The following is a 144179-nucleotide window of genomic DNA, read 5'->3' as shown; positions in this document are numbered from 1 at the left end:
TGGCATGATTGGTGACAGTAAATGTTCACATTTGACAATGCAGAAAATGCATTGACAGACCATTATTGCGTATGCATTACGACTCCATTAAGTTACTTTCAGCATGACGTTAAGTGTAAACAAACAAAGCAGAGGAAAGTATGTCGATAGCCTAATTCCAGTATCGTGCGAGCCATTGTTTACTAGCGCCAGAGATAAATAAACCCAGAGACTCAACATGTGGTCACTTCCTGCAACACCTGCGATGTAAGTTTAATGTGAGAGAGGCTTATTGGTCCAGCTCTCGGTTTAAACCTCTCTGATGTTAGCAATCACAGACTCACCCGGAGATGCAGCAAGTGGAACCCTCAATCGTCTAAATTATAAAGACAATGTCCGTCTCTCCTTTCGACCCCATCACCTCACCAAGGCCCTAAGGTTTTAAAAATGCCATGTTCCCATCACATTATGAAATATATTACTTTTGTTTACCATTCTTTGAACAGATGTTAGGATAAAATGTGTAAAAATTGGAATCTATCCCCCCCACCAAGCTATTTATGCCCCACACACTGCAACCCCCAAACCCCATGAGACAGCCCACTCTGAAGATGGCAATCAGTCAGAGTCTTCATCGTCAAGGTACTCATCGGCGTTGCTGAGTGTACGTGTGATATCTGTAATAAAACAAAATAGGAAGGAAGAGCTGAAGCCAGTAACACTTCTGGGAGATTCAATTACATTTAATGGAATTAAAACATTTCCTCTCATGACTGCAAAGTACAACTATGTTCCAGTGTGGACTGGACAGTTCTTTATTGGGGGTTCCTCGCTTTGGCATCTTGCATTCTTAGTAGTGTTACTGAAATACAGTGCATTCGGAAAGAATTCAGACCCTTTCTCCACATTTTGTTACTGCCTTATTCTAAAATGGATTAAATAAAGCATTTTCCTCATCAATCTACACACAATGCCCCATAATGACTAAGCGAAAACAGGTTTATAAATGTTTGCTAATAAAACAAATTCCTTATTTGCATAAGTATCAGACCCTTTGCTATGAGACAAAATTGAGCTCAGGTGCATCCTGTTTCCATTGATCATCCTTGATGTTTCTACAACTTGATTGGAGTCCACCTGCAGTAAATTCAATTGATTGGACATGATTTGGAAAGGCACACACCTGTCTATGTAAAGGTCCCACAGTTGACCGTGCATGTCAGACCAAAAACCAAGCCATAAGGTCGAAGGAATTGTTCATACAGCTCCGAGACAGGCTTGTGTCAGGGTACAGTTTTGTGGAAGAAAATGTCTGCAGCATTGAAGGTCCCCAAAAACAGTGGGCTCAGTCATTATTAAATTAAAAGAAGTTTGGAACCATCAAGACTCTTCCTAGAGATGGCCACCTGGCCAAACTGAGCAATCGGGGGAGAAGGGCCTTGGTCAGAGAGGTGACCAAGAACCTGATGATGGTCTCTCTGACAGAGCTCCAGAGTTCCTTTGTGGAGATGGGAGAACCTTCCAGAAGGACAACCATCTCTGCAGCACTCCACCAATCAGGCCTTTATGGTAGAGTGGCCCGACCAGAAGCCACTCCTTAGTAAAAGGCACATGATAATCTGCTTGGAGTTTGCATTAGGTGCCTTTTGGCACTCTCGGACCATGAGAAACCATTCTCTGGTCTGATGAAACCAAGATTGAACTCTTTGGCATGAATGCCAAACGTCACATATGGAGGAAACTTGGCATCATCCCTACGGTGAAGCATGGTGATGGCAGCATCATGGTGTTAGGATGGTTTTCAGCAGCAGGGACTGGGAGACTAGTCAGGATCGAGAGGAAGATGAACGGGGCAAAGTACAGAGATCCTTGATGAAAACCTACTCCAGTACTCAGGACCTGACTGGGGCAAAGGTTCACCTTCCAACAGGACAACGACCCTAAACACACAGCCAAGACAACGCAGGAGTGGCTTCGGGACAAGTCTCTGAATGTCCTTGAGTGGCCCAGCCAGAGCCTGGACTTGAACCAGATCGAACATCTCTGGAGAGACCTGAAAATAGCTGTGCAGCGACGCTCCCCATCCAACCTGCAGAGGATCTGCAGAGAATAGGAGAAACTCTCCAAGCTTGTAGCGTCACAAGAAGACTGTGGGGCGGCAGGTAGCCTAGTGGTTAGAGTGTTGGGCCAGTAAGCGAAAGGTTACTAGATCGAATCCCAGAGCTGACAAGGTAAAAATCTGTCGTTCTGCCCCTGAACAAAGCAGTTAACCCACTGTTCATAGGCCATCATTGTAAATAAGAATGTTCTTAACTGACTTGCCTAGTTAAATAAAAATAAGACTAGAGGCTGTAATTGCTGCCAAAAGTGCTTCAACAAAGTACTGCGCAAAGGGTCTGAATACTTATGTAAATGTCAAAAAATAGTTTTGCTTTGTCATTGTGGGGTATGTGTAGATTGAGGGGAAAAAAACAATTTTAAAATAAGGCTGTAACTTAATGTGGAAAAAGGTCAAGGAGTCTGAATACTTTCCGAATGCACCGTATGTGTGCATGTACAGTACCAGTCAAAAGTTGACACACCTACTCGTTCAAGGGTTTTTCTTTTTTACTATTTTCTACATTGTAGAATAATAGTGAAGACATCAAAACTATGAAATAATACATATGGAATCATGTAGTAACCAAAAAAGTGTATATTTGAGATTCTTCAAAGTAACCACCCTTTGCCTGGATGATAGCTTTGCACACTCTTGGCATTTTCTCAACCAGCTTCATGAGGTAGTCACCTGGAATGCATTTCAATTAACAGGTGTGCCGTGTGTTAAAAGTTAATTTATGGAATTTCTTTCCTTAATGCATTAGAGCCAATCAGTTGTGTTGTGACAAGGTAGGGGTGGTATACAGAAGATAGCAAATAGCCCTAAGACCAAGTCCATATTATGGCAAGAATAGCACAAATAAACAGAGAAACGACAGTCCATCATTACTTTAAGACATGAAGGTCAGTCAATCAAGAACATTTCAAGAGCTTTGAAAGTTTCAGTCGTAAAAACCATCAAGTGCTATGATGAAACTGGCTCTCATGAGGACCGCCACAGGAAAGGAAGACCCAAAGTTACCTCTGCTGCAGAGGATAAGTTAAGAGTTACCAGCCTCAGAAATTGCAGCCCAAATAAATGCTTCAGAGTTCAAGTAACAGAAAATCTCAACATCAGCTGTTCAGAGGTGACTGTGGGAATCAGGCCTTCATGGTCAAATTGCTGCAAAGAAACCACTACTAAAGGACACCAATAAGAAGAAGAGACTTGCTTGGGCCAGGAAACACGATCAATGGACATTAGACCGGTGGAAATCTGTCCTTTGGTCTGATGAGTCCAAATTTGAGATTTCTGGTTCCAACAACTGTGTCTCTATGAGATGCAGAGCAGGTAAACGGATGATCTTCGCATGTGTGGTGTCATGACTGGCCTGTTCGGGTCATGTTACCGTGGACCACACTCCTACAAGAGACATCTCACACCCGCCAGAGGGGGAGAGATCGAGAAGTATGGAGGTGGGGGGTTTTATGACACCTCATGCCCATTTTAAATCTTAAGGCAGCAGACAAAATCCCTTTGTCCTTTCACTGTGGAGTAATGGAATGTATGATGGGCCTATGGAGAACCTACGTCAGAACAGAAACATGCAATAAATGGACTCTGGGACAATATGTTTCGTCAGCCAAAATAGTAGTAATGACGATAGATGGAATATGAAAATGAATGTCGTTTTTGTTATGTTATTCAAGTTAAATGATGACGTTATAACGAAAAAATTGTAACTTGAAGAGTTTTCACAATATGTACGTTGTGTGGAAAATGTCCAGATCAAAGTGAATGTTTATGTAAAGATGAAATGTGAAGTTAGTTGTCTAAATTGGATCTGAGTAAAATCCAGACCTTGCCTCGAAACAAGTTACGCCCAGAGAACTTGCCCTAAAAAGGTGGAAACGCCCATTTCTGACCCAAGGGTATAAAACATGTGAGTTAAGAATTATGACTAGGTGACCACGAGCTGCAGCCAAGGTCCAATTAGTTGTAACCCCAAAACACAACACAAGGTGGAAGAAGACAAAGGAACCTTTTAACAATCTATGCTATGGATGAGTAGCTGTGTCTAAGAGGGTGAATTCAAGCAGGACCACCTGGTTATTCTCTCCAAGGTATCGTGTGTCTACTCTGCTTTCATTCCTACGCTAGAACCACTAAGACAAGGACACTGACATCGTGAGGACAGCGTTACACCCGGTAACCAAAGAAGTGCCGTCAGAGGAGAAGGCGAACCTGGTCCACAAAGAGACACCCCATCGGGGAACTTCGACACGCAATTACATCATTATATTCTGACCCATAAGAGCAGCAGTTCGGGAGAAGGTTAGGTTTAAAATAAGCAAAGTTTACAAAATGTACCCAAGTTTGCTTTTCTTTCTCTTTTGAAATCCCCATTTTGTGTAACTCATATTGTGTTGGCCCACTAGGGACCTGTTTCATTGTACTAAGTTCTAATCAATAACCTAGACTGTGTGTATGTGTATCTTATATTATCATTTTAGCTTCTAGTAAATTAATAATAATTTCAGTTGGTGTGGTACAGACTTATTTAGTGGGACTCGGGTTAGTGCAGATTCACGGATTATGTGATGATCAGAATGAGACAGAGGAAATTAATTAGCGACTGTTGTAAAATCGATATTCTGATATTGAGTTAATTTGGGAAATAGAAACTCAAACTATCCCATGGTGCCCCAGGTTACTGCGTTAATAATTACCCGATTTAATTGAATCACGTAATTCTAAACAGTTAATAATTTGATGAAAAGCAGTCGTCACATTAATCAATACAACATCACGAAAGTGGTTCCCACCATGAAGAATGGAGGAGGTGTGATGGAGCTTTGCTGGTGACACTGTCTGATATATTTAGAATTCAAGGCACACTTAACCAGCATGGCTACCACAGCATTCTGCAGCGATACACCATCCCATCTGGTTTGCGCTTAGTGGGATTATAATTTGTTTTCAACAGGACAATGACACAACAACTCCAGGCTGTGTAAGGGCTATTTGACCAAGAAGGAGAGTGATGGAGTGCTGGATCAGATGACCTGGCCTCCACAATCACCCGATGATTTTGAGATGATTTGGGATTAGATGGACCACAGAGAGTGAAGGAAAAGTAGCCAACAAGTGCTCAGCATATGTGGGAACTCCTTCAAGACTGTTGGAAAAGCATTCCTGGTGAAGCTGGTTGTAAGAATGCCAAGAGTATGCAAAGCTGTCATCAAGGAAAAGAGTGGGTACTTTGAAGCATCTCAAATACATTTCAATTTGTTGAACACTTTTTTTGGTTACTAAATGATTCCATGTGTGTTATTTCATAATTTTGATGTCTTCACTATTATTCTACAATGTTGAAAAAAGTAAAAATAAATTAAAACCCTTGAATGAGTAGGTGTGTCAAAACTTTTGACTGGTATTGTATATTCAAAATTGTCTAAATGAGAAATGCTTATTAACAGTCAATGAACCTGATCAGTCGACTGTGAAAATAAGGGCCAGTTTTCCAGGAAACAGATTAAGCCTGGTCCTGGACTAAGAAGCATGTGCAATAGAGATTCTCCATTGAAAGTCCTTTTGAGTTATGGGACTAGGGCTTTTATCTGTGTCCGGGAAACCGACCAAAGATGGCGTAAGGCTTCCATTTTCTGGCCTAAATGACTCACTGCCTCCTTGTTTCCTCTTAATGAGAGAGGCGCACTGGGCATTGGTGGCCATCTCCAGAGCCAGCTTCTTCTCATTGTTCTTAATATCCATCCTGGCATCTGAAACACGAAGACAGAAATAAACAAAGATAAAAGATGAGAAACACACAAATAACCAGACATGCTCATACCAGGGTTGTGGTCAATTTGAAATGGAAGTCAGTCAATTCCAGAAGTAAACAAAAAAAAAAAATGCTACAATTATTTGTATTTGAATTCTCAATCAATTGAAAAGGTATGTGTGTCATTATAATATTTAAAATTCATATAATTTCCTGAATTGACCGACTTCTATGTGAATTTACCCCAACCCTGGCTCATACACACAGAGATAGGAAACTAAACTGGTTAGAGCACAAAAAAAGATAACTTGAAACAGAAAGTAGATGGACTCACTCTTATTCAGTAACATCTCTACTATGTCCGAGTATCCCTTCCAGGCGGCAGCATGCAATGCAGTGTCTCCCAGTTTATTCTGCAGTAGAACAAAACAGCCCACATGTTAATCAAAGACCATACATACCCACATCGTAGCATAATTCTCATCATATATGGACATAAAATGATTGCTCGATAGAGAATCTCCATTGAAACACTTTTTAAAAAGGGGCCTCCTGAGTGGCGCAGTGGCCTAAAGGCACTGCCTTGCAGTGCTAGCTGTGCCAACTAGAGATTCTAGGTTCGAGTCCAGGCTCTGTCGTAGCCGGGCGCAACCGGGAGACCCATGGGGCGGTGCACAATTGGCTCAGCTTCTTCCGGGTTAGGGGAGGGTTTGGCCGGCAGGGATATCCTTGTCCCAATGCGCACTAGCGACTCCTGTGGCCGGCCGGGTACAGTGCACGCTGACACTGTCGCCAAGTGTACTGTGTTTCCTCCGACACATTGGTGCAGCTGGCTTCTTGGTTAAATGGGCGTTTCGAAGGACGCATGGCTCTCGACTTTCGACTCTCCCGAGTCCGTACAGGAGTTGCAGTGATCAGACAAGACTAACTACCAATTGGATACCACGAAATTGGGGAGAAAAAAGGGGTGAAAATACAAGAAAAAAAAATAGAAAAAAAAACACTTTAGAGTTCAGTACTAAACTTAATCTAGTCCTAGATTTAAATGTGACATGATACTTCATCATGATAATGTTCTTGTCACTAGAGGTAAACTAATGCTTTTAAAACAATCACCTGCACTCCAGATCGCCAAATAAGCCAATAGATGTTATGTGCATACTTGTCTAGAACACATCCATCTGTCCATGTAATCATGACAAAGTATATATTTTGTTCAAATGTCCTCAAAGTGTGACGGCAGATTAATATCCTTTGTTCTTTCAACTAGCATGGCGCAAAATAGTTTCTCTCCTCTCGTCACCCTGCTTGCAGTGCCCTTTGCCCGTTGCCATATCAACTCGACTCACACAGCTTTGAGCTAGAAATGAGATCTCAACCGGGTTGGACATGGTGTTATTGTAGGCTAACTCCTAAATTGATAGTGCAGTTTGTTTCAGGGCCTTTCCAACTACCTAATTACTAAATTCAGATATTGACTTTCGTATTATAGTGTGTAGCTAAGTTTTCTAACTAGCTACCTAGCTAGCTAGCCAGCCAGCCACCTAGCCTTTCTAAAGAGCATTGTATTGTGGGGTTTGTAGTTGACTTGAGCGCCACAGACTTCCACAACAACTTCCTAATTTATTTTAACAACGAAATGCAAACATTTTTCACAACATATATTGTTCTCACATATTTGCATTATTCAACAATGTAAATCGTAGGACTTTTAGGTTGAGTGGATTATTCCTTTAAGAGCCTAAATAGAGCCTAGCGCGTTTAGACTCTAAATATGCTATCAATCGCATACAACCAATCATGCTTTAAAAACATTGTATCAATGTTGGCCGGCAGGTAGCCTAGCGGATAAGAGCATTGGGTCAGAAACTGAAAACGAACTAAACAACTTCTTTGCTCGCTTTGAGGACAATACAGTGCCACAGACACGGCCCGCTACCAAAACCTGCGGGCTCTCCTTCACCGCAGCCAATGTGAGTAAAAGATTTAAACGTGTAAAACCCTTGCAAGGCTGCCGGCCCAGACGGCATCCCTAGCTGCGTCCTCAGAGCATGCGCAGACCAGCTGGCTGGTGTGTTTACGGACATAATCAATCCCTATCCCAGTCTGCTGTTCCCACATGCTTCAAGAGAGCCACCATTGTTCCTGTTCCCAAGAAAGCTAAGGTGACTGAGCTAAATGACTATCGCACTGTAGCACTCACTTCCGTTATCATGAAGTGCTTTGAGAGACTAGTCAAAGATCATATCACCTCCACCCTACCTGACACCCTAGACCCACTCCAATTTGCTTACCGACCCAATAGGTCCACAGACGACACAATCACACTGCCCTAACCCATCTGGACAAGAGGAATACCTATGTAAGAATGCTGTTCATCGACTACAGCTCAGCATTTAACACCATAGTAACCTCCAAACTCGTCGTTAAGCTCGAGACCCTGGGTCTCACCCCACCCTGTGCAACTGGGTCCTGGACTTCCTGATGGGACGCCCCCAGGTGGTGAGGGTAGGAAACAACATCTCCACCACGCTGATCCTCAACACTGGGGCCCCACAAGGGTGCGTTCTCAGCCCTCTCCTGTACTCCCTGTTCACCCATGACTGCGTGGCCATGCACGCCTCAACTCAATCATCAAGTTCGCAGACGACACTAGTGGTAGGCTTGATTACCAACAACGACGAGACAGCCTACAGGGAGGAGGTGAGGGCCCTCAAAGTGTGTTGTCAAGAAAATAACCTCACACTCAACGTCAACAAAACAAAGGAGATGATCGTTGACTTCAGGAAACAGCAGAGGGCGCAACCCCCTATCCACATCGACGGGACAGTAGTGAAGGTGGAAAGTTTTAAGTTCCTCAGTGTACATATCACGGACAAACTGAAATGGTCCACCCACACAGACATCGTAGTGAAGAAGGCGCAACAGCGCCTCTTCAACCTCAGGAGGCTGAAAAAATTCAGCTTGTCACCAAAAGCACTCACAAACTTTTACAGATGCTCAATCGAGAGCATCCTGTCGGGCTGCATCACCGCCTGGTACGGCAACTGCTCCGCCCACAACCGCGAGGCTCTCCAGAAGGTAGTGTGGTCTGCACAACGCATCACCGGGGGCAAACTACCTGCCCTCCAGGACACCTACACCACCCAATGTCACAGGAAGGCCAAAAAGATCATCAAGGACAACAACCACCCGAGCCACTGCCTGTTTACCCCGCTATCATCCAGAAGGCGAGGTCAGTACAGGTGCATCAAGGGACCGAGAGACTGAAAAACAGCTTCTATCTCAAGGCCATCAGACTGTTAATCACTAAGATTGAGTTGCTGCTGGCAACATACTGACTCAAATTTCTAGCCACTTTAATAATTACAAATTTGATGTGATAAATGTTTCACTAGCCACTTTAGACTATGCCACTTTATGTTTACATACCCTACATTACTCATCTCATATGTATATACTGTACTCTATACCATCTACTGCATCTTGCCTACGCCGTTCAGCCATCGCTCATCCATATATTTATTGTTACATATTCTTATTCATTCCTTTACACTTGTGTGTGTAGAAGGTAGTTGTGAAATTGTTAGATATTACTGCATGGTCGGAACTAGAAGCACAAGCATTTCGCTACACTCGCATCAACATCTGCTAACCATGTGTATGTGACCAATAAAATTTGATTTGAAAAGTTGCTGTTTGGAATACCCGAGCCGACTAGGTGGGGGGAAAAAATGTTGTTATGCCCTTGAGCTAGGTACGTAACCTTAATTGCTCCTGTGAGTCGTTCTGGATAAGAACGTCTGCTAAATAACTCAAATGTAACCATATTTGTTTGAAACAGCCTTTTACAAATGTTAAACTGTTCTTCTCACCTGCTGGTTCAACTCAACGTTAGACTGCCCCAGCAAGATCTCCACCACATCTGTCACAAAAATGACAACACAACATTGTCATACATCTCACTGCAGTGTGTGTGTGTGTGTGTGGGCTGATATGCATTTGCCCTGTCATTCAAGAAAAAAGCTGAGTGTGTGATTTCGTTGAGGCACGTGTCTGTACATTCTGTATACAGTCAATGAGAGTAGTGGTATGTGTGTCGTAGATTATCTGTTACCTTTGTGTCCTCCATGACATCCCCAGTAGAGGGCAGTATTCCCAGCTTTGTCCAGTCCATTAATTCCCACTTTGTTCTCCAGACACTCCCTCAGCCAACTCAGATTCCCTGCATCACACAAACAAGCAATAATACACACACACCCAATGCAAATAAAGCTAGAGTCCCACCATTCATATTCATACAGGTTACAGAAAGTGTAGAGCAAACAAACAACCAATATGAAGAAAAATGTACAGTTTGTTATAGGACTATTCCATAGTTTAAGATTATTGGTGGTGCAGTGCACAGTATTTGCTAATGGGGAAGAGTGAGTGACACAGCAGGCTTCTTTTGGTCCCTCACCTCGTTTAGCTGCTTCATGCATTGGGTTGTCAATGGACTCCGCCTGCTCGGCCACTGTAGGTTGAGGAAGTCAGAGCAGAATGGGATTTCAACAGAGCACCATGCTTCTATGAAAGCCTTAGTAAGGAGATGAAGCTATTAAGAGAAACTTCACAATTCTTCAACTTCATATTTATCATCTCCAGCACCACCAACATCAACATACAATATGAGAAAATTGTGCATTTCTGTTTTGTAGTAAAAATGACAGATAAAGATAAGTGTGTGCATCGTGTGATTTTGACTCAATTGTGAGTAGACATTGCCTTCTAATTGGCTGATGTCATTGGAAACACTTATCTTTTTTTACTAAACTCAGCAAAAAAAGAAACGTCCTCACTGTCAACTGTGTTTATTTTCAGCAAACTTAACATGTGTAAATATTTGTATGAACATAAGATTCAACAACAAACAAACTGAACAAGTTCCACAGACATGTGACTAAACAGAAATGGAATAATGCGTCCCTGAACAAAGGGGGGGTGAAAATCAAAAGTAAGTCAGTATCTGGTGTGGCCACCAGCTGCATTGAGTATTGCAGTGCTCTCCTCCTCATGGACTGCACCAGATTTGCCAGTTCTTGCTGTGAGATGTTACCCCCCTCTTCCACCAAGGATCCTGCAAGTTCCCGGACATTTCTAGGGGAAATGGCCCTAGCCCTCACCCTCCGATCCAACAGGTACCAGACGTGCTCAATGGGATTGAGATCCGGGCTCTTCGCTAGCCATGCAGAACACTGACTTTCCTTTCTTGCAGGAAATCACACACAGAACAAGCAGCATGGCTTGTGGCATTGTCATGCTGGAGGGTCATGTCAGGATGAGCCTGCAGGAAGGGTACCACGAGGGAGGACGTCTTCCCTGTAACGCACAGCATTGACATTGCCTGCAATGACAACAAGCTCAGTCCGATGATGCTGTGACACACCTCCCCAGACCATGACGGACCCTCCACCTCCAAATCGATCCCGCTCCAGAGTACAGGCCTCAGTGTAACGCTCATTCCTTCGACGATAGACGCGAATCAGACCATCACCCCTGGTGAGACAAAACCACGACACGTCAGTGAAGAGCACTTTTTGCCAGTCCTGTCTGGTCCAGCGACGGTGGGTTTGTGCCCATAGGCGACGTTGTTGCCGGTGATGTCTGGTGAGGACTTGCCTTACAACAGGCCTAAAAGCCCTCAGTCCAGCCTCTCTCAGCCTATTGCGGACAGTCTGAGCACTGATGGAGGGATTGTGCGTTCCTGGTGTAACTCGGGCAGTTGTTGTTGCCATCCTGTACCTGTCCCGCAGGTGTGATGTTCGGATGTACCGATCCTGTGCAGGTGTTGTTACACGTGGTCTGCCACTGCGAGGATGATCAGCTGTCCATCCTGTCTCCCTGTAGCGTTCTCTTAGGCGTCTCACAGTACGGACATTGCAATTTATTGCCCTGACCACATTTGCAGTCCTCATGCTTCCTTGCAGCATGCCTAAGGCACGTTCACGCAGATGAGCAGGGACCCTGGGCATCTTTTTTGGGATGTTTTTCAGAATCAGTAGAAAGGCCTCCTTAGTGTCCTAAGTTTTCATAACTGTGACCTTAATTGCCTACCATCTGTAAGCTGTTACTGTCTTAACGACCGTTCCACAGGTGCATGTTCATTAATTGTTTATGGTTCATTGAACAAGTATGGGAAACAATGTTTAAACCCTTTACAATGAAGATCTGTGAAGTTATTTGGATTTTTAAGAATTATCTTTGAAAGACAGGGTCCTGAAAAACTGACGTTTCTTTTTTTGCTGAGTTACAAACATATAGAAAAGTGCCATTTTCACATATGTTGATGTTGGAGTGGTGCTGGAGATCATGAATATGAAGTTGAAAAATGTTGAAGTTTCCCTTTAAGGGTTGCCTAAAATGCAAGCAGAGGTGGTTATGGCAACATGATCAAACACAGAGAACCTGCTTTCTCAATCTAAAGACAAGTCAATGGAATAATGTATTTAGCAACATGGATGGGCACCTATATTTTGACACAACATCCACCTTACCATACCAGGCACTGACATTAAGGTCTGAAAGGCACTCGCCCATCGGGCAAGTCAGGAGTATTTTTTTGATTGCCAAAGAGATTAAAAGTTAAAGTAGCACTGGCTATTTTTCATCTACACACAGAGGTGGAACCAGAAAGATCAGACTACTGTAATTATTTTCCTTTTGCTTGTTATCAGTAAAAGAATATATATCACTTGCCCTATAGGGCAGCCACAGAGCAGGCTCAACTTGCGTGACTGCGCAGTCCACTTACCCCGGGCAATAGGGTAACCCTTAAAATGTCAATCCTTGCATGCCACTTGCAATATCATCACAAGGAGTGTTATGGTTTAGTTACTCACCATAATTGCTTGGGATGAGGCCGTTCCTTCCCCTACAGGTCCCCTTCCACCAATTGCTGTCACTCTAAGGATGATAGACAGGCAGTGAGAGCCAGTGGAAATGAATTATTGCAACAAGTATCTCTGAGGTGAGAGAAAAGACCGACAGAGAGAAAGAAAAAAGAACAGGATACGGGAAAGACAAGAGAGAAATTGAGGGAGATGGATGAAGAGTAAAAAAAACAACAGAAACAGAACAAAACAGAGAGAGGGCAACAGAGAGAAAGAAGAAATGATACTAGGGCCTAAAAGAGAGAAAGGGAGAAAAGTGGACAAGAGGAGGGAAAGGGATGATAACAGTAACTGACCGTATCAGAGATATACAAGATGTCTCCTTCTTCAAAGTAGAGCTCATCTGGCTGAAAATCAAAAAATCAAAACAAACACCAACTTTAATTTGGATTCGTGTGAGGTGGAGTGGAGGGACTAGACCAACCTATAGGACAAGAAACACTCACTGTTCGAGGGTCAAAGGTGAACATGGCTCGGAACACCTTGACCTGGCCTATGAGAGAACAGAGAGGGAAACGGACATTAGTGTGAATGTATATAACTGTGCAGTGCATCAAACGTTGCCTGTTCATTGTTGGCTATACAGCACAAAATGAACCCTGGGACCAGACTATCACAAACATTCAAACAAATTAAAAAGTTTGTCACGTACACATGCTTGTTTCTTCACTGAACAAAAATATAAAAACGCAACATGCAACAATTTCAAAGACTTTACAGTTACAGTTCATAAGGAAAGTCAATTGAAATAAATGAATTAAAGGGAAAGGGGGATACCTAGTCAGTTGTACAACAATGCATTCAACTGAAATGTGTCTTCTGCATTTAACCCAACCCCTCTGAATCAGAGGTGTGGAGGGCTGCCTTAAACATTAGGCCCTAATCTATGGATTAGCACATCACTGGGAATACAGATATGCATCGGTTGGTCACAGATACTTGAAAAGAAAAGTAGGGCCATGGATCAGAAAACCAGTCAGTATCTAGTGTGACTACCATTTGCCACATGCAGCAAGACATCTCCTTTGCATAGAGTTGATCAGGCTGTTGATTGTGGCCTGTGGAATGTTGTCCCACTCCTCTTCAATAGCTGTGCGCAGTTGCTGGATATTGGCATGAACTGGAATACAATGTCTTACACGTCGACACAGAGCATCCCAAACATACTCAATGGGTGACATGTTTAGTGAGTATGCAGGCCAAGGAACACCTGTCAGGTGGATGGATTATCTTGGCAAAGGAGAACTGATCACCAACAGGGATATAAACAAATTTGGGCACAAAATTAAAGAAATAAGCTTTTTGTGCATAGAACATTTCTTGGTCATTTCAGCTCATGAAACATGGCACCAACACTTTACATGTGGCGTTTATATTTTTGTTCAATGTAGCTCCAGCAGTGCAGTAAATAACAGTACAATACTAATACACAAATAAATCACACACAAAAAATAAACAAGCAATGTCAGAGTCCGGTATGACATTTTTTTTAAAGGTATGTACAGTATTTATATGGATGAGCTATGCCAATAATAGTATTTAAATATAAAGCAAGTAAACAATTAGCTTAATATCTCAGATCAAATTTCATCAAAATAATGTTGCAGGAATGCTAATCTTATCGGTTTCTAACTACAGAAAATGTAATTATTCAACTTTTCAGATGTTGTTCTATCAGATCCATCCTCAGTGAACAGACATTGGGCCCTCGTCCATACACCCAAGGCTACAAGATCGGAGGGCCTCTGAAGAAATACTGTACTGCCATGTCTCAATCCCAGGGGTTGAATGTGACCAGAGTGGTGTTGAGAGAAAGCTAAACTAGTTCATAGGCACAGAGAAACCAGGGTTGTGTACATTAGGCACAAAACTGAGTGTTACAGGGAGGGGCTCGATACCTGTAGGTCTACTTGTCCAATAAGAAAACACAGAAAAGGCTTTGAATGGGAATCAGTTGACTACTTGAAAACACTGGGGTATGCAAGCCTTGAGAGATTTCCTCTCTTTACATACACCCTAACTGAGCCACACACTACTCCAGTGTTCCAGTGAGTCAGTGCAGTTTAATTAATAGACAAACCCTGCTCTGTTCTGTGACTGTGGTCCTACATGCCCCATCCTGCCCCTGTGAAAACTCTGGGGCCTGTACTGACTAGCTCATCCACACTACTCTTAGCTAGAGATCTTCATGGATCCACCTTTACCTGAATACCCGATCCAGGACCTGAGCGGGTCCAGATCTAGAATTCTAAATAATGTCAAAGATCTCAGTTGGATCTAATATGATGGTCACGGGTATGTGCAATTTTAACAAACTTGTCCGGAAGGTCCCGTGCATTTCCCGAACGCAACTGCTGCAGTAGAGAAAGAGAGAGAAATTGTATAATTGATGCTGCTGCTCTTGCTTTTCATGAGAGTGGAGCATGCTCTGAATACAATGTGTGTAGACCTTATGGTGAAATGCTTATTTACAAGCCCTTAACCAACAGTGCAGTTCAGGAAAGAGTTAAGAAAATATTTACTAAATAAACTTAAAGGAAAAAATTACAAAAAGTAACAAAATAAAAATAACGAGAATAGCACCATTCTGCACTAACAAATTTTTATTCAGACAATTGGAACACCACAAATAAATAACATTTAAAACTATATTAATATATACAAAAATAACTCAGAAATATCAAAAAGTAGTAACAAAGACAAATAGAAACAGGTTGTAGTATAGATTCAAATAAAAAAGAGAATTGAATTATTACACTATTACCCTATTGTTAACAAAAACACACAAAACTAAATGGCACAAATAGAATAACACACTTATAAAGAAGAGAACCTGATTATTACACTATTGCACTTCAAACAAGAAAACACTAACTAAATTGCACAAATAATTGCATTAGTACTGTACAAAGTTAGAGATGCGCTATTTGATTCCCCCGCTCCACCTACCTCCGGCTTCCAGTGGGGAGCCCTGAGGTCAACCTAACCCCGCTCCATCTCGTACTTCTGAGTGGGAAACCTTACCAGGCAATAGCCTGCCTAACTCACAAACTAGAATCAGGGTGCCCACTCCGACAAGGTTAATTGACCCACAGTCCCACACGGTGACATGATATCATTGACGTGACGTGCAAACGAGCAATAGAAAACCTCTCTCGCAAATGTCACCATTCCGATTTTTTTTGTGTGCAGGCACCCAGTTCCTCCCATACATAAATCCGCCACTGCAACCAGATTTCGTCAGCTACTCGAAATGGGGAAGTCACATTAGTTCGCTTGTAAATTCAGACCATCGCGGCCACATACTTGCACATAACGATCGACGACAACAACCACGATAAGAAGAGTGCAGAGACACTGATATTTGAAATGTCCAATTATTCAATGAGAACTGGTCCAGCATATTTGCTAGCAAACGTTTACTGACTAGCTGGGTCGCTCACTAGGGGGTTCGTTGGTAAATTCGCTCTGGCTATCTACTCTGATTTCAGAACACCCTCCTCTGAATGTGCCAGAGCGAAGAATAACTGCGTTATTTACGAACGCTCAACACCCCTTGAATGTCAGGTGTCAGTAAACATCGGTGAAAAGGCGTAATTAAATTGTTGCCAGCAGCACAGTTACAGTCACCAATGATCTGGATAACATGAAAACAGCCTAACAAGCTCTGATAGTTAGGGCGAGCAAAGTTGTCAGTGAGGTGTTCTCTCATGTGTCTGGAAGTAGCTAGCCAACGTTAGCCAGTTAGCTTGGGTGCTTGACTTCCGCTGGGAGGTCAGAACGGTCGGATCAACCCTACTCCTCGGCCAGAGCGTCCAGTCAGTGTACGTTCCGCGAGCGAAACGCTCTAAATTTACGAACAGACAATCTGAATATACGAACGCCGAGAGCACACTCCAGATTGAATTTACGAACACATCCTAGGTGTTTAGGTTTCACTTGCTTGATGGGACGGGAGACTAGCTATCTAATGTTAGCTGATTATCATAAAATACTTACCTGGTTTGGCTGGCTTGGGAGGCGGTTTGGACATCTTCAGACTTTTAAACCGTAGCTACGCCTTCTCTTATTCTGAAAACGTTGCTTATTGTCCAAAAATAAAATAGGCACTTTCTTACTTCCAATGAGGAAGTACTCACAGAACCAGCTAGGCGGAAAACTAGCAACGCGCATGCCTCCATACTATTTCTTGTCTTTCTTCTTCGGAGTTTAACGGCGGTTGGCATCCAATATGTAGCATTACCGCACCCAACTGGACTATAATATGAATCCATCATACTTTGTGATACAAAATGGGAAAAATAATAATAAATAAAACACTCTTCCATTTAACCCTACACTAATTAAAAACCCACTACCCCATTCCACTACTTTGACCCTGTCTACTCTTGCACCATGCCAACGGCCTGGGAGGACTGGACACCGCCACTCAACACATCCAGTAACTCTTTTGAAGTCAGATCTCGTATACACAAATACTTCTCTGCAGCTGCCACCAGAACATATATTTTCTGTGATTTACGTTCCATTTCTGCGGTACATTTTATAACCATTGCTATTGTAACACACTGCTGCCCTATGTATATAGACATGGAACACTGGTCACTTTAATAATGGAACACTGGTCTCTTTATTAATGTTTACATACTGTTTTACTAATTCACATGTATATACTGCATTATAGTAAAGGCCATCCTGTTCAACTATCGCTGTATACTGTATATACTATTCTATCCTATGTGTTCTACAGATATACAAAATATTCTATCCACATACTGTGTGTGTGTGTGTGTGTGTGTGTGTGTGTGTGTGTGTGTGTGTGTGTGTGTGTGTGTGTGTGTGTGTGTGTGTGTGTGTGTGTGTGTGTGTGTGTGTGTGTGTGTGTGTGTGTGTGTGTGTGTGTGTGTGTGTGTGTGTGTGTGTGTGTGTGTGTGTGTGTGTTGTATAGTGCATTTGGGCTCTCGTGTGGCACAGCGGTCTAAGGCACTGCATCTCAGTGCAAGAGGCATCACTACAGTCCCTGGTTCGAATCCAGGGTGTATCACATCCGGCTGTGATTGGGAGTCCAATAGGGCGCCGCACAATTTGCCAAGCGTTGTCTGGGTTTGGCCGGGATAGGCCGTCATTGTAAATAAGAATTTGTTCTTAACTGACTTGCCTAGTTAAATAACATTTACATTTGGAAAGTATTCAGATCACTTGACTTTTTCCACATTTTGTATCGTTACAGCCTTATTCTAAAATGTATTACATTTTAAAAATCATTATCAATCGACACACAATACCCCATAATGACAAATCGAAAACAAGTCTTTAGAAACGTTAGCAAATGTATAAAAAATTTAAAACAGAAATACTTTATTTACATAAGTATTCAGACCCTTTGCTATGAGACTCGAAATTAAGCTCAGGTGCATCCGGTTTCCATTGATCATCCTTGATGTTTCTACAACTTGATTGGAGTCCACCTGTGGTAAATTGAATTGATTGGACATGATTTGGAAAAGCACACACATGTCTATATAAGGACAGTGCATGGCAGAGCAAAAACCAAACCATGAGGTCAAAGGAATTGTTCGTAGAGCTCCGAGACAGGATTGTGTCGAGGTACAGATTTGGGGATGGGTACCAAAGCATTTCTACAGCGTTGAAGGTCCGCAAGAACACAGTGGCCTCCGTCATTCTTAAATGAAAAAAGTTTGGAACCACCAATGCTCTTCTTAGAGCTGGACCCCCCCCACCAAACTGAGCAATCGGGGGAGAAAGGCCTTGGTCAGGGAGGTGACCAAGAACCCGATGGTCACTCTGACAGCACTCTAGAGTTCCTCTGTGCAGATGGGAGAACCTTCCAGAAGGACAACCATCTCTGCAGCACACCACCAATCAGGCCTTTATGGTAGAGTGGCCAGATAGATGCCACTCCTCAGTAAAAGGCACATGACAGCCCGCTTGGAGTTTACCAAAAGGCACCTAAATGACTCTGACCATGAGAAACAAGATTATCTGGTCACATGAAACCAAGACAGAATTATTTGGCCTGAATGCCAAGCGTCACGTCTGGAGGAAACTTGGCACCATCCCTACAGTGAAGCGTGGTGGTGGCAGCATGATGATGTGGGGATGATTTTCAGCGGCAGGGACTGGGAGTCTAGTCAGGATTGAGGGAAAGATGAACGGAGCAAAGTACAGAGAGATCTTTGATGAAAACCTGCTCCAATTCGCTCAGGACTTCAGAATAGGGCGAAGGTTCACCTTCCAACAGGACAACAACCCTAAGCACACAGCCAAGACAATGCAGGAGCGGCTTTGAGATCCTTGATGAAAACCTGCTCTAGAGAGTTCAGGACCTCAGTCTGGGGCGAAGGTTCACCTTCCAACAGGAAGACAACCCTAAGCACAGAGCCAAGACAGTGCATGAGTGGCTTCGGGACAAGTCTCTGAATGTTCTTGAGTGGCCCAGCCAGAGCCCGGTCTTGAACCTGATCGAACATCTCTGGAGAGACCTGAAAATAGCTGTGCAATGACACTCCCCATTCAACCTGACAGAGCTTGAGAGGATCTGCAGAGTAGAATGGAAGAAACTCCCCAAATATAGGTTTACCAAGCTTGTAGCGTCATACCCAAGACAACTTGAGGCTGTAATTGCTGCCAAAGATGCTTCAACAAAGTACTGAGTGACGGGTCTGTATACTTATGTAAATGTGATATTTCAGTTTTAATATGTATATATAAAAACGGAAATATCACATTTATATATATATATATATATATATATATATATATATATATATATTTATATATATATATATATATACACATTAGCAAAAATGTCTAACCTATTTTTGCTCTTTCACTATGGGGTATTGTGTGTAGATTGATGAGGGGGAAAAACTACTTAAACCCTTTTAGAATAAGGCTGTAATGTAACAAAATGTGGAAAAAGTCAAGGGGTCTGAATACTTTCCAAATGCACTGTATATACACTATATGCACACTACACTGACACTCACAAAACCCACACACATTCCCATACACTAGATATGCGCACACACACACACACACATCATATGCTGCTGCTACTCTGTTCATTATTCTTATTGCTATTATCTATTCTGATACCTAGTCACTTTACCCTGCCTTTATGTACACGTCTACCTCGTACCCCAGGATATTGATCTGGTACTGGTACTCCTTGTATATACTGTAGCTTCATTCTTGTGTATTTTATTCTTCTTGTGTTACTATTTATATATTATATTTTTTACTCTGGATCGCTGATTTGATTTCACTTTTATATAGTTTTTAGCCAGTAGTTCTGAATATAGCGCTCACGAGCCAAAAGTGGTCCCCTAAAATTGTGTACTACGTCACATATGTGCAGATATGTGCACCACGTCATTGCTCTCTGTCGCGCTCTGCTGTGTGTGCGCATCTTTCTAGCTTTCACTCAAATGGCAAGGGTCTGAAGCACATTGGCTGGAACCCGAATTGCTATGGGGCTGGCCCACATGGGGAAAATTTTGGGGGAAATGGCGCTGCACAGATCTATAAAACAGTTGCTTTCAAAGTAGGGATTTCGTGGCTAATTGAGGTAAGACAGTAATTCTGCTCATAGATTATGCATGTATGAACTACATATTGACACATCCAGCCCAAAATGGGAGGTTTAAAAAATATATACTAGTTGCCAAAGTTCCGGAGCATGTGTTTAATGACCATAGTAATAAATGCCATGAAGCCAACCTTACTAGCGTTAACGCAATGACTGGAAGTCTATGGTAATAGCATGCTAACTGTTACCAAAGACCTCTAGTCATTGCGCTAACGCTAGTTAGCAACTCCCTTCAAACTGCACACAGAGATACAAAAATCCATGAGTTCATCTGGCTCTGGGGAAGTTAATCTCGGTTACCCAGAAGAGAAATTCTCACACGTTTGTAACTTCACATACAGAATCTGACCATGGGAGATTATGGGGAAGTAAATAAAGCAATTCATTGCCAAAACCCCGAAGTATCCTTTTAAGGCTGCATTAACACAGGCAACCCAATTCTGATATTTTTCCACTAATTGGACTTTTGACCAATCAGATCATGTATTTTGCCAGTAATTGGTCAAAAGATCAGAATTAGGCTGCCTGTGTAAACACAGCCGAAGTAGCAGACATCTATGGACCTGGGGAGATCCTCCAAATAAATACATAAATCACCCAACAAGTCAAATGCTTCCAGTCTCCTAATTGAACATCCTAGAAGCAAAGAGCCTGGAGTTTTTCCTGAACAGTTTTCAGACAGAAATCCTGGTTGTAATTATGTCTCACTTTGGTAAAGTAACAAGCTCACATACCCGTATGCTATGCTTTGCCATGTAATGTTAACACTCTCCAACTGTGCGATCGCAACATTTCTAGATTGTGGTGCTATTAATTACTGATAAAGGATTGTGAGCTAATAACTGTATTCCATCCCACAAAACGTGCTTGCTTCAGCTGCCTGAAAGTATTTATAGTTTCAAACGTTATGCTAATGTGGAACTCAAGCTGAATGTGTTAAAACGAACAAAAACATGATTACTAAGGAATGTAGAACACAGGCCAACAACTGAATCAAGGACTTGGTGAGTAACATCTTTATTCAAAAAGGTGAATGAAATCCAACCCAGCTCCTCAATTACATGACAACCCCATGGTCTCTTCCAGAGCACGTAACTGAACACAAACAGCGGTTGTACCACATCATATGGTCTATACAAAACAGAAAAACTAAAAACAGGATCTACAGGCCCCCGTACTCTGTTTTCAGTTGGCAGCGTAGGTAATTAAATGTTAAGAGCATCTGGTCAGAGGACCTAAAACTACACACCATTTCACATTGCCCAGGACAGACTTGGGACTGTAGACACACTGACACTACACAGTAAAGAGGGTGGAGCTGTCATCATACAGTCCCTGAAAAAACAAAAGTACCACAATGGGGATAGGGAGAAGAGGGGGTAGCTATGGTACTGTACAAACTGCGATACTGTCCCTTCACAAAAAGGCGTCAAACCAGGTTAAAACAGGAAACGTGTACAAGGAATTAATCCCTCTCATCCATACAAACATGGTCCAAATGTGAAGACAAGCCATTGCCACATTCATCAATTCTACAGTATTCATACACAATGCATGCCATTTACAATTGATGCAAATCCACAATACACGCAATGGGATACAGAAATCTATGAAAGCCATCATTTGTTTATTCCAAATTGTCACATTCTGATAAAAAAAAAAAAGTCTTATTCCCCCACCTTCATATCGCATTTTAAACTTGTTTAATATTTTTTTTGTAAAAACCCAAGCAAGAAAGGCACTGAGTGTTGGATGTCTGTCAAATTTCCCAGCGGTCCCTTTAAGCCCTAAAAAATGAAAAGTAAAGTTCGCTGGTCGGCTCACCGTCAGGCTCTCTTCAGTCCTTCATACTGACTGAGGAAATCTGTGGGGAGAAAGGAACAATAACAGAATGTTAATGCCAATCCAGACCTTATGCATTCAAATGCAGTGTTTAGGGAGATTAAACAAGTCGTCACCCATAGAGATCTATCCCTCAATGGCCACCTCAGCTGCCATCTGTCCATTCAGCACTGCCTCTGCTGGGATATCCTAAAAGAACAAGAAAAGAGTTTAGAACTGAGGGTGGTTGATTTGAAATACTTAAAGACTGATCACAATTGGTTGGGAGAGTTCAATACGGTATAGGTTCCTACCTTGGGGGCGGCGAGCTGCGTGTGACACTGCAGTTCTGAGATGACAGGGTGGGGGGCGGATAAATCTCCAGAGATGACGTCAAGGACCATCTTCTCATCTATGGCATCCTTTTTAGCCTCGATTTGCATCTGGGCTTCAATATCCTCTTTAGCCTGTGAAAGCAAACGCAGACAGTCAATGTTGTTGAGCGCACCACTAAGTTTCAAGTTGTCACGTGCACAAGTACAGTGAAGTGCCTTTCTTGCAAGTTCTTTCCCAACAAAGCTTCTTACCCCATGTGACCTACTTGTTGTTTGTATGTACTGACATATAACTGATAGATGCACACACATGACATGTTTTTAAATGTATGTAAATTGTGTTACGTTCCCCAATTTCTGTGTTGTTGTGGGTTTGTATGTGTGTATTTCAGGAAATGGCTTCCTGAAGTCCTAAGCAGCTGATTGGTCGGACCCATCGATAATTGGAGCTCTGACCCCGCCCTCTCGTCAAAGGATACAGCTGTCTTCAATTAGACTCCTTGTGCAGCTTAAAAGCCAGAGTTCCTTTGTTAGGAAGAAAGAGCTTCTTGGTATACCCCAGTATTGTTTGTTGCTCAGGGAGAGCTTCTTTGATATTCTGTGTTGGTTGTTGCTCAGACACTTTTTGTGAAGAATTTTGTAGCTGGTCCTGCGGAGATATGTTTATGTCAAAAGGACTGTTTTGATTATTCTGTTTCATTTGTTCCCAGGGTGGAAGGGGAAGGCACCTTGGGAGTGCTTAGGCAAGAGGCCTGCGGGCATACATATACCCATAGTATGTACTCTGTCTATGCACACTAGGTAAGACCTGGGCGGACTACCCCCTGTATTTTGGTTAGCACGCCAGGTGGCGTTAAGAATAGATAAGTTGTGGGTAGGAGAGGGGGCTCTTTAACTTTTACCTTCTTTGCTTTGGTTCCGTCAGACCCTTTGACCCAGAATTACCGTGTGAAGAAAGAAATTCCCTGTTAACGGTGTAATTCTCTGCCTTTGTCATCCTTACCCGCACCTGCAATCCCATACCTCTTTCATTTCACGGGAGTTGAGTGTAGCAGGGTGTTGTGTTCCCTCCCAAGAGGTGTGTGTAACAATTGTAAAGTATTTTTTTGGTCTAATATTTTTTGTTGTCGGACCCCAGTAAGACTAGCTGTCGCTAATGGGGTTCCTAATTAATCAATATCCAGAGTAGTAAAAAAAAAACATTAGTCCCACTACAGTACTTGGCATGCCCAATGCAGTGAAACAAGCTGGAGCAGCCCACAACCAAGGGAATGAACAGAATGTAAAAAGGAAGACCACAAGGAGAGAGGCGAGGGAGGATCGATCCACTTACTTACTTTATTGTCCCCATGGGGAAATTTTGTTGCAGTGTCATGTACACATTTAAAGTGGCGTTAAATACAAAACAAGATTGACAATACAACTTTCCATAACAGTCACGCACCAATAAAAAAATAATAATAATAAGAAATAAGAAATAAAACATTTAAAACAAAGACTAGCCTGCTGGCCTTACGGGGTCAATGGGAACATTTGCCTGAGCTATTTAAGAGGGATATCACACCTGGCACAAATGATTGTCTCGTTCTATTTTTCCTGCTGAGGGGTGCCCTATACCTGCGCCCAGAGGGGAGTAATTCAAAGTCCAGGTACAGGGGGTGACTTGGGTCTAAAATGATTTTGTGAGCCTTACGGAGGGCCCTGACCTTAAAGATCTCAGCCAGGCCTGTCCGTTTGACTCCAAGTACCTTACTTGCTGTGGTAATAATCCTTCTCAGCATGTTTCTCTGACTGACAGTGGCATTGCCAAACCAACAAACAATACAAAAAGTTAAAATACTCTCAATAAAGGATTTGTAAAACAGAGTCAATATAGTACAGTCTATATTAAAAGAACCCAACTTTTTTAGAAAGTACAGTCTCTGTTGGCTCTTTTTGTAGATCTGGTCTGTACATTTACTCCACTGAAGCTTACTGTCCAAAAAGACACCCAGATATTTATATTCCTCTACAATTTCTATATTCTGGCCTCTGATAGATGTTGCAGAGGTAGGTGTTGTACGCTTCCTGAAGTCTATGCACATCTCTTTGGTCTTGTTAGTATTGAGGACCAAGTGTGATTCCTCACACCACTCTACAAAGTTATCTAGGACCGGGCCATGATGTACCTCGTCATCATGCAACAGGCTGATCAAGGCAGTGTCATCAGCGAACTTAACAAGGTGTCTGTCAGTATGGGAGCTAGTACAACTATTAGTGTACAAGATGTACAGAAGTGGGGACAAAACACATCCCTGAGGAGAGCCTGTGTTGGTATTGCGTATATCCGACACATGGGGACCTATTTTGACTCGCTGTGAGCGTTGGCTCAGGAAGTCCAATAGCCACAAAACCAGCCCCCCATCTAAGGAAAAGTCCCGAATGAGTCTCTGTGCCAGAATGTAGGGCTGGATTGTGTTGAAGGCAGAAGAAAAGTCAACAAACAGAACCCTGACATGGGATTTGGCACCTTCTAGATGTCTATAGACCATGTTAAGGAGGGTAAGAATGGCATCATCAACTCCTCTGCTGGTCTGATAGGCAAACTGAAATGGGTCGAGGAGCTTCTGGGTGACACTGAGAATATGACTTTTCACAATTTTCTCAAGGCATTTCATAACTAAGGATGTCAAAGCGACAGGGCGATAGTCATTCAGCACAGAGGGATTCGATACTTTAGGAATTGGTATAATTATTGATTTTTTCCACAATACTGGAACGTGTTGCTGGTTGAGTGAGGATTGGAAAATGTCTGTAAAAACACCAGCCAGTTGTTCAGCACAGTGCTTTAACACATGCCCACTTATTTTGTCTGGGCCTGGGCTTTTGTATGTGTTACATCCCCTGAACAACTTTAGAACATCAGACTGTTGAACAACAACTCTCTCAAACATTTGTAATGATGCTTCCATTTGTTTTACCTCCGACACGAAGTTGTCTGATTCAAATCTTGAGAAGAAAACATTCAGTTCATTAGCCATGTTCTGGCCCTCATATCCCCCAAGGTCAGCACTGGTTTTTCCCCTGCCTATATGGGGGGCGCTAGCCATGGATTTAATCCCTTGCCAGGCCACCCTTGCGTTTCCTGAGGAGAGGGTCCTCTCCACCCTTTGCTTGTATGCCTCCTTGTCCACCAGTATCTGTCTTTTTATCTCACGTTGTACATCTCTTAAAGCCTGTCTATCACCCCCAGCATAAACTGCCTTCTTCCTATCAAGTAGTGATTTTAGATGTTTTGATACCCAAGGCTTGTTGTTAGGGAAGATTTTACAGGTCTTAGTAGGCACAACTGACTCAACACAGAAGTTTACATAGTCTGAAATAACCTCTGTGAGTTCATCCAGATCAGAGCTGCTGTCCTCAAATACCTCCCACATTGTACAGTCAAAACACCCCTGGAGACAAGTGATACTGTTGTCATTCCAGATCTGGACAGTTTTAACTGTGGGTTTCTCCCTCTCCAGGAGGCGACAGTAAGTTGGCCTGAGGTAGACCACATTGTGGTCTGATGTCCCCAGAGGAGGTCTGGTGGTGGCAGAGAACGCCTTTGGTATTGTCCCATAGCACAAATCAAGAGTCCTATTTTTCCTAGTGTGACATTTCACATACTGATGGTATGTGCGCAAGACTTTGCGCAAGGTACAGTTGTTAAAATCCCCTAAAATAAATTTGGGTGCGTCGGGGGAGATGGATTCCAGTTTCTGTGACAGATTATAAATAATCTCTGATGCCTTTGTTATATTAGCTTTTGGTTGAATGTACACAACGGTAACAAACAATTGGGGGAACTCACGGGGCAGATAGTAAGGTCGCAGTGACACAGAAAGCAGTTCAATGTCGGGGGTACAGAGTCGCTCTCTTACCAGGATCGATTTACACCACTGGTCCCTGACAAGCAAGCAGACGCCCCCGCCGTGAAGTTTCCCTGTGACTGTCAGATCGCGGTCCGCTCTGACCAGGGTGAAGCCGGCCGGCTCCACTTCTCTGTCCGGGACTCTATCATCCAGCCAAGTCTCAGTAAATGCCAGCAAACAGGCCTCCCGATATTCGTGTTGGAAGCGCAGATTCGCTGACAACTCATCCGCTTTCCCCCTCAGTGACTGGGCATTAATCAGCAAGGTGGTGGGTAAGGGAAGTTTGTTCTTAATTTTTTTAAGTCGTTGTCTGATTCCCCCGCGTTTTCCACGTTTGCATTTGGGTTTGTAATCCACTCGCAGACAATCAGGTATTAGATGGGCCATTGGGATATCCATCGCGTTCGTATTTGAGTTGCATTGTAGTAAAAACTCCCTGCTGTATTGGATTCCGCTGCCAGCAGCGTTTTCATTATTTAGTCCGTTCGTAGCGGGTATGTACACGATCAACAAGATCAGTCCAACACCCCACCACTGGAAATCCATGGTTGGCAGAATGTTTGTAAACTAAGTGTACAAATTAAAAACATAAAATAACGCCACTAAGTGTACAAATTAAAAACATAAGATAACGCCACACCAAACGTCACACACACTGCAGGTCGCAACAGAGCCGCGCCCCACAGATGGCAGAGAGGAAGAACCCCTGGAATGCCACATTTCAAAATGTGCGAGAGCATTTGAAATGAGGCAAGTTATGAGGGGATAGCCTACACCCAAGTGTTTGATTATGTTAAGGCTTATTATATAGCAAGGTGATTGAGTAAAGAGTTGGTTGAATTCATTATTCAAAGTTAGTGAGTGGATGAGAAGTTTAGGTTATTATGATTCAACTCTGACCAGCAGGCCCTCCGAGCAGGGCCGGTAATCGGGTGGAAGTACGTCGTCTCTCACCCCCATCTTTGTCACCTCTTTCTCCTCACACTCTGGCTCCTGAGACCAACCAGACAACAGGGTTACAGGAGTGTGTTTTGTGTGTCACGTCTGCTCTACTAAAGCATCTCTGCTTAGAGAAATGTAGGAGACTCACGTCAATGACTTTTTCAGCTGTGACAGGGGCAGGCTCAGTGACTCGAGTGATGTCGTTCAGCAACTCCGATAGGGCGTCAAGTGAATCCGTTGGGACTGCGGGCACCTGAACAGAGATGACACGCAGTCGGACTTGAGGAAGGGGACATCAGCAGGTGGTCATACTGTATGATTGAAGGTGTGCCAAAACAACATGTGACCACATCTACGACCACATCTGCATGCACACCAATATCCTCTTATTATTCTGGATACTTAAGTATTCTGTTTTTTAGTTGACGCATATAAACATCATATCCCGTTTACAATAACACGAAAAAGCTTGTATCGCGGTTATGCGAAACCCCGAAAAGAAGCCTGGGATATGTTGATTTTTGACAGGATACTGTGGCATGTAAACATCTTATCCCGTTTACTGTTGTTTTTCACGGTCTCCGCAGGGACTGTTTCACATATGGGTGTTGTGATGTTTTCATCCGATTGTCAAACAAATCATTTTAAAAAGTATGTTATAGCTATGTAGTTCGATCCTCCATAACAAATTATTTGGACCGTATAGCCTACTGGCTTATGCTACTTTCACCCCTAATTTGGGTACTTTTCTGCCTATATTTTCCAACATTTGGTAGGCCATTTGTCAACTATAGTTAGATACATGCAGCTTCTCTTCTTGTCATAACTTGTTGCTCAGAAGACTAAAGTTCGTCTTGGGTGCATATTTTATGTGGTTGAAATACCGTCTGCTTGCATAAGTGTCAAAGATAATGCACATGTAACTTGTTTTCTTAAGAGATGCTGAAAGAAATCACATTACTCCACTCCTGTTCCTGAAACAAAATTACAATTTGTTGTCTAATTTTACTGCAAGAAATGCATAATTCTGCAGAGTTCATATTTTATTACTCTACATGTGAGAGGTTATAGACCTACAGTCAGTGTCCAGATTTCAGTTACTATTCCATTTAACCCATATGAGGAATATTCTGTTTATTCATGGAAACCGGGATATTCGTGAGCGGGATATCAAAAATGCATGTAAACAGCTTATCCCGAACAAGACCTTAAGCGGGATACAGTGGCTTGCTGTATTCACCCCCCTTGGCATTTTTCATATTTTGTTGCCTTACAACCTGGAATTAAATTTGATTTTTTGGGGGGTTGTATCATTTGATTTACACAACATGCCTACCACTTTGAAGATGCTAAATATTTTCATTTGTGAAACAAGAAGACAAAAAAAAACAGAACTTGAGCGTGCATAACTATTCACCCCCCCCCCCCCCCCAAAGTCAATACTTTGTAGAGCCACCTTATGCACCTTATACAGCTGCAAGTCTCTTGGGATAGGTCTCTATAAGCTTGGCACATCTAGCCCTGGGATTTTTGGCCATTCTTCAAGGCAAAACTGCTCCAGCTCCTTCAAGTTGGATGGGTTCTGCTGGTGTACAGCAATCTTTAAGTCATACCACATATTCTCAATTGGATTGAAGTCTGGGCTTTGACTAGGCCATTCCATGACATTTAAATGTTTCCCCTTAAACCACTCGAGTGATGCTTTAGCAGTATGCTTTGGGTCATTGTCCTGCTAGAAGGTGAACCTCCGTCCCAACTTAAATCTCTGGAAGACAAACAGGTTTCCCTCAAGAACTTCCCTGTTTTTAGCGCCATCCATCATTCCTTCAATTCTGACCAGTTTCCCAGTCCCTGCCGATGAAAAACATCATGATGCTGCCACCACCATGCTTCACTGTGGGGATGGTGTTCTCGGGGTGATGAGAGGTGTTGGGTTTGTGCCAGACATAGCGTTTTCCTTGATGGCCAAAATGCTAAATTTTAGTCTCATCTGACCAGAGTACCTTCTTCCATATGTTTGGGGAGTCTCCCAAATCCCTTTTGATGAACACCAAACGTGTTTGCTTATTTCTTTCTTTAAGCAATGGCTTTTTTCTGGCCACTCTTCCATAATGCCCAGCTTTGTGGAGTGTATGGCTTAAAATGGTCCTATGGACAGATACTCCAATCTCCGCTGTGGAGCTTTGCAGCTCCTTCAGGGTTATCTTTGGTCTCTTTGTTGCCTCTCTGATTAATGCCCTCCTTGCCTGGTCTGTGAGTTTTGGTGGGCGGCCCTCTCTTGGCAGGTTTGTTGTGGTGCCATATTCTTTCAATTTTTTTATAATGGATTTAATGGTGCTCTGTGGGATGTTCAAAGTTTGGGATATTTTTTTATAGCCCAATCCTGATTTGTACTTCTCCACAACTTTGTCCCTCACCTGTTTTGAGAGCTCCTTGATCTTCACGGTGCCGCTTGCCTGGTGGTGCCCCTTGCTTAGTGGTGTTGCAGACTCTGGGGCCCTTCAGAACAGGTTTGTATATATAACTGAGATCATGTGACACTTAAATAAAGTCCAACTGTGTGCAATCTAACTAATTATGTGATTTCTGAAGGCAATTGGTAGCACCAGATCTTATTTCGGGGCTTCATAGCAAAGGGGGTGAATACCAATGCACGCACCGCTTTTCTGTTTTTTTTTATTTTTTATAATTTTTTGAAACAAGTAATTTTTTTCATTTCACTTCACCAATTTGGACTATTTTGTATATGTCCATTACATGAAATCCAACAAAAAATCAATTTAAAATTATAGGTTGTTAAGCAACAAAATAAGAAAAACGCCAAGGGGGATGAATACTTTTGCAAGGCACTGTATGTGCTACTATCCGGAATACTGTGCACACCTAAATGTGGTCATTGTGTGTATGTGTCAAGAGTGGGTATGATTGGAGCGCGAGTTTCACCTGCTCAGCCATGGCTGCCTCCACAACGGGAACAGATTCTGTGATGGCAAAGTCAGCCATTATGTTGATGACAGGGTCTACTGGGGCCTGGAGAGAATAGACAGAGTTACACATGAGCCCAATGTTCAGAAATACAAATTCCAACTTCACTTCCATTTCAACTTTCTTACTTAGAAAAGTGAACGGACTGAGAATGCCATATCTTGGTCAGCCTTACCTCTACGAGGAGCTCTGCTGGAGCGACCTCGGCTATGGGGGCTTCTTCGACCTGTGCTTCCACGGGCTTCCACAGCTTTTCTGGGATAATTTCTGTCTCCTGGGAGGTGAGAGGTTGGGGCACATGTCAGTTTAACACCAAAGCAAAAATTAGGTGACAATCTACCATTGCTTCCTGGGTCCTGTTTGTATTAAGCAAACACAGAAGTGTCAAATTTGTGAAGTGCTCCAGCGATTCTTCCTAATAGGAACGATCACTAGCTCAAAAGCCCAGCCTGCGTTGAACTGATACGAACGCTTTGAAAATTCATCTAGATAATATGTCCCATGTGCTCCCTCTCCGGCCTCTAGGTCAACAGGCTGCTCATTATGGCACACACCTGTCACCATCACTCACCTGGACTCCCTCACTTCCTTGATTACCTTCCCTATATATGTCACTCCCTTTGGTTCCTTCCCCAGTTTCTGTTTCCTGTCTGTGCTTCTTGTTTTGTATTATGTTCCGTTTTATTTTTTTTACCTTTATTTAACTAGGCAAGTCAGTTAAGAACAAATTCTTATTTTCAATGACAGCCTAGGAACAGTGGGTTAACATTTTTACCTTGTCAGCTCGGGGATTCAATCTTGCAACCTTTCGGTTACTAGTCCAACGCTCTAACCACTAGGCTACCTGCCGCCCCATTTTATGTTTCGACTCTCAGCGCACATCATTACAATGTATAAGAAGTTGCACAATTAAAAAAAGATACTGAGCAAAAATATAAAGTGTTGTAAAGTGTTGGTCCCATGGTTCATGAGCTGAAATAAAATATCCCAGAAATTTCCCATATGGACAAAAAGCTAATTTCTCTCATATTTTGTGCACAAATTTGTTTACATCCCTGTTAGTGAGCATTTCTCCTTTGCCAAGATAATCCATCCATCTGACAGGTGTGACATATTAAGAAGCTGATTAATCAGCATGATCATTACACAGGTGCACCTTGTGCTGGGGACAATAAAAGGCCACTAAGACGTATAATTTTGTCACACAAAACACAATGCCACAGATGCCTCAAGTTTTGAGGGAGCTTGCAACTGACATAATGACTGCAGGAATGTCCACCAGAACTGTTGCCAGATAATTGAATGTTCATTTCTCTACCATAAGCCGCCTCCAACGTCGTTTTAGAGAATTTGGCAGTATGTCCAATCGGCCTCACAACCACAGACCACATGTAACCACGGCAGTCCAGGATGAAACTGTGGGTTTGCACAACCGAAGAATCTCTGCACAAACTGTCAGAAACCTTCTCAGGGAAGCTCATCTGCGTGCTCGTCGTCCTCACCAAGGTCTTGACCTGACAGCAGTTTGGCGTCGTAATCGACTTCAGTAGTGGGCAAATGCTCACCTTCGATGGCCACTGGCATGCTGGAAAAGTGTGCTCTTCACAGATTAATCCCAGTTTCAACTGTACTGGACAGATCTGTACACAATTCCTGGAAGCTGAAAATGTCTCAGTTCTTCCATGGCCTGCATACTTACCAGACAAGTCACCCATTGAGCATGTGGGATGAACTGGATCGACGTGTACAACAGCGTGTTGCAGTTCCCGCCAATATCCAGCAACATTCCACAGGCCACAATCAACAGCCTGATCAACTCTATGCGAAGGAATTGTGTCGCGCTGCATGAGGCAAATTGTGGTCACACCAGATACCGACTGGTTCTGATCCATGACCCTACCTTTTTTCAAGGTATCTGTGACCAACAGATGCATATCTGTATTCCCAGTCATGTGAAATCCATAGATTAGGTCCTAATGAATTAATTGCAATTTACTGATATCCTTATATGAACTGTAACTCAGTAAAGTCTTTGAAATTGTTGCATGTTGCGTTTATTTTTTTGTTCAATGTAGTAAGAAATTCAGCTTACCACTGGAACCTCTTCAGGTGCCTCTGTCATAACAGTCTCATGCTGAAAAGAGGAGAAATTACAATAAAAAAATCTAAAATAAAAAAATTATCAGATGCTTTCTGAATGCGGTTTAAGAGAAAAGGGAAGGAACAGAGCAAACCACACACTACATGCACATTCACACAAGACAACATCACGTAACAGAACACAAAGGGCTCGAGTTGAGTTTTCAACAGAGGCAGAGAGATGTAGCACCTCTTCGACATCAATATCTTCAGGAATGACTTCAGCTTTGACAAAAGGACTGTCTCCGTCTTTGATTCCCGACTCTTCGAGTTCAAGTTCAGCTTCTACAACTGGGGCAGCTTCGGCCTTGACCACGGGATCGGGCTCTGGTTCTTCCTCAACTACTGCCTCTACTTTCGCTTGGACCTCGTCAACTATTTCAGCCTCCACTTCAGCCTCGAGCCACGGCTCGTCATGAGTCTAAACATGCAGTGGAACACCGTCAAACGCCACACCATGCAAGGGCAGTATGGCTGATATACACACAGTAGGCTACTAATGAAACACCTTAGATTCACTGCAGATTCTACCTTGCACCTGGGCCCGGTTTCCCGATAGCGATGGAACTTAGGCTTACGAGTGTTTTAACGATGCATCTTTCTTACAATGGCCGAAGATGCGTTTCCCAAAACACCCCTCAGAGAGAGTGGTCGCTAAGTGCATTGTTGGAGCATGTGCCAATACTGATAGGATCAAAAGATCAGCTTTCCCTATTCAAATCTTACCATAACATTAGAATTATTTCACACTACAGATGACTGATCAGCTCCTAGAGCAATATTACCACTTACGGGTGTAAATATTGAGGTGGCTAATTCTAATGCTTACCCAATAAAAATCCATTAATTCATCATTGCGCACATTAGGCTACACATCATGAAATATATTGAGCAATTACAGACAGTAGTCTAGAAGTAGATAAATAGAACTCAACAGAGATGGATAAACCCTGTGATTGTATGTTTAGTGGAGATCTTCTGTGTAAAGTGACACGGGAGGGGGAAAAAAGCACCCTACGATGCACTTAGCTGTTCTATGAGTGGTCTGAGGCAGCCGTTAAATTACTAACGTTTTCAAGTGCAACATTAATAACGATGGTTTTAGGAAACCGGGCCCAGTATCACTTGGACTAAAATGGCATGCACTATATTATTTTCATATTGCACAGTGACAGACTAGCGACAAAGGTAATATTTTACCTGTGCGATCTCTGTGGTAATGGCTACGGAGTTTTCGACCTGAACAGGGACAACAAGGAGTTAGTGTACATATTTATAAAATAAAGAGTACCGTTAATGGTCCAACTTAATGCAGAAGGAGAGGTAGTTGTTAAACACACTGGTAGTGAAAAGGTGGGAGGAAGGTGTCATACTAGTAGGAACACCTTTTTAAAAATAATTTTTAAACATTTTTATTTTAGGGGGTGGATCAGCTTTAATAATGCAAATAGATTGTGGCTTCTGTCAATGCAATTGTCTGCATAATTTCTAATCCCCCATATATATATATTTGTACTTTATTATTTTCCCCTAACCCTACCACCCCTCCCCTAATTGGACTAAGCTAATGGATTCTACTTCCAGCTTTACATACTATATACATTTTACGGGCATAGTATATTATACATTAGTTATTTTTGTTTGTTTTTAGTCTCATGCTTCAGCTACACTCAAGCACTCCCATCTATCTCTGAACACCATCCAGTTTAGATTTTTTATTTGCCATATACAGTGCATTCGGAAAGTATTCAGACCCCTTGACTTTTTCCACATTTTACGTTACAGCTTTATTCTAAAATATATTAAATCAGTCAGAGTCTTCATCGTCAAGGTACTCATCGGCGTTGCTGAGTGTACGTGTGATATCTGTAATAAAACAAAATAGGAAGGAAGAGCTGAGGCCAGTAACACTTCTGGGAGATTCAATTACATTTAATGGAATTAAAACATTTCCTCTCATGACTGCAAAGTACAACTATGTTCCATTGTGGACTGGACAGTTCTTTATTGGGGGTTCCTCGCTTTGGCATCTTGCATTCTTAGTAGTGTTACTGAAATACAGTGCATTCGGAAAGAATTCAGACCCTTTCTCCACATTTTGTTACTGCCTTATTCTAAAATGGATTAAATAAAGCATTTTCCTCATCAATCTACACACAATGCCCCAAAATGACTAAGCGAAAACAGGTTTAGAAATGTTTCCTAATAAAAAACAAATACCTTATTTGCATAAGTATTCAGACCCTTTGTTATGAGACAAAAAAATTGAGCTCAGGTGCATCCTGTTTCCATTGATCATCCTTGAGATGTTTCTACAACTTAATTGAATTAACCACAGGTGGACTCCAATCGATTGGACATGATTTGGAAAGACACACACCTGTCTATGTAAGGTCCCACAGTTGTCCATGCATGTCAGAGCAAAAACCAAGCCATGAGGTCGAAGGAATTGTCCGTAGAGCTCCGAGACAGGATTGTGTCGAGGCACAGATATGGGGAAAGGTACCAAAAAATGTCTGCAGAATTGAAGGTCTCCAAAAAGACAGTGGCCTCCATCATTCTTAAATGGAAGAAGTCTGAAACCACCAAGACTCTTTCTAGAGCTGGCCGCCCGGACAAACTGAGCAATCGGGGGAGAAGGGCCTTGGTCAGGTAGGTGACCAAGAACCCGATGGTTCCTCTGTGGAGATCGGAGAACCTTCCAGAAGGACAACCATCTCTGCAGAACTCCACCAATCAGGCCTTTATGGTAGAGTGGCCAGACGGAAGCCACTCCTCAGTAAAAGGTACATGACAGCTCACCTGGAGTTTGCCAAAAGGCAACTAAAGACTCTCAGACTATGAGAAACAAGATTCTCTAGTCTGATGAAACGAAGATAGAACTCTTTGTCCTGAATACCAAGCATCACGTCTGGAGGAAACCTGGCACCATCCCTATGGTGAAGCATGGTGGTGGCAGCATGCTGTGGGGATGTTTTTCAGTGGCAGAGACTGGGAGAGTAGTAAAGATGAATGGAGCAAAGTACAGAGAGATCTTTGGTGAAAACCTGCTCAGGACATCAGACTGGGGCAAAGAGATTCATCTTCCAGCAGGACAACAACCCTAAATACACATCCAAGACAACGCAGGAGTGGCTTCAGGACAAGTCTCTGAATGTCCTTGAGTGGCCCAGCCAGAGCCCGGACTTGAACCCGATCGAATATCTCTGGAGAGACCTGAAAATAGCTGTGCAGCGACGCTCCCCATCCAACCTGACAGAGCTTGGGAGGATCTGCAGAGAAGAATGGCACACTTTGTTTGGGGAGTTTCTCCCAATCTTATACCCAAGAAGACTCGAGGCTGTAATCGCTGCCAAAGGTGCTTCAACAAAGTACAGAGTAAAGGGTCTGAATACTGATGTAAATGTGGAAAAAGTCAAGGGGCCTGAATACTTTCCGAATTTTTCAATTGTGCTGTGATGTTTCACAAAAGTTATGAACCTTTCTATTCTCATACTGTAGTTTAGAGATTGTCAATTAAAGATAAACACTTTTGCTATGAGTATTATTATATTATTGATCGATTGACTATTACTTTTCAGATCACCCAGCAGTGCTATTTGCAGAGTTAACTCCAGGTAAATGTTGCAATTCTTCAGCCAATCCTGAACCTGCAACCAAAAACAAGCTACATATGGACAGGACCAAATCAAAATTATCTAATGATTCTGTCTCTTCGCAGAAAAATCTGCAAAGCTGCAAAGCTATAACATTCTATTGGTTGCAAGAATTTTGTATAATAATTAACATTTTGCATCCGGTGTCGTTTTGTGTATCAGTTCATAAACCAAGTGTGATGGAATCGGTACATCGAAAATCTCTTCACAAATATTTTGCAATCTGTATGTCACATCTGTACATTTTTTGGTCCTTACATAAAACTGTTATACTTATTTTTTTTATAACAATTTTCTTTATCCAATGTTGGTCTTTTTTTGGCGGTAATGCTGCAATAAGTTGGTTGTAATTTTGGATAGAGCAGACATTTCCATGTATTTTTGTTAGCTGCATGTAGGAACACCTTTCTGTAGACAGGCTTGTTCTTTGTTCAGACCCTGCTGCTCAACCAGAGCCATGTTTGAGCAACAGCAGATGACTTGTGGGATAATTTCGGGGTGCCCGGGGGCTCCATGACTGGTTCAGCGAGTTGAGGAATAGAGTTCAGTGAGTTGATTGGAGGGGAGGGGGGGGGGGGGGGGGTTACCTTAAATTCAGCAAGAACTGACACAGGGGCCTCAGGAATGGGTATGGCCTAGAAGAAGTAGAGAGAAAGGAGTCGTTATGAATATACATTTCACTGACTGCTATAGTCAAGTGGATATAAAGTTAATTAAACTAGCCTGATATTGGAGTGGCAGAGTAGCAGTCATCCGGTTTGGAACATCAGGTTAGGATTAAGCAATTCAGATTTAAATTCTGTATTAAATAATTAATACAACTACATGATGGCATTTTATTTTAGAAACAGTGGTGGGTGGGTCAGTGGTGCCCAATTGTTATGTTTTTCACTCATGTGTAAAAAATGCAAGGTTTTTGCTAAATATACTTTCAGAGATCATAAACCTTTCCTTAGAAAATACACTAGGGGTGCACTGCGCACACACCTCCCTCAGTGCTGGCTTTGTGTCGGCTACATAGGAGTATGTGTGTGGGGGGGTATGGAACACGAAGTTACGTTAGAGCCAATTACATAATGCCAGAGATCTGCCACGCCCCCTCCTATCTCCCTCTCTCCATGGCAGGCAGAGAAAAGAGAACAAATATCTATTGATAGCTCAAGCTGGAGGTTACGAGGAAACCATCTTTGCATTCACCCCCTCCCCTCCGCCAAGCCTTTGTCTTCTGTGCCACATGGTCCATCTCCCCACCTCGGTGCGTAATTCACAGCATGCACACTTGGTACTGAACACACACACTGTGCTATCAGGTGTGTTGACCAATACTGACACGGTCTACAGCACATCATTTGTGCAGAGATTGTAAATAATTTACAATTTCTGGGACTGGAGCATACCCTCCTACATAAAATCTATATGCTATTTTACAAATGACACTAACCAGGCCAGAAAAAAGCCTGTCTAAAACGGGTACCCTATTGGAGGGAGATAGTGTTCCATTAGCAAGTCAACAAGAATAACACCTTAACAAAACACCCCTACTCAGTTCCATCACAGCAGATGACACTAATCACACGACCTCCACATGGTCAAACACCGAAATTATACAAACTGCAGATAGAACACCTCTGTTCAAATGGGCAGTTATATGTTTTTATTTAATTTAATCTTTATTTAACTAGGCAAGTCACTTAACAACAAATTCTTATTTACAATGGCGGCCTACCAAAAGGCCTCCTGCGGGGACAGGGGCTGGAATTAAAAAAATATATAATAATAATATATATATAAATATAGGACAAAACACACATCACGACAAGAGAGACAACACAACACTACATAAAGAGCGACCTAAGACAACAACATAGCAAGGCAGCAACACATGACAACACAGCACGGTAGCAGCACAACATGACAACAACATGATAGCAACACAAAACATGGTAAAAACATTATTAGGAACAGACAACAGCACAAAGGGCAAGAAGGTAGAGACAACAATACATCACGCAAAGCAGCCACAACTGTCAGTAAGAGTGTCCATGATTGAGTCTTTGAATGAAGAGATTGAGATAAAACTGTCCAGTTTGAGTGTTCGTTGCAGTTCGTTCCAGTCGCTAGCTGCAGCGAACTGAAAAGACGAGCATCCCAGGGATGTGTGTGCTTTGGGGACCTTTAACAGAAAAAGTCATCAGCATTTTTCTAGCACGTTATGTTACTAAGACAAGGGGTCTAAAAGTGATCCGTTGAAGGGACCCTTAAACAAAGGAGCCACCATAACTATACTGAACAAGCACGTAGTCTATAGCTAAAGGTAAGTAAATATATAGCTTGGGTAGAGCTGTGTAGAGGGAGGGAGAGACTGTGGGCTACAGGCCTTCCACTGGCAGCCTATATTCACATAGCCACAGCCACTACTACCATCCCTAGCTGTTGTGGAACACTGTGTACCAAACTGGTCTGATCGCAGCTCTGTCTCGCCAAAATGTACAAAACTGATCCTAGTGCAGCCCTTTCTATCAGACAGACCACAGTTGAACCCCTTCAGAGAACATTATGGACATAATGTTCCTAGTACACACCCCCTTCCTCCTCCTCTTTCCTAGTAGCCAAGTTCCTGTTTTTGCTGTAGAAGCTAGGGAACAATATACCCACAATGTAAAAAACGAACAATGACATTTACTACAGAAATCCTGACAGAGCTAAATGGCACTCCAATTCCAATGGGGGGGAACTTTTGGAGACCAAAAAAGAGAAATGATTCAGCACACATAGGAGAGCTAGCCTCGTGTTATATTTTGGAGAAGCTTCCTATATGGTAAATACTTCCACATGTGGGAGACAGAGAGAGATGGGTGAAGCGGAGAAAAAAAATGGTCACCTTTCATAACAAATGCCTAGTTTCAGTCAGCCCAGGAAGGCAGGCACTAGAAAGGTGGGGGGCTCAAGGGTGGGGGGACATCATGCAGAGGCACTAGGTGACAACAGGTGCCAGACAGAAAGTGCACCTCTATAGGGGCCCTATAATTGGGCACACAAGAGGGGAAGAGCAGGAAAGAGGAGGAGCCAAGAGAGAAAGCTGCCTGGTACAAAATGTTTGGCCTCAGATGCCCCGCCCCCTCCCTCCAGGATAAGACAAACACACCCCCCCATCAGAGGGGGGGCTCACCTGTGTCTCTACGGTGACGTCCAGTAGGGGTGTGGAGTCTAGGGGCCTTGGCCCCCTCAGCCAGCTGAATATGAGCCCCATCGTGAAGAAACCGCAACCGACTGACTGACCAGAGCCACCAACTGTCAAGCCTTTCTCTACCTGCACCGACGGTTTATGGATTTGGGCGAGTGCAGTGTCTCAGTGCTCCTATGTTAAGAGTACAAGGATGTGCAAATCTTACCAACTATATAAAACTATCCTGACACCGAGTGTGTATAACACACCCACTATGTGTGTGCGTGAGTCCAAAGTACCTTTATGAAAGCCTGTATGTGTGTGTCTAAGGCGTTTCTGGCATGTCTACGGTGAGCGCAGCAGCATAGGGCTGAGGAAAAGAGGGCTGGGGGGGCGGGGATCCGAGGGCTGAACACCGCCTGGGCCCTCAGAGACTGCAAGGGGAGTGAGGGGCTGGTACTTTACTGTGGAGCTCTATCGGCTGACCGTGAGTCCATCATCATATATAACCACCCCCTTATCCCTCGCTACACACTCACATACATGTGAGAGCACATGTCAGCACACACGTCATATGTGGTCATAGCTACAGCGTCGGAGCTACAGCATCGGAGGAACTTTAGAAAATACTGCACTAACGCCAGTCACGTGTAGGGGAAAGCGTTAGCTAACCTGGTTCATTAGAAAACCTTAAAACAGCTTTAGAGGAAAGTATTCATGTTATTAAGTTACTCTTACCACAATCTTCTAGAAAACACAAGTGAAATCAGTTTTAGAACAGACAAATCCATCCAAGACAAATTACAGTAGACAAGGTTAATGTATAGTGACTGCAACAGGGGCCCTGCCTACACTCCTGTACATGTACAGCCTCTGTTAAATAGAACATGCTGTTCTCCTACTGCCCCCCCCATCTCCTTTCCACACCACGCTAACGCTACTTTATCTCATTTCCATGGAAAGCAACCAAGGCAACCATTTTGCACAGCAAAGCAACCAGGGAACCATTTTGCACAGCAAAGATATAACTTTACTCAAGTGTTGGGTGCTGGTTTAATGTTAAGTACAGAAACTATGTCACTTGTGAAAAGAAATGTAAAAAAATCCCAGTCCATGCCCAACACATCAGAAACCACCTGAACCCAAATCCTCCCCATTCCCAAACAAATTCAAAATGGGAGAGCGGGTACTTACCTCAGTTACTGGCTCAGTCCCTGGAATGATGCTTTCTTCAACTTCCTGCCCTGCTGTAGTTTCTTCTGTAGGGGGCTCAACTGGAGCTTCTGCTTCTACGACTGGGGCCTCGACTGGGACTTCTTCTGGGTCCTCGACTGGGACTTCTTCTGGGTCCTCGACTGGGACTTCTTCTGGGGCCTCGACTGGGGTCTCGACTGGGACTTCTTCTGGGGCCTCGACTGGGACTTCTTCTGGGGCCTCGACTGGGACTTCTTCTGGGGCCTCGACTTCAACCTCCACTGGAGCTTCGACTGGGGTCTCAACTTCAACCTCAGCTGCTACCACTTCAGGCTCTACAACCGCCACCGCAGGCTCAGGCTCTGGTACTTTGACTGGGGCTGGTGGCTGTACGAATGGGACCTTTACTACTATAGTGGGGGGAATAAGGGGGTGACAATTGGATATTTCAGGGGGCTTTACGACTGGGACCTTTACTACTGGACCTTTACTACTGGGGGGTGCCACGGCAGCCACTCCTGGGGTTCCTTTGCCTGCGCCAGTAGAATGCTGCTCCTCAAGGACCCTCCTCTGGGCCTGCTGCTCAACACAAAGACAGAGAGAGAAGTGTGTCTGATGAACTTTACTATGAATCCCTCTGCTTTGATTAAACAGTGAGAGATGGAGAGAAAAAATATGAGGAGAGGTTGCTGAAGGTAATCCAGCCAGAGGGCTGTTTGTTATTGAATTACTTGTCTAGTTTGGAGTTAAGGGGAGAGGGCCTATTCTATTCGATGAAATACCAGGAATACCAAACTAGGACCAACATGTTTTCCCAGAGAGGACAGAGGACTAAACCTTTGGGCTATGGTGCCAATCAATGTGGCGGGGGGGGGGGGGGGGGGGGGGGGGCAAAACAGGTTGGATAATGGTGGTAAATTGTCTGACTCCGAGTGATTCTGACACGTCAAGTCAGGCGGGACCGAAACCTGCGAGTCAGCAGGGCTCAGGGCTAGGGATGGGGCCCCGCAGGGAAGACTGAACTAATCACATCAATCTTATTATAATCATGTTATAATCACACCCTATGCCTCGTTAGCTGCGAGAGAGGCCCGGCCAGCCAGCAGAGTTTACAGAGCTGCCAAGCGCATAAGCCCAGTGAGTGTACATAAAAAAACAGCTCTGCCTTTTGGTCTGTCAGTCAAAACAACACCTCCCGCCCCTTTGCACTGGTACGATTTAGAGTTGAGCCAGTCAATAGGAGTAGACTTAAAACCATTTACCAGACATCGTCATCCTTTGGAAAGAAACTAGAGAGACTTGTTTGAAGGGGCAGGGGAGCACATGTAAAAAGCACAAGTTAAGAAAAGCACTGAAGCAGAACATGCGCCCTAGTTAGTGATCGGAGCGTCAATCAGCAAGAGAGTCCCCTGCTGTCTTGTTTTTGTTAAAAAAGATCTTTATTGAAGTTTCACATTTTAATTTTACTATCAAATCATTCGCATAAATACACATCAACAACAATACATTTAGGTTCATAATTACATAACATGATACAGATTTCAGTGTGCATGGAAGTTTATATATATATATATATATATATTCTTATAGACATCTTGTCTTCCAAATTTTACTGTTCACAATATTTGTTTAGTAATGTTAATGCATATTATATATTATTGTTCACCATACTTCTTTAGTAATGTCATCCATGTAAATATCAAAGACACCCATGCACCTCCATAGATATCTTGAGCATGCAAAGGTGATAAGGATTTGGGATAAGTTTTTATCTGGGCTTCTGTGACAGGTTTCAAAGATTGCACAGGCCCATGGCATGCATAAAATTCATTACCAAATACAGCCTTGGTTTGAGTTAGGGGGGAGGGTGCTTAGGAGAACTCCAATCTCACCATACTGAGAAGTATTTGCAAGGGATCTTAAGTGTAGTGCATGTACAATATTAACTGACTTACGGCAGACCTATGAAAGAGCCTTGGATAACATCTAAATGATTTGTAGAATATACATTCTAATTAATTGATGTTAATTGAAGAATACACATTGCTAGGTGGTAAAAGTGGAGAAATGTGTCCCTTTGTTGCATAAGGTGATCATGGTATAAATGGAGGGGGGCACAGGTTCTAAGATGGAGAACACATTTAACTCCTCTGGCCCTTCCCATCGACACCCCCCCCCCCCCCCCTCCCTATGAAGGAAAGGCTCCTCCACCCAAGCCCCAGGTACAGAATGTGCAGAGCATCTTGCAAGATATGTGCTTGTGTAAAAGAGTAAATTATTGCCATTCCACCTCTGAGTATACAATTAAGATGTTTTACTAATCCGACCAGTACGTTAAATGCTATAACTCCGCTCACGACAATTCAATGAATAGCTGACAGTTTATGCCCAATGACTGACCAAGCAATTGCAACCACAAACTTCGAGCGCACCCACTGCATATGAGCGCAATTTGCGCCGATGTTGCGTGCTTGTGATAAACCGTTCATTCAATTGACAAAATCTACGAACCAGCATGACCACGTCACTGATTGTTTATAACAATTTGTAGATAGCCTACTTGGCCGAGAAGCATACACAGCGAGATCGAACTTTATGCACGGCCCTTATCAAACATTGCCAACAGCGCGCTGTGTTATCGCGGAAAGCCAGCAAGGAGAGGAACGGCGAGCCACATCCAATGCAGTGTGCCCGCCATGTAGTTGGGTGGATTGGAATGGATGGATTGGAAATTATGTTAAGCATGTATGACGGACATCTTGGCAGTGGTTTCTTCACATGCATCCACTCGGCTTAAAAATGCATGACTGAAGTAATTTAGGTTTGAAAAACAATTTAGTTAGCGTACAAGGAGGTTTGTTCATCCATGGTACCGATCCTTCATCCATTCCACACACACACACACACACACACACACATATAGTAATCGAAGTGCATTGAACATTTCATCCATTGAAATTGCATAATTTTAATGGATGAAATGTTCAATGGACTTCAATTACCTGAGTGGATGAAAACATGGAGCGAAAATTCATTCCAAACATCGCAGGTGATCATAGCCTAATTCAGTGGTTCCCAACCTATTTCGGTTACTGTACCACCAACTGAAGTTTGCTCTGCCCAGAGTACCCCTGAAGTACTCCTCATGTGCATTTTAACAGTTGGCCTATAGTCTCATGAGTCTTCTCAATTATCCCATGTTGATAGGCCAAGTACCCCTGGTTGGGAACCACTGGCCTAATTAGCTACAACACTGGGAAACTGAACGAGCCCAGGTGGTCCGCACTTACCACCCTTCTCATGCGGAGCTTGTTCTTCTTCCTCTTGCTGGGCATGTTCGCGTTTTGGGTTCACGCAAGAAAGAACTATAAACTTTGATTTCTGTCCTCCCCGGAGATGGAGGAGAATAAAAAATGCGCCGGAAAACAGGAGAATGTAGCCACAGTACCCCGGTTTGATGACCAGATGTTACTGATGGACGGAACAATGTGGATGTTTTTAAAGCCCTTGTTGTTGTTTTTTTCATCTCTGCCTGGACCTATCGGGGAGGGAGATTGTGGAGGGGGCGTTGACGATAGAGGGGTGTGTGTGCCCCTTGGTTGATTAGTATCGAGTGGGCTTGCCTTGCCCACAAACTGGCGTTGTTTTCGGAAGTTATGTAACTCCATCGTTTTGGACGTGTTCAGAAAACATACCCAGCCCCCTTTTCGAGTTCGAATTTGTTGATTCTGTTTGAATTTTGAAATTGTGACCAAATGTTGTCTCACTCACGGTTGGCTTGGCTGCCTAGTCTTCCTCACGTTGTGTCCTATTTATGCGTCTCTGTTTAGAAAATGTGTAAACTACTGCTCATGACAGGATTTTAGCTCCGGAGAAATAGAGTAGGCATATCTTGTGAAGTGTGTTTGTCTCCGAGTTCAGTAATGAACATCGATTGCAATAATCTGAGCAGCATCATAGATGAGCATGCGTGCGTTATGTTCTCCGTGCTCCACCTCCGCGCGCTTCAGTAGCTTCTGTAGCCCAGCGCGAAAGAGTGATTTCGTGGCTGTAGCACATTTAGAGTTCGATTCATACCCAGTAATCTAAAACAATTCATGATTTTAAAACAAATTACACTTTGTTTGTCATAGACGGACAAGATTAATATGAGATGAAAGGCGAGTTCCTAATGAGTTCAGAAAGCAAAGCTAGAGCTATGTGTGAGATTCACAACGATGGGGGCAGACGTTTTGATCAAGAGAGACCTTTAGAAAATATGCACATTTTCTCTTACACTAAATATACAAATATGTATATTACAGTTAAGGAAGGTGAAATCTTATAGTTAGTAGTTTTATAAATAGATATTTAGAAAAAATATAAGTGATTTCAAGTCTTATTCAGTTTTGTTGAATAGGAAATACATATCAAATATTTCATATTTTTATCATATTTGTACTGTGTACTTGAGCTTGTTTCCTCAAAAGTGACTGCACCTCAGTAAAAAACATGTTTAAATGACCAGAAAGGTGAGATTTTAACATTTCTTGGAGTATGCAACATTACTAGTTGTTGTTTATGATAAATAATTACTTTTGGGGTTTATGTAGATATTTTTTAATTACATTTAGTTACATTCAAGAGGTTAAAGAGTGCATGGTGGGTGGAGGAATTGACCAACAAATCTATGGATATAACAGCCTATAGCCTAATTTTGTCTGTCAAACAGGTAGGCCTACCTCTTATTTCTTAAATAGGCTCCAACACAAAGTCCTCTTGTTAGTAAAGGCGAATTAAAATGAAGACAGTTGAAATTAATTATGCCCACTCAAATTTACTTACTTTCAGCACCATGACATGTCCATTTCCGATTGATCTGCTTCAAGTTTCAGTACCACAATGCAAGTTACTTGAATCTGGCTTATTGTGAGGTCAATAACTGATAAATACATAATGGGCAAGAACCATATTGTTTTTAATCAAATTAATTATAGTAGTAGCAAGCTATCAAAGTTGATCTCTGGTCCTCCTCATCTTAGCGCGCTCCTTCTCAAAGTGAACAGAACATAGGCTATAGGTTAGTCCATGTGTAAGATCAAAAATTATTTTCCGAAGAAGCCTTTGCCTCTCCTCCTGAACTGCCACTATAGTCTTACACAGCACAGCATTGGTTAGGCAGCAGCACACAAAAAAGGTTTTGATCAGCAAGAGCGGAGCAGGCCGGGGCTCAGGGTTGGAATATCCATTGCAGTGTGTAATGCAGCCTAGTTTTATTTACACCATCCCAGCAGATATCTCAGAAATATAACTTTGCTCTCTTCTTCTCCGAGCATTCACTTCGTAGCCTATTGGCTATGGATCATTTGATTGAGACCACACTAAATAGCCTATAGGCACACTTGATATTGTGTGCCCAGCAGCATTGGGCACATATCGATATATAGCCTAATAAGAAACTCATTCTAAAACACTAAGAAATATAGAAATTTCATCAATTACAAATTACATGACCCTCCCCTGGACTAGATTAAAAAAAATACTAAACCCTCCTTGACTGATAAAAAGCACGCCTACCCTCAAACACGCCATCTTCATGCTTGTGTGACACTTTTGATATTCTGGATTTCTCCTGATTATCTATGCGATTTAAAATGTGGGTTAAAAGGGTAATACATGTATTGAGAGTCTTTTTGGGGGCTAAGGACACTGTCTACTGGTGTCCTAGCTAGCTGCCGATGTCGCCACAGCCTACCACCTGCTGTGTACCGGAGTCCTTCTAGCTAGCTAGCACACAGTGTCCTTCGCTCCCGCTTGCCAAACACCTGCCCTTGCTGTCGTTAACAGAACTGAGGGAAAGCAGTGCACGACAGGTGGGAGCGAACAACACTGTTTATCGGTGTCCTAGCTAGCCAGCTACCTATTCCACAACCCGCCTGCTGTGTACAGGAGTCCTACCTAGCTAGCCACTCTCTACCGGTGTCCATGCTAGCTAGCTACCGTTGTCGCCCCCACCTCCTCTTCTGTGGGGTTTATCGGCGGTTGGCATCCAAAGTTATGGTGCATTACCGCCACTTACTGTACTGGAGCGCCCCCTGCCCCCCGCCTGTGTAACGGAGCTTAAAAGGGGACCAGTAGAAGTATAAAGAGGGGTTATTGCAGATGCCGGAATGCCCACATGCAGGATCACCCCAAATTGCAGGCCCTTCTCGCCAGATCAGTGGCAGTGGGAATGACCACGTCTTCTCTTGATAAGTGCATGAAATGGAACATTTTCCTGTGTCAGGGAAAATGTATGGGAGTAAAAAGCACATATTTTCTTTAGGAATGTAGTGGAGTAAAGGTTGTCAAAAATATAAATAGTAAAGTACAGATACCCCCCAAAATATTTTTACTTAGTTACTTTACACCACTGCTTACATGTTGCTTTAATTGCTATGTAGCCTACACAACCATAGCAAACAGCTGGAGGCAGAGCTTTCTCTTATAGAGCAACATTTTTATGGAATGGTCTGCCGATCCATGTGAGAGATGCAGACTCGTCTCAACGTTTTAGTCTTTATTGAGCATCATCTCTTCAGTAGGTTCTACGATTGAGTGTAGTCTGACCCAGGGGTGCGAAATTGAATGTCAAGGCACTGGAGTGACGAACCACTCTTGCTGTCTCTGCCTGGCCGGCTCCCCTCTCTCCACTGGGATTCTCTGCCTCTGACCCCTTGATCGCGCTCTCCCATGCCGTCCCTATGAGGGGTGCATCACGTCATGCCAGGCTTTTTCCGCTATACTCGACCTGGGTTGAGTCACTGACGTGATCTTCCTGTCCAGTTTTGCGCCCCCTCGGGCTCGTTTGTTGGGGGAGATCTTTGTTGGCTATACTCTGCCTTGTCTCAAGGAAGTAAGTTAGTGGTCTGGTGATATCCCTCTGGTGGTGTGAGGACTGTGCTTTGGATAATATCCTGCCTGTCTGGTTGCCTGGTTCTCTCCACTGACAGATGGCGGGGGCCTGTCATGCCAAATAATGTCCCCCTGACCAATATTTTTTTTTTAAACTTTATTTAACTAGGCAAGTCAGTTGAAAACAAATTCTTATTTACAATGACGGCCTACACCGTCCAAACCCGGACAACGCTGGGCCAATTGTGCGCCGCTCTATGCGACTCCCAATCACGGCCGGTTGTGATGCAGCCTGGATTCGAACCAGGACCGGGTGTCTGTAGTATGCCTCAAGCACTGAGATGCAGTGCCTTAGACCGCTGCGTCACTCGGGAGCCCCGAGCGGCCCCCTGTACGTCACAATGGGATTCGATAAACTATTAGCGTCCGTTGCTATATCAACGGTGTGATGACCTAATGATTAGAATTTTGGAGATCATTACAGCCTAAATGACATTCTTTTCATCATCGCTATGCAAACAAGGCTGATTTCCACAACAATTTTGCTGTTTAAACAAGTTTTGTTTAGCTAATAAAATGAAAACACTAATTCAAACTACTTTTGGGTACCTTGTTAACATTACAACATGTAATCCATCTCTTAAACATTGCTACGTTTCGGAAATGGCAAAGCAAACGTGTTATCTGCTTGACACAGTTACTTATCTTATTACCTTAAGGTTGAAGCTATAACTCATTGAATCCCATTGTGACGTAGAGGGGGACACTATTTGGCCGTGGGACACTATTTGGCTACATGGGTAACATGGACATGCGGAGGAGGCGTGTCGGTCTGTCGAGCTGTTTGGGTTAGTGAGCACCGAGCAGACTCGAGCCCATATCCTAGCCTAGTTGTGTGCCCTACTACAATAGCCTATATCACTAAGTATTGTTTCCTGGTAATATATATATATATTGGACATAAATGACTGTAAAATAACCACGAAATAGCTCAAAGTGATTTTAATTTAGGAAATCTGCTCCCAAGTATTCCCACACATAAATAGAGAGACATATCACATATGTGATCATATTCCAACGTAATCAAGGTGTGAAATGATTATGTTTGAGTCAAATAGGTCATTCCACTAATTTTGAGTAGTGTAACTTGTTAAAAAAACACTGAAACATGCATGAGGGCATGAGCTGTTCCGGATGACTGTGTGATCACGCTCTCTGCAGCCGATGTGAGTAAGACCTTTAAACAGGTCAACATTCACAAGGCCGATGGGCCAGACGGATTACCAGGACGTGTACTCCGAGCATGCGCTGACCAACTGGCAAGTGTCTTCACTGACATTTTCAACCTCTCCCTGTCTGAGTCTGTAATACCAACATGTTTCAAGCAGAGCACCATAGTCCTTGTACCCAAGAACACTAAGGTAACCTGCCTAAAATAACTTAATTTGACTCTATGTAAACTGGAAACCACATAACCCGAGGCTGCATTTATTGCAGCGGGGGATTTTAACAAGGCTAATCTGAAAACAAGGCTCCCTAAATTTTATCAGCATATCGTATGCGCGACTCCATTTAGTTGCTCCCAGCCTATAGACAGAAACTAAAACAGGAAGCGCCCGTGCTCAGGTCTGTTCAACGCTGGTCCGACCAATCGGATTCCACGCTTCAAGATTGCGTCGATCACGTGGACTGCGATATGTTCCGCATAGCGTCGGACAATAACATTGATGAATCCGCTGATTCGGTGAGCGAGTTTATTAGCAAGTGCATCGGTGATGTTGTACCCACAGCGTCTATTAAAACATTCCCCAACCAGAAACCGTGGATTGATGGCAGCATTCGCGCAAAACTGAAAGAGCGAACCACGGCTTTGAATCAGGGCATGGTGACCGGAAACATGACCGAATACATACAGTGTAGCTATTCCCTCCGCAAGGCAATCAAACAAGCTAAGCGTCAGTATAGAGACAAAGTAGAGTCGCAATTCAACGGCTCAGACACGAGAGGTGTGGCAGGGTCTACAGTCAATCACGGACTACAAAAGGAAAACCAGCCCTGTCGCGGACCACAATGTCTTGCTCCCAGACAAACTAAAACAACTTCTTTGCTCGCTTTGAGGACAATACAGTGCCACAGACACGGCCCGCTACCAAAACCTGCGGGCTCTCCTTAAACCCTTGCAAGGCTGCCGGCCCAGACGGCATCCCTAGCTGCGTCCTCAGAGCATGCGCAGACCAGCTGGCTGGTGTGTTTACGGACATAATCAATCCTTATCCCAGTCTGCTGTTCCCACATGCTTCAAGAGAGCCACCATTGTTCCTGTTCCCAAGAAAGCTAAGGTAACTGAGCTAAATGACTATCGCACTGTAGCACTCACTTCCGTTATCATGAAGTGCTTTGAGAGACTAGTCAAAGATCATATCACCTCCACCCTACCTGACACCCTAGACCCACTCCAATTTGCTTACCGCCCCAATAGGTCCACAGACGACGCAATCGCACTGCACTAACCCATCTGGACAAGAGGAATACCTATGTAAGAATGCTGTTCATCGACTACAGCTCAGCATTTAACACCATAGTACCCTCCAAACTCGTCGTTAAGCTCGAGACCCAGCCCTGTGCAACTGGGTCCCGGACTTCCTGACGGGCCGCCCCCAGGTGGTGAGGGTAGGTAACAACACATCCGCCACGCTGATCCTCAACATGGGGGCCCCTCAGGGGTGCGTGCTCAGTCCCCTCCTGTACTCCCTGTTCACTCGTGCATGGCCAGGCACAACTCCAACATCATCATTAAGTTTGCTGTTGACACAACAGTGGTAGGCCTGATCACCAACAACGATGAGACAGCCTATAGGGAGGTCAGAGACCTGACCATGTGGTGCAAGGACAACAACCTCTCCCTCAATGTGATCAAGACTAAGGAGATGATTGTGGACTACAGGAAAAGGAGGACCGAGCACGTCCCCATTCTCATTGACGGGGCTCTAGTGGAACAGGTTGAGAGCTTCAACTTCCTTGGCGTTCAAATCACCAACAAACTAACATGGTCCAAGCACACCAAGACAGTCGTGAAGAGGGCACGACAAAACCTCAGGAGGTTTCCCCTAAGGAGACTGAAATAGTTTGGCCCATTCCTCCTGACAGAGCTGGTGTAACTGAGTCGGGTTTGTAGGCCTTGCTTGCACACGCTTTTTCAGTTCTGCCCACAAATGTTCTATAGGATTGAGGTCAAGGCTTTGTGATGGCCACCCCAATAACTTGACTTTGTTGTCCTTAATTAAGACATTTTGACACAACTTTGGAAGTATGCTTGGGGTCATTGTCCATTTGGAAGATACATTTGCGACCAAGCTTTAACTTCCTGGCTGATGTCTTGAGATGTTGCTTCAATATATCCACATAATTTTCCTCCCTCATGATGCCATCTATTTTGTGAAGTGCACCAGTCCCTCCTGCAGCAAAGCACCCCCACAACATGATGCTGCCCCCCCCATGCTTCACGGTTGGGATGGTGTTCTTCGGCTTGCAAGCCTCCCCCTTTTTCCTCCAAACATAACAATGGTCATTATGGCCAAACAGTTCTATTTTTGTTTCATCAGACCAGAGGACATTTCTCCAAAAAGTACGAGCTTTGTCCCCATGTGCAGTTGCAAACCGTAGTCTGGCTTTTTTTATGGCGGTTTTGGAACAGTGGCTTCTTCCTTGCTGAGCGGCCTTTCAGGTTATGTCGATATAGGACTTTTTTTACTGTGGAAATAGATACTTTTGTACATGTTTCCTCCAGCATATTCACAAGTTCCTTTGCTGTTGTTCTGGGATTGATTTGCACTTTTCGCACCAAAGTACGTTCATCTCTAAGAGACAGAACGCGTCTCCTTCCTGAGCGGTATGACGGCTGTGTGGTCCCATGGTGTTTATACTTGCGTACTATTGTTTGTACAGATGAACGTGGTACCTTCAGGCATTTGGAAATTGCTCCCAAGGATGAACCAGACTTGTGGAGGTCTACAATTTTATTTTCTGAGATCTTGGCTGATTTGTTTTGATTTTCCCATGATGTCAAGCAAAGAGGCACTGAGTTTGAAGGTAGACCTTGAAATACATCCACGGGTACACCTTCAATTTTCCAAGCTGTTTAAAGGAACAGTCAATTTAGTGTATGTAAACTTCTGACCCACTGGAATTGTGATACAGTGAATTATAAGTGAAATAATATGTCTGTAAACATTTGTTGGAAAAATTACTTGTGTCATGCACAAAGTAGATGTCCTAACCCGACTTGCCAAAACCATAGTTTGTTAACAAGAAATTTGTGGATTGGTTGAAAAACGAGTTTTAATGACTCCAACCTAAGTTTATGTAAACTTACGACTTCAACTGTAGGTCCTGGATGGCAGGAAGCTTGGCCCCAGTGATGTACTGGGCCATACACACTACCCTCTGTAGCGCCTTAGGGTCGGGTGTCGAGCAGTTGCCATACCAACCGGTGATGCAACCGATCAGGATGCTCTCAATGGTGCAGCTGTGTAACATTTTGAAGACCTGGGGACCTATGTCAAATCTTTTCAGTCTCGCGAGGGGAAAAGGTGTTGTCGTGGCCTCTTCACGACTGTCTTGGTGTGTTTGATCTGTGGATCTGTTGGGGCGGTATGCGAATTGAAGTGGGCCTGGATGATGGTCTGGAGTGTCTGGGATGATTTTGTTGATATGAGCCTTTTAAAGCATTTTATGGCTACAGATGTGAGTGCTACCGGGCGATAGTCATTTAGACAGGTTACCTTGGCATTCTTGTGCACAGGTACTATGGTGCTCTGCTTGAAACATGTAGGTATTACAGACTGGGTAAGGGAGAGGTTGAAAATGTCAGTGAAGACACTTGCCAGCTGGTCAGCGCATGCTCCGAGTACGCGTCTTGGTAATCCGTCTGGTCCTGCGGCCGTGTGAATGTTAACCTGTTTAAAGGTCTTACTCACATCGGCTATGGAGAGCGTGATCACAGTCTTCCGAAACAGCTCATGCTCTCATGCAAGGTTCAGTGTTACTTGCCTCGAAGCGAGCATAGACGTATTTAGCTCATCTGGTAGGCTCGCGTCACTGGACATCTCGCGGCTGGGTTTCTCTTTGCAATCCATGATAGTTTGCAATCCCTGTCACATCCGATGAGCATCAGAACTGGTGTAGTAGGATTCGAGCTTGGTCCTGTATTGACGTTTTGCCTGTTTGATGGTTTGTCAGAGGGTGTAGGAGGAATTCTTATGAGAGTCCAGATTAGTGTCCCTCTACCTGAAAGTGGCAGCCCTTTAGCTCAGTGCGGATGTTGCCTGTAATCCATGCCTTCTGGTTGGGATATGTATGTAGGGTCACTGTGGGGACGAAGTCGTTGATGCACTCATTAAGGAATCCGGTGACTTATGTGGTAAATTCCTCAATACCATCGGATGAATCGTGTTGGAACATATTCCAGTCTCTGCTAGCGAAACAATCCTGAAGCTTAGCATCTGCTTCATTGGACCTCTTCCGTTTTAAGCGCATCATCGGTACTTCCTGTTTGAGTTTTTGCTTGTAAGCAGGAATCAGGAGGATAGAGTATTGGTCAGATTTGCCAAATGGACGGCAAAGGCTTTGTATGCGTCTCTGTGTGTGAAGGTGATCTAGAGTTTATTCACCTCTAGTTGCACAGGTGACACGCTGGTAGAAATGATGTAAACCGGATTTCAGTTTTCCTGCATTAAAATGACTGGCCACTAGGAGCGCCGCCTCTGGATGAGAATTTCCTTCTTTGCTTATGAGGGAACTCCATCAAGAGTGTTGGAAAAGCATTCCAGGTGAAGCTGGTTGAGAGAATGCCAAGAGTGTGCAAAGCTGTCATCATGGCAAAGGGTGTCTACTTTGAAAAATCTAAAATATATATATTGATTTGTTTAACAATGTTTTGGTTACTACATGATTCCATATGTGTTATATCAGTTTTGATTTCTTCACTATTATTCTACAATGTAGAAAATAGTAAAAATAAAGAAAAACCCTTGAATGAGTAGGTGTGTCCAAACTTTTGACTGGTACTGTATATTTTCCATGTCCTTGTTCAGCCACGCCTCTGAGAAACATAGGATATTGCAGTTCTTTAGATCACGTTGATAGGATAGTCTCGACCGGAGCTCATCCAATTTATTCTCCAGTGATTGCACGTTCGCCAATAGAACGGAGCGTAGGGGCTGTTTATCTACTCTCCGACTAGTCTCTTCAGGTATCCTGCACGCCGGGCTCTATAGCGCCTCCTTCTCTGAGTGTCGGGGATTTGGGCCTGGTCCGGGTTAATAAATATGTCCTTCGCCTCTGACTCATTGAAGTAGAAGTCCTCATCCAAATCAAGGTTAGTGATAGCTGTTAAGATCAGTAAAAAAAATACACAACATGGCACAATTGGTCAGGAGCCCGTAAAACGGCTGCTATTCCTTCCAGCGCCATTTCTGTGAATTTGTGGTGTTATGTTCAATAGTGTATCTGTGTAATATGGTAGTTATGAGGTTGTGGTATAACATGTTGGAATTGTTTGACACTCAATGCATGGGCAGGAAAATATTCACACGCTCATGATTGAAATCACAAACAGGGGTGAAGTATGTGGTGTACATGGCTGTGTGTGATTGTGCACAAACAAACCTATACATATCAGTGGAGGCTGGTGGGAGGAGCAATAGGAAGACGGGCTCGTTGTAATGGCTGGACTGGAATAGGTGAAATGAAGTCAAACGTGGTTTCTATGTGTTTGATGCCATTCCATTTATGATATTCCTACCATTACAATGAGCCCATCCTCCTATAGCTCCTCCCACCAGCCTCCACTGATACATATGCAGTAAGTATGTACATGTGTACCACAGGAGGTTGGTGGCACCTTAAATTGGGGAGAACGGGCTCGTGTTAATGACTGGAGCAGAATAAGTGGTATGGTATCAAATACATCAAACACATGGTTTCCAGGTATTTGATTCCATTCCATTTGCTCCGTTCCGGACATTATTATGAGCCGTTCTCCCCTCAGCAGCCTCCTGAGATGTGTACATACAGGACTAACCTAAATACATATGTACACATATCTAAAACTCGCTCAGTCATATTTGTACTGTGAATGCATGCACACACAAAGATCCATATCCGGTACATACAAAAGGACAATTTTAGACCCACATGCAGCAGCATGCATTCTCCCTAAGCCACACTATAAGGAAGTAGATACACACGTGTGCAGCTGCACACAGAATGCCAACGTGGTTATCATGTTCTCCATTAACCATGTCATCTCCCACAGCCTGTACTCTATCCCAATGAGGGACTCTATCCCAACAGACTGTTTAAAGCCTCAACCGCCTATAGGCCCAGCAGAGAGAACGAGAAAGAGTGAGAGAGTTGGAAAAAAATAGATAAAACGAGTGATTGTGAGAGTGTGTCACTGCACTAAGGGACATAGCAATTGAGGAATACATCCTGGGTTGGTGTCAGGGTGGTGGACTTCGGACCCAGTAGGGTCCTGGGGTGAGACATCGATTTCTCTACTATTATGTTTTCCTCACTCTCCCACACACAATCCCTCATACAAGCACATATTTAATCACACATAGGCATACACAATATACTTTACATACACATTTTCCCAACCAAAAGAAAAACCCTGGCTGACCAAACTTGATCTCCCACACTCTCCCATTGCCCCTATATAGTATCTCCTATAACTATATTCCCCCACCCCCTAGTCTCCATGCACGTGAGCAGACTCCAATGGGCTGCCGACCAGACAGTGTGGGATTACATAACAAGTGGAAAAACGGGAACGGGAAAAGCACTTACACTGCATTCGAGGGACTTCCTCCCCCCCTCGACCTTTTCACACACACAACAGACTAGGGTTCAAATCGTGCATGTGCTTGAGCCTGCCTGGAGTGCCAGGTGGACAGGGGTTCTATTCATCCACTAAGCCTGACAGGCTCAATCAGGCACAACTAGTGCTAAGTTTCAAATACTGTTTGAACCCTCAACCCAGGCTGGCATGGGCAATTCCATGGTAACAGTGATGCTGAGACTCAGATTTTTCACTTTAAATGGAACAGTATAGAGCCCCACAGTGGATGTGTCATAATACCCATAAAACCTAGCGGTCAAACAGGGAAATGGTTCCAATTGTTTTTCCACCATTCATCTTTCCCATAGGGGATTTTAGAAACACTTAAAATAAGGGCTGTGTTTTGTGTAGGCTTACCCTGGTGTGACATTTTGACAACTATGTAAATCTCTCTCGGACAAGGTGACTTTTATAAATATAATTAATCAATGCCTGAAAGCCAATCAGCTCTTTGTTTATTTTTTTCTTTGTAAAAATAAATTTTTTCCTCGTGCGTTTGTGGGGGGAATTAGTGGTTAGGTTTAGGGGTTAGGAGTTAGGTTTAGGGATTAGGTTAGGGTAAGGATTAGGTTTGGTGTTATGGAATATAGGATTTTGAATGGAAATAAATTTGAGGTCCCCACGAGAATAGAAGAACAAAAACGTGTGTGTGTGTGTGTGTGTGTGTGTGTGTGTGTGTGTGCGCGCGCATCTCAGTCTACAAATCTCAACAGTTGCTCCACATAGCAGTAAAACAGGTATGCCAGGTTGTAACAGAGAGGAACAGAAGAAGTCCTAATTCTTATCTAAAGGTACTAGCACAGTCTTCAGGAGAGCAGGACAACTTCACCACAAATAGCAACTTCTACAAAGCACTCTACTACAGGTGACTATCAAGGCATAACTTGTTAGATATAACCCACTGAGCACAAGATGTTCAAAGGACGTATTTTCCAAAATATGTATTTTCAACGTCTTGTGCTCAGTGGGTTATGTCTAACAAGTTGTCTTCTACTCATCAGCCTTCAATGTAGTACACAAATAACATTCTCAAACACACATTAAAATAAAGGGCATAATTAGCATATAGTCTGTATGTATGTGGGGGTGAATAAAATAATCTAGGAGATGTTTCCTGTGACAAGCAGTGGTCTTTGGTCACCAAATATAGCGTGCGCTCTGGCTAATCTGTCAGGAATGACAATGTCTGGTTCCAGTTTTACTGGCCAAAACTAACTATAGGTCCACCATAAGCGGCTAGTGGCAGGTTAATTGGGGAGGACGAGCTCATAGTAATGTCTGAAACAAAATAAATGGAATGGTATCAAACACATCAAACACCTGGTTTCCATGTGTTTGATACCATTCCATTCACTCCATTCCATAATGTGTTATTAGCCGTCCTCACCTCACTAGTCTCCTGTGAATTCCACATATGCCATGGACAGTCTAGAAGACTGTGAAATTAAACTGATTACCAGGAGTAACAAGATCGAGGAACACAGTGGGGAGCTGACTGCTCAGTAGGACACGGGATGGGTACAGTAAACAGGAGAGGGGGCAGATATGGTGTGTTAGAAGTGCTGTTTAGTATGAAAATACAAGGAGTGAGAAGAGCCTGTGCCATATGTGTGTGATGTGGTTAGTTAGCATGTCTTCTCTGTATTCCTGTCCTGACCCTTGACCCGAACCTCTGCTCATATCATCAATACAATCACCAACGTACCTGACTCTCTTCACCTCCCTTTCCCTGCCAGGCTACCACCCACTCACCATGAACCTACCACACCAGTGATAATATTCAGAGGCGTCACAGGGAAACGTGCCCCCAACGATTTGTCCTGTAAAAATAAAAACAGATTAATTTATAGATTTTGTTGTTTCTCTGTAATACTACTAGCCAGCTAGCAATTTTATGAAGTTTGCTTTAGCTAGTCCAGATAGGTTCCCAATCTCCCAACCTCATAACTAGCTACAAAGAAGCCTTTTCAGGCTATCAATCGAGTTAGAGTAGCTAGCTTGTCTAACTATCTTAGCTAGCATGTGTGCTGGCAATGTTGGTATACATTAGAAAAGTCAGCAACTACTAAATGTACTGAATAAGACTCACATTCCTTTCAATCTTTTACACGGATTTTAGCAGAGATTCAAAGAAGAATATTTAGCTTATTTAAAAAAATAACCACCAGTCAGGAGGATACAGACAGCTTTAAGAGGTATGCTTAGATATGCATAAAAGATAGAATAAAAAAAAAAAAACATAGAATCAAGCATAATGATTATGGCTCTAGGTTGCAGGAAAAAGCTGTTTCAGGTGTTTGAATGCAATATTCTCCCAAAAACCCCACAGCCATCCTTGCATATTTTTTTGCCCCTTCAGTTTTTTGGGGTGCATGACACCCCTGATAAAAATGCAGCAGTACATCTGTTGGCCTGTCGCTCAATCCCCCCCTAAAGGGAGCAGCAACTGCTGTGGCCAGTCATCAGTCAACAGTAAGCATGAAGACACACATGCACATGTGCTCTCTCTTCCCTCCCTCACCACTTTTTCTGTCTCTGTCTGTCCTTCATTCCTCTTTTGAAGTCAGTCCCCCAGGCATGTTGCTGGAGCTTATTTCCGCCATGCCAAAGTCCCAGATGTGGTGGTCAGATCAACATACCGTAAGCAAGCTGCAGCAGTTTAGTCCCAGGGGCTAGGATTGGGGATGGAGGTGGCGTGAGAGAGCGAGGTGGTAGATGGTGAAAGGAAACAGGAGTTTTTCATTGGAGTGCTATTGGCCTCAATGGCCTACCTCCTTGATCTGTGGGCAAATGTGTGCAAACTGCATAAGAAAGACCTCCTTGAAAAAGCCTGACTTGGTAAACTTGTTTAAATAAAATGGTGAATAGCATCATTAGGTATAATGTGAGCCTTCTGTGTTCTATCAACATGAACCTAGAATGCACACTGAGTTCCCTAATCTCTTGGTCAACTGTAAAGTCAAACTCTTATGCTTAGCATATTATTTTCTCAGTTGGACTGTAGGGGTGGCAGGTAGCCTAGCGTTTAAGAGCATTGGGCCAGTAACCAGGTTACCGTTTCGAATCCCTGAGCTGTTCTGCCCTTGAGCATGGCAGTTAACCCCCAACAATTACACCCTGGAAGCTGTGGACGTTGATTAAGGCTAGATATCCCCCCCTCCCATACTGAACATTTAATCTTAAATCAATGATTTACCACTAGATTTAGACAAATACAATGGACATCTGTTGCCCGAAGAGTTGTGCAAAGTTGGTTGAATATTATTCAAAATGATTCACAGCTGTAATGGATGCCAAAGGTGATTTCACCAAGTATCAACGCTGAGGTGGGAAGACACACGCAATCAAGAAATTATATATATTTTTCTTTCACTTTGAAAATGTGGATATGGTTGTGTAGATCTGTAGAATAAATAAAATAAATAAATAAATAATGTAGCAAAATGTGAGGACTGTACACTGAATAGAAATACACAAATGGAGAAGGCTACAGTACTAGAGTACTGTACTCATTTCAACAGTAAGATCGCTCCCTGGTGCATTGCTCGTGTCATGACACCTAATTCACCATCTAAACTTCACTTACTCACTCATAAAGAAAACTGCCTGACAAAAGTAATACATTTCTTCAAAACTTAACATCCTCTAAATCCTTTCTCGGTAACCTCTAATTAGTACTACTGGCCTCTAGTCCCCCATCACACACCAGTTGCGCACGTCCAGCCTCTGTCTAAAAGACGAGCACAGGAGAGATGTGTGAACTATATTCTGGGCAATTCTATGACATTTGCTGCCCTTCCTGAGCAAGTGAGACATACTGAGGTGTTCCCCTCAACGTACTGAAAAACACCAAACCCTTGTATGAAGAGGAAAATAGCCCGTCATTATATTGTTTTACATGATGGTGAGCCTGCCATGTAGACAACATGGTACCTTATCTTGTCATCTTTTGAATTGTGTGCTTTATTATCAGTCCAATGATATGTATTATAGACCTCGTTTTAGTGTTTAACACTACAGTAGAAGTTGGGTTGGACTGGACACTCCTAAGGTTCTCTCATGTTGGTTTGCAAGGGATCAGGGAAAAGAAGAGGTGGAAAGAGGCAGCCACACTGCAATACATGACATAATACATGACCCCGACAGCAATGATACATGAAGACTGCCTGTGTCGTGATGCCATTTTCCTGGAAGGGGACAGCTGTGGCCGCAGCAGGCCATGTTTCATCAGTTAATAAAATACCCTCTTGCTCGCTAGAGACACTAAATCAACAGATTATCTGTGTGTGAAAAGCACACCTATTCAATTTGAATGGACTATACACCATGTATTTGGTTACACGTGTTATTGTGTGTGGATATTTTTACATTTTAGCAGACACTCTGCTCCAGAGCGATTAGGGTTAAAGTGTCTTGCTCAAGGGTACACAGATTTTTCACCTAGTAGGCTCGGGGATTCAAACCAGTGACCTTTCAGTTACTGGCCCAGTGCGCTAAACCACCTGATACATGTAAAGACAATGCTGTATGACTTTATGACATAGGTTTCCTACTTTTGGTGTGTGAGGAGGCATAAACTGAGAGCATTTCTTTAAACAGCTCACACCAACATTCCAGGTTAACGATGTAGCTACAACTTAAGGCACAATAATATATAGGCTCAACTTTAAGTATTGATCTTTGAGGCAATATTGAAAGTGATCTGGTCAAGTCTCTGTGCAACAACCTCGTTTAACAGTACAGTGAAGGTAGTGCACAACACACAAAAAACGGGTGTGAGATTCAGTGTTGTAGTCTTAAAACTGCTTTTTGATAGTCTCTGTCTTGTCTCAGGATCGGACACCGATCTACTCGGTCTTGACTCAGTCTCGAAACAATATGTTAATTGATGTATAATCTGTGATTGCAGACTGCGGATGGCCAGGAGACATTTTGGCAAAATTGGTGTTGGAAAATAACTTTTTAGAATCCCAAAATATTTATTGGTTTGGAATTTGTCTTGGTCTCGACCCTCCCAGTCTTGGTCTAGAATCGTAGTCGAATAAGGTGGTCGAGACTAGGCCTACAACTACACTTCATCCTTTCGTTGGGTAAGGGCAGACTCAACTGGACAAAAGTGAAAATGAATAATGATGGGGGGGCTTATTTTTGTTTATTCAAATTAGTTTTATTACCCAGAACAATTAACACTTTCTTCAACAAATAGGCATAATGCGCATCTCACCACTTGCATTGTGATTTTTTTCACGCACCCCATAAAATCGAATACAATTTTGTACAACTGATTAGAAAGTGTTTTATAATACTCAGTTCTGTATGGATCTCATGTACAATTTTGACAGATTGAAATTTGAGCTGACGTGCTTTACGGGATAATGGGACAATTCTTTCTCACTACAATGCTTTTCTCATCCCTGTATTGAGATACGTTTTCTGAGTCACATCTTTTGCGCTGGCTCCACAGTGTCTTAATCTAAACAGGAAGCCTGTCCGACCCCAGTGCAGCTGTAATAAAGAGTACGGTTGGAATCTATCCTGGCTATGGTTTCGCCAACTCTCTCTCAATTTCAGTCATAAATATTTACAATCTGTTGGATTACTCTATTCATAACGCTGCGGCTCTCTAAATAGCAACATGGCTCAGGAATTCGTTACGGCCAGAATTAAAGGGGACAAAGTAGTCGTGTTTCTAAAACCGTCATGCCCATATTGCGTAATGGCAAAAGATGTTTTGTCAAAGTATGGATTCAAATCTGGACACTTGGAATTCATAGACATCACTGGACGAGATGACATGAGTGAAATCCAGGATTACCTAAATAAAATAACAGGTGATCGAACGGTAATTGAATGCATGTTTCACTTTGTTATCCAGCCATTTCTAGACTTTTACTAGCCTGTTTTTTAACTCTTGTACCAACCGACAGTTTTTCCCCCGCAGAAGGAGCCATATAAAACATTTATTTCGTATATGGCAACCCTTCAAAGTACATAAAAGTAGCCTAATTGTTATAGTGTATTCATACTTTAGTTGTAGTCTTGCCACTGTCAGTCAGTGACTCAGCAAATGAGCCATGTTCAGAATGGCGGGCAGAAGTTGCGCAATAGGGTTTTGAAGCGCGCCTAACGCCGCGTGCACACAGGTTGCATCATTACATTGCTGTACGGTAAATGTTAAGTATTCTTCGCAATTTATGTACTGCATCAGAACAAAAATAATCATGCTACACATTAGAAACTTATTCGGTGGTTGATCTATTTCTGTGTCTGATACCGCACAGAAAAGCAACGCACAAATTGGACGAATCCAAAACACTGTGCTAGTCTGCATAGTCTGGCAGATTAGTTGCAGTGGTGCGGATTGCCTCCCATTGAAATGAATGGGCATCCACTGGAAAGCATACAGTTCGACACAACCGTGTGCACAAGGCTTAAATCCATTAATTTCAATGGGTTACTGTAGCCCCCAGATTTCCCATTGAATTGTCAGCAAATCAGTACATTAGGGAAATGAAAACAATTTGATACTTTGCAATGTTGATAACATCATGATCAAATTCCTACATTAATTGAAAAACATAATATTGCTGCTGCCTAATAATCCATATGAATGTGTGTGTGTGAAGGTGCCACGGGTGTTCATCGGTAAGAAGTGTGTTGGTGGGGGCAGTGACGTTAAAGCGCTGGATAAGAGTGGGAAACTGGAGGGAATGCTGAAGTCAATCGGATCGCTGCAATGATCTTCAGGTACTGCGATGAACAACATTTCACACTATTCTGTGCAAGGCTTCTTCTTGATACTGTGACTGTGTAGGGTATCAGTTCTAGCTCACCTGTTTTTCCACACAGCCTCTCATCTCTCTGTCCTTCTCTTTTTTGGCCACAGACAGCTGTGAATATCTGCACCACCTGGAAAACCCCTTGCCTTCGGTCTGTCTGCTGAACTGAGACCAAACATTGTGTGTCATCTATAGCGCTGATGTTAGAGGAAGTTTCTTCGTTTGTCACCAGTCTATCTTCATGACTGTAGGCCTGTCTCGGTTCCTCCAGTTTACATCATTATATCACTTAACCACTATCTTTTGTATAAAATAAAAGACAAATGTTAACTAGTTCTGCTTTCGTTTTTGAAGTCGTTTGCTGTATAGACGCAGACATTACAAGTCAAACAAAACTGAAGAAATATAGGAAGACTGCACCTGTACAAAAACAGAAAATCTTCAAACACATATTTAAGTGTGTACAAGTTTGAAAACTTGGAAAAGATTAAGATTGAGCTCAGTTAGTGCCCCGGAGGATACGAAAGGATAACCCAGAGATTACGCTTTGAGCTGCTGATAGGGAAGTACTTAGTCAGTCTTGTACCTGCACCACCCGTTTACTATTCCACAGCGCTAACGAAAGACACATTTAGTATTTTCCCCAACCAAAATGTCCCAAATCCTTACACTTTCCTGCTTGTCACCTTCTCGTGTAATTTCTTAGTCTTGGGCTGGGCCTTATTCATAGTGGCCCTGTATCTCTCTGTCTGGTAGAAGTCAGAGTCAATGGTGTCCGGTGAGTCGTTAAATGTGACATACACATCCCTGTTGACCTCTGTGACCTGGTGAACTCTCTGTTTGACCCCTTTGGAGCACCAGGTGGGTTTAGGGGGTGTAGCCGAGGGGTTCACCGCCTGGTACAGCCCCTCGCCTTCTGCCAGCGTGATCTTGTACTTGTGCCACGGACACACGATGCACATCCGCCCGTCAAACTCCTGGGCACATCAGAGAAATGAATGAATGAACAAACAAACAGAAAAACACAAAAGATTGTTTAGCTATGAGAATGAGCTGTAGGAAGGAGAGAGAAGAGTGGGGCTCTTCTCAAATGTCTGTCCTAGCTCCCTTTTCAAAATGCAATGAAGAAGATCCCTCCCGTCTGACACGGTCCTCCACTGCGTTTTGATGAGGCAAGGAAAGAGGACGCAAGGAATCGAGGAGAGACAATGGAGAAAGAGCCTGGGATTCCTGGTAAAGCACAGGATTGATGAGGACAGTGTGGAACAAGTAGTAGGTCAAAGAGAAATCAGACGACTGACCTCGATATCTCCCTCCTGCAGTGGTCCACCGGTATCTGGCAAGATAAGACAGTACAACACCACTGGAATTCAGTGTCAGGGATAGATAGTATAGCCTATTCATAGACGCTAACATCTAACAACCAACATCACTATACTGAGAGCATGTCCGTTTCTAAAAGGACGTATTTGGGTGTTTATGGAGCTTGTTCATGTCTTTTGCATGCCCTGATACCACACAAAGAGCAATGAAGTGAATAGCGGCTGAGGTAAGTTTCTCAAAAACAAGCCAAATCACAAAATAGAACATGTCTGGACCCTTCTACAACATTCTATTTACATTTTTTTTTGTATTATTTAATTCAGAAATAGGAAAATTCTCCTTTAAGATCCCCGACGCTTGTTCTAAAACATTAACACACATCATTTGCGGTACGGTTTTGGAAACATAAGGAACATATCTTTTATATCACAATAAATAATCATTTAAAAAAAGGTTAAATTACAACACACTTTTATAGGGTTAGGGTTCCCACACGGCCATATTTTCTTGTTACTGCGCTTGTTTACAGAAAACAGGCGGGAGACAGAGTCGACTACCTAAACTAATTAGCTATCGCCGAACACCTGTGTGTAGGCTAAATGGAAGACGGACACCACAAACATGTTGTCACAGGAAAATACTGTTGGCTGCAAATGTTAAAACTGTATATTTTGCATTTGTGAAATAATTTTTTTGTGATATGAAAGTAGAGGGTTTCATGTTTCTAGAACCGTACTGCACCGCAATTGAGAATCGATTCATGTTTAAATGGAGTATCTGGCTGTTTTGGCTACCAGAGCCAATTCACCTCTAAACAGAACATGTAAGGTCCTTGGACTATAGTAAGGTTAAGCTCCTTTATTCCATTATTGGGCGAATCCTAATAATGACTTTATTGTGCTGCTTTTAAAGGTCAACTGATATGCTGTCCATCGTAAAACATGGGGAATGTTGGTTTGGAGGAGTGGAATTTTCTAGCCCCAATCTATTCCTTTTCCCAACCAGCGGTGTAGTTCTGCCGGAGCGCAGAGGAGCGGTGCTCCCTCACTTTCTTCAATATGAGAACACACACAGCTGGTAAAACTATTTCTGGAAAATGTATTCGGATAAATTATAAATAAATTCTATTTAATTACCACTATAATGAAAAACAATAGAATGACAAACCAAATAAATATGTATAGCAGCCTAGAGGTAGGTACATGGTGGTTTCTTCCTTGTCTTCTCTGGCAGTGGTAAGAATGATGAAGAACTATAAGCTACATGTGTGTTTAACCGATGCGAAATGGCTAGCTAGTTAGTGGGGTGCGCGCTAATAGCGTTTCAATCAGTGACGTCACTTGCTCTGAGACCTTGAAGTAGTTGTTCCCCTTGCTCTGCAAAGGCCGTGGCTTTTGTTGAGCGATGGGTAACGATGCTTCGTGGGAGGCAGTTGTTGATGTGTGCAGAGGATCCCTGGTTCGAGCCCAGGTAGGGGCGAGGAGAGGGACGGAAGCTATACTGTTACATGTGCATTGGAGGCTTGACCACTTTGGCCAATCAGAATGGCCTAAGTGGGCGACACCGTCCTGCCAAGGACACCCAAACCAGAGGGGTCACCATAAAGCCCAAGGAGCCTGACCCTCTCAAGAAGTTGCTGTACCCCTGCTTGGGATATTTAGCCTGCATGGGCTATTGGTTGAGACTAGGGTTGCACATTTTAGGGAATATTCAGAGGTGGAAACTTTCTGTGGGAAATATATGAGAATTAATATTAATACCATTTAAATGTAGATGTTTTTTGCATTGGATATATTTACCATATCATATGGAGACAGAAACAAACCTTTTAACTTATCATAAGTAGACAATTGCAAATGATTAAATCCTTCCAATAGAAATGAAAAAAAAAATGTAGTTATGAATTGAACTTTAATTAAATTAATTGACTCTTCACATGGGATGATTTCACTGAACAACAGAAGGGAATATTGAATGATCCCCAATGATCCATCGCATCTTCCAAAAACATTTTCAACATACGTCTGTAAAATGATAAAACTAAAGCTTTGGTTGTCTTCCTCTCAGGCTTCCATGTCTTCTCCCTGGACCTCCTCAATGTCCACCTCTTGAACATCAGACTCTGATGCCTCATCTTCACTGTCACTTTCCAACCTTGTTGAGGATGGCTTGTTGGCAGGCTCAAAAAGCCCCAAATTTGCCTGGATGGCAACCAATTTTTCAACCCTTGTATTGGTCAGCCTGTTGCGTGCTTTGGTGTGTGTGTTTCCAAACAAGGACCAGTTGCGCTCTGAGGCGGCTGATGTTGGTGGGATTTGGAGGATGATGGAGGCAACGGGAAAGAGCCTCAGATCCAAAGTCCCCTCCACCAGGTGGCTGATGAGATATGTTGGCACGACTGCCATATTGCATCTCCATCCCAAAGCTCTTGCTTGGAAGTGTACTTCGCCAGACTGTCAAGAACCTTGCCCTCATCCAGGCCAAGGTGGCGAGACACGGTAGTGATAACACCATAGGCCTTGTTGATCTCTGCACCAGACAGGATGCTCTTGCCAGCATACTTGGGGTCCAACATATACGCTGTGGCGTGTATGGGCTTCATGCAGAAGTCTTCACGCTTTTTGATGTATTTCAGAACTGCAGTTTCCTCTGCTTGGAGCAACAGTGAAGTGGGCAGTGCATTAAGGATTTCTTCTCTTACATCTGCAAGCAGAGTCTGAACATCAGACAGGATGGCATTGTCTCCCTCAATTCTTGCAATGGCTACTGCTATAGGTTTCAGGAGTTTCAGGCTGCTTACCACTCTCTCCCAAAATACATCATCCAGGAGTATCCTCTTGATGGAGCTCTCCATATCGGCAGACTGTGATATGGCCATTTCTTGGAGAGACTCCTTCCCCTCCAGGAGACTGTCAAACATGATGACAACACCACCCCAACGGGTGTCGCTGGGCTTCTTCAATGTGGTGCTCTAATTCTTCTCACTTTGTTTGCAGCTATAACTTGATGACCCACATACCTAATAATTTCCTTGGTTCTCTTGTAGAGTGTATCCATTGTTTTCAGTGCCATGATGTCCCTGAGGAGCAGATTCAATGCATGAGCAGCACAGCCAATGGGTGTGATGTGAGGGTAGGACTCCTCCACTTTAGACCAAGCAGCCTTCATGTTCACAGCATTGTACATCACCAGTGCAAATACCTTCTGTGGTCCAAGGTCATTGATGACTGCCTTTAGCTCATCTGCAATGTAGAGACCGGTGTGTCTGTTGTCCCTTGTTTCTGTGCTCTTGTAGAATACTGGTTGAGGGTGGAGAGGATGTAGTTAATTATTCCTTGCCCATGAACATTCGACCACCCATCAGAGATTATTGCAATACAGTCTACTGTCTCTATGATTTGCTTGACCTACACGAACTCTGTTGAACTCTGCATCCAGCAAATGAGTAGATAAAGCATGTCTGGTTGGAGGGGTGTATGCTGGGCAAAGAACATTCAGAAATCTCTTCCAATACACATTGCCTGTGAGCATCGGAGGTGAGCCAGTGGCATACACAGCTCGAGCAAGACATTCATCAGCATTTCTCTGACTACGTTCCTCCATTGAGTCAAAAAAACGAATGATTCCAGGAGGACCATGAGGTGTTGTTATCGATAAGGTGTCCGATTCATCATTTTCACCTCAAATAGAAGTAGAGGGACTTTTGTCAGAGGTTGTCTGTTGTGAGCGCTGAGGGAACTTTATGCAGAAGTTAGATCAAAACTGAATCAATGTCTTGCAAGATCACATAATGATTGCATAAGAGAACTGAATATACAGTAATACCATAGCATAGTAGGCCTATAACGTTACGGTTACACCTAAAACTCCTAATTTCGAATGATATTTTAGGATGGATAGCTGAAGAGTCACATTTTTTTCTCATGTACCAAAACTCAACAGAACGCACCACTCGGCAAGATATATGTTTGTATTGAAATAAAATGGAAGAAAGACTATTAGTTTGTTAACACCATCTGCTCTAGTTCGCTCATGAAACAGTAATTCAAGAAGATCTAAATGCATATTACCATGAAACTGATTGAGAACAACCAAATGATTGGCACGAAGATGCAGTTTGGATGTTTCACTGGTAAAATATGAAGAATTATCATTCACCATTGACAGTGATGATGGCCTATTTTGAAATTAGGTAGCCTATGCCTCACTTGGTATTTGAGGATATTAAAAATATAACATTTTCTTTAGACAACATGTGTGGGCATAGGCAGATGTTGCAATTGGAGGATGCATTTTATGCATATTCTATAATCATAGGCTCGTCAATTGGCTACATCTGTTGGTACAAACTTTGATTGAGGAAATTACGACATCATGAAGAAAATAAAATTGTCGCTCCCTCACCTAAAAAATAAATACACCACTATCCCCAACATCCATTTTGCACACACCCATGACCCGATCCTTACGGTAGCAGCGCATGTCCATGGCGTGGAGCTTGCCCTGGTGGCAGAGAACCAGCACGTCCCTCCCGCCCACCAGCTTGGTGACACGCTTGGCCTGGACAACGTCTTCTTTCCTCCCGATGAAGTGGGAGGATGGAGGTGGCGATGAAGAGGAGGATGTAGGGGATGTCTGCTCTTCCTCAGAGAACATGTTGACAACTTCCAAATGTAGATGCACTCCTGGGAGAGAGAGATAAACATTTAGTAGTTTGTGTATGTTTTAACATCAACCTGAACTAGGTTTAAACTAAGGGGGCGGCAGGTAGCCTAGTGGTTAGGGCGTTGGACTAGTAACCAAAAGGCTGCAAGATCGAATCCCTGAGCTGACAAGGTAAAAATCTGTCATTCTGCCCCTGAACAAGGCACTGTTCCTAGACCATCATTGAAAATAAGAATTTGTTCTTAACTGACTTGCCTAGTTAAATAAAGATTTTTAAAATAAAATAAATAAAGATCACTGTAATCTCACATTTTTTAAGCACAAACATGCATCTAATCTCTCGTAGACAGATTAACATATAAATGGCTAAAGTACAATTTTCGCGAGAATTTTACTTATGGGTAACCGAGATTAGCATTCATCAAGCACTCTGGCAGGCTCCACAATTTGTGTTGCATGTTAAGCCTTGTTCACGTTACCCATAAGCACGTTATGTTCTGCCGGATGTAATGCATTTCAATGACCATGTCAATGCCCCCTTGCGGTTGAAGGCTCCGGATCTCCGAGAGAGACAGACTCTCCTCCATCTTGCGTTACAAACACTACACTCAGGTTTGCCAGGGCAAGCTAAAAAAATATAGCCCAATGGCCTCTCAAAACAGCCCGCAAGGCTTGAAAACTAGGCCAAAACTTTTTTTTGTAGCAAGAGAACAGTTGGCACATTTAAACCAATAAACCCTTTTCTGCAAAGTTATTGAGCGAATTAAGAAGGAATATCGGCGTACATATTTGCATATGTTATGACGACTATCTGAATTCCTGGAAAGAGTATGATCTTTTATCTCAGCATGTATACAGATGATCCCTTCTCCCTGTTTTTGTTTGCTGGAAATGTTTATAATGGAGACTTATCAGAACAAACTGTGTAACCTAGCATTTATAGCGGCTAAGAAATGCATTGCAATTAATTGTAAGGTTGATTATCCTGTCACAATGGATGGCAGAAATGTCAAGTTATGTATCACTAGATTTAATTTATTACAAGATTAAGGGTAAACTATGCAACTTTCATAAGGTTGGGGTGCCTTATATGGAAAACCCTACTGTATTACAAAAGAGGTCTGTACTGAAAACATTAAACATTTTAGTCGAGCAGTCGCAAATAGTTAAAAAAATGTCATGGCACACAAGACACCTGTATGATTTGCACCTGTCTCAGTGGACTAATCCATTGAAGAGGCTGCGGGGATGTCACGGTCCAAGAATTTGGGGATTGTGGTTTAGATGCAAAAGGCACGTCTCTCTCCAGAATGCACTCTATCCCGCTATTTTGTGGGTATTCATTGTTTCAAAACTTAATTGTGTGCTGTCTATCAATTCCCCATTACATACATCACCAGTAGTAGCCTACATTTACCGTTAATTCCCATAATTTCTAATCTGCAATATCTGTTTGGTTATGGTAATTTCTGTTAATGCATTCAATATATTATTATAATAATTTACTGTTCATTCTCATTGTTGGAGTGGACATATGTTTTGCAGAACTCTCAACCTATAATACACTTGTGAGAAACAAGGTTTTGTTCATTTCATTACATTTATTGTATTTTGTTTGAAACGCTCCTGTCAATGTTGAGTAAGGACACGTACCTGATTACGCATATAGAAATAGGACTAGTCTACCTGGCCTGCTTGCAAATGTAGGCCTATAAATGTGCCCATCTGGGGATGTCTGAAGTGCTACAGTACAGGCAGGCTAACGTTAGTTAGCTAATTCATTTGCTAGCTATCATACAGTAGGTGTATAATTATATAGTTAAAATAAGTAGACATGCAATCACAATTGACTATAGCGCGTATAAAGCACCCGCAAGCTACCGGTGGCTGAAAGCACAATCGTTGCGGGATGAACGAGTGACAAATTTCTGGGCAAGGGCGGTCCATTTAAAAGTCATTCCTTCCTCCCTCGCCCCTTTAAAAAAAAAAATGTAAGTGTTTTTTTTATTTTTTATTAACAACAAATCAATACAGGAAGTACATGAGGGAACACAAGTATATATGGATAATATACAATGGACAATTGAGCTAGGGGGTACAATATCACATTACACAAGGACCTTAAGGGACATACATACACTTATAATTCTAACAGCTTTTTTGTTAGTAGAGTATACAGTTCAATTTCTTCTTGTAAGGTAAGAAAATGTGTTTTTTGTTTGTAAATTTACATTTGTTAATATGAAATTTGGCCAAAGGAATAATGAAACTAATTACATAAATGTTTCATCTTATTTCTATCGTAGGTGAAGAATCCAAGCAGTACATCGCTCCACAATAGTGTAAGATCTTCATAAATGTGTTAAATTATAAATCTACTGATGTCTTGCCACAGTTTTCTTACATGAATACAATGCCAAAAAAGATGCAACACTGTTTCTGAGTGGTCATTACAAAAGGAGCAATTTGAGTTGATGTTTTCCTTAAACTTCTTCATATAGTGGTTGGCAGGATAATATTTATGAATAATTTTAAAGGAAACTTCCTTTAATTTTGTTAACAAGTAGGTATGTGTGTTGCCACATCCAAACTTTTTCCCAACATCCTCCTTCACACCTTGCCCTGCAAGTGTATACTCGTCAGACGTCATGATAAGTCATTATAAGTGTCTCTTAATTTTGATGGCTGAGGGGATAGGGTGTGTCTTTTAAGTGTTTGGAATGCATCCTTAGATTGTCCTTATAGACATGCCTATTTCCAACACTTTTTCCATAAAAGATTAATACGCTAGAACTGATGCACATCAAGAAATAATGGAGATAAATAACTGGAAACTAGTTTGGGTGCACAAGAGCGCATTATATCAATTTGCTCGGTGTTTTAAACTGCATTCTAATGTTGACTTTGCTTAATTAAGAAAACGGTATCAAGCGATGTGTTTTATGTATGCTCTGTTCTTGGGTCTTGGGCTGCCCGAGTGGACATTTGAAATGGAAGTTATGGAACTCCCTTGCTTGGTTCTTTTTATGGGGGAAAAGTCCTCAATGAAACTGACATTAAATATGGAGAATGATACATTTGCCTCTGTTGGCCATCAAGTAGCCTATTGATTTATATTCCATTGTAGGCTACCATTTGATACAATACATATTGTAATGACCTGGCTAGATCATAAATGAACAAATGTCCATACCGAGGATTGAGTTTACCAATTCCCGGTTTATTAACCCAACTCAACACAGGCTACTGTTTGGCCGTAGCTCACGGCAAAAAAAAAACAAGGATAACAGTATAAAACATCCGTGACGATCTCTTGTTAAGACAAAACGTAAGAGAGAACAATGGCTAAGCATTGTCTTAAACTTGCGGTGCTCCACCCCCCTGCCAACCCCCTCCCGCTTCCTGTTCCACCCACCACAAGGATGCCCGGCACCGGAACATTCCAGGCATTCCCGTGGTTGGCAGATAGCAGGTTGACTGGCATGTCGGACCCCGCGTACACTGGGTACTGGTAAGTCCAACATAACAAACGAACAGCATAACTCATAACACACAGCTGTTTGTGCAGGTCGCGACAATATTTTGAAATGATATCACTGGAAAAAAACTGTAGATCACCTTTACTCCACACACAGAGACGCATACAAAGCTCTCCCTCGCCCTCCATTTAGCAAATCTGACCATAACTCTATCCTCCTGATTCCTGCTTACAAGCAAAAAAAAGTGCTAAGTTACAGGACTGTTTTGCTAGCACAGACAGGAATATGCTCCTGGATTCTTCCCATGACATTGAGAAGTACACCACATCAGTCACTGGCTTCATCAATAAGTGCATTGATGATGTCGTCCCCACAGTGACCCTACGTACATACCCCAACCAGAAGCCATGGATTACAGGCAACATCCGCAATGAGCTAAAGGGTAGAGCTGCCGCTTTCAAGGAGCGGGACTCTAACCGGGACGATTATAAGAAATCCCTCTATGCCCTCCGACGAACCATCAAACAGGCAAAGAGTCAATACAGGACTAAGATTGAATCCTACTACACCGGCTCGTCGGATGTGGCAGGGTTTGCAAACTATTACGGACTATAAAGGGAAGCACAGCCGTGAGCTGCCCAGTGACACGAGTCACTGAGCACGCACCCCTGAGGGGCCCCCGTGTTGAGGATCAGCGTGGCAGATGTGTTTACCTACCCTTACACCTTGCCCAAACCGGCTGCGCGCGTGCGCTATCGTGCATTAATTTATTTTGTCCCCCCACACCAAACGCGATCACGACACGCAGGTTAAAATATCAAAACAAACTTTGAACCAATGACATTAATTTGGGGACCGGTCGAAAAGCATTAAACATGTATGGTAATTTAGCTAGTTAGCTTGCACTTGCTAGCTAATGTTAATTTGTCCTATTTAGCAAGCTTGCTGTTGCTAGCTAATTTGTCCTGGGATATAAACATTGAGTTGTTATTTTACCTGAAATGCACAAGGATTTCTACTCCGACAATTAATCCACACATTAAACGGCCAACCGAATCGTTTCTAGTCATCTCTCCTCCTTCCAGGCTTTTTCATCGTTTAAATTATATGGTGATCCATCTAAACTTTCATTGTATTACCACGACTACCGGCAAAACAGTTCGTCTTTCTATCACCCACGTGGGTATAACCAATGAGGAGATGGCACGTGGGTACCTGCTTCTATAAACCAATGAGGAGATGGCACGTGGGTACATGCTTCTATAAACCAATGAGGAGATGGGAGAGGCAGGACTTGCAGCGCGATCTGCGTCAGAATAGGAACGACATCTATTTTAGCCCTTGGTGTCGCAGACGCTCGTTGGCAGGTGCAATAATTGAATAACATGGATTTCTACATTTATTTTGCGACGCTCGCGACGTGTCTGGTCTGGTCAGCATGTAATGGGTGTATCCAGGCGTTGCGTCATGCTTAAGAACAGCCCTTAGCAGTAATACGAGTTAAATCGACATGCATTGATGGAAAATGATCTGGTTAGTTTATATTTTCTCTGGCCACATATTCAAGTTCCTTTATTACTTTATGTCATAGCTTGCAATAATTATTATTTTGAGGAAAATTTTGCTTCTAACAACATTACAAGTTACTACGATATTCCTTCTTAATTGGCTCGATAACGCTATGGGAAAAGGGTTTATTGTATAAATATGGCAACTCCTCTCTTGCTGTGCAAACATTTTTGGTCTAGTTTTCAGGCCTTTAGGGCGGGTTTTGAGTGGTCATTGGGCTACCCTGCACAACTCAATCTTGCTCCTCCCCGCCTACAAACGAAGTCCGACCTATCTGTAATTCTTGGGATAGCCCTACCCCATTGAAGTATACATGTAAAATGGTTAGGTTTAGGTAAGGGTTATGGTTAAACAATGTTCCGTTGTTGCGACGAACTGACAACGTACTAATTATGTAAGATAGTTACGAAACTACAACACAGTTTCTAAACTAAGAGGCGCAACATCGGGCTCACGCTTTGCTACGTATCTGTCTTTCGGATTGAAACAATCACATTTGACTGTGGCGGCGGTTCAACACAGCTGTGCTGTGACTGGGTCAGAGATGGTAGGAGATCGTGATGGAGAAGAAAGTGAAGCAAGTATGGAGCATAGTGGTAAAAATAAAGGGGAAGTTGGAAAGAGGAAAAAGAAAGCGGTAGAGAGTAGGGGTTTGAAAGGGATCGAGAGGTCTATAGAGGCCGAGATGAATGAAAAGGAAGTTTGAGGAGGGCATCAGTTTCCAACGCCAGCGTCAGTTCGGAGGTAGAGTGTGCCGAGGAAGGGCAAGATATGTCACAGGGGAGCATGGAGGTGAGGAGGAGCATAAAGTGATTCTGAAGTTTAGGGAGGAAAGAGGAGTTCGATAAGGTTGAAAGCTGTGTGAAAATAGTTGATTGTCGAAGTTGTCAATGCTAACGTGTTAAGAGATGGGAGCTTGTTGGTGTTCTGTAAGGACATGGCGCAGAGGGAAACATTTCTAAGTTAGGGCTGTGGCGGTCACAAAATTTCGTTAGCAGGTGATTGTCAAGCAAATAACTGTCGGTCTCATGGTAATTGACCGTTGATATGAAGAAAATGTAGTCTATTTCAGAAGAACAGAATAGCATACTATGAGTTGTCCTGATCTGGCTATGCCAAATGGCTGTGGGCTACACTAGTTCATTTAGCAGACAAGATTTGCTTGGAATTCTGTGGCATTATTTTATAGTATGAAGAATACAATTGAACAAAGCTGAATAAAATAGAAAGGATATCCAAATGGTTTGAGGGAGTGCGCACATGCTGCTATTCTGTGTTGAGGTACTCCTATATGCTTAATTTAGAGTTATTAATGTAACTGTAGTTGTTCTACAAACGTTGGGCAATATGTTTCGATGTTTAATACATTGTAAGGCTACATGATGCGACTCTAATGGTGTTTTGAAAAAAGTCACATGAAAGGCATGAGCTCTGCATAGTTTTTTTGGCAGGCTGTACATACTACATCAGTCACTCATTCACAATTTGACAAGCACTTGATAATGCCTAGAATTTCACGGCGGCATCCCCTGTGTGGCAGTAATGCACCCTAAAAAGAATCCATGCCTTTTGTGTCCAGTGGCGGCTGTGCCCTTCTCCCAGAGTGCTGTGCGATCCATCATGTGATCGGGTCTTTCTTACAAGCTACAAGTGAAGACCGATACATCGGGACGCAACAGTACGTGTCCTTATCCAGTTTCGAGGTTCATATTGTAGATATTGGAAGAACTGTCCACATTTTCTTTTCGTCAGCCAACAAGATGAGTAGGCATAACAAACAGCAAAAGCACTAGCCTATTTCAATCTACTATCCCCCATAGTACAAAAGTCGACCTGTTCTGTGAAATAAATAAATATTCCAAACCTAGTGTGGGACAGTTGTGGGCTGCGATAGATCCCAAATTAATACAACCACTAGCATAAAAAAAAACTTTTTTTACGCAATGTGGCTGCCGCAACAGATCAGAACATTTATCTTAAAATGTTGATTAACTATTTATTCACATAAGTGCAGCAATGCGCACATGGTAGTAGGCTATAAGCGCAAATGTTCCATTAGCGGAAAACACCATTATCAAAAGTGACCACAAATGCAATTATGCATGTAATGCTTTTATTATAAAGGTGCATTTTTATGGTGAAAATTATCTCCCCCCCAAACTTGAAACGCACGCGCTGCTTATGTATGCCAGTTAGGCTCTACACCCCTTGTAAAGCGGATTTGGCCACTTTAAAAACTACAGACCCATGGGCTAGGCTACATGAGGTGTGTAACTATGATTTTAAAAAGTTGCAACAAAAAAAGGCATTGTTTCTTATCCTGGGCATCATTCATAAGTGATAATATATAATTCACAAGTGATAGGCTAATATCAGACTATTCTTGATTTAATCTTGTCTTTGGTATTTTTTTTAGGATCCCCATTAGCTGGGGTCCACACAACATGAAACATGACATAATACAGAACATTAATAGACAAGAACAGCTCAAGGACAGAACTACATCAATTTAAAAAAGGAACACGTAGCCTACATATCAATACATACACACAAACTATCTAGGTCAAATAGGAGAGAAGCGTTGTGTCGTGAGGTGTTGCTTTCTCTTTTTTAAACCAAGTTTGCTGTTCATTTGAGCAATATGAGATGGGAGTTCCACTGTCCTCAATGGTACTCCCGCCGGCTTTGGTCTTTGTCATGGTAGCAACGTAGGTTACGCTGTTACTCCTCTCAGTTCCAGACAGGGCAGGTCACAGGGAAGATTGACAACAACAAACAGCAGGGATCTAGACAACCAGAAGCCCGGGACATACCGCGGGCCCAACCGTAATGGCTAACCACGTTGCGGACTGCTTTCAAGCCCTCAAGAAAAGCCAGCTATCTTGATAGAAAGCTAGGCTAGCTGCTACGTCAACCAGCTCTTCAGACCCAGCCTTGGTCAGCAGAATCACTGGACAGATAATAGTGGTCCCAGCAACTGATGCCAACCGCGTCGCGGGTCCCAACTCAAAAGGTAGCTAGCTACTAATAAACTTTTCAATACACTTTCAAAACTCAACAAAACAACAAACCAAGCTCTCCCTCATTCTGCGTTCAACAGGAAGTGACGGCGGGGAAGAGAGGCACGTCCCTGGAAAAAACGTGAACAAGACAGAGTTAGGGTAGATAGCCCATCTATTCAGTTACACTTCAAGGAAAAGGTACTACCAAATAAAGTAACCATAGGACATGAGTTATTATGTGAGGGTTTATGTACCAAAGACTTTAAGATGTTATAACTGCGAGCGGTTTGGGCATGTGGCAACAGCCTGTAAAGAGAAAAACAGGTGTGCCAAGTGTGGAGGGGAGCTTTTATTTTATTTTTAACCTTTATTTAACTAGGCAAGTCAGTCAAGAACAAATTCTTATTTACAATCACGGCCTACCCCGGCCAAAACCCTATCCCGGACGACGCTGTGCCACCCTATGGGACTGTCAATCATGGACGGTTGTGATACAGCCTGGAATCCAACCAGGGTCTGTAGTAACACCTCTAGCACTGAGATGCAGTGCCTTCGACTGCTGCGCCACTCGGAAGCCCCTCATGAGTATGGGAAGTGTGGGGATGGTGTACAATCAAAGTGCTGCAGCTGTGGGGGCGCTCATAGTCTGGCATATGGTGGGTGTGAGATGATGAAGCAGGCAGTGGAGGTGCAACAAGTGAGAGTGGAGAGAAGGGTGTCATGCTGAGGCAGTGAGGGTGGTCCAGGTTCAAGGGAGAGATGGGTAGGAGCATCTAGACCGGGGATTACGGGGCATGTGGCTGCCTAAAGTAGAGTCTAAAACAGAGGTTTCAGTTAATAATGAAAACGGCTGGGACACGTCTGAATATGACAGGGTTGATATGGGAAGAGGTTCGAGATGAGGGTGGAGTCATTTATTACTGGACCTTAGTTATGGTGGTAATACTACAATGGAATGCTTGAAGCCTGTTGGCTAATGGGCAGTAGTTCAAGCAGTTCATTGTGGATATTCCAGTTTAGCCTGATGTGATTTGTGTGCAGGAAACATGGCTCAAACCGACTTTGGAGTTTATCATACAGGAATATGTAGTGATTCATAGGGACAGATGTAGGGGGAGGGGTGGATGTGCCACCTTCATAAAGCAAGGACTTCCCTACAGGATGCTAGGCAAAGGTATTGAACAGGAATATGTGGTGATGGAGGTGTGGTTGAGAGGGGTGCTAGTGGTAGTGAACTACTATAAAGTCAAATATTGGACCTGGAAGTGCTGGAGAGGGTGGAGGGCCAGGATATAAGTAAGGTAATGTGGTGTGGGGATTTTAATGCCCACAACACACTCTGGGAGGGACCGGATGGATGGAAATGGCCAAGTGATGGAAAATCAAATAGGGATGGAAGATCTGGTATGCCTGAATGATGGCCGAGGGACCAGGATTGATGTAGCCACAGGGAGTCTGCCTTGGACCTCCCCTCTTATCTAGTGCGATGGCAGGAATCTGTGAGTCGTAGATATGGGAGGAGTCGATAGTAGGGATTGATCATTACCCCATAGTAAGCACTGTAGGCCGGAGGAGGAGGAGTCAGAGGATGGAGTAGGCATGTGGGTGTTCGGAAGGGCAAAGTGAGATCAGTTTCAGGAGCTGAGTTAGCAGGTGATGGCTTAGGTGGATATGAGAGGGGATGTGGATAGTATGAATAACTGGGTGAGCTTTAGTGGGCTGCTACTGAGTATATCTAAGAGTTCAGGGAGGAGGAAGAGGAAAGCAGTCCTATGGTGGATGGAGAATTGTGGCGCAATGGTGAGGAATAGGAACAGGGCATTTAGAGTACTGAAAAGGACACATCATTTCCATCATCTGATTCAGTATAAGCAGGCCCTGGTGAGGATAACTATCTGTCAGGCAAAGAGGTCATGTTGTCGTCAGTTCTGTGACACCATTGGAAGGGCGACACCTGTCTGGGATGATGAGTGGGGTCAGAAGGGAGTGGGATTATCCAGTGTTGATGAGTGGGGAGGATATGGCAGTAACAGATGAGAAGGCAGAGATGATGGCCAAAGCATTTCTCCAAGTGCATAGCTTGGCAAATCTGTCAGAGGAGGGGCAGAAGGGGAAGAGAGAGAACGAGAGAGGAGCACCCTGGTGTGCTGGATAGTAGGGAGGATGTAAATGATGCGTTGAATGCGCCATTTACCATGGCAGAGATGAAAAGGGCAATAGGTAAGGCTGGGTTAACTTCACCTGGGAAAGATGAGGTGTGCTATGTTATGTTGGCCCATCTTAGTGATGAGGCACTGGATAAGGTATTGGTGTTGTACAACAGTGTGGTAGGAAGGGAAACTACCAGGCAGCTGGAAGGAGGCAGTAGTTGTACCAATCCGGAAGCCAGGGAAGGACCCAACGAGGCCAACAAGCTATTGGCCAATAGCTTTAACATCACATGTATGTAAGATTATGATTACTGAGAGGCTAACTTACTTCCTGGAGTGCAGGGGGCTAGTATCGCCACAGAATGGGTTCAGGAAGGATAGGGGATCTATAGGCCCAGTGCTCTGCTTAGAAGCAGAGGTCAGGAAGGCTCAGGTGAACAAGGAGGCTGTTGTAGCTGTCTTTTTTGATGTGGAGAAGCTCGTGTTAGTGGAATTAAATAATTCCTCTAATGTACTCATTAATTAAATTCAATCTGTCTATTTATAAGAATTTGTAAGATACTTATTAACATAAAATAGACAGGATACAGTCTTATCAAAATTAGATAATAGTAGTGTTTATTCTCGGAGCAAGCTGCCATTTGATCATAAACACAGGTTTATATACAAGATATGACGTCATAGATTACAGAATTAAGTCTCATTGTCCTGACAAATAGAAAACAGGTTCAAAAGTTCATTCCAACTTCACAGGGCACTCACATGAAACACCATATAATCATTTATCCTGAAGGCTCACTATAATTGATTACCACTTTAGCAGACAACTCAAGATAATGGAAAACCTAAAAAGTTTATCTAAACACCTCAGGGCTAAGTTGGGTCAGTTCAACCATAGTTTAACGACCCTTTCTGCTTATTTTATGACCCACAACACAAATCTCTTTTCACCAGGCATGCAGAGTTCAATTAGTTATAGTTTTATCTAAAGCTAGAATTTGTTTTAACTATTTATTAACAAAATTCCTAACAGCTCGTCAAACATCTCATTCCAAAATCATGGGCATTAATATGGAGTTGGTCCTCCCTTTGCTGCTATAACAGCCTCCACTCTTCTTGGAAGGCTTTCCACTAGATGTTGGAACATTGCTGCAGGGACTTGCTTCCATTCAGCAACGAGCATTAGTGAGGTCGGGCACTGATGTTTGGCGATTACGCCTGGCTCGTAGTCGGCATTCCAATTTATCCCAAAGGTGTTCGATGGGGTTGAGTTCAGGGCTCTGTGCAGGCCAGTCAAGTTCTTCCACACCAATCTCGACAAACCATTTCTGTATGGACCTCGCTTTGTGCATGTTGGCATTGTCATGCTGAAACAGGAAAGGGCCTTCCCCAAACTGTTGCCAAAAAGTTGGAAGCACACAATCGTTTAGAATGTAATTGTATGCTGTAGCGTTAAGATTTCCCTTCACTGGAACTAAGAGGCCTAGCCAGAACCATGAAAAACAGCCCCAGACCATTATTCCTCCTCCACCAAACTTTACAGTTGGAACTATGCATTCGGGCAGGTAGCGTTCTCCTGGCATCCGCCAAACCCAGATTTGTCCACCGGACTGCCAGATGGTGAAGCGTGATTCATCACTCCAGAGAACGCGTTTCCACTGCTCCAGAGTCCAATAGTGGCAAGCTTTACACCACTCCAGCCAACGCTTGGCATTGCGCATGGTAATCTTTGGCTTGTGTATGGCTGCTCGGCCATGGAAACCTATTTCATGAAGCTCCCGACGAACAGTTCTTGTGCTGACGTTGCTTCCAGAGGCAGTTTGGAACTCAGTAGTGAGTGTTGCTACCGAGGACAGACGATTTTTATACGCTTCAGCGGTCCTGTTCTGTGAGCTTGTGGCCTACCACTTCACGGCTGACCAGTTCCTAGATGCTCATAGGCGTTTCCACTTCATAATAACAGGACTTACAGTTGACCAGGGCAGCTCTTACACGAACAAACTTGGAAGTCACTGAGCTCTTCAGTAAGGCCATTCTACTGCCAATGTTTGTCTGTGGAGATTGCATGGCTGTGTGCTTGATTTTATACACCTGTCGGCAATGGGTGTGGCTGAAATAGCCGAAGCCACTAATTTGAAGTGGTGTCTACATACTTTTGTATATGTAGGGTATATTTATCTATTGATTTTAAAGGCTTAATGTAAACTATGTTGTTTGGTTTCTTCAATATCCACAGTTTTGTCATAACAAAATGGAGCTACTCTCTCCCCATGCGTCCAATCGGTACGCACATGCGCCTCCAAGGGCTTCTAACAATCGTAAATTACAAAAAGAAAGCCAGTCACGTTTCAGACACCAACGCTGCCCTACCGCACAAGCTAAACACCTTTTTCTCACGCTTCGAGCATAAGGACAACTCTGAGTTCCCATGGAGATCCCCTGAGGACAACGAGGGCTACATACTTAAGGTCTCCACAGAGATGTATGCAAGTCATTCAAACGTGTTAACTCTCGCAAGGCTGCCGGCCCAAATGGCATCCCTAGACCTCAGAGCATGTGCAGACCAGCTAGCTGTTGTGTTTTTGGACATTTTTCAATCTCACCACAAAGCTCACAGCCCTGGGACTGAACTCCTCCCAATGCAACTGGGTTCTGGACTTCCTGACGGGCCGCCCCCAAGTGGTGAAGATAGGCAACACTACCTCCTCCACACTGATCCTCAACATGGGGGGGGGCCCACAGGGTGTGTTTTCAGTTCCCTTCTGTACTCCCTGTATACCCACGACTGCATGGCCTCACACAGTTCCAACTCCATCATCACGTTCACTGACGACAGTAGTAGGCCTGATTGCCAACAACGACGAGAAGGCCTACAGCGGGAAGGTAGACACACTGACGGCATGGTACCAGGTATATACAGTAACTTCTCCCTCAACGTCAGCAAAAGAAAGGAACTGATTGTGGACTTCAGGAGAAACCAGGCTGGGCACGCCCCCATACTCATCAATGGGTCCACCATGGAGGCGGTCAAAAGCTTGAAGTTCCTCGGTGTACACATCTCCAAGGAGCTAAAATTGTCAAACCACATGGACACAGTGGTGAAGAAAGCACGACAGCAACTCTCCAACCTCAGGAGGCTGAAGAAATTTGGGCCTGTCACAGTGTTCTACAGGAGCACAAATGAGATCATACTGTTGGGCTGCATCACAGCCTGGTACGGCAACTCCACCGCCGCTGACCGCAAAGCGCTACAGAGGGTGGTACACTCAGCTGAACGTACCATTGGGTGCACACTGCCTACCCTCCATGACACCTACACAACCAGGTTTCGCAGGAAGGCCAATATGATCATCAGGGACCTCAGCCACCCAAGCCACAGCCTGTACGCCCCACTTCCATCACTCAGTCCCGGCAGTATAGGAGCATCATGGCAAAAACTGGCATATTGGCCAATAGCTTCTACCCCCAGACCATCAGGCTGCTGAATAGCCACCACTAGTCAGCTACCTGCTCCCGCTATAGACAATCCCCCCTCCCTGCTCCCCCTATGGACATTTGGGATGTCCCTACTCCATTGAAGTTCACATTTCAAATGGTTAAGGTTATGGTAGGGGTTAGGGTTTAGGGTAGAGACGTCCCGAGGATCTCGAATAGCACAGGCTAAACTAGCTAGCTAGCTGAACTATGCTAGTTTTCATCCTCATTGCCAAACTTCATGAATATTGCACCCTAAACTTCAATATAAACATGAAAAGTATGTATTGTTTTGTTGAATAGTAATTACTAGTTTGATATCTGTCGTAAGACGACAGTGGCGAAGGATATCATTGTTACTTAACGAGGATCCAAGTTCAGTTTTAAGATCCACCAGCATCATTGGCGTAGGTTTAGCTGGACATTTCTGACTGGTAATGGAACTGTGACAATGGGCAGCCTCTCCCGCTTGGCTTGACGGGATATGTAGTGATTTTGCCAACATAGCCAGATACAGCGCATTTGGAAAGTATTCGGCCCCCTTCACTTTTGCCACATTTTGTTATGTTAAATTTTGTTACGCCTTATTCGAAAATGGATTCATGTTTTTTTCCGCCATCAATCTACACGCAATACACCATAATGAAACAGGTTTTTAGACATTTTTGCAAATTTATTAAAAAAAACAAACAGAAATATCACATTTACATAAGTATTCACACCCTTTACTCAGTAATTTGCTGAAGCCCCTTTGGCAGTGATTACAGCCAATAGCTACAGTTGAAGACGGAAGTTTACATATACTTAGGTTGGAGTCATTAAAACTCGTTTTTCAACCACTCCACAAATTTCTTGTTAACAAACTATAGTTTGTGCATGACACAAGTAATTTTTCCAACAATTGTTTACAGACAGATTATTTCACTTATAATTCACTGTATCACAATTCCAATGGGTCAGAAGTTTACATACACTAAGATGACTGTGCCTTTAAACAGCTTGGAAAATTCCAGAAAATGATGTCATGGCTTTAGAAGCTTCTGATAGGCTAATTGACATCATTTGAGTCAATTGGAGCAAACTCAGTGCCTCTTTGCTTGACATCATGGGAAAATCAAAAGAAATCAGCCAAGACCTCAGATTTTTTTTTGAGACCTCCACAAGTCTGGTTCATCCTTGGGAGCAATTTTCAAACGCCTGAAGGTACCACGTTCATCTGTACAAACAATAGTGCGCAAGTATAAACACCATGGGACCATGCAGCCGTCATACCGCTCAGGAAGGAGACGTGTTCTTTCTCCTAGAGATGAACGTACTTTAGTGCAAATCAATCCCAGAACAACAGCAAAGATGTGAAGATGCTGGAGGAAACGGGTACAAAAGTATATATTTCCACAGTAAAACGAGTCCTATATCGACATAACCTGAAAGGCTGCTCAGCAAGGAAGAAGCCACTGCTCCAAAACCGCCGTAAAAAAGCCAGACTACGGTTTGCAACTGCCCATGAGGACAAAGATCGTACTTTTTAGAGAAATGTCCTCTGGTCTGATGAAACAAAAATAGAACTGTTTGGCCATAATGACCATCGTTATGTTTGGAGGAAAAAGGGGGACGCTTGCAAGCTGAAGAACACCATCCCAACCGTGAAGCACGAGGGTGGCAGCATCATGTTGTGGGGGTGCTTTGCTGCAGGAGGGACTGATGCACTTCACAAAATAGATTGCATCATGAGGCAAGAAAATTATGTGGATATATTGAAGCATCATCTCCAGACATCAGTCAGGAAGTTAAAGCTTGGTCGCAAATGGGTCTTCCAAATGGACAATGACCCCAAGCATACTTCCAAAGTTGTGGCAAATGGCTTAATTCGTTGTTCTGTTGAAAAATGTGAAACTACTATTGCGCCATTAATTTCGGTGCGGTCTCGCTTTAACGCACGCTGTATGTCGTAGTAACGTTAATTTTAAAAATCTAACACAGCGGTTACATTAAGAACTAATGTATCTTTCATTTGCTGTCCAACCTGTATTTTTTAGTCAAGTTTATGATTAGTTACTGATTAGATTAGGTGCCTCTCCCAAGATTTCTCCCGACATTTTGTTGGCAGCTTGGCTACTATTCTCATTGTATAACCACGATTTGTGCCGCTAAATATGCACATTTTCGAACAAACTCTATATGTATTGTGTAATATGATGTTATAGGACGTTCATCTGAAGAAGTTTGAGAAGGTTAGTGAAAAAATGTATATCTTTTGCTGGTTTATTCGTTATCGCTATTGTTGGCTTAAATCAATGCTGTTGTGTGGTTGGCTATTGTAGTAAGCTAATATAATGCTATATTGTGTTTTCGCTGTAAAACACTTAAAAAATCAGAAATATTGGCTGGATTCACAAGATCTTTGACTTTCATTTGCTGTACGCTGTGTATTTTTCATAAATGTTTTATGATGAGTATTTAGGTAATTCACGTTGCTCTCTGTAGTTATTCTAGTTGCTTTGGTGAGAGTTGTGATGGTGGCTGCAATGTAAAACTATGATTTATACCTGAAATATGCAAATTTTTCTAACAAAACATATGCTATACAATAAATATGTTATCAGACTGTCATCTGATGAAGTTGTTTCTTGGTTAGTGACTATTTATATCTTTATTTGGTCGAATTTGTGATAGCTACCTATGCAGGGGAAAAATGGTGGAGAAAAAAAAGTTGTGTCTTTTGCTATCGTGGTTAGCTAATAGAAATACATATTGTGTCTTCCCTGTAAAACATTTTAAAAATCAGAAATGATGGCTGGATTCACAAGATGTGTATCTTTCATCTGGTGTCTTGGACTTGTGATTTAATGATATTTAGATGCTAGTATTTACTTGTGGCGCTATGCTAGGCTATGCTAGTCAGCTTTTTTACTGATGAGGGTGCTCCCGGATCCGGGATTGTGTGCAAGTAGAAGTTAAGGGCAACAAAGTCAAGGTATTATAGTGGCCATCACAAGCCCTGACCTCAATCCAATAGAAAGTTTGTGGGCAGAACTGAAAAAGCTTGTGCAAGCAAGGAGGCCTACAAACCTGACTCAGTTACACCAGCTCTGTCAGGAGGAAGGGGCCAAAATTCACCCAACTTATTGTGGGAAGCTTGTGGAAGGCTACCTGATACGTTTGACCCAAGTTAAACAATTTAAAGGCAATGTTACCAAATACTAATTGAGTGTATGTAAACTTCTGACCCACTGGGAATGTGATGAAAGAAATTAAAGCTGAAATAAATCATTCTCTCTACTATTATTCTGACATTTCTTATTCTTAAAATAAAGCAGTGATCCTAACTGACCTAAGACAGGGACTTTTTACTTGGATTAAATGTCAGGAATTGTAAAAAACTGAGTTTAAATGTATTTGGCTAAGGTGTATGTAAACTTCTGACTTCAACTGTATATTTGAGCAATAAGGCCAGAGGGGTGTGGTATATGGCCAATATACCACGGCTAAGGTCTCTTCTTATGCACGACGCAATGTGAAGTGCCTGTATACAGCCCTTAGCCATGGTATATTGGCCATATATCACAAACCCCCAAGGTGCCTTATTGCTATTATAAACTGGTTACTGACGTAATTAGAACAGTAAAAAGTCATTTTGTCATTCCTGTGGTATACGGTCTGATATACCACGGCTGTCAGCCAATCAGCATTCAGGGCTCAACCCACCCATTTTATAATTAATTATATCTAATTCCCAATCCCTATGACTAATCGTAATCCAAACTATTTTAAATCATTTTTATATTTACATGAACATCCACCTTGTCAAAGTATGACTGATATGCCTGCAAGTCCTTTTTGAACGCACACTTTCAATCAGTGTGCTATTAGGTTATTGTTTTATTTTCACATCTATTACTCTATGCAAAAAAGGGTCATTCATTGTAATGTTATTTTTATTTAATAATTTACACTCCAATTACATTAAGATGGGTGTGCATTTCATTCAGCTGTTAGGATATCCACATTTGAATCATGGTCATATGATTTTACTTTTATTTGTTTGATTGAAAGCTGATAATTTGTTATTTTAAGAGACTATATATAGACTGTAGTTTGATTTAAATCTTGCTTGTTTCATTCAAATCTTTCCAACCATCATAAGCTAGTTCCTGTATATAATAACGATAAAATGTATTTTGTTATAGGGACAGATAGAATTAAAACATTGACACAATGAGTTATAAAGAGATACATTGCACTGACATGCTTTCGCTTGTTCTAATTTACAGCATCAGTCACTAGATGGCTGTGAATGATAAGAAAATAAAGATTGTTATCTATAGTTAGACAACTGAACGTTTTTAGCAGTGGCAGAGATGATCCCATTCAAATAAGCAAAACAAAACCGACATCTGAGACTGAAACATATGCAAATCACCTGATGATCATTAAATTGATGGCATTTCTGATTTGTGTGTGTGCGTATGCGCTATTAGCAGTATATCTGTTTAGCTAGGTTACTCCACTCACATACAGGGAACGATTTGAGACGTACAGGGAACGATTTGAGACGTACAGGGAACGATTTGAGACGTACAGGGAACGATTTGAGACGTACAGGGAACGATTTGAGACACACACTTCAGGGAGATAGACACAATCCATGTGTAAGTTTTTTTTCAAATATATTCAATTCAGATGTAAAGTTATTTCTAATGTTGACATACCAAACTTTGCAGTTCTATTAGGATATTGCTCATATTTTAATATTGATTCAATATGTGAATAGTAACTGCTCAACTGTATCTAATGTATTGTTTTATGATAATTAATTGTATTGTTATGACATTACGTTCTTTATTGAATAAGGCATGCAGTTTCATATTTGGCTCAGAATTGAAATTAATTGCGAACGTGCATGCCATGAAAGATGGCAGAATTCAGATATGATGTCATTGTTTTAGCACTAGCCACTGAGTTGAACTACCTACCGTGTATGATATGGTTCAATGTGCCAATAAATCATCACAATCTCCTTTTTTTGTTTGATCAATTGCCAAAAAGTTCCCAAAAGATAAAATTGGGAACATGTATCCTCTGCTAATAACTTTACAAAAAAGAGCCACGGAGAACAATGTACAATACGGCGGACTTAATAAATAAGATAAAAAAATGTAGCATACATTTTTTTTGTTACTATTTTGTTTTTCCAAACAATATAAACATACACAGACAAAAGACATCAGACAGACGCACACAAACATAAATGACATCACCCCTGCCCAGACCCACGTTCCCTCCATCTCTAGCTCCTGTAAGATTCTATTCCACGTGACCTTATGTCGCCCCCACCCTTTCAGTATTCAAATAATAATGCATTTACATTTTTTAAGCAAAAGTATTTTTCAAAATGATTGACGATAAAAGTAATATGCAGATAGACGGAAAAGAAGTACATTTTTCTGACAGCCAACTTTATAACTCCGCCTATAACTTTTGTACTTTATAGCACTCCCAAAAGGCATTAATCATTGAGTCACTGTTAGTTTTACACTTAAGACATGACTCTGCCTTTGTTGTAAAATGAGTGAATTTTGTCTCCTGTATAATAAATTCTGTACATTAGGTTATACTGGATTAACTGTAATTTTGTTAGTTATGTTCCAACACTCCCTCCAGCTTGTTCCAATATTAGTTATTTTTTAGGTCTTGGTTCCAAAGTTTATATTTCTTTCTAAGATATTCTGTTGGATAGGCCTCCTGCAAGGCTTTGTATATCTTACCAATGATATGAGTATCCTTTTCTGACTCAAATAGAATTCCCTCAACATTGCTCTGAGTTGAGACCGCCATCTTTAAGCACCTCTGCTATTGCTTCAGTAGAGAACATAAACACACACCCCCATTCACCTCCTCTCTCGTCCACAGACATCCATGGAGGCCCTCTTCAAGAAGGGGTATTTCTTCAATCTCCCTCCCAACATCTCTCTCCTCAACACCACCAATACCTCTCTCCCCTTCCAGCCCATCTTCGAGTGTTTAGATTCAAGAACTGCAATGGTGCTCTTTTCCGTGATCTCCCTGATCAACTTCCTCCTCATGGTCCCTCTCAACACCTGGGTCATGTGGCTCGGAACCAGGCCGGGAGTTCCCATGACAACACCAACAACAACGAAAACAATCGAGATCTTCACCTGTAACCTGGCTGCAATGGAGATAGGCCACAGCTTCATAATCACCTGCTTCTCGATTAGCTACTACCTGAATGTGGATGCATTGATAATCATCTCCATAATGAGTGATAGCCTTGTCACGTGTGGTAGACCTCTGTTCCATTGCTGTACCTGCCTGGAGCGTTACCTGGCCGTGGTCCACCCTGTGGCCTACCTGAGGCTCAGAGCCCCCCGGTACAGGTGGGCCCTGTCTGGGGTCGTCTGGCTGGTCTCCCTGGGCTGGGTGGGGGTGATGGTATGGTGTTTTCCATTCTATCCCACCAAACCGCTTTTTGGCTTGTTCCTACCCCCTTTAATGTTCATGTGTTTCTGTAGCCTGGCCATTCTGAGGGTTCTGATTCGTCCAGGGCCGGGGGAAGGGGGCAGGGACAAGAAGCAGAGGGAACAATTGAAGATGAGGGCTTTCAGAACCATGATGGTCATCTTGGCGACGCTGGTGGTCAGTTTCGGGTCGTCTCTTATTGTGTCGGTGGTGAAGGATGTGATCCCCTATGACAATGGGTGCATAGCTCTCGTAGTGACCTTCCTGTTTTTTCCCCCCAGTTCTGCTGTTCAACCTCTTCTTTTCTTACACAAGGTCGGGAAACTGCATTGCCTTTAAAACCCTATGCCTAGGGCAGTGTTTCCCAAATCCAGTCCTCGAGTACCCCCAACAGCAAACATTCTTGTTGTAGCATCTGACAAACTCACCTGATTCAACTCATTGAGGGCTTGATGATTAGTTAAATCAGGTGTGTTTGTCCGGGGCTACAACACAAATTAGTGCTGTTGGGTGTACTGGAGTTGGGAAACACTGGCCTAGGGAATTATATTCTGTGCATCAGTGGCTTAGCAACCTGTTGGCCTGGCCCTGTAAAGGTTTTGTATAGCACATGCGCAGAGCATTACATGGACATTTAGAAAACTGGCGTCCTGGGGTCAGGGCAAACAGGATGCTAAAGCCTCAGGGCTTGTTTGACATTGCAGCTGACACTGTAGGCAGCTGCCTACTGACTCATGTCATGGAAAGTGCTGGTGTTCTTAATGTTTTGCACACTCGGTGTATACCAACAACCACAAAATGTAAATCCACTAAGACTGACTAATTGACTTTCTAATGCAGGCATGCCTCAAGGGAGGGTGCAAATTGGGAAGAGACAAAAATAGTTTGAATTCTGTCGGAGTTGATGTTTGTCACCAATTGGTAAGAAAATGGCACATCAGATTCCATCTGGTCCGAGTCATGTCCAACATCACAATGTATTTTTTATGATCTGTGTGCAGTAGCGCTTTCTGCCCACATGCTTGTTGGTCGTTTTTGGAGGAATGTGATTGTCCCATATTTATTTGTCCTCTTTTTGTCTTTGCTGAAGCCCATTTCAAACGCTTTACTTTCACAAACTAATATACAAACACCATCATTTGTCACTTGAATGATCTTCCTCTGTAAGAAATGTTTATATCTGATATGATTTTACAATAACACATGTTTTATTTTGGACTGAGCTTTCTTTTTCTTAAATGTTTTATGTAAAGACAAAAACTAAAAAAAGACATCACACACAGGTGTTAGGCAACCGATCATCAGGTGATTTGAATATGTTTCAGTCTCAGATGTCGGTTTTGTTTTGCTTATTTGAATGGGATCAGCTCTGCCACTGCTAAAAACTTTCAGTTGTCAAAATAGATAACAATGTTTATTTTCTTATCATTCACAGCCATCTGGACTGATGCTGTAAATTAGAACAAGCTAAAGCATGACAGTGCATTCGGAAAGTATTCAGACCCCTTGACTTTTTCCACATTTTGTTACGTTACAGCGTTATTCTAAAATTGATTAAATAAATGTTTGTTCCTCATCAATCTATACCCAATAATGACAATGCGAAAACAGGTTTTTAGAAATGTTTGCTAATTTCTCAAAATGAATAACAAATACCTTATTTACATAAGTATTCAGACCCTTTGCTATGAGACTCGAAATTGAGCTCAGGTGAATCCTGTTTCCATTGATCATCCTTGAGATGATTCTACAACTTGATTGGAGTCCACCTGTGGTAAATATGATTGGACATGATTTGGAAAGGCACACACCTGTCTATACAAGGTCCCACAGTTGACAGTGCATGTCAGAGCAAAAACCAAGCCATGAGGTTGAAGGAAATGTCCGTAGAGCTCTGAGACAGGATTGTGTTGAAATGTTTGGTACCCTTCCCCAGATCTGTGCATGTCAGAGCAAAAACCAAGCCATGAGGTTGAAGGACTTGTCCGTAAAGCTCCGAGACAGGATTGTGTTGAGGCACAGATCTGGGGAAGGATACCAAAACATTTCTTCAGCATTGAAGGACCCCAAAAACACACTGGCCTCATCATTCTTAAATGGAAGAAGTTTGGAACCACCAAGGCTCTTCATAGAGCTGTTCGCCCGGCCAAACTGAGCAATCGGGGGAGAAGGGCCTTGGTCAGGGAGGTGACCAAGAACCCGATGGTCACTCTGACAGAGCTTCTGAGTTCCTCCATAGAGATGGGAGAGTCTTCCAGAAGGACAACCGTCACTGCAGCACTCCACCAATCAGGCCTTTATAGTCGAGTGGCCAGACGGAAGCCACTCAGCAAAAGGCACATGACAGCCGGCTTGGAGTTTGCCAAAAGCCACCTAGACTCTCAGACCATGAGAAACAAGATTATCTGGTCTGATGTAACCAAGATTGAACTCTTTGGCCTGAATGCCAAGCATCACGTCTGGAGGAAACCTGGCACCATCCCTACGGTGAAGAATGGTGGTGGCAGCATCATGCTGTGGGGAGGTTTTTCAGCGGCAGGGACTGGGAGACTAGTCAGGATCGAGGGAAAGATGAACGGAGCAAATTAGAGAGAGATCAATGATGAAAATCTTCTCCAGAGCACTCAGGACCTCAGACTGGGGCAAAGGTTCACCTTCCAACAGGACAACAACCCTAAGCACACAGCCAAGACAACGCAGGAGTGGCTTCGGGACAAGTATTTGCTTTGTCATTATGGGGAATTGTGTGTAGATGAGGGGGGAAAAAACAATTTAATCAATTTTAGAATAAGGCTGTAACGTAACAAAATGTGGAAAAAGTCAAGAGGTCTGAATACTTTCCGAATGCACTGTATCTCTTTATAACTCATTGCATCAATGTTTTAATTGTGTAACAAAATATATTTTATCAGTATTATATACAGGAACTAGTCTGAGGGGTGGAACTCAAACCACACAGTCCAATCTATAGTCTCTTAAATGAACAAATGGTCAGCTTTCAATCAAACAAATAAAAGTATCATCATATGACCACGATTCAAATCATGAAAAGCCCAATAGTTGAATAAAATAGACACCTCTCTTAATGTAATTGGAGTGTTAAGTCATTAAATCAAAAAATATATATAATATTTCATTCAAACAGTCTGTTTTATTTAAATATTGGGACTTTGGTTTGAAACCTGTCGCATCCCTAACCTGTCAATGAACCCTAACCCGCCCAAGTAACGAGATAACAAAACTTTCTAATGAAAGTCCCACTGTTGAAATGGAACCAGCTGTGCTTGAATGGAAGCTTTAACCATCCACACAGATAAAATGTTGAATCTGTACCATTAATTTTCTTAGAATGTACTGTATGTACATACAGTACATTTGCTCAGAGCTTTGCAGAGTTACTTGGCGGGAAGTACCTCTATGCAAATGCTTATGACAGCTCTCGGCTATGAAAACTCATCTGTAACAAAACGAAGGGCACTATGGTAGATGGCATCCAAAGGTTGAAGAGTAGTAGCAGCTGCACCTTGATAAATAATATCACTATAATCCCCTACATCTTTCCCAATGAGTGGGAGCTGCTGCTCAACACCTACATTCGTCATCGCCCAAGTGTTGGGAGCGATGAATTGTGGCCACCTTCAAAGCAGCTGAAAGTGTGCAAGCCTGGATGGCTGTATGGCCCATAGAAATAGATTGCCAGTCCACCCATTGTGCTACCACTGACTTGAATGGACACACCCTTTCTATTCATTCTATTTCTATGGTGTGTCCACCGATGCCGCTAACCTAGTCAAGACAGGTAATTTCCATCTACCTGAAGCTAGTCAGCAGTCATCCCATAGTGGAACATGCTACAGACATGGACGACCCACAGGGCAAGTCCAAGATCATGGATGTAGCTGCAAATTCAATCTCAAAAGCCTTCAACCAACTTCAGGTCCTTGTGGGTGATGTTTTAACCCAAAGTAGCAAGGCCATGCTCCATGGAGTTGATGCTATCAGCCTGAAGCCCTCTACAGACGTGTCCTCTACCAGTGATCGCTTTAGAATCGCATCTGCAGCCAAGCAGAGTGTAAAAGGAAGGGCTACTTCTCATCACTCTGAAGAGATATGCGAGGGGAAAAATAAGAAGCCTGTAAGTATAATGCTTATACCTTGTTGCCCTGTTATACAGTTGATACTGTTTATATCTTTCTTTCTTTTCAGGCCCATGTGGCTTTCAAGAAAGGATGTAAGGCAGAAGGTTAAGAGCCTCACCTCACCCCATAACACACAGGGAGATCAGTAGCGGGAGGCTCTCAATGCTGCCGACACGTGTGATTGAGACTAGGTTGCATCTGCACCCACCAATTTTACCATCAGTAAACTTTGAGGGGCATTTCATTTGAATACATTTTGTTTTACTTTGAAAACCCAATTCATATCAAACAAGTGGATTATTAATGGTCAAAAGTAACCTCACTTTGCAATAGCTTTGACAACATTTCCAGTGCCCTCTATTTATTTGTGCAACAAACAACCCAAAGATAAAGCCTTACATTCACAAAAGAAAGCCTCTTATCTTTGGTGAACATCCATTACAAGAAAACATTCATGACACATGTTAAGTTAGACCAAGGAAAACAAAAACAATGGGAATGTTATACTTGAACACGTAATAGCTGAAAGACACCAATGGCCGTATCCAAGCCAACCTGCTTTGGCAATGTTTACGCAATATATTTGTTTACCTAGTATGTTTAGGCCTACATGCTCTTGCGTGAATACTGCCCAGTGGGTTTAGTTGAATCGAGCCCCAAGTCTCTACACTATCCTTGGAATTAATTATCTAATAAATTAGCATGAATGGTTATGTAGCACTCCACTTGTTGCCAAACGGAATGCTTTTCTATTTATTGATTACCTATCTGGGGTCAAGGGGCCTGTGACTAGAACTGGGACGGGGGAGAGGATCTCTTTCTCAACAAAACATCATGAATGTCATTGTCTCTGGAAGATCTTATGGACTATCAGACTCAACATTTAAAAAATCCAAGCCTTTAAGTGACATTGTTCACGTTTCCCTCAAAATCTCTTGGTCATCAGACCTGTGTTCAAATACTATTTGAAATCTTCAATTAGTTAGCTTTCGTCAGTCTGGGATGTCCGGTAGGTGAGGTTTGCACTTTTGTGACATTTGAAATGATTTCACATAGTATGGGAACCTAGGCCTGTTGCACATACACAAGTAGAGGTAGGTGACACCCCACAGACACCCCAAACTAAAGCTGTAACAAAGTGTTATGGAATGGCCAACACTTCCTATGGTGATCCAGCATTCATTGCCTGTGTATCTGAATAAAGTGAGATGTTTTCATCAAACCTTGAATGGGAGATTATTGACTACAGCAAATACAAACAAACAGATCAAATGGTATTGAAACAGCAGTGATCCCTCTCTGTAGGGTTCCTGTTGTTTTCTGTGCAGAGCATTCTCATGGCTCCAGCGCTCTGTGTCGGGGGGGGGGGGGGGAGTTGTCCGCTTGTCCCATTTATCCCTGGTGTTCAAGTCCCCCAAAGAAAGATAGGGTAGTTACAAATCAGTTTCCACGGAAACAACTATCACCAGTCCAGTCTCCATGGAAATTATCCAGCGCTGGTACGGTACCAATACTCGGAAGCATCTTCTGTTTGAGAGGACAAGAGCTCAAATGACATCAGGCGTATGTCTTAGCATCCTGTCTCTGCATCCCTTCATCAGTTCCAGGTACATTTAACCTTGGAGAGTTTGGAGCAGAGATTGCTTCTCTGCTGTCTCTGGTTGGAGAGATGCATGCTGTGATGCATCCACTCAAAGAGATGCTTGTTGGTAGTGAGTGCCCAACCCTTCCTTTCTGTTAGCGATCTTTGATTGAGTAGATTACTCAGAGAAAAATGGGGAACCTACCAAAAATGGCAAAATAAGTGTCCTTTTTGTGTTCAGATCCCTGTCAGGGCAATACAGAAAATGTGTTTATTTTTATTAAAGGGTCTTCATCTTGTTGACTGTGTGAGACAGAGTAAGAGAGGGGTATGTTCATTGAGTGCATCTTACCACTCTGTTACACAGCTTAAGAACAAATTTTAGTTAATTTAAATTGGTTTTACATCTGAATAGGATTTGGTTTTACACTATATAGTTTAAAAGGAATTGAATTCATTTGTAAGACGAATGTGTATGTGAACCCTGGGAGGGATAGAGACCAGTGTTGCCAACTTGAAGTCGCTATATTTAGCGAGCTCAGACCCCCACAGTGACTTTTTTCAAAGAACCTAGCGTCAAACTACTTTTCAGGCTGCCTTTGGGGAGTTTTGATACCATTTAGCGACTTTTCCCACAAACAAGAGTGGGAAAAGCTGCCTATGCAACAGAAGTCACAGCAGGTGCACACACAGACAGAGAAGCACAAGGGGAAGGGGTGTGCGGCAGGAAAAGGGGCGAATGTCAGGGACCGCAGCAATGCAAATTGGAGCCGTGATGTTGTGGCCGCAACTGCAAAATGTAATCTAGTGACAAATCAAGCAGCCAATTGTAATTCTCACAAAATGTTTTTTGCAACACTGGTAGTCAGCATACATGCCAAATTGGTGTCATCAAAAAGCATGCAATTCTGTTTAATACGGACCCATCAAATAGTTGAAAGAGAAACAACCATTTTGGTTTATATCACTTTGTGATATAATTGACCACAAGTAAAGCTGCATAAACTAACCCACTGATTATGCCTCATGAACATCAATGAGGGAGATTAATTAGGAAAACAAAAAATGCCATAATAAAACAATTAAATAAATCTGATCCCCATACAGCTGTTAAAATTATGCATTTGGGCATGTTTGACAGAGATTAAAACAAATCTCAAGGTAAAGTAAGTGCCAAGGAGACGCCTTCAAGAAGGGATGGAGCCAGCAAGAGTGTGTGTGCGCGCACGTGGGAAGGAATCAGAAAGTAAGGACAGAACAGGACGAGGCTGCAGCGGAGTCCTCGGTAGGAAGGGTGTGGGAAGGAGCAAGATAAACAACGAGAGGAGAAGGAAGGTCATGACTCTTCGTTGCCCGAGTCTTCCTCGTCATTGAAGCCACCCTCTCCTGCCATCTGGCCCACTGCCTCTGCATCATCCTCATCGTCATCCTCCTCCTCGATGTCATCATCGTAGAGGTCATCGTAGAGCAGGTCCGAGCTGCTGTCGTGGGAAGGCACTTTGGTCTGGATGCAGTACTCTGCCAGCGTAGTAGGCACCTTCACGCCGTCCCGCTCCGCCTCCACTTTAGTGGACACGACCTGCTTCCTGAGAGAGATAGACAGCGAGAGAGAAATAAAGAGAGGGAGAGAGCACAACCGACAGTAAATACAATGTGAGACAGACAGAAGAGTGAAAGGTTCCAGATATAAAAATGAAGTGAATGATTGCACCAAATTTTCACATTTAGTTGTATGTGTATAAACGAGCATGTTGTTGTTTGTCATTTTGTGTTTAAGAGAAAGTGAATTCTAAGAACCTGATGATCTCGGCATACTCTTTGTCCTTGCCCTTGCTGTCTCTCCACTTGCGGAACATAACAGAGGCATCGACATTGGCCGGGGAGAAGGTGTTGGGCTCATTCAACAGAGAGATCACACTCAGTAGGATGGTCCTGAACATACAGACATATACAATACAAATGTCCAGAGAGTTGGGGGTGTGTTCAGTTGATGAAACATTTTGCAACGTTTTACAACAATATGTACTTAAAGACACATTCTCCCAAAACGTTGCACACCATTTTTTTTTTACATTGAGGTATATAACTGCTATAGTTTCGTGGATGAAACCTCTGACCTTTGAGTGACCCAAAGAAACGAGTGGCGTATTTGATGAAATAGTAAGAGATGTCCAGCATCACACCGCACAACCGCCCTCTGAGCCACCATCATTACAATGTTCCTCAACAGGTTGTTCAGAACAGTACCCTGTCCGTTCACTTAAATGTTTGCTAGGTTTACTTCATCCTGAACGCAGCCCAGGTGTTTTACCTGACATTCTGGGTGGGATTCCATCTCTCAGAGGGCAGCTCTCCGCTCCGGGGGTCGTCAACAGGGGGGTGAAGGATGGAGATACACACGTCGCCATTCTGTAGACAAGCAACATGTTACACTCCACAGCAATAAATCATATAATCACACAAAAGCAAGACACACAAACACAGCGGGGGTCAGTGTGCTGCTAACAGCTTAGCTTCCTCCACTGTCCGACTGCCCCATACTGGGCTCGAACAAGTGATCCTCTGTTTCGCAAAACACACGTTAACGCCCTACGTTCCAACGGGCTGAGCCACCCAAAAGGTACCAAGCTAGCTGTGGCATGAGCTTACGGTCCGTCCTTAACTCTTACACAAACATACAATGTGGTACACCTCACCTCATATATGTTGGGGTGCCACATCTTTGTGAGGAAACGGAAAGTAGGTGGACAGTAAGGGTAGTCAACTGGAAACTTAATGTGTGCCTGGAAATGAGAGAAAATCAGTGATGTGTGAGGGCAGGAAAACTTTGACATTTCAGAAAGTGTGTTGAAACCCACTGGTGGATTTTGGCCTGGGTGACAGATAACTCAGTTGTAACATAACAAACAACATAATAAACATATTTTTCGATGGTCGTTAAAGTGGTACGCCAAGTTTGTCAAACATTGCTCTCTAGACCGGGGTATGCACTCACGTAGCTCAATAATGGAGTAGAGGTGCCTAACGTTACTCCTTAGTCCAAGGACCTTACATGTTATGTTTAAAGGGCGAATTGGCTCGAAGCCAAAACAACCAACTACTCCATCTAAATGTGAATCGATTCTCAATTGCAGTGCGGTACGGTTCTAGAAACATAAATCCTTCTACTTTCAGATCCCATTAAAAAAATTCACAAATGCAAATCACACACTTACTTTACATTGTTTTAACACAGTTGTATTTTTCAGTGACAACACATTTATGGTCTTCCGTTTACACCATAAATTGTGGTTTACACAAAGGTGTTCGGTGACACAGATAGCTAATTAGCACAGGTAGTCCACTCTGTCTTCCGTAAACAAGCACTGTAACATGAAAATATGGCCGTGTGAGAACCCTAACCCTATAAAAGTTGTGAATCAATTTAACCTTATGTTTTTAGAAAATTATACTGAAAAAAATATAAAATATAAATATAATAATGTACTTGTAAAAAAACATTGCACTCAAGCACGTCCAGTTCTGCCCTCAATTGTTGTCATTAGAAGACACTGAGTCAACTGTAGATGGTCAATTATTTAATGGGAAATCAAACTTGAAGCTGATCCAGCATTTATAGAAATGTTTCATGAACTGAAATAAAAGATCCCAGAAATGTTCAATACGCACAAAAGCTTATTCAACTCTCAAATGTTGTGCACAAATTTGTTTACATCCCTGTAAGTGAGCATTTCTCCTTTGCCAAGACAATCCATCCACCTGACAGGTGTGGCATATCAAGAAGCTGATTAAACAGCATGATCATTACACAGGTGCACCTTGTGCTGGGGACAATAAAAGGCCACTCTAAAAATGTGCAGTTGTCGTCACACATCATAATGCCACAGATGTCTCAAGTTTTGAGGGAGCGTGAAATTGTCATGCTGACTGCAGGAATGTCCACCAGTGTTGTTGCCAGATAATTGAATATTGATTTCTCTACCATGAGCCACCTCCAACTTCGTTTTAGAGAATTTGGCAGAACGTCCAACCGGCCCCACCGCAGACCATGTGTAACCACGCCAGCCCAGGACCTCCATATCTGGCTTCGTCACCTGCGGGATCATCTGAGACCAGTCACCCGGACAGCTGATGACACTGTGGGTTTGCTCAACCGAATAATTTCATAAACTGTCAGAAACCGTCTCAGGGAAGCTCATTTGCATGCTCATCGTCCTCACCAGGGTCTTAACCTGACTGCAGTTCGCGGTCGTAACTGACTTCAGTGGGCAAATGCTCACCTTTGATGGCCACCGGCACGCTGGAGAAGTGTGCTCTTCAGAGATTAATCCCAGTTTCAGATGGTAGACAGCGTGTATGGCATTGTGTGGGCGAGCGGTTTCACGTTGTGTACAGTGGCCCATGGTGGCGGTGGGGTTATGGTATGAGCAGGCATAAGCTATGGACAACGAACACAATTACATTTTATCGATGGCAATTTGAATGCACAGAGATACTGTGACGAGATCCTGAGGCTCCATTGTCGTGCCATTCATCCGCCGTCATCACCTCATGTTTTAGCATGACAATGCATGGCCCCATGTTGCAAGGCTGTACACAATTCCTGGAAGCTGGAAATGTCCTACTTCTTCCATGGCCTGCAAACTCACCAGACATGTCATCACCCATTGAGCATGCGTGTTCCAGTTGCCACCAATATCCAGCAACTTCGTACAGCCATTGAAGAGGAGTGGGACAACAGATGTGTTGCACTGCATTAGGCAAATGGTGGTCACACCAGATACTGACTGGTTGTCTGATCCACACCCCTAATTTTATTTAAGGTACAGTATCTGTGACCAACAGATGCATATCAATATTCCGATTCATGTGAAATCCATAGATTAGGAGGGCCTAATGAATTTATTTCCATTGACTAATTCAGTCAAATCTTTTAAATTGTTGCATGTTGCATTTATATTTTTGTTCAGTGTATTTCTCGCCGATATGAAATACAAGGTCCTTATGTTTCCGTACTGCAAGCGAGCTTCGCAGCTCTTAACAAAACCCCCCCCTACAGAAGGAACCTTCCTTCACGGACTCTTATATGTAATGTAATGGTTAGAGTCATGATTAAGGGCTAGCACTCACGGTGGCCAGTCAAACACTGATTGTCTACATATAAATATAACAACAACAGTGTGTTGTGTTAGGCTATGCTAAAAGCACTGTTTGGATTCTTGTTGTTTTATGTCTATACTATAAGACTAGAGTTAGCTACAGGCCCGGATCAGGTGTACTGCCCACAGACAAGACAGACTAAATCAGCGATTCTCAACTGGTGGGTTGTGACCCAAATTTGGGTCGCGGGAGGTTTTGAATGGGTCATAGGTGTCTGAGTAAAAATTCATTATAAATATTTTTTTATAAACAATTTGACGTGAAAAAAAATACTCCAGTCTGAATTTAACATAAACCAGGTAGAAAGTGTGTATAAATGATAATGAATGTACATTTTTTAAATAATTTAATCTCTGAACAATTTTTCTTCAATCACAGTATTTTCAATATAGAGCTATTTGCAGTGCTATTTTGTCTGATTTTGTGGTCTCAAACCAGTGAGTTTATAAACATTCTTCATCAAGAATATGTGCAAAATACAATTATTGACAATGAAAGAGGTGGGAATGTTGTTCCCTTGTCATATAATTGAAACATTTAATATCAATACAGCATTAAAAATAGTTTTCCTGATTGTATTTTGGCAATTCTTTTTCGCGATGCAAATATTGGGTCGCGACTGAGACAACCTGGTTCAATTTGGGTCCTGAGGCAAAACCAGTTGAGACTAAATTATCCCTCACCTTGAAGTATCCTCCCTCGTAAAGTGTGTTGGGGGGTCCAAATATGGCCACCTCCCAGTTGTACAAGTCTGACTCTTCTACGGGGGCGATGCGGAAACCCTCCACTGGTTCCTCTTGGAGAGACTTCAGTTCAAGCATCAGTGCCTTGTGAGAGCTTGGCATCTGCTGCTGCGCCATGGTGACCCAAGAGTAATGAAGTGTCAAAACCGGACGACCCGTTTGCTCTCGCTCTTTGGCAGCTTTCTCGACAGCCAGTCAAATAAAACAGTACCAATTCAAATTTCTCGTCCCAACAAGTAACAGCTGGTAGTCATATAAATGTATGCAAGCATTAACCACCACGTCTTGATGGTAGGTGGCTAGCACTAGCTATCCATCTAACGGTGCAGCCTGCTCTAAACAAGTCGGGATCATTTACTAGCGACAAAACTTCTGCTGGCAGTGTTGACAGTTCTTTGGATAATGAAGAAGCTACTTTTGGTAGAGACTAAAATATTTATACACAGTTTTATGACACGCCAAATGTTTTATCGCTGCATATTCCTCGATCTGTGCATCTGTTATTGTTTTATTCTGGGGGTGGTCAGGTGGTGCCGTTTACAAATTATCTTCTGTCCCCACGTTCAAAATATATCTAGAGTCTTTGATATCCAAACATTTATAACTTGTTTCATAATGTTATGAAAAGTATAATTAGATGACAAACGGTGTTTCTGTTTTTCCTGTGTCGTTCGTTCTCTGTCGATCTGTCTAGACTCGGCAGATCCAGCGGGTTGTTTTGACATTTGTTTGTTTGAGAGCTCGCTAGCTGCTCCACGAGTCTTAAACTCTACCAACGTTCATGATTCGTTTTTTTATTTTTTATCATATGACCAGCAATATCTCTTTAAAATAACTACAGCGTTGTAAATTAATCCACATTTGTGTAGGAACTTCCTTCTCTCTCAAGTTCCATCCTTTGCTTCCTGGAGATTTCACTGCGCTTGCTGCCTCGCGCACTTACGTCGTAGCGTAGGCAACACCTTGCACTTACGTTTTACGTGAAAAACTACGTAAAAAATATAGCTAGCGTCTTTGGTATCCTACCATTTTAACTTGTTTCATAATGTTATAATGAAAAGTAGAATTAGATGATAAACGGTGTTTATACTGTTTATCCTGTGTCATTCGTCCGTTCTCTGTAGATCTGTCTAGACTCTTTGCAGGTCCAACGGGTTGTTCTCAGCCTCTTGTTTGTATTCGGGAGGATAGCTTTTCTCTGTATCCCACGACCCTTACGAAACAAAATCGCTGAGTGCAGTATAATTAAGCAATAAGGCCCGAGGGGTGTGGTATGGACGATATACCACGGCTAAGGGATGTTCTTAAGCACGACCCAACGCAGAGTGGTAGTACACAGCCCTTAGTCTGGTATATTGGCCATATATCACAAGCCTTATTCTATTATAATGCTATCACCACCCAGAAGGCGAGGTCCATACAGGTGCATCAAAGCTCGGACCAAGAGACTGAAAAACAGCTTCTATCTCAAGGCCATCAGACTGTTAAACAGCCATCACTAGCACAGAGAGGCTACTGCCTACATACAGACTTGAAATCCTTGGCCACTTTAATAAATGGAACACTAGTCACTTTAATAATGCCACTTTAATAATGTTTACATATCTTGCATTACTCATCTCATGTATATTCTGTATTCTATACTATCGCATCTTAGCCTATGCGCTCTGACATTGCTCATCCATATATTTATATATTCTTATTCCATCACTTTACTTAGATTTGTGTGTGTTAGGTATTTGTTGTGGAATTGTTAGATATTACTTGTTAGATATTGCTACACTGTCGGAACTAGAAGCACAAACATTTCGCTACACTTGCAATAACATCTGCTAACCATGTGTATGTGACCAATGCATTTGATTTGATTTGAACTGGTTACCAACGTAATTAGAGCAGTAAAAATAAATATTTTGTCATACCCATGGTATACATAAGGTCTGATATACCACGGCTTTCAGCAAATCAGCATTCAGGGCTCGAACCACCAAATGTATAACTGTAGAGTGCATTATAACTGTAGAGTGCATTATAACTGCAGTATGCTGCAAATACTGCATCCAAAATAAAATGTTTTTACTGCAGTAATTTTGCAGTGTAACTGCAGTTACAGTGTAGTATAACTGCAGTTCAACTACAGTACACTGCAGTTATTCTACAATTACTGCGTCCAAAATACAGCAGTCGACTGCAGTTACTGCACTTTTACTACAGTTTCAAACGTGCAATCTTTTTTTGTAAGGAGTGCTGCTAGTGCTCGCTCCGAGTCTCAAACTCTATCAATGTTTATGATTAGTTTTAAAGCCCTCCTATGACCAGCAAAATGTCTTTAAAATAATTATACTGTTATAAACTAATCCATATTTGTGTAGGAGCTTCATTTTCTCTCTTTCGTTCATCACTTTGCTTTGCTTCAGGCAACATCTTGTACTTACAAGTTGAAAAAAGTCAAACATTTTGTAATACTCAATTAGACCATGCCCATTTCAAGCTTATCTTTCTAGAAAATAAAACGTTATTTCAGAATATTTAGGCATGTTAGCTGGCTAACTCAGTGATCCTGCTTTGTGGTATATCCCTCTGAAAGACTGTGAGGATTATCCCTCTGCTGCCAACCAATATAGTGATAGAAGGGTGGGGCTTGACTGTACCATTGGATCCAGTAGTACATTTGTTTTTTCAAGAAATTCATACATGGGCTGTTCAAAATATATAGCCTCACAAAGCCACCTGATCCCGCAAGCTTACATTAAATCTGTGCAGCGTTTAATGTAAACACGTGGCATCAGGCAGCTTTGCAGGGCTACAATAAATAGGCCAGTTGTAAAACATAAGTAGATTGTGGGATGACTTGGTGTATACACACACCTTGTGTTGTGACCAATAACACAGTGACCCGATAAGCTCAATCCAAACCAATGGATGTCTTTTGATTCATAATTGTATACCTAGTGGTTACAGCAAAGTGAGTTTAGTAGGCTAGTGTTATTAATCACATACAAGGAGGCTAAACTTTCCCCCCTCTATCTAGACCATGTGTCAAACTCATTCCACAGAGGGACGAGTGTCTGTGGGTTTTCAAATCAAATCAAAGTTAATTTGTCACGTGCGCTGAATACAACAGGTGTAGACCTTACAGTGAAATGCTTACTTACAAGCTCTAACCAATAGTGCAAAAAAGGTATTAGATGAACAATAGGTAAGTAAAGAAATAAAAGCAACAGCAGTGAAAACAGTAGCGAGGCTATAAAATTAGCGAGGCTACATACAGACATCAGTTAGTCAGGCTGATTGAGGTAGTATGTACATGTAGATATGGTTAAAGTGACTATTCATATATGATGAACAGAGAGTAGCGTAAAGAGGTAGCGTAAAGAGGGGTTGGCGGGTGGTGGGTGGCGGGACACAATGCAGATAGCCTGGTTAGCCAATGTGCGGGAGGACTGGTTGGTCGGGCCAATTGAGGTAGTATGTACATATGTACATGAATGTATAGTTAAAGTGACTATGCATGTATGATAGACAGAGAGTAGCAGCAGCATAAAAGAGGGGTTGGGGGGGGGGGGCACACAATGCAAATAGTCCGGGTAGCCATTTGATTACCTGTTCAGGAGTCTTATGGCTTGGGGGTAAAAACTGTTGAGAAGCCTTTTTGTCCTAGACTTGGCACTCTGGTACCGCTTGCCATGCGGTAGTAGAGAGAACAGTCTATGACTGGGGTGGCTGGGGTCTTTGACAATTTGTAGGGCCTTCCTCTGACATTGCCTGGTTTAGATGTCCGTGATGGCAGGCAGCTTAGCCCCAGTGATGTACTGGGCCGTACGCACTACCCTCTGAAGTGCCTTGCGGTCGGAGGCCGAGCAATTACCGTACCAGGCAGTGATGCAACCAGTCAGGATGCTCTCGATGTTGCAGCTGTATGTAAATTACTCCACTCTTGGAATTGATTGAGGAATGAAGATCACTAATTAGTAAGGAACACCTGTTTGTATAGGTCTTAATTGAAAGGAAAAACCTAAAACTTGCAGACAGTCGGCCCTCCGTGGAATGAGTTTGACACCCCTGATCTAGACTCTCTAGATATAGAGGATCACTTACAACACAGGCCTGAGAAACCGTGGGGATTATCCCACTGCTGCCACCAATGCACTAGCGATTGAAGGGAAATAGTTGTGGAGCTTGAACCTGGGATTCTGCAGTTAAAGGGCAAACACACACACTACAAAAAGGGGTAGCAATAACATTTTAAAAAATCACTCTGAACATTCCAATATAAAATCATTGAATTCAGTATATTATTACATATCAAAATGATTTCACTTCTTGAATTTAATGTAAAATGCACATTTTTGCAATGTCAAAATGATTTCCCATGGATTTCACTTGCAAAATTCAAGCCCATTATTTCCCCCTGACGTTCAAGCCCCGGTAGCTCGCTGTGATCGTATAGTAGTTAGTACTCTGCGTTGTGGCTGCAGCATCCCTGGTTCGACACCGGGTCATAGCATTAAGATACACAATATCACGGCAAAAGGGTACTTTTTAGATGTCTTTGAAATCAACTTTGGCTTTCCCACAAAAAAACAAGGTAACTGACATCTATAGCCTTTGGCACACCAGCTAACAAGCTACATATGATAGCATTCATAATTATTGCACAAAGAACAGCAGATAAAACGAAAGGAGCTCAGTCATCAACCATGTGAGTGCGGTGCTGTGTGTACATGGAATGGTTCCGTATGGGACTGTAACTCTGATCTGGATGCTGGATGTATTCTGTACATCCAGTATAGACCCCTTTCCAGTACCGGACACACTGGCATCACGCACAAATGCGTGTGACTCTTGGCTGCAGTAAGAAAGCCATTGCCATCTGCGCCCATTCAACATAGCCTAGATTTAACTTTGTATTACTTCGAAACAAAATAATTTTTTGGGATTCTCATACATTTACAATGTTTTGATTCTTGCTTGAACAGTCACTAAGATTGTATTTGGTTGTGATCTTTGAAAAATAACTATTTTGGATGCAGCATTTGTTAGCTAGAATGCTAACGCTCATTGACATAGGCTGTAGCAAAAGCTAGCCAAAAGAGACATTTTGAAGTTGAAATGTTTTTTAACTATAAGGGAGTTGATATGTGATGATGACACAAACATTATATTAAGCAGGACATTTACACAAGCCTTAAAATAGTGCATTTGCAAGCCGGAAATGACTGTTCAACATCAGTCATTGTAGCCAATGTTATATATAACTAAACTACACCAGCTACACATCTGAAGCATCCATCCATCCACCCACCCACATGCATCAATCAACATACTTCTCTCCTCTCTTCAGGTTCAGGAACTTCAGCGGATGCTCGTGCCTGCACGCCATCCTAAACACACCAGTTATGTCCAGTTTCTGGGTTTTGGGTTTGGATCACAGCGCATCCCCACCCACCCCTGTAAAAGGAAGTGAATAAGCATGAGTGAAAAAAGTCACATTCACTAAGCAGTTCATGTTTCATCTAATCTGTTAAACTTAAAAAATATTTGTATGGACAGAATATTCCAATGCTAGAGTCACATCACCAAGGATAAATGGCTTCTCCTGATTTATATCAAACCTTTTAACTTTTTCAAAATTAGCCCAGCTGTTGGTTATACACACAAACACAAGTCACACAGAAGAGGGCTAGTGAATCTAAACTGATTGTGAGATACATCCCATTCTTCAAAATCCAGTATACCTCAGTTGGTGTGTCTGATGCACCTCCTACAAAGCAGTCAACTTTGTCTTGGTCACAAAAGAACCACCCAGCATGTTTGGGACCCTCAATGCAGGTCCCAGACAATATTTTTCTGGGAAGCCCAAATAGGGCATCAGCTGCAATAATTTGATGACTGTTTTCCGTTAAAACAATAATGCAAATAATGAATTATACAAAAGTATTAGGGATACAGGGAATGGACATTTGCAAAGGTATTACTTAAACCCTTTTGCTCTTTGGGAAACATAAGAAATTTACACTGTAGTTTCTTCGTGAATGTATCTGCAATCGGTAGTATACACTAAGCAGATGATTGGTCCACCTAGCTTTGCCAGAGCCCCGTTATCCAGCGTGTTGTGGATCCAGACAGGCCTTCATGGCAACCGTAGCGGCCACCCACAAAACTTTGCCCTGTCTGGCAATCCCGTACTTGACCTGTTTCCGCCTCCCACGACTTGGACGAAGTATTGGGTTTTTGAGAGGCTTGCAATGGTATTGCCGCGTAACATTACTACTGTTTGGCAAGGCAATGATAGAATATATATAAGAAAGATGACTGAGGTTGGATATATTTCCTCTTATAAATTATGAACAACACTGAATGCAAATAAGAATCCTAGCTTACTGGGACATTATAGTTGTTCCTTAATTGTTATCATTGACATACCTGTGGACAGAGAGGACACTTTGTTCTGTCCGAGGTCAGTGGCACCAACTTCCTGACAGTCTCTCGGGGGGTGGAAAGGTAGAGTCTGTGGCAGATCAGGGTGACAGGTTCCAGCTCACAGCCTTAGCCAGACGTCATGAGCTCGTCCTGAAATGAGGACATTCCGTTTCTTAGATTGCATTACTAAACATTACTTCCGATGTTGGTGAGATGCATTCCTCTTAAGAACTTTCGAAATGACTCCATATTTTTATCATAACAACTGAGTGAACAGGGTTATGGTAAACAAGATACAATTAAATCAAAGTCAAAGTTGTTATTTGTCCAGGAATACAGCATAGTGTGCACAATACAATGAAATAAGTAAATAACTGCAGTATATTAAGTACAGTACAGTACAGTAGTTGCCATAGAAGCAAAGAGTCAGTTCAGTTTTCCTCAACAGTCTTATGGCTTGGAGGAAGAAACTGTCTCTGCTACAATTGATTCTCTGATACAATCTGCAAGATGGTAAAAGAGCCAGATGTCATAGTTTCCAATTTTGATGTAAGGCCTACCTCTAACGTCAACAACTGTCAAAAGACGGTTGTACTGGCTTTGACAGTCATGGTCACCTTGTCTCTTCCACTCCCATTGTAGGCCCACCGGGACACATGGGACGAACTGCCCTGACTAAGACAGACAGACACAAACTTGTTGAAGAACAGACTACAGTAGCTGCAGATTTGAAACTACACCATCAGGGGGATATTTCATTGCACAAGTTGTTAGAAAACTCCAAATCAACTCTGTGCTTGGCATGACAGATTTAGCCACATTTACCTTATCGCTGCAGGGAACTATAACTTTTATAGAAACTGAACTGTATGTACAGGATCAACATTTTTGGACTGGGAAGCAATTTTTTAAGCCATAAGTTGACAGGTTTGTTGACATAACATAAAATACATTACCTTCCATAACTCCAACTGGTGTACAATGTTGGGAGTGCTGTGTGTTCTCACAGTACAGGTGGCACAGGAATATTTATCTGAGCCACAATCCCCACAGCGCCAAAGCTCAGCCTCCTCCAAAACTCTACACACACTGCAGATGGCATTGGGTGGAGGACATTCCAGCTCCACTGCAGGCATGTTTTTTTATTTTTTATTTCACCTTTATTTAACCAGATAGGCTAGTTGAGAACAAGTTCTCATTTACAACTGCGACCTGGCCAAGATAAAGCAAAGCAGTGTGACACAAACAACAACACAGAGTTACACATGGAATAAACAAACATGCAGTCAATAATACAATAAAAAAAGTCTATATACAGTGTGTGCAAATGAGGTAGGATAAGGGAGGTAAGGCAATAAATAGGCCATAGTGGTGAAATAATTACAATATAGCAATTAAACACTGGAGTGATAGATGTGCAGAAGATGAGTGTGCAAGTAGAGATACTGGGGTACTGGGGTGCAAAGGAGCAAAATAAGTAAAATAAATAACAGTATGGGGAATGAGGTAGTTGGATGGGGTATTTACAGATGGGTTATGTACAGGTGCAGTGATCTGTGAGCTGCTCTGACAGCTGGTGCTTAAAGTTAGTGAGGGAGATATGAGTCTCCAGCTTCAGTGATTTTTGCAATTCGTTCCAGTCATTGGCAGCAGAGAACTGGAAGGAGAGGCGGCCAAAGGAGGAATTGGCTTTGGGAGTTGTCACGCCCTGGCCTTAGTTATCTTTGTTCTCTTTATTATTTTGGTTAGGTCAGGGTGTGACGAGGGTGGTTTGTGTGTTTTTGTCTCGTCTAGGGTGTTTGTACTGTCTAGGTTTTTTTTGTAGAGTTATGGGGTTGTGTTCATTATAGGTGTTTATGTAAGTCTATGGTTGCCTAGATTAGTTCTCAATTAGAGGCAGGTGTTTATCGTTGTCTCTGATTGGGAACCATATTTAGGCAGCCATGTTCTTTGGGTATTTTGTGGGTGATTGTTTCCTGTGTCAGTGTTTGTGCCACACGGGACTGTTACGGTTTGTTCACGTTTATTGTTTTGTATTGGTGTTCATAGTTCAATTTTCTATATTAAAACATGGATACCTACCACGCTGCGTATTGGTCCGATCCTTGTTACACCTCTTCAGAGGAAGAAGAGGAAGACAGACGTGACAGAATCACCCACCAAATCCCAACACAAAACAAGCCACCTAAATATGATTCCCAATAAGAGACAACACAAAACACCTGCCTCTGATTGAGAACCATATTAGGCCAAACATAGAAACAGACAAACTAGACACACAACATAGAATGCCCACCCAGCTCACATCCTGACCAACACTAAAACAAGTAAAACACACAAGAACTATGGTCAGAACGTGACAGGAGTGACCAGTGACATATACCTGCTGGAGCGCGTGCTACGGGTGGGTGCTGCTATGGTGACCAGTGAGCTGAGATAAGGCAGGGCTTTACCTAGCAAAGACTTATAGATGACCTGGAGCCAGTGGGTTTGGCGACGAATAAGAAGTGAGGGCCAGCCAACGAGAGCATACAGGTCGCAGTGGTGGGTAGTATATGAGGCTTTGGTGACAAAACGGATGGCACTGTGATAGACTGCATCCAATTTGCTGAGTAGAGTGTTGGAGGCTATTTTGTAAATTACATCGCCGAGGTCAAGGATCGGTAGGATAGTCAGTTTACGAGGGTATGTTTGGCAGCATGAGTGAAGGATGCTTTATTGCGAAATAGGAAGCCGATTCTAGATGTAATTTTGGATTGGAGATGCTTAATGTGAGTCTGGAAGGAGAGTTTACAGTCTAACCATACACCTAGGTATTTGTTGTTGTCCACATATTCTAAGTCAGAACCGTCCAGAGTGGTGATGCTGGACGGGCGCGCAGGTGTGGGCAGCGATCGGTTGAAGAGCATGCATTTAGTTTTACTTGCATTTAAGAGCAGTTGGAGGCCACGGAAGGAAACTTGTATGGCATTGAAGCTCATCTGGAGGTTAGTTAACACAGTGTCCAAAGAAGGGCTAGAAGTATACAAAATGGTGTTGTCTGCGTAGAGGTGGATCAGAGAATCACCAGCAGCAAGAGCGACATCATTGATGTATACAGAGAAGAGAGTCGGCCCGAGAATTGAACCCTGTGGCACCCCCATAGAGACTGCCAGAGGTCCGGACAACAGGCCCTCCGATTTGACACACTGAACTCTGTCTGAGAAGTAGTTGGTGAACCAGGCGAGGCAGTCATTAGAGAAACCAAAGCTGTTGAGTCTGCCGATAAGAATGTGGTGATTGACAGAGTCGAAAGCCTTGGCCAGGTTGATGAATACACCTGCACAGTAATGTCTCTTATCGATGGCGGTTATGATAACTTTCAGGACCTTGAGTGTGGCTGAGGTGCATCCATGACCAGCTCGGAAACCAGATTGTAGCGGTGGGATTCGAAATGGTCGGTGATCTGTTTGTTAACTTTGCTTTCAAAGACCTTAGAAAGGCAGGATAGGATAGATATAGGTCTGTAGCAGTTTGGGTCTAGAGTGTCTCCCCCTTTGAAGAGGGCGATGACCGCGGCAGCGTTCTAATCTTTGGGGATCTCAGACGATAAGAAAGAGAGGTTGAACAGGCTAGTAATAGGGGTTGCAACACTTTCGGCTAATAATTTTAGAAAGAGAGGGTCCAGATTGTCTAGCCCGGCTGATTTGTAGTGTGGAGTAGCTCCCTCAACCCCTTCCAGGCCTCAACATCCTCTGCCTTTCTTTTTTTATGCTGGTGGAGGAGGTGCATCACTGCAGCTGGGCACAACTTCTGCTGCAGAGGGAACCGGTTCTGTTCTCAGAGTACTCCCTAGACCTAGAGATTAGTGACAATTGTTACTGTGTGAATTATCCTGGTTAAATTAAGTTAAACAGAACTGAACAGAGCAACTTTCTCACCGATCCAAGTTGATGGCAGGGGTGTGCTGTCACGCCTCTAGTCAGGTCTCTGTAAACCAGCGTGGTTCTTTTTCTTCACGCCTCTAGTCCGGTCTCTGTAAACCAGCGTGACTTTTTTCTTCACGCCTCTAGTCAGGTCTCTGTAAACCAGCGTTTCTCTTTTTCTTCACGCCTCTAGTCAGGTCTCTGTAAACCAGCGTGGCTCTTTTTCTTCACGCCTCTAGTCAGGTCTCTGTAAACCAGCGTGGTTCTTTTTCTTCACGCCTCTAGTCAGGTCTCTGTAAACCAGCGTGGCTCTTTTTCTTCACGCCTCTAGTCAGGTCTTTGTAAACCAGCGTGGCTCTTTTTCTTCGAAAAGAAAAACAAGACAATAACAACTAAGTTTGATTTATCCTAAATGAAGATATAATATTAATTACATTTAAACTATCTGATACATAGGACACATAATTATCTACTGTATCATAATGCATGACTAGTGGAGTTACTTTGCTTACACTCAATGATTTTCTTATAGGGAATCTATAGACAGTTATGGGTAGGAAGTTGTGCTTCGTATGGACATTAAGTAGTCTGAAATGCCTCCTGAGACAGGTGATGACACATCTTTCGGCTTCAACAAGCACGGGACAGGAATATTTTGGGCATCTTGGCTAATGGATGATTATTGCTGGAATTGTTATAATGTACCATCTGATACTTGCCTAGTCCAGTGGTTCTCAACCTTTTTTGGTTATTGAAGGCCCAATCACATCGTGCTCTGCCCATAGTGCCCCAAAAGTACCCCCTTATATACATTTTAAATGTAGGCATATCATATGAAATTAGTCTTTCTAAGTACCCACTTTGGATATGTAAGCATTGGCTTGAGAGAGTTTAAATCCATGTGAGAAAGTGTACTAGTGCACACTTCTGGAAAAATATGGAGATTAAAGACAGAGACAGGAGACGCAGCATAGCACCGAAAACAGGAAATGACACCATGCCATGGTTCCCGGGAAATTTAAGCCGAATGAACTGCTAATGCAAAATTGCAAATCCTTTTAAATGTTTTATATATTCAGATCGAATTGCAAGCAAGAACTGTTCTTCGCTACTATGGGTCATATTAGAGGGCTATCGCGGGGTAAAAACACTTTTTAAAATCCATTACATTGGCTTTGTAAATCAGTTTTAAAAAGTATGCGATTATGTACCTTTGACCAAGGGAAAGGACGTCAGAAGATCTTCTAGTTTTAGTTATAGCACAATAAAAATGATCATTACCGCCACCATCGTAATACTTACATTTTTTTAATGGACCTTTATTTAACTAGGCAAGTCAGTTAAGAACAAATTATTATTTACAATGATGTGCCGCTCTATGAGACTCCCAATCACGGCCGGTTGTGGTACCGCCTGTAATCGAACACGGGTGTCTGTTGTGACGGCTCAAGCGCTGAGATACAGTGCTTTAGACCGCTGCGCCACTCGGGAGCCAAATTACGATATGAAACTGACTGATTTGAACCTTCTGACAAACTAGTGGGTCAGGCGGCGCCCCACTCACTGTCTGATTCATATCGCGTGATTTCTGATGATTGTTCTCGATTATATCGACTGATTCTGTATGGGGTTCTTTCTATCTGACTGCGCGTTCCCGGGGGAGAGGGAGCAAGCACGTACACAAGAGCAGAGTGCGTAAAACCATCTGATCTGCTAGGCCAGTTGTGAGTGGCTGGTTCAGTTATTTAGGATTGAACAACTGTGCAGTGGGTCACGTGACGGCATCTGCTGCTGGCTGAGCGAAGCGTGTTAGCAGGTAAAGAAATAAAAAGGTTCGTTATGATAACATAAACGAAAAATACAGTTCGTGCAGTTGTTGTATGCGTTTGATTCACTTCAGTAAAACTATTCGCGAAGAGACAGACCGGGCCATCATTTGACGTTACCAGTTAGCCACTTAAGCGACGACGAGGTGCGGATTGAGCTAGGAGATTCTAGCTCTGCCGTAGCAATTGCATTGTGCGAACGTTTTCAAATGCTAGAAAGATTTGCTAGCATGCTATCAGCTAACCCACGGGTCAAGTAGCTAACTACTGACTAGCTAGCCATGTTCACACGCTTCTTGCTAGCAAATCGTTTCGTGTTACATCATAGTACTTTACAAGTTGTACATAGCTAACGTTACTACATTTTATTAGCTAATTTAACATAAGAGGACCTGTGTTGGGTAGCTAATGTTTCTGGTCCAATGGGAGCGACCAGTAGCATAGCTAGCTACTTAGCCGGTTACACAAAGAGTTCCGTCCTCAACATTGTTTATTTTTGTCGAAAGTGATCTGCTATAACGTCGTAAGCATGCTTATCTATGTGGCGTTATGGGGTTAATACCTAAAACATCTGGATATTTAACGTTGAGGCAATTAGTACATTTGGGCTTTGTCCAGGCTCAATTTGTACTTTTGAACAAATACTGTTACTTTTTCTTGGCAGTGTTTTAGCTAACTAACGTTAGCAAGTCAACGTTGGTCATCCTCTTGACACGTGAATCATCGAAATAAACAAACTCTGAAGCTATACTTTTGGGCCGCACTGATTGTTGGAAATAACGTAACGTTAATCCTGCTCAGAAATATTTTTGTAAGACTTATTTTCGTTCGATAACGAGGACGCTCGTCTAAATTGGCTAGCTAACTACCTTAGCCTAATTTACTAGCTAATTTAATAGTAGTTCATATAATCAACTAGTTTGTTCATGTGTTCCCACCCGGATTAGAGAATGCAGCTGTCACAATAACTAATAATGGCATCTGTTTAATGTTAGCGAGACGAGTGCTAACAAGCCAGCTACGCACTATCATTAATACATGAATCAGTTGATTTTTCAGCTAACTACCTAGGCAATCTACTATAGCCGCTTGCCAGTCCGGTAGTGAGGCCTAATTTAGCTAACTAACGTTAATGTTTTTATTAACTTCACGGGCACATGAACCCCTGGCACGTCGCAAATTCGTTTTTTTGCAATCCCAAATGGCTGCCCATGATTTGGACTAGGCGCTGTGGTTGCACAAGGCCCTCGTTATAACTTTCAAAATAGTTGACTAAGCTACGTTAGCTAGCATAGCTTCATATTCACAGCCATACCAAACTACTTGGCCATGTCAATACAGAGCAACATAATTGCTTTATAAGTAGTCAATACTCAAATGTGCCATTTAATAAACTTGAGGTTATGATGTTCTAACCTTAGTCAGATGTATGTGTGACGCTTGTTTGACCTGTACATCTAGCTATGTTTGTGAAACTGTTTTTGACTGTGCATGAGAGATGTAAGCTGACACCAGAACAGCCTCCCCCTGGTCTCGATGTCTAAATTTAAACATGAGGGGAAATGGATGGGGTTAGTCTTACATGGAAAAGTTAACAAAAGCAAGACTCAGTACTGTATACTCTACAGAGATCCAAGGCTTGTCTAGCAGGTTGAAATGATTGATGTCCCTTTCACTGATTGATGATTTCCCCCCTCTTAATCTGTTTCAGATTTTTCTATTTTGTACATACATTGTTTTGTATATACTGTATATGATGACTTCAGTGGTCAGCAATCCAGCTCGAGGAACTCGGGACAGAGCGCTGCCCACTACCACACAAACCACACAACCACAGAAACAGATAAAAGTGAGTTTCATACACACTTTAAGATTAGCAACACTATGTACACAGTGTACCTTTGGTTCTCATGTTATTCCTGCCATTACAGTAAAAAAAGTGTATCTCACCTATTAGTCTCATTACACAAACCAACAATAGTTGCCATGTGTGTAACTGCCCTCTTTGAATGCAGGCCACAGCAGAACAGATTCGGCTTGCCCAGATGATCTATGACAAAAATGATGCAGACTTTGAGGATAAGGTCAAACAGGTGAGTACAGTGTGAAACAAGTTGTAAAAATTTGGAATATTTATGTAGCCTAGTATGTGTATGATTAAGTTCAGTACCAATGCACACTAGCCCCACATCTATCTGTGTGGGTGTACTTGTGTCAGTAAAGCTGAGTTGTTTATGTTTACGTGCTGATTGTGTTCCCACAGCTGATTGAGGTGACTGGGAAGACCCAAGATGAGTGCATGGTGGCCCTCCATGACTGCAATGAGGATGTCAACAGAGCCATCAATTTCCTGCTGGAAAGCACCTCTGACACAGTGAGGGTCCCCGAAAGGCGCTCACCTTCACCCATGCTCTGACACATCCAGTGTCACTAACTCTCATTAAAGGGGTAATCTGTAGTTCCAACAACAACAAAGTGGCCTCCTAGCTACTGTTTTGGTAAACAGCTGAGTGATAAGGCTGAAGAAATGTAGCCACTCTCAAATTCATAGTCTGACTTATGGACTGACCATCCATGAAATAAAAATGTTTGTTTTTTAACCATGTTTTGTGGCTATAGTGTTTGTTTACATTTTTACACAAACAAAGGTGTCAAACGCGGTTGTATTTTGGCTTCTGGTGGGATGCCAGCTAATGTGGCATTTTCAATTATATTCTTTAAGAATCCATGAGTATACATCAATTTAAAGAAAAATAATTGATGGACCAATTGCAGATAGCCCCTTCAACCACTTGACTAGTCAGTACCAAGTTTGCCATCAATATATTCTCATAACCAAATCTAGTACCCATTTTCCAAGTTTGCTTATTTAGTGTTGAGTGTCTTCGGGTTTGCAATAAGGTATCTTTGTCTGTCAGACCACCTGGGAGACAGTTGGGAAAAAGGCGCGAGGGAAGGAGGGAGGTCCCTCGGAGATGAAGGACAACCGAGAGAAGAGAGGTGATCGCGAGGCAAGCCGGAGCCGCGGGGTCCCCAACAGGAGGGGCCGTGGAACCAACCGCAGCAGAGAGGGTGAGGGGGAACACACCCAAGGGGGAGATATGATAGGAAGTGTGTTACATAAATCCTATCTTTGTTTTTGCTTGTGTGTTGACTTATATGTAATTGTTTCTCCCTTTGCCTCCTTTTTAGTGCGGCCAGAAGAGAATGGATTTGAAATGTGTTCTGGGGATAAAGTGGCAGACCGTGGTCGCAGGGGGAGGGGCGTTGCTGGCAGAGGTGAATGCTACTAAGAAAATGATGTACACTACATAGGCAAAAGTAGGTGGACACCTGCTCGTCAAACATCTCATTCCAAAATCTTAGCCATTAACCTCTCTTGGGTACGTGAGACGTTAGCGTCCCACCTCTTCAACAGCCAGTGAACCTGCTGGGCGCCAAATTCAAATACAGAAATTTTTATTCTAAAACTTCAGAAAACATTGGATTTTTGTGAATCCAACCACGGTGTCAGATTTTAAAAAATGCTTTACGGCGAAAGCATACCTTACGATTATTTGAGAACATAGCCCACTAGACAAATCATTACAAACAGTAACCAGCCAAGTAGAACAGTTACACAAGTCAGAAATAGAGATAAAATTAATCCCTTACCTTTAATGATCTTCGTATGGTTGCACTCAGCAGACATTAATTTACTCAATAAATGTTCCTTTTGTTCGATAAAGTCTCTTTATATCCAAAAACCTCCGTTTTGTTCGCGTGTTTTCTTCAGTAATCCACAGGCTCAAACGCAGTCAAAACAGTAAGACAAAAAAATTCAAATTGTATCCTTAAAGTTCATAGAAACATGTCAAACGATGATTATATTTAATCCTCAGGTTGTTTTTAGCCTAAATAATCGATAATATTTCAACCAGACAATAACGTCGTCAATTTAAAAGGTAAACAAGAAAGGATCTCTCGGTCTCGCGCATGAAAAAGCTCTGTGACACTTTAGGGTCCACTCATTCAGACTGCTCTTACTTCCTCATTTTTCAGAATACAAGCCTGAAACAATTTCTAAAGACTGTTGACATCTAGTGGAAGGCATAGAAACTGCAATTTGAGTCCTAAGTCAATGGATACTGTAATGGCATTGAATAGAAAACTACAAAATCCCCCAAAATGACTTCCAGAATGGATTTTTCTCAGGTTTTCGCCTGCCAAATCAGTTATGTTATACTTACAGACACTATTTTAACAGCTTTGGAAACTTTAGAGTGTTTTCTATCCAAATCTACCAGTTATATGCATATCATATCTTCTCCACTCTTCTGGGAAGGCTTTCCACTAGATGTTGGAACATTCCTGCGGGGACTTGTTTCCATTCAGCCATGAGAGTATTAGTGAGCTTGTACACTGATGTTGGGCGATTAGGCCTGGCTCTGTCGGAGTTCCAATTCCTCCCAATGGTGTTTGATGGGGTTGAGATCAGGGCTCTGTGCAGGCCAGTCAACTTCTTCCACACTGATCTCAAACCATTTCTGTATGCACCTTTCTTTGTGCATGGGGGCATTGTCATGCTGAAACAGGAAAGGGCATTCCCCGAACTGTTGCCACAAAGTTGAAGCACAGAATCATCTAGAATGTCATTGTATGCTGTAGCATTAAGATTTCCCTTCACTAGAACTAGGTGGCCTAGCCCGAACCATGAAAAACAGCCCCAGACCATTATTCCTCCTCCACCAAACTTTATAGTTGGCACTATGCATTCGGGCAGGTAGCTTTCACCTGGCATCCGCTAAACCCAAATTCGCCCGTTGGACTGCGCGATGGTGAAGCGTGATTCATCACTCCACAGAATGCTTTTCCATTGCTCCAGAGTCCAATGGTGACGAGCTTTACACCAATCCAGCCAAACGCTTGGCGTTGTGCATGGTGATCGTAAGGTTGTGTACGGCTGCTTGGCCATGGAAACCTAATTCATGAAGCTCCCGACGAACGGTTCTTGTGCTGACATTGCTTCCAGAGGCAGTTTGTAACTCGGTAGTGAGTGTTGCAACTAAGGACGTGATGTTTACGCGCTTCAGCACTCGGTGGTCCTGTTCCTTTGAGCTTGTGAGACCTATTATTTTGCAGATGAGCTGTTTCTCCTAGATATTTCCACGTTGCAATAACAGCACTTACAGTTGACCGGGGCAGCACTAGCAGGGCATAAATTTAACAAACCGACTTGGAAAGGTGGCATCCTATGACGGTGCCGGGCCATTCTACTGCCATTTGTCTGTGGAGATGGCATGGCTGTGTGCTTCGATTTTATACACCTGTCTGCAACGTGTATGGCTGAAATAGCCGAATCCACTCATTTGAAGGGTGTGTACACATACTTTTGGCCATGTAGTGTATCTGAATTCTATAGCTCTGATATTATTAAGTGTTGGTTATTTGATAAATCCATTGCATCGGGAGCGCTACAGTTTGCAAATAGAAAAAAATATGTAAGTGCTCTGTTCTGTCTACCTGCACCTTGTCAAATCAGTTGTTTTTTTGCCCATTATACTATGTTACTGGTACTGGCCAACCTGAACTAATGTCCCACTGAGCCTTGTTGTACCTTGCCACACAAGATTTCACTTTGCCATGCTATACAACTGCCTCTACAATAATCCTCCCGATATGGCATATAAAGTGGGTATTTGGGTATCTAGTTGATGGGGGGTTTTAGTTGGCGATGTGTCCATTTGTGTCGCCCAGCAATTGTTCTAAGTGCCATTACGTGTGAAATATACAGTCTTCAAAGTATTCATACCCTTTGACTTATTCCACATTTTGTTACAGCTTGAATTTAAAATATCTCATTTCTCACCCATCTACACACAATACCCCATAATAACAGTGAAAACATGTTTTTAGAGATGTTAGGAAATTTATTGAAAATGAAATGCATAAATATCTAATTTACTTAAGTATTCACACTCCTGAGTCAATACTTTGTATGAGCACCTTGGGCGGTGATAACAGCATTGAGTTGTGCAAGGCTGATATACATACAAAAGACATCTGGATTTGGGGATTTTCTCTCATTCTTGCTTGTAGATTTTCTCAAGCGCTGTTAAGTTAGATGAGGAGTGGTGGTGAAAAGCAATCTGCAAGTCTTTCCACAGACTGGCTGGGTCACTCAAGGACTTTCACATTCTTGTTCTGAAGCCATTCCAGCATGGCTTTATGCTTAGGGTCATTTTCCTGTTGGAATGTAGATCTTAGCCTCAGTCTCTCGTTGGCACTCTGAAGCAGGTTCTCAAGGATTTGACTCTATTTGGCTCCATTCATTGTTCACTTTATGCTTATCAGTCTTCCAGTCCCTGCTGCTGAAAAGCATCCCCATGCATGATGCTGCCGCCACCATGCTTTACGGTAGGGATGGTGTTAGACGTGGGATGAGCTGTGCCTTGTTTTCTCCAGACATAGCACTTTGTGTTCAGGCCAAAGAGTTCAATTTTTGTTTCATCTGACCACAAACTTTCCCCTTATGTCTTTCACATGCCTTTTTGCAAACTTCAGGCATGCTGTAATGTAACTTTTTCTCTGGAGTGGCTTCTGTCTGGCCACTGTAGAGACTGTTGTCCTTCTGGCAGATTCTTCCATCTCAGCCAAGGAACTCTCTAGTTCTGTCAGAGTGCTTCTTGCCCGGTTGCTCAGTTTGTTTGGACTGCCAGCTCTAGGCTGAGTCTGGGTAGCTCCATATTTTTTCAATTTCTCAAGGATGGAGACCACTTAGCTCTTGGACATTTCCAACACTATAGAAATTGTTTTATACCTTTCCCCAGATATTTGCCTCATCACAATTCTATCTCGGAGATCTGGAGACCGTTCCTTGGACTTTATGATATAGTTTCTGCTCTGGCATGCACTGTCAACTGTGGGACCATTATATAGACGTGTTTCTTTTCAAATCATGTCCAAACAATTGAATTGGCCACAGGTGGACTCCAAGTTGTAGTGACATTGGAAATAAGTTTGATACACCTGAGCTCAATTTAGAGTGTCATGGCAAAGGGGTTTGAATTTTTATGTCAATTAGAATTTTATTATTTAACAGGTTTTCACTTTGTCATTATGGGGTGTTGTGTGTAGATGGGTGAGAAATGTATATTAAATCAATTTTGTATTCGGGCTGTAACACAACAATGTGGAATAAGTCATGAGGTACGAATACTTTCTGAATGCACTACTGTCCTGCAGCTGCTATAGAGCGGGGAGGGGGGGTGGACAAGCCAGGGAGGTTGTTTTGGTTGGGGTCAAGTCAGACAGGCATGCAGAGTGAGGGAGTGGAGTCAGGAGTGCCAGTGATGGCAGTTGCTGTCTGTAAATGTATTTATCATATGTCCTAAGCTGTCTAGGCTAAGCCAATCCTCGTATACTGATCTAAAACCTCTCAAATGCTGTCAGCCTGAAATCTAAACCCTGATTTCTGATGAGCAAGTAGTGTCAGGTGTTCAGTCTGTTCAAAATTCTCTACCAGTCTACATGTGTAACTGACTCGTAGCAGTATGCCCAACATACTGTACCATGCCCCCCTCTAACTGGTTTTGAAGCAACACATATCAGACATTTGTGCTGAAAACATATCTGTTTTAAAACACAGGCATTAGGTGTAATTTAATAGACTGGTTTGTGTCTTGCAGCAGAGGTCAGACGTAGTGTCTCTGTGTCTTTAGGGTTGGGGGGTCGCGGAAGGGGAAGAGCAGCTGGTGGTAGCAGGTTCTCCTCTCAGGGGATGGGGTGAGTTGAAGATCCACACTGGAGATCTCCTGCTGTTCATGTTTATTCAGATGTGTGTGTATCAAATTTATTGGTCACATACACATGGTTAGCAGATGTTAATGCGAGTGTAGTGAAATGCTTGTGCTTCTAGTTCCGACAGTGCAGTAATATCTAACAAGTGTGTGTAGACGTGGCTTTTTCACTGTATCATAGCGTTGCTTAATAATGATTACAAGCACATAGATGAACCCCTAACCCTCTCCCCACCTAAGGATCTTCAACCCCGCCGACTACAACGCTAACTCTAGCGGGTCTCGCCAGGAAACCTGGGAAGCAGAGGGGAACGAAGGTGGAGATGGTATAGGTGAGTAGGGTTTGGCGGTATCTGGATTTTCATACCGTTTCTGTACAACTCCGGGGTATACGGTATTACTGAATGTGTACACAAGGGGTCCTATTTAAAAATAAGACACTCTCAAAACATTTTGGGCAACAGGGATCTTGATCCTGGATGGGGATTAAATGTCTCTGCTGTAACCAATAAGCTTGATCTTGACATTCTACACGGTCAAATAGGTTTGCCTGAGTTCTGAAATGTAGCCCACTCCTTTTCGAGGTGTAGGTTTTAGAGCTTTAAAGCATGGTTGTAGTAGTATAGTCCTGGACACAGTTGGAGCAGTGCGGTTTGGCCTCAACCACGACTGTGTTCATTAGGCACCGAAAAGGGAAAAACCCGATTTTAAAACAGGAAGGGACTACCTGGGATTTGTCCAATAAGAAAGTATTTTGTTTTCCTTTGTGATACATTATAGTGTGTACTCTGTGCGCCCCTAATGAACACAACTCTGATTGTGCTGCTGACTGAGCTCTGTTGGACAGAGGGGTACCCCCCCCCCCAGGCATGATGACTAACTCACGTACCCCTACTGTCCCCTACCATCATAGGAGGAACATGGAGAGGCAACTTGGAAGACTGGGCTGCAGAAGACTGGAATGAGGATGTGAGTGATGGTTGCCACTTTCGACTTTATATTACAGTGGCTACACAAGCACACACATAAAGGTTCTCTTCCTGATATTCTGTTTTTATCAACAGCTGTCTGAAACCAAAGTGTTCACTGCCTCTGCTCCTGCGAACCACATCACATCTGGACACAAGTATGGGCTCCAATCTAATGCTCACAGGAACGCACACTGAACCCCATGAAATACTCTTATATCTCTGTCGTCTTTCCCCCAGTCTTACAGCACAAATTCTCACAAATAACAGTAAAGTGGCTTTGGGTTGGAATGCGAAGGTTTCATAGTAATGATATGAGTTGTGGGTGTATGTAATCAGTTCCCTGTATTGGCTTGTCAAATGATGGAGATGATGGTTACAAGCACATAGCTGAACCCTTTCTGTGCAATACCTCAATCTCTGAATATCCTTTCGTCCGGTTACTGAATTATTTTTCCATTGCATTCACTCTGCTCAACTATTCATGGAGAGAGCGATATATAAATGCAGGTATTATAAATAAATATAAGTGATATTTCATTGTGGCAAAGAAGCAGTGTCAGGGTACAACACTAAACTATCCATTCAGTGTCCCATTGTAAATGTACTGGTCGTCCTCTTTCCTCTCCAGTGTGGACATGGGCTCGCTGCTGCCCAAGACGGGCGGTGTGGAGGCGGATCTGGGTGGCATGGAGCCCCCTGCCGCTGTGTGCGTGGGGGGCCAGAGCCTGGTGTTCACCAACTCTCACCACAACTGCGCTCGCACCGCCACACACAGCTATGCCAGCGCCGCCTCTGGCACTAGCTACACCCACGGTGCCCTGGTGAGGCAGCCAGCCACACACACACTTCCTTTTCATGGTTATACATATCTGTACAGGCTTTCACACAGACACACTATCAACTCTCTTGCTCTGTCCGTTAGTCCTCAGTCCTTGGCTCTGGTTTTGGGGCTCTGAGTGGGCCGAAACCGACCCCGGCTGAGGTTAGGATACCAGAGCAGCTCAACGGGCCCCAGCTCACCCCGCGGACCCATCAGCAGCTGGTCACCGCGGGCAACAGCAGTGTCGCCAAAGAATCCGGTCCACCTGCAGTTCAAGGCTCCGCCCCCATTTCTGCCAGTGAAACCAAGGCCCCGGGAGTGGAGAAGGGCCCTGTTCCAACCTCTCACTGTAAGACACATACTCATACGGGTGCTATCATATGGAAAAGTTTCAAGTGAGGTGTGGGTACATGTCATTGTTTGTCTGTATCGGCTTGTCGAATAGGAGGAGATAATGATGGTTACAAGCACATAGCTGAATCTTAATGTGTGGACTACCTCAATGACTGAATCTCCTTCCATCCTCAAATTGCGTTCTTTCCCCAATACATTATCACTCTGCTCAACTTCTCATTCTATCCCCCCCAAAAAGTCAAATATATGGAGATCTAATGGTGACAGTGGGGGGAGCAGACTCATGGTACATGCAGATTTGACGAGTCAGATCTTTATTTACTGGACTGCTAATGCCACCATTAACTATTCTCTCGGTCTTCTCCAGTGGATCTAAAGATGCAGCCGGAGCCGTCCGCTGTCCTCAGCCAGCTGGCCCAGCGGCAGCAGCAGGCCCAGCATAGCTCCCTGCCCCAGGCAGAGCCTCTGTCTCTTCCCCCCCAGGTCCCTACTCCCCCAGGCCACTACGACGCCGGGCCCCCGCCTCCCAGAGACGGACCCTCCCTGGACCATCAGGCTCCTATGGCTGAACCCCCACAGAGGCAGATCAAGACCCAGAGACGCAGAGTACCTCCTCCCTCAAAGGTCAGGAAACGTGTGGAAGTAGAGGCTGCCTGCTCACTCAGAGGGTACATAACAATGAGTGTTTGTTTTTTAACCATTTGTAAACATATCTAAAAGTACTGTAGGTAAGTGCAACTTTGCACACTGTCACACATTCAGTCTGAAATGTCTTAGAGCGTGTGACTGAGTGCGTTTTATGTATCAAACTTTGTGAATAGTTTGTGCTGCGGTGGGATTTCATGTGTTAATGTCCCTCATCCTCTTTCCTAATCCCTCTTGCTCGGCCTTCTCAGATCCCCTCATCTGCGGTGGAGATGCCAGGCTCAGCAGATGTGTCTGGCCTCAACGTGCAGTTTGGGGCCCTGGACTTTGACTCGGAGCCCAGTGTGATTGACATGGGCCACCAGGCTGAGCCTGCCAGGGAGCCGGCCCCCACAGCTGTACCCCAGCCCCAAAGCAGCTTGTTTTCCAAACCTGGACCAGTCAGGTGTTTATTGCATTTTCTTTGGCTTAATTAGTATCACTGTGTTGTATAGGGGTAGAGGCCACGGTGAACTTGCTTTACACTAACTCGTCCCTTTACGTTGTTGTTGCAGTGAGCCCCTTGGCAGCTTGTTGTCCGTGCCTCCGTCAATATCAGACCACAGTTTCCCCTCTCTGGGTTTGCCCAGTGCCACGTCATCCCCCTCCCCGGGTCTCCCCTGCGCCGCCCCACCCTCCACCCCCTCAGCTAGCAGAGTGGACAACGGCCCCACGCAGGGCATGCCCCCCCACCTGGGCTACCCCCAGAGCAAAGACGCCCCCGCCGCCCCTCTTGCTGTGAGTCACCCACACTGCACTTGTCAGGTGTGGTCAGACACTCTCGATTAAGACTACTCCTGTCTCATAAATATGGAGATAATGATGGTTACAAGCACATATCTGACTCTTACTATGTGGAATACCTCAATGGCTGAATCTCCTATGGTCAATGGACATTTAAGACCCTCAGGCATTATTTAAGATTACTGGAGCTTTACTATATCAGCACTGTATAGTGAAATCAAGATGGCCGACTGAGAATGTCAATGTCTTTCACAGAATGGCTATGGTGGTGTGAGGACTCAGGGCCCACAGGACTGTAAGTACTCAGGAGAATTTGTGATTGCCGAAAGTGTTATTTCATGGTTAAGTCCAGCATGCTTGCTTATCTGTTTCTTCTCTTTCAGCGATGTCGTTGGCTTCTCGAACCCCTAAGCCCGAATCACCTCCCATGAGCAGTGACAGTGGCCCCGTCCACCATGTTCCCTCCCCAGCCCCCACACCTTCCCACTCTGCCCCTCTGCAATCTGTCAGCAGGTAAGACCATCACTCCCCTCCCCCCAGTAATTCTCATAATGGAGATGATGATGGTTACAAGCACATAGATGAATCTTAATATGTGGACTACCTCAATGACTGAATCTCCCATCTCCTCTATTGACTGACAAAATAATAAAGTCCTTGTTGTAATGAGTTGGTTCAAACTTTTTAAGACTCATCGGATGATTTGGTAACGTTACCTGTTTTCTCTGCCACGGTTTCCCCAGTCATGTGACCAGTACATACTCATCAGGATCTGCCCTCTCCACTAGCTCCTCCCTTACGGTCAGCACGGCGGCGTCTTTTGGGGTTAATGTAAATCACGTCCGAAACAGATCTAAAATAAGCACTGAAAATGTGAAGAGGAAAAATGCTACCAAAAAACTAAACTGCTGTCAGTCCAACTCTCCCTCCCTCCGCCCTACAGATGACCAGTGAGGAGAGCAGTAGTCTCCATGCCTTCTCTTCCTCATCTGGCCCTTCCATCAATGCTGCGGTTAGCAGCTCCAATGGCATGATGCATGTCCCCGGAGCACCTTGTCTATCCGCCAGTGGCAACACCGCCCTCTCAGCTGCCGGACGCACTGCCCAACCCCAACCCCTGCTGAACACCACCTCTGGTGAGCTCAGGAGAACCATACTGTCACACACAGGGTTTTTTTGTCACTTAACGGTCCTACTCGCTGTCTGTATTATTTGACTAGACCCGTGTGATTTTGACTCCCCTCTGTCTCATTCTTGTTCCACAGGCAAAGCCCCCCCTAACTTGGCCCAAGGAGTGCCCCCTCTGCTGGCTAATCAGTACATTATGGGCCCTGGAGGCCTGCTCCCTGCATACCCGGTAACTACGCTAACCCTCTTTTCTCTTGCATGCTCTCGTTCTTTGTTTCCATTAATTCCCATCCATTTCTCTTTACCAGTTTCGTTTTCCCCAAGTCTTTCTCTCACTGGCCTGCCATCGCACCCTTTCTCTCGCGCTCTCTTCCCTTTCATACCTTTTGGTTCTTGGTTGAATATGTGGATTATTTCGGTTGACCTGTTTCATTTGGTCATTGTCCCGCTCTAAAGCAGATCTATGGATATGAGGACCTACAGATGCTGCAGTCTCGTCTGCCTATGGTGAGTAACTTTTCACACATGGATCATCACTTACTACGTCGATGAAGAGCAATGCAGCACACATTTCTGTTTGCCCAGACGGACTCTTGCACGGTCTCTGGTTTAGATGACCCAAACAAAAATAAATGTTAATGATTAATATTGCATATCTGTGTCCCTGTCATAATATGGAGATGGTTATAAGCACATGGCTGAATCGTAATATGTGGACTTCCTCAATGACTGTTGAATCTGATGTTTGGTTTCTCCTGGTGTCTATTTCTCTGTAGGACTACTATGGAGTTGCATTCCCTGGTACAACCGCAACAATGCCTGGCAGAGATGGGCTAGCCAACAATCCATACTCAGGTAATGCTTGTTCCACACTCATTTACAAATGCGCTCTTTTCGGTGGCCAGAACCAGATCTTGGGTGCACACCATAATATGGAGATAATGATGTTTACAAGCACATAGCTGAATCTTAATTTGTGGACTACCTCAATGACTGAATCTCCATCTCCTCTGACTAAAAGTATAATTAAAGCTTGATTTTCTTCTGGGGTGGGGCGGAGTTGTTTGAATTGAACAGAACTAGCTAATTCAGCTCATCCCAACTACTCATACTCTCACACAGTGCCTTCAGAAAGTGTTCATACACTTTGGCTTATTCCACATTTTGTTTTTACAGCCTGAATACAAAATAGATTAAGTTTATTGATAATCCATCTACACGAAACACCCCGTGATGACAGTGAAAACACGTTTTGCTAATTAATAGAAAATTAAATGCAGCAATATATTATTGAAATAAGTATTCACACCCCTGAGTCAATAGTTTGTCGAAGCACCTTGGACGGCGATTACAGCTTTGAGTTGTCTTGGGTATGTCGATCAGCCTTGCACACCTGGATTTGGGGATTTTTCTCCCATTCTTTCTTGCGGATTTTCTCAGGGTCTGTTAAAACCTCGCTAGGGTACGTGAGACGGTAGCGTCCCACCTCTTCAACAGCCAGTAAAACTGCAAGGTGCCAAATTCAAAACAACAGAAATCCCATAATTAAAATTCCTCAAACATACATGTATTTTATACCATTTTAAAGATACACTTGTTGTAAATCCAGCCACAGTTTACGATTTCAAAAAGGCTTTACGACGAAAGCAAACCAAACGATTGTTAGGTGAGTGCCTATTCACAGAATAACACAGCCATTTTTCCAGCCAAAGAGAGGATTCACAAAAAGGAGATATATAGATAAAATTAATCACTAACCTTTACACTTCATCAGATGACACTCATAGGACTTCATGTTACACAATACATGTATGTTTTGTTTGGTAAAGTTCATATTTATATCCAAAAATCTGAGTTTACATTGGCGCCTTACGTTCAGAAGTTCCAAAACATCCTTTGATTTTGCAGAGAGCCACATCAATTTACAGGAATACTCATAATAAACATTGCTAAAAGATACAACTGTTATGCATGGAATTTTAGATGCACTTCTTTCTCCTTAATGCAACCGCCGTGTCAGATTTCAAAAAAGCTTTACGGAAAAAGCAAACCATGCAATAATCTGAGTCGGCACTCAGAGCCCAATCAAGATACAAATATATCCGCCATATTTTGCAGTCAACAGAAGTCAGAAATAACATTATAAACATTCACTTACCTTTGATGATCTTCATCAGAATGCACTCAGGAATCCCAGTTCCACAAATGTTTTTGTTCGATAATGTCCATCATTTATGTCCAAATTCCTCGTTGTTCTAGCGTTTAATACACTTTCCAAACTCACGACGCGCGGGAAAGTCTCAGCCGAAAAGTTAGTTATTGCAGTCCGTAAAAACATGACAAACTAATTATTTAATCAATCTTTAGGATGTTTTTAACATAATTCTTCAATAATGTTCCAACCGGAGAATTCCTTTCTCTTCAAAAAAGCAAATGGAACAGGAGCTACCTCATGTGAAAGCGCATGGTCAGCTCGTGGCTGCTGGCAGACCTGACTCATTCCCCTCTCCTTCGGCCCCACTTCACAGTAGAAGCATCAGACAAGGTTCTAAAGACTGTTGACATCTAGTGGAAGCCTTACGAAGTGCAACATTACCAATATCCCACTGTATCTTCAATAGGAGCTGAGTTGAAAATCGATCAACCTCAGATTTCCCACTTTCTGGTTGGATTTTTTCTCAGGTTTTTGCCTGCCATATGAGTTCTGTTATACACAGACATCATTCAAACAGTTTTAGAAGCTTCAGAGTGTTTTCTATCCAAATCTACTAATAATATGCATATTCTAGCTTTTATGGCTTTGTAGCAGGCCGTTTACTCTGGGCATGCTTTTCATCCGGACGTGAAAATACTGCCCCCTACCCCAAAGAAGTTAAGTTAGATCGGGAGTGGTGGTGAAGAGCAATCAAGTCTTTCCACAGATTTTCAATGCGATTCAAGCCTGAGCTTTGGCTGGGTCACTCAAGGACTTTCATATTCTTGTTCTGAAGCCATTCCAGCATTGCTTTTGGTCATTCGCCTGTTGGAACGCAAATCTTCGCCCCCAGTCTAAGGTCGTTTGCACTCTAATGCAGGTTCTCATCCAAGATTTGCTTGTATTTGGCTCCATTCATTGTTCCCTCTATCCTTATCATTCTCCCAGTCCCTGCTGCTGAAAAGCATCCCCATAGCATGATGCTGCTGCCACCATGCTTCACGGTAGGGATGGTGTTAGACGGGTGATTAGCTGAGCCTGGTTTTCTCTAGACATAACTCTTTGACCTGAATGCAAAGCACTATTTGTTTCATCAGACTACAAACTTTTGCCTTATGATCAGTCTTTCACGTGCCTTTTTGCAAACGCCAGTTGGTCATGTGCTTTTTCTCAGGAGTGGCGTCCTTCTGGCCATTCGCCCATAAAGACTTCCGGTAGTTTCTCATCTCAGCCAAGGAACTTTGTAGTTCTGACAGTGGTCATTGGGTTCTTGGTCACCTCCCTGATCAAGGTCCTTTTTGCCCGGTTGCTCAGTTTGGACGGACGACCAGCTCCAGGCAGTCTGAGTACTTCAATATTTTTTCCAATTTCCCAATGTTGGAGATCACTGGGCTCTTGGAATCTTTCAACACTAGAAATGGTTTTATACCCTTCCCCAGATATATGCCTAAATTTGGAGTGTCATAGCAAAGGGGTGTGAGTACTTATGGAAGTTAGATTTCTGTATTTAATTTAATACATTTGCAAACATTTCTAAAAACATGTTTTCACTGTCATTATGAGGTGTGTGTGTGTGGAGGAGAGAAACATATTTGATTTGTTTTGAGTTCAGGTTGGAACACAAAATGTGGAGTAAGTCAAGAAGTATAAATACTCTCTCTCATTCCCTCTTATTCATTTGCCTGTTCTCAGAGGGGGAATTCCGACCCAGGTTAAGCACGCGTAAATTGAACGTAATTCCCTTTTTATGTACTTCTCTACCCATATTCTGACTTTCAATTTAAGCATAAGAATAGCATGCTATTCGTTGGGGATGGAGATGAAAGAAATGAATGTGTGGCGGAGGTGTCTACAGATATGCCGTCTTTGGACCTTGTTAATTCCCTCAATTCCACCACCACCTTTAAGCACAATGAAATGATTAAGACCGAGCAACCTGTCGGTTCCAAGTGGTACATCTACTTAATTATTTCCTGTATAACACCATTCTCCATGCACTAATTTACAAATTGATAAAAGCTAGGTAAATGAGTAATCTGTTTGGATAAGGGGATTGTAAATATTAATGACAGTTTTAGATTTATTTGACCATATGATCGCTGGAGACTAGAGGCCGACTGATTATGATTTTTCAATACCGATTAATTGGTCAATTTTTTTTATTTTTATAATGACAATTACAACAATACTTATTGAAACTTAATATAATACATCAATAAAATCAATTTAGCCTCAAATAAATAATGAAACATGTTCAATTTGGTTTAAATAATGCAAAAACAAAGTGTTGGAGAAGAAAGTAAAAGTGCAATATGTGCCATGTAAGAAAGCTAATGTTTAAGTTCCTTGCTCAGAATATGAGAACATATGAAAGCTGTTGGTTCCTTTTAACATGAGTCTTCAATATTCCCAGGTAAGAAGTTTTAGGTTGTAGTTATTATAGGACTATTTCTCTCTATACCATTTGTATTTCATATACCTTTGACTATTGGATGTTCTTATAGGCATTATAGTTCCTCTCCTCGCCCCTACCTGGGCTCGAACCAGGGTCACATCAAAAACAGCCACCCTCGAAGCATCGTTATCCATTGCTCCATTGCAGAGCAAGGGGAACACCTACTTCAAGGTCTCAGAGCGAGTGACGTCACCGATTGAAACGCTATTAGCGCGCACCCCGCTAACTAGCTAGCCATATCACATCGGTTACAACCAGCCTAATCTCGGGAGTTGATAGGCTTGAAGTAATAAACAGCTCAATGCTTGAAGCACAACGAAGAGCTGCTGGCAAACGCACGGAAGTGCAGTTTGAATGAATGCTTATGGGCCTGCTGCTGCCTACCACCGCTCAGACTGCTCTATCAAATATCAAATCATAGACTTAATTATAACATAATAAAACACAGAAATACGAGCCTTAGGTCATTAATATGGTCAAATCCGGGAAACAAAACGTTTATTCTTTCAGTGAAATACGGAACAGTTCCGTATTTTATCTAACGGGTGGCGTCCCTAAGTCTAAACATTGCACAACCTTCAATTAATTACGGTCTTTGTTAGGAAGAAATGGTCTTCACATAGTTCGCAACGAGCCAGGCGGCCCAAACTGCTGCATATACCCTGATTCTGCTTGCACGGAACGCAAGAGAAGTGACACAATTTCCCTAGTTAAAAGAAAGTCATGTTAGCAGGCAATATTAACTAAATATGCAGGTTTAAAAATATATACTTGTGTATTGATTTTAAAGAAAGGCATTGATGTTTGTTTAGGTACACATTGGTGCAACGACAGTGCTTTTTTTCGAATGCGCTTGTTAAATCATCACCCGTTTGGAGAAGTAGGCTGTGATTCGATGATAAATTAACAGGCACCGCATCGATTAAATGCAACGCAGGACACGCTAGATAAACTAGTAATATCATCAACCATGTGTAGTTAACTAGTGATTATGTTAAGGTTGGTTGTTTATTATGAGATACGTTTAATGCTAGCTAGCAACTTACCTTGGCTTCTTGCTGTAGTCGCGTAACAGGTAGTCAGCCTGCCTTGCAGGCTCCTCGTGGAGTGCAATGTATGGCAGGTGGTTAGAGCGTTGGACTAGTAACCGGAAGGTTGCAATATCGAGTCCCCGAGCTGACACGGTAAAAATCTGTCGTTCTGCCCCTGAACAAGGCAGTTAACCCACCGTTCCTAGGCCGTCATTGAAAATAAGAATGTGTTCTTAACTGACTTGCCAGGGTAAAAAAAAAAAAACGGCCACAATCGGTATCCAAAAATGCCGATTACCGATTGTTATGAAAACTTGAAATCGGCCCTAATTAATCGGCCATTCCGATTTAATCGGTCGACCTCTACTGGAGACTGTGAAACCAGTCATATGGCAGCAAACTTAAGCAATCCAACATATCACCTTTTCCACAGTGAAGTTGAAGTGCTGGCCTTGTAACTTGGGATAAAATTGAGGTCCAAACTATAGGCTTCTGTAGCCATGCGCAAATAACAGTGTAAAGGCAAACCTACAGTCAATTTAATTTGATTTGATTTCTATAATGTTTTTATTACACTGAACAAAAAAATATGAATGCAACAACTTCAAAGATTTTACTGATTTACATATAAGGAAATCAGTCAATTAAAATAAATAAATTAGAAAACTATGGGTTTCACATGACTGGGAGTATAGATATGCGTCTGTTGGTCACAGATGCATGTCGCCTTCAAATTAGTGGATTTGGCTATTTCAGCCACACCCATTGCTGACATGTATAAAATCAAGTAGTAGAAACGTGTTCTCTGGAGTGATGAATCACGCTTCACCATTTGGCAGTCCAACAGCTGAATCTGGGTTTGGCGGATGCCAGGAGAACGCTACCTGCCCCAGGACTAATAATGGTCTGGGGCTGTTTTTCATGGTTCGGGCTAGGCCCCTCAGTTCCAGTAAAGGGAAATCTTAAGGTAACAGCATACAATGATGATCTAGACAATTCTGTGCTTCCAACTTTATGGCAACAGTACGGGGAAGGCCCTTTCCTGTTTCAACATGACAATGCCCCTGTGTACAAAGCAAGGTCCATACAGAAATGGTTTTTGAGGTCGGTGTGGAAGAACTTGACTGGCCTGCACAGAGCCCTGACCTCAACCCCATCAAACACCTTTGGGATGAATTGGAACGCCGACTGCGAGCCAGGTCTAATCGCCTATCAGTGCCCGACCTCACTAATTATCTTGTGGCTGAATGGAAGCAAGTTCCCACAGCAAAGTTCTAACATAAGTGGAAAGCCTTCCCAGAAGAGTGGAGGCTGATATAGCAGCAAAGGGGGACCAACTCCATATTAATGGTCATGATTTTGGAACGAGATGTTCATCGAGCAGGTGTCCATACTTTTGGCCATGTAGTGTACCCTTTTTAAAAAATGTTGATCCAGAGAATCCCAAACATGCTCAATGGGTGATGACATGGCTGGTTAGTATGCAGGCCATGGCGTAACTGGGGCATTTTCAGCTTCCAGGAATTGTGTACATATCCTTGCTACATGGGGCCATGCATTATCATGCTGTGACATGAGGTGATGGCTGTGGATGAATGGCACGACTGGGCCTCAGGATCTCATGGCATCTCTGTGCATTCAAATTGTCCTAAATAAAATGCAATTGTGTTAGTTGTCCGTAGGGTTGCCAACTTTTTCACTACCAAATAAGGGACAAGAGGTCGCGTGCCACGGTGGTATGGGTATGGTGTTGTGTGAATGAATGAATATACAGTGTATATTCTTATTCAATTGGAAAGGCAAAACATTTGTATATTCCATTTAGCCTATAGCTTTACTAAAACTTTATCATTATGTAAACTTATGTGAATTAACCTCAAAATAAATGATCAAAGAAATCACAATTTGGACCTTTACAGCAAAAAGAACTTTCCAAATGCAAAAGAGGAAAAGAGGGGCATGAGTCACTCACCAAGTCTACATATTTTTTGCTGCTCTTGACTGATTCAAGCAGTCCTTTCTCTTGCATAGCCAGAGATGTCATTACATGACAAATCACAGTTCCCAGATATTTGAAGCTCATTTTTGATCAGCTCTGTGCTACATCGGTTTCTTGAGTCTGACCATTTAATGGTCATCAGACAGAAAATCCTCTCTACAAAGGCATTTGAGTCTGGCACACTGAGGGCAAATGAGACAATCCTGAACATGTTGATCAAGTTGGCTTTCCCTAGGTTTTTGGAAAACTGCCACCTACTTCTAAATGGTGGATTTTGTGGTATCCTGTCTGGCTTTCTGTATTTCCTCCCGGCTAGCACAAAACTCTTCATAGAGTTGGTCCATACTGACTGTCTCTGTCATTTTGAGGGCAACCACCACCTGCTCCAGGTCAGTGAAGGAGAGCTCCTCATAGAGGCCAATCAGTTTCACCATTACATTTTCTGGTGAGAAATCAAACCACTTGTCAATGTATGTAATGACAGTGTCATAGAACTTCAAAGTCCTATTGCTGCTTGGACCTTTTGTGCTGACAATTGTCCATCAGCTGCTTGGTCTACTCAGAAAAAAAACTGTCCTGTTTCAGCTGAAGCATCTTAAATGTTGAACCTTTGGACTTCCTCGTAAACATCTGTGATGCAGAGCGTTGTTTCCTCCAGCTTTTTTACGAGTTGGTCAAATACACACCCACTTTGTGGAAAAAGCACAGATTAATCTCAGCAGCTTCTGTTTATTCTTCATACTCAAAAATACTATTCAGTGCCACAGGACAGATCTCCCTAAGGGACCTGAAGTATGATGGAAGAGCTGGCCAGCTTTGCTGGAGACGATCGACAGCTGGATGAAAAGAGAGCCATCATGTGCAAACATGTCGCAGAATTTCACAGCACTGTGTGAACAAAGGCAAAAAAAATGCGCGCAGTTCCTCTCTTCGGGAAGCAGATACTGATAAGTGGCTGTAGATCTGTAATACAATTGTCTCAATATCCACTGACCACTGATCGCAGGTGTGCTTGCAGGCGTTATGAGCTATGAGAGCTGGGCAATTAGCTTTCAGAATGCGATTGTTGGCACTGCTCAATAACTGGTAAACGGAGAGGTGTTTTCCAATTATGTCAGTTTCCGCAGTAGACGTCACGAAGAATGCACCGATATTGCTAGCACCTTTAGCTAGCGTGGCCTTGTGCATTTCTGTGGATGCATGCTGAGTTAGGTCATTCTCCCCTTCATGGCCAATTGAGAATTCCCAACGCATAAAGTACAGAAAGCTTTCGTCGAGTCACCACTGACGGGCTTATCCCACGTCTTTTTTGCTTCACATTGTTTGTTGTAGCTGCACAGTCTTTTTTTGCATGTTTATCCATCTTTCCTTGATATGCCAAACCGATCGAACAATAACAGAAATTACTTTGCAGGAATTGGCGCGTTTACACTATACTGTGATTAAATGAATATACGGGACAAGGGAGGTCCCATATGGAACAATATAAGGGACATCCCGGCTAATACGGGACAGTTGGCAACCCTAGTTGTCCAGTAGGTTATGCCTGCCTATAACATAACCCCACCGCCACCATGGGGCACTCTGTTCACAACATTGACATCAACAAACTGCTCGCCGACACAAAGCCATACACGCCATCTGCCCGGTACAGTTGAAACCGGGATTCATCCGTGAAGCGCTCACTTTTCCAGCGTGCCATTGAAGGTGAGCATTTGACCACCGAAGTCGGTTATGATGTCAAATCAGACGTGCCAATTCTCTCTCTGTCCGCAGGTACGAGATCCGAGTTAAACGTACGCAGAAATGAATAGGGCCTGATTTTCTTTACTCAGTGAATCCACATTCAGTGGCCTCTATAGTGCCAGCAGTTCACTCGCATTTGCTAGTGAAAGAAATTAAATGCAAATACGAAAACTAACTGGTCGCATTTGTGCGAGTGTGATATACATTTAATTAGTTGTATTTTCCACGTAACATTACGAGGATCACGCAACCTGGTAGACTAACTGTAATTATGATCCACGTCACAAAAAGCATTACAAAAGTATAATAAAAATTGTATATACATTTTTATTTATATACAATATTGATGTTACACAGGAAACGGAAACCAGTTACTTTATTAATGTGCTGGTTGACAACATGAAGTGTGCTTTACTAAAGTGTGCTTTACTATACATCTTTGTCTGTCGTGACTACAACACAAAGCATATTGAAACATGGTGGCAGCGGTACTCAAAAGAACCTGGATCTCATCGATGTAAATTAAGAATACATCCCAGGCGGCAGTTTGAAAAAGTGCCGTGTTTACAGCCTAGTCATCGCGCGGAACGTCTAAGTTTGCTGGCTATCGTGAGTGACTCTATGCTAAAAGCTAACTGGCTATTGGATACAAGCAGTTTCGTTAGTAGCTAACGTTCCATTCTACAACTAAATCGCCATGGAAAATGCACTGAAACCTCCAGGGAAAAATTTACTTTGATGATTGTAATTTAGCAGTGACCTGGAAAAGATGGAAAGAGGAATTCAATTTGTACATGGCTCTTACAATGAGAGAACCTGATGACTACAAAGTGAAGCTACTGTATTATCTCATTGGGGTAAAAGGCAGAGATTTGTGAGACCCTATGTGTGGGTAGTATAAAAGACAATCTCCCTGAGGAAGTAATTGCAGCATTGGATGAATTTTGTGATCCCAAGAGAAATTAATCAATTGAGAGAGAATTTTTTTCATGTCCAAGTCAGGGCCAAGATGAGAGTTTAGACAAATATCTCACTGAATTGAGGACTCGTGGCCACCTGCAACTTTGGAGTAATCAGACTCTCATCAGGGACAGGATTGTGTGTGGCACGTGTGACCCACACTTAAGAGAGCACTTACTCAGAGACTGATCTCAGTTTAGAGAAATCCATACAGATTGGACGAGCTGCAGAACTGTCCAGACAGAGAGCTAAAGTCATAAATGTGCAGGGCCCTGTAGCAGTGCATGCAGTAACACAGAAAGAGAGGCCGAGAGGGAGAGGAGACCCTACAGAGGGACAGAGCATTATACAAAGCAGATACTGTGGACGGACACATGAGAGAGAAAAAAAGGAAAAATGCCCTGCATATGGACAAAAATGTAAATCCTGTGGGGAAAAAACAATCACTTCTCTATGGTTTGCAAAAGTGCAGGGACCAGCAAGAGAAACAGTCCTGGCAATGGAAAATGCGTCAGCTGACTCAGTGGTGAGGATGTTCTGTGCATCACACTAGGGCCAAAGTCAGAGCATCAACGTGGTGCAGGAGAAAACCACAGACCCCAAATGCAACTCTCTTTGCAACCATGCTGGTCAACAAAAAGTCAGTCAGATTTCAGCTGGATTGTGGTGCTAGTTGTAATGTTATCCCTGCAAACCTCAAAAGCCGGTCACCTAGAGCCCTGCAGTCAGGTATGGGTGATGTATAACATGAGTACTCTGACGCCACTGGGGAAGTGCACACTTAAAGTGATCAATCCACGCAATAATAAAACCTACCGAGTTGAGTTCATTGTAGTCAACGAGAATGTGCACAGGCTCATTCTGGGCAGTAAGGCTGTCCAGGCAATGGAGTTGATTACTGTGCAGCATCACAACATCCTGGCCATCAAGAAAACAGGATCCTGGACTAAAGAGCAGATTAAACAAGGAGTACTCTGATGTATTCCAGGGAGATGGATGCTTACCTGGCAAGCTGGAAGTGGATGAGCGAGTGGAGCCTGTCCAGCTGCCAAAGAGAAGAGTGCCAGTAGCACTATATAAACCAATCAAAGGGGAGCTCAGTGTTCTAGAGAAAAGGATGATAAAAGCAGTTGAAAAAGGCACAGATTGGATTAGCAGCCTGATCGTAGTGAAGAAACCGTCTGGAAAACTAAGTGTGCATTGATCCGAAACCTCTCAACAAGGCACTCAAGAGGAGCCATTACCCACTTCCCACTATTGAAGACGTGCTGCCAGATCTGGATAGAGCACGCGTGTTCTCTGTGATGTAAAAAATGGATTTTGGCATGTGGAACTGGAGGAGGAATCCAGCTATCACGTTCTCTACACCCATGGGACACTACAGGTGGCTGCGCATGCCAATGGGAATCAGTCCAGCCCCAGAGATCTTTCAGAGGAAGTTGAACCAGGCAATGGAAGGACTTCCATGAGTCAAAATCATTGCAGATGACATCCTGATTGTGGGAGGAGGAGACAATGATGAAGCGGTGACTCTGGACCATGACAAAAACCTGAAAATGCGCCTGGACAGATGCAGGAAGGTCAATATCAAGCTGAATCCGGAGAAGCTGCAGCTCCGGCTGAAGTGCCCTACATTGGCCGCCTGCTAACATCAGAGGGGTTGAAAGTGGACCCAGGAAAAGTGACAGCCATCAAACAGATGCCTAGGCCTGCAGATGTGCAGGGGATGCAGCGCTTCCTGGGCATGGTCAACTACCTAGCCAAGTTCTGCAGCCACACCACAGAGCTCTGCAAGCCACTGCAATAGCTAACACACAAGGACTCACTGTGGGAGTGGTCAGAGAGACATGAGCAGGCTTTCAATAAAATCAGGGATACCATTATACAGACCCCTGTGCTGAAATACTACAACTCAACAGAGCAGCTTGTACTACAGTGTGATGCTTCAGAGAGTGGGTTAGGAGCAGCCTTGATGCAGGGAGGACAACCAATAGCATACGCCAGCAGAGCCCTGACAGACTGAAAAGGGATATGCACAGATGGAGAAGGAGCTGCTTGCAGTGGTGTTTGGCATGGAGAGGTTCCACCAATTCACATATGGACGAACTGTGGAAGTGCAGTCAGATCACAAGCCTCTGGAGAGCATCATGACAAAGCCTCTCCTCAGCGCACCAAAAAGACTACAACGCATGCTCATGAGACTCAAAAACTACGAGGTCAGTCTCCGATAAGTTCCGGGAAAACATGTGGTGCTGGCCGACACCCTGAGCAGGGCGTACCTCACAGAACAAGACAACAGAGGCCCTGTGGAGGTCAAAGTGGAATCAATCAATATGATACACTACCTCCCTGTGTCAAGCGAGAGACTAAAGCACATCCAGAGAGCCACTGAGCTGGACCGGGAGCTCCAGACACTGTAAATGTGGTCCTGCAGGGGTGGCCTGAAGTGAAAGGACATGTACCCTTGGAAGTAGCCATGTATTTTCACAACAGAGATGAGCTGAGTGTGCAAAATGGAATTATCTTCAGAGGTGAGCAAGTCGTTGTGCCTACTGCCCTCAGGTCAGAGATAATGCAGAGAATCCATTCCTCAAACATAGGAACAGAGGGATGTCTGAGAAGAGCTTGCGAGTGTGTCTACTGGCCAGGCATGAATGCACAGCTGAGAACATACATGGCACAATATAGCACCTGCACTGCATGAGGTATGAAGCAGCAGAAAGAAACGTTGAGGCCACACGAAGCACCAAAGCGTCCCTGGGAAAATATAGGGACTGACCTGTTCCAGTTCATCGACAGACTACATGGTCACAGTTGATTCTCTCCAAATTCTGGGAAGTGGACCATTTGGAGAACACAGTTGAAAACAGTCATTTGAAAACTGAAGACACACTTTTCACGCTATGGCATACCTGACATCCTTTACTCAGACAATGGTCCCCAGTACTCTTCAGACGAGTTCTGAAGTTTTAGCAAGGCTTGGGACTTTACACACAAAACATCGTCTCCAGGATACCCACAAAGTAATGGGAAAGTGGAATTGGCAGTGAAAACAGCCAAAAGACTGATGGCAAAAGCAAAGAGAGCAGGTGCTGACCCATACCTGGCCATGCTGGATCACAGAAATACCCCGTCACAAGGAACAGACAGCAGCCCTGCAATGGTGCTCATGGGAAGACGTACAAAGACACTACTTATAATGAGTGAAAATCTTCTGAGACCGGGGATGGCAAACTGTCAGCTGGAGAAGTACAATGAGACAACAGAAACAGGCAAAGTACTACGACACCTCTGCTAAGGATCTCACAGTGCTGCAACGAGATGACCGGGTGAGAGTTCAGCCACTCACAGGACAGAAACGGTGGTGGCAGAGGGCCACAGTAGTCAGACCTGTGGAGCAAAGGTCCTACGAGGTGAAGACAAAACAGGGACAAGTCTTCAGGAGGAACAGGTGACACCTGAGGAAGAGCTGAGAAATAGAGGATTTCCCCACTGTTGAGGAGCCTGGCACAGAGCCAGTGAACAGAGCACCAGCTGACGCCCAGCAGAGTGCAGAACACAACCTAGAGGTGAACGATGCACCTCAACACGAAGATCCAAACATCTCAGGTTAAGCACCTCCTGATGTAATCAATACACTCCACACAAGGTCTGGTAGGGCCATCCGAAGACCTATACACCTGAAAGAATTTGTGTGAAGGTAAAAAAATAATAATAAATAATGCACAGTCAGACAGTAAACAAACATTCAGTTCACATTCCAGTTTATTGCAGACATGGACTACAAGCCAAAGTTAGGTGGAGTCTGCCTTTTGTTGTTTAATTTTTTTTAAACGAGGACATGTAGCAATATTGATGTTACACAGGAAACGGAAACCAGTTGTTACTTTTATTAATGTGCTGGTTGACAACATGCCTAGTAAAGTTTGCTTTACTATATATCTTTGTCTGTCGTGACTACAACACAAAGCATATTGAAACAATAAACATCTTGGGATTAAATGGAGTTTAGAAGACTGATGAAGAATGAATGGGTGTCCGGTGTTAGCTATAGAGGCAATGCTTCTAAAATGCCTTGGCACTAGATTTGAGATTCTATCAATTTTGAAAATCTGAAATGATGTATGCGCTGCAAAGAAATCCAATAGGCACCTTTACATCGGCTTTAAACACCTGACTCTTCTAGCGAACAGCTGGCAGATTCTCTTTGCATTAGCCTACTTAAGCTTTGTGTAGCCGGTTTGCGGTCTGTGTCGACGCGATCATTTGTTTTGTTTTTATGTTTTCCAAATTATTTAGCTTTTAGTGTTGATTAGGAACCATGTCTAAAAGCCAATACTTGTGAGCTGTCCCTAATGATTGAGCTGGCCCTAGTGATTGGCCCAGTTTGAGAGGTGACAAGCGTTCCTCTACTATAGAGACTAAACTTGGGGGCATGTGCTAAGAAAAACATTAGTTATCTCCAATTTGCTGTGCGCTTCTGGTATTCTTAAAAAGTTGGACAGGGTTGGCAGGTCTGCAAACTGCAGTCAGGTCAAGACCCTGGTGAGGACGATGAGCATGCAGATGAGCTTCCCCCAACTTGAGACGTCTGTGGCATTATGTTGTGTGACAATTGCAAATTTTTAGTGGCCTTTTATTGTCCCCAGCACAAAGTGCACCTGTGTAATGATCATACTGTTTAATCAGCTTCTTGATATGCCACACTTGTCAGGTGGATGTATTATCTTGGCAAAAGAGAAATGCTCACTAACAGGGATGTAAATAAATTGGTCACAAAATTTTAGAGACGCTTTTTGTGCGTCTTTTATTTCCGCTCATGAAACATGGAACCAACAACATGTTGCATTTGTTTTTGTTCACTATACATGCCCAGACTTCTCACTTTTTTAAATAATTTGTTTTGTTTTAAATATGAACCACTATTAGTAGCCACCGTCAGTTATACCCACATTTAACTGTAACTGACGTTAGTGTTAGTTTACCTTTTCTTTCCTCTGTCACGTTCGTTTGGTTGTTCCTGAGGATCGCTAGCAATAGTAGATCATATTAGACAAACGTATTACAAGTTATGCAATAATTTGGGACATGTAGCCTATTTTGAATTATTATGGACCCCCAGACTGCGTAGCAGTTTAAACATGGCACATGACTACTGGACCGTTGTCATCAGTTCCATTAATAATTATTTGTGAAGATTTTTAGGACTATTGTTCAACGCCTTTTGTACACTCCTCCCCTTCCCAACATTTCATGGAATGAACAATTGACTATGGCAACTTTCAGGATGAATTAAACTACTATTTTTGATTTACCAATGTATTTGGTGCATAAAGGATCTCCAAACCTGTTTTATTATTCATAAATACTTTCCTAACCATAAATAATATACAATATCAGTTTTTATTTACCAATTGGTGCAGAAAGTAACATGGCTGTATGTACATGGCCTTCTGTATTGATCCTTAATATTTTTTGCCTAATATTCTGAACTCCATATATTCTATAGAGTCTGAATTCTAATTAAAGGTACACCTAATTTAAAGGGATGGATTTAGATAAATGTACAAAACCCTATTGAGTGAACTCGACAAGAAAACCTGTTAGCCAGCAAGTGGGAGTTTTCAGCAATTTAATTATATGTATTCAGCTGCGCAGGGGAACCACACCTGCAAAGCCCGTTACGCACCTTCATAAGGCAAGTCTGAATACCAACTACTGAGAAGTGGGTAGGAAAAGCATTAATAAATTATGAATCAGGCCCATATTGATCACTATCTCCCCTCTCTTTTAGGTGAAGCGACCAAGTTTGGCAGAGGGGACTCGTCTTCCCCAGCTCCCCCCACCAGCCTGTCGCAAGGCCCCTCCGCTCAGCCCCAGCAGCCCCCCCAGGCTCAGAGCCAAGGTCTGGGACAGAGCCAGGGCCAGCAGAACCAGGCCTTCCTCAATCCACCTCTGCCCCCAGGCTACGGCTACACCGGCCTTCCTTACTACGCCGGCATGCCCGGGGTGCCCAGCGCCTTCCAGTACGGCCCCACCGTTTTTGTGCCTCCGGCCTCGGCCAAGCAGCCCAACATGGGCTTGGGGAACCCCTCCAGCCAGTACCACCAACAGCATCAGCCTAGCTACGGCCAGCACGCGTATGGAACAGGTGTGTGTGTCAGTGAGTGAGAGAGAGTGAACTGAAATCAGACTGTGTGTGGCTGAGAAGGAGAGTTCTTGCTTAGCGAGCATGGCCCCACCCCCCTGCCGGATATAGTCGCTGTTCACATGCTATTCTAGCCAGTTGCCTTATTGCTTCTCTCTCGGTTCTTCTTCTCCCCCTTACCCATCCCCCTTCCTCTGCTGTCCTTTTTACTCTTCCCATCCACTTTACTCGTTCCTCCTGGTCCTCTTCCATTCCTCCTCTCAGCTTTTGACGACCTGTCTCAGGGCCACGCGGGGGAGTACAGTAAGGGAGGGTACGGAGGCTCTGCCCAGTCTCAGGCCAAATCAGCTGGCAGCGGCCCAGGGAAAGGTACACTCACTGAACTCAGCTGCCCCAGGACGCACCCCCCCTTCCCCGCCCCTTTCCCCTCCCCGCCCCCTTCACTTGTTATCAGCCGTGATATATAGATATATATATATATACACACTACTGTTCTGAAACACCCCCCTCACTACTAACTAAGAAATACTCCCTCAGTCACTACTAACTCTTGAAATGTTAAGAATTGCCTACTGACACCGTGCCGCCTCGCGAGGGCAAACTGACATGTTTGTGGCCTCTCGCTCACAGCTCCAGGTTTGTCCAGCTCAGGCAGCAGTGGAGGGGTGCCCGATATTGGCGCTTCAATGTACGGCAAGACACAGGTGAGCTCAGTAATATTCTGTGTACTGTGACCTATGCTGAAGTCAGTCAACACCTGGTTTATAGTTGTTGCTGTTAGTTTTGTCGCGATACCAGGAAGCAAGGGAAACAAAACAAAACGATCCTAATTTTGGGAAAAAAACTGCCTTATGTTGTCACCCAGAGTCACGTTTAATTTCCAAGCTATATCACACAATATTTTATAAAAGTAGGTTTTAAAAGAACATAGTTTAGTCTGTTTCATGTATTATTTTTTGCCACACAATGGAATCGGTGTGTCGTGACATCACTAGTTGCTGTATAGTTTTAGAGTTTCAGCCAATGATGTGTATACAAATCATTGGTTTGAGACATGTCTGAGAATAAGCGGCTTTAATTGATACGGCTGGTTGGATTAATTGATCTTAAGGAGCAGACCTCAGTTCCACAGGATTGAAATATGAATGAGGATAAATTCAGGATCATACCTCTTATGCTCAGATATTACATAATATAATGGGCTTCTCCACACTCTGTTCACTGCCCCCAACCCCAGTCTTTTGATAAGCAGGGTTTCCACGCGGGAACGCCCCCTCCCTTCAGCCTGCCGTCTGCGCTGGGGGGCACGGGCCCTCTGAACCCCGGCGGTGCCCCCGGTTACGCCCCGCCACCCTTCCTCCACATTCTGCCTGCCCACCAGCAGCCACACTCCCAGCTGCTACACCACCACCTCACCCAAGACGGACAGGTAACATCCCTTCAACCTGTTGTTGATAAACACCATAGACATACATGGACTTGGTGTCGGAGCTGAACTGCAGTGGTGAATGACTTCCGACAGATCGCAAAGGTTTTAATGGTCTGTCAAGTTGGGCGTAAGACTGTTACGGTTAACATATCATGAACATATTTTTTATTTTATTTCACCTTCAACTAGGCAAGTCAGTTAAGAACGAATTCTTATTTACAATGACGGCCTACCCCGGCCAAACCCGGACGATGCAGGGCCAATTGTGCGCCGCCTTATGGGAGTCCCAATCACGGCCGGATGTGATTCAGCTGATAAACACTACAGTCATTCGAACCTGGGACTGTAGTGACGCCTCTTGCACTGAGATGCAGTGCCTTAGACCGTTGCGCCACTCAGGAGCCCCTGAGTATATAAATAAAAAGTGGAGATGGGGTTCTGGGATGGGTTCCAATGAGTTTTGACTAGGAAGTGCCGTTTCTGTATATTCCCATCTTGCTCAAACAACTTTTCTACCCTCTAGTAAATACCCCTCCCTAGTTTGACCCAATAGCCAATAATTGACTGTGGGGTGTGTGTGCATTCTGTCTCCCCCTGTAGGGTGGTCCGGGTCAGCGCAACCAGTCCAGCAGCATGCAGCAGAAGAGCCAGGGCAACAAGTCCAGTTATGGAAGCCCTTACTGGGCCAACTGAAGGGTACACCTGGGGAGTCTGTCCTGGCCCCCCATCCTAAAGGCTGTGTGTCCCTTCTCCAACTCCCCCATTCATTTTTCTTTCTCTTTTCCTTTTTCAAAATTGGTTGTACATGTAAGATATTTATGTATGTATTTATATATATATATATATACTGTATATGTAATAGTAGAACATGAAATGTGGTTGCTGCATTTTATTTTTGAAAGACGTTTTTGTTTACTTTTTCAAAACTGCAGGAAGACATTACAAAAATACATCTGAGAACTCCTATAGAGGAAAATGGAAAAGGAGAGCTTTAGCACTGAGCAAAATGAGGACATCTCAGATGGGGGGTTTCCACATTAACAAACTACATTTGTCTCCCTTTTTTTTATACACAACTTGAGTTATCCTGCTTATCCCCTTCATTTTCACCTTTTAAAAACTTCAGCCGTAGGTCTGCCGTGGGTGGCTCTGGCAGGGGGGGCTGCCTCTGTGCCTTCCGCCGCATCGATACGCCTCAAAGACCTGCCCATTAAAATTGTATATTTTAATTTCATTTTAACCGTTTCCATCTGAATAAAAGTTCTGAGCAGTAATCATCTTGCCCAAGTTCTTTCTCGTCATTTAGTTTGTGAGGTACTGATTGTGAGGGCAGACTGGACTTAGATGTTGTGATTGAATGTGTGATTTGTTGTTGACCCTGAACTGACCAGGGCTACCGCACAACAACTCCTTCGTACTTGAGCGCCATCCACAATGGCTAATCTGGAGGCGAAAGAAACGGCCACTTGTTTAGGTTAGGTTCTGGCTAGCGGAGTAGAACACTTGAAAAATAAAAGGATATCCTCAAACTCTAGGAGCTCAGATGCAATAATTGAATAAACGCTTCGACAGATTAAGACTGTCGAAGACTGTCTGTCGAATCGTTGGTTATTAAATTATTCCATCTGAGCTCCTAGAGTGAGAGGCTTTCTTTCTATTGCACAATGGCTAACTTGGCCAGCAATTTTAATTTGGCATTGTGTATTCATTCACAATACTCATCAGAAACCCTAGCAAAATCTCTGGAA

At 43.0% G+C, this 144179-nt stretch overlaps 6 protein-coding genes, 1 long non-coding RNA gene and 3 other non-coding genes across 15 annotated transcripts in view; 5 read left to right on the top strand and 5 right to left on the bottom strand.

Moving 5' to 3' along the window:
• The window catches only part of LOC120052239 (osteoclast-stimulating factor 1-like), a 17299-nt gene extending 370 nt beyond the window's left edge, over positions 1-16929 (bottom strand). Inside the window, exons 1-10 of the mRNA XM_038999092.1 lie at positions 16775-16929; positions 13222-13268; positions 13072-13122; positions 12725-12788; positions 10306-10359; positions 9961-10068; positions 9719-9768; positions 6178-6256; positions 5743-5841; positions 1-656 (exon numbers count right to left, since the gene is read on the bottom strand). The exon at positions 1-656 is cut by the window's left edge and continues 370 nt beyond it. Of these exons, the coding sequence (XP_038855020.1) occupies positions 598-656; positions 5743-5841; positions 6178-6256; positions 9719-9768; positions 9961-10068; positions 10306-10359; positions 12725-12788; positions 13072-13122; positions 13222-13268; positions 16775-16808 (645 nt within the window). The 5' untranslated portion in view covers positions 16809-16929 and the 3' untranslated portion in view covers positions 1-597. The remainder of the gene's footprint in view (positions 657-5742; positions 5842-6177; positions 6257-9718; positions 9769-9960; positions 10069-10305; positions 10360-12724; positions 12789-13071; positions 13123-13221; positions 13269-16774) is intronic.
• A 4472-nt stretch (positions 16930-21401) lies between these two features.
• LOC120052135 (calphotin-like) lies at positions 21402-43965 on the bottom strand. The gene is made up of 12 exons (XM_038999005.1): positions 43809-43965; positions 40519-41097; positions 36746-36793; positions 33703-33741; positions 32693-32923; positions 32456-32497; positions 30539-30637; positions 30322-30408; positions 27527-27631; positions 22523-22675; positions 22346-22418; positions 21402-22251 (listed from the first exon to the last, which is right to left on the bottom strand). The coding sequence occupies exons 1-11, from the start codon at positions 43851-43853 to the stop codon at positions 22356-22358; spliced, it is 1491 nt and encodes a 496-aa protein (XP_038854933.1). The 5' UTR covers positions 43854-43965; the 3' UTR covers positions 21402-22251; positions 22346-22355.
• A 16792-nt stretch (positions 43966-60757) lies between these two features.
• LOC120054099 (glutaredoxin-1-like) lies at positions 60758-62407 on the top strand. Its single transcript, XM_039001489.1, has 3 exons — positions 60758-61136; positions 61921-62041; positions 62181-62407. The coding sequence occupies exons 1-2, from the start codon at positions 60930-60932 to the stop codon at positions 62032-62034; spliced, it is 321 nt and encodes a 106-aa protein (XP_038857417.1). The 5' UTR covers positions 60758-60929; the 3' UTR covers positions 62035-62041; positions 62181-62407.
• A 331-nt stretch (positions 62408-62738) lies between these two features.
• On the bottom strand, positions 62739-68052 carry LOC120054090 (Rieske domain-containing protein-like). Its single transcript, XM_039001476.1, has 3 exons — positions 67866-68052; positions 63375-63409; positions 62739-63050 (listed from the first exon to the last, which is right to left on the bottom strand). The coding sequence occupies exons 1-3, from the start codon at positions 68050-68052 to the stop codon at positions 62739-62741; spliced, it is 534 nt and encodes a 177-aa protein (XP_038857404.1).
• Positions 68053-92691: 24639 nt separating this feature from the next.
• LOC120052025 (ubiquitin-conjugating enzyme E2 R2-like) lies at positions 92692-100743 on the bottom strand. Its single transcript, XM_038998923.1, has 5 exons — positions 99777-100743; positions 96630-96716; positions 96245-96342; positions 95731-95865; positions 92692-95519 (listed from the first exon to the last, which is right to left on the bottom strand). The coding sequence occupies exons 1-5, from the start codon at positions 99951-99953 to the stop codon at positions 95270-95272; spliced, it is 747 nt and encodes a 248-aa protein (XP_038854851.1). The 5' UTR covers positions 99954-100743; the 3' UTR covers positions 92692-95269.
• A 3404-nt stretch (positions 100744-104147) lies between these two features.
• On the bottom strand, positions 104148-107459 carry LOC120054083. The gene is made up of 4 exons (XR_005477564.1): positions 107216-107459; positions 106820-106934; positions 106263-106409; positions 104148-105287 (listed from the first exon to the last, which is right to left on the bottom strand). It is a non-coding gene; the product is annotated as an uncharacterized LOC120054083 (long non-coding RNA).
• A 4369-nt stretch (positions 107460-111828) lies between these two features.
• LOC120051561 (ubiquitin-associated protein 2-like) lies at positions 111829-143708 on the top strand. Of its 6 annotated transcripts, none has more exons than XM_038998637.1 (27): positions 111831-111980; positions 113702-113839; positions 114006-114083; positions 114254-114364; positions 114909-115062; positions 115183-115269; positions 119691-119754; positions 120009-120100; positions 120682-120737; positions 120833-120894; positions 121368-121560; positions 121662-121908; positions 122281-122537; positions 122810-123003; positions 123113-123362; positions 123597-123636; positions 123725-123854; positions 124085-124172; positions 124285-124477; positions 124607-124698; positions 124929-124976; positions 125246-125324; positions 140649-141005; positions 141267-141371; positions 141633-141706; positions 142240-142431; positions 143032-143708. In XM_038998637.1, exons 2-27 carry the CDS (start codon positions 113744-113746, stop codon positions 143122-143124), a joined length of 3432 nt encoding a protein of 1143 aa, XP_038854565.1. In that variant the 5' UTR covers positions 111831-111980; positions 113702-113743; the 3' UTR covers positions 143125-143708. The 6 variants fall into 6 exon arrangements, with proteins under 6 accessions (XP_038854765.1, XP_038854565.1, XP_038854500.1 ...); XM_038998572.1 differs by having other exon boundaries at positions 111831-111996; positions 124926-124976; XM_038998773.1 differs by having other exon boundaries at positions 111832-111980; positions 124085-124142; positions 124926-124976.
• LOC120057402 lies at positions 122002-122080 on the top strand. The gene has a single exon (XR_005477923.1). It is a non-coding gene; the product is annotated as a small nucleolar RNA SNORD121A (small nucleolar RNA).
• On the top strand, positions 123406-123483 carry LOC120057409. Its single transcript, XR_005477924.1, has one exon. It is a non-coding gene; the product is annotated as a small nucleolar RNA SNORD121A (small nucleolar RNA).
• LOC120057415 lies at positions 125399-125477 on the top strand. The gene has a single exon (XR_005477925.1). It is a non-coding gene; the product is annotated as a small nucleolar RNA SNORD121A (small nucleolar RNA).
• Positions 143709-144179: the final 471 nt, after the last annotated feature.

Source organism: Salvelinus namaycush, chromosome 1 (assembly GCF_016432855.1).
Source record: "Salvelinus namaycush isolate Seneca chromosome 1, SaNama_1.0, whole genome shotgun sequence".
Taxonomy (NCBI): Eukaryota; Metazoa; Chordata; class Actinopteri; order Salmoniformes; family Salmonidae; genus Salvelinus; species Salvelinus namaycush.
The sequence above is the reverse complement of the archived record's forward strand: the minus strand, read 5'-3'. Positions and strand labels throughout refer to the sequence as shown.

What these genes read in the sequence shown, in the direction of transcription:
- LOC120052135 (XM_038999005.1), bottom strand. Translation starts at nt 43,853, where the DNA reads ATGCCCAGCAAGAGGAAGAAGAACAAGCTCCGCATGAGAAGGGTG. An exon ending in GGACTGAGCCAGTAACTGAG is followed by an intron (nt 36,794 to 40,518) that starts GTAAGTACCCGC and finishes TACTTCTTCTAG; the next exon opens with GCCATACCCATTCCTGAGGC. An exon ending in CGCAGCTCGCCGCCCCCAAG is followed by an intron (nt 22,419 to 22,522) that starts GTAGGAACCTAT and finishes TTGTTCTTTTAG; the next exon opens with GATATCCCAGCAGAGGCAGT.
- LOC120054099 (XM_039001489.1), top strand. Translation starts at nt 60,930, where the DNA reads ATGGCTCAGGAATTCGTTACGGCCAGAATTAAAGGGGACAAAGTAGTC. An exon ending in AAATAACAGGTGATCGAACG is followed by an intron (nt 61,137 to 61,920) that starts GTAATTGAATGC and finishes GTGTGTGTGAAG; the next exon opens with GTGCCACGGGTGTTCATCGG.
- LOC120054090 (XM_039001476.1), bottom strand. Translation starts at nt 68,052, where the DNA reads ATGTTCTCTGAGGAAGAGCAGACATCCCCTACATCCTCCTCTTCATCG. An exon ending in CATGGACATGCGCTGCTACC is followed by an intron (nt 63,410 to 67,865) that starts GTAAGGATCGGG and finishes TTATCTTGCCAG; the next exon opens with ATACCGGTGGACCACTGCAG. An exon ending in TGCAGGAGGGAGATATCGAG is followed by an intron (nt 63,051 to 63,374) that starts GTCAGTCGTCTG and finishes TGATGTGCCCAG; the next exon opens with GAGTTTGACGGGCGGATGTG.
- LOC120052025 (XM_038998923.1), bottom strand. Translation starts at nt 99,953, where the DNA reads ATGGCGCAGCAGCAGATGCCAAGCTCTCACAAGGCACTGATGCTTGAA. An exon ending in AATCCCACCCAGAATGTCAG is followed by an intron (nt 95,866 to 96,244) that starts GTAAAACACCTG and finishes CTGTATGTTCAG; the next exon opens with GACCATCCTACTGAGTGTGA. An exon ending in GAGTATGCCGAGATCATCAG is followed by an intron (nt 95,520 to 95,730) that starts GTTCTTAGAATT and finishes TATCTCTCTCAG; the next exon opens with GAAGCAGGTCGTGTCCACTA.
- LOC120051561 (XM_038998572.1), top strand. Translation starts at nt 113,744, where the DNA reads ATGATGACTTCAGTGGTCAGCAATCCAGCTCGAGGAACTCGGGACAGA. An exon ending in TTCTCCTCTCAGGGGATGGG is followed by an intron (nt 119,755 to 120,008) that starts GTGAGTTGAAGA and finishes TCCCCACCTAAG; the next exon opens with GATCTTCAACCCCGCCGACT. An exon ending in ACCTCACCCAAGACGGACAG is followed by an intron (nt 142,432 to 143,031) that starts GTAACATCCCTT and finishes CTCCCCCTGTAG; the next exon opens with GGTGGTCCGGGTCAGCGCAA.